This window comes from Saccopteryx leptura, chromosome 3 (genome assembly GCF_036850995.1).
Source record: "Saccopteryx leptura isolate mSacLep1 chromosome 3, mSacLep1_pri_phased_curated, whole genome shotgun sequence".
NCBI classification, from domain to species: Eukaryota; Metazoa; Chordata; class Mammalia; order Chiroptera; family Emballonuridae; genus Saccopteryx; species Saccopteryx leptura.
This window is the reverse complement of record NC_089505.1, coordinates 153,014,812-153,158,990: the sequence shown is the minus strand read 5'-3', so window position 1 is coordinate 153,158,990 and position 144,179 is coordinate 153,014,812. Positions and strand designations below refer to the sequence as shown.

At 36.8% G+C, this 144,179-nt stretch overlaps 1 protein-coding gene and 1 pseudogene across 5 annotated transcripts; one reads left to right on the top strand and one right to left on the bottom strand.

The window, feature by feature from the left end:
- Positions 1-33,708: 33,708 nt before the first annotated feature.
- On the bottom strand, positions 33,709-68,801 carry PTGFR (prostaglandin F receptor). 5 transcript variants are annotated; one of them, XM_066376630.1, is made up of 4 exons: positions 68,363-68,801; positions 68,017-68,275; positions 65,784-66,653; positions 33,709-37,709 (listed from the first exon to the last, which is right to left on the bottom strand). In XM_066376630.1, exons 3-4 carry the CDS (start codon positions 66,579-66,581, stop codon positions 37,407-37,409), a joined length of 1,101 nt encoding a protein of 366 aa, XP_066232727.1. In that variant the 5' UTR covers positions 66,582-66,653; positions 68,017-68,275; positions 68,363-68,801; the 3' UTR covers positions 33,709-37,406. The 5 variants fall into 5 exon arrangements, with proteins under 5 accessions (XP_066232727.1, XP_066232726.1, XP_066232729.1 ...); XM_066376629.1 differs by having other exon boundaries at positions 68,017-68,801; XM_066376632.1 differs by lacking the exons at positions 68,017-68,275; positions 68,363-68,801 and adding an exon at positions 67,530-67,847.
- Positions 51,453-51,587, top strand: LOC136401780 (U2 spliceosomal RNA; annotated as a pseudogene).
- Positions 68,802-144,179: the final 75,378 nt, after the last annotated feature.

Genomic DNA, 144,179 nt, shown 5'->3' with positions numbered 1-144,179 from the left:
TGAGTCAAGAAGAAGCAGAAAGCCTAAACAGACCTATCAGTAGAGAAGAAATAGAAAAAACCATTAAAAACCTCCCCAAAAATAAAAGTCCAGGCCCTGACGGCTATACCAGCAAATTTTATGAAACATTCAAAGAAGACTTGGTTCCTATTCTACTCAAAGTCTTCCAAAAAATTGAAGAAGAAGCAATACTTTCAAACACATTTTACGAAGCCAACATAACCCTCATACCAAAACCAGGCAAGGATGGCACAAAAAAAGAAAACTACAGACCAATATCTCTAATGAATACAGATGCTAAAATACTAAACAAAATACTAGCAAATTGAATACAACAACATATTAAAAAAATAATACATCATGATCAAGTGGGATTCATCCCAGAATCTCAAGGATGGTTCAACATACGTAAAACGGTTAATGTAATACACCATATCAACAAAACAAAGAACAAAAACCACATGATCTTATCAATAGATGCAGAAAAGGCTTTCGATAAAATACAACACAATTTTATGTTTAAGACTCTCAACAAAATGGGTATAGAAGGAAAATATCTCAACATGATAAAGGCCATATATGATAAACCATCAGCTAACATCATATTAAATGGCACTAAACTGAAGGCTTTCCCCCTTAAATCAGGAACAAGACAGGGTTGTCCACTCTCTCCACTCTTATTTAATGTGGTACTAGAGGTTCTAGCCAGAGCAATCAGACAAGACAAAGAAATAAAAGGCATCCATATCGGAAAAGAAGAAGTAAAGGTATCACTTTTTGCAGATGATATGATACTATACATCGAAAACCCCAAAGAATCCACAAAAAGACTACTAGAAACAATAAGCCAATACAGTAAGGTCGCAGGATACAAAATTAACATACAGAAGTCAATAGCCTTTCTATATGCCAACAATGAAACAACTGAGAAGGAACTCAAAAGAATAATCCCCTTCACGATTGCAACAAAAAAAATAAAATACTTAGGAATAAACATAACAAAGAATGTAAAGGACTTATATAATGAAAACTATAAACCATTGTTAAGGGAAATCGAAAAAGATATAATGAGATGGAAGAATATACCTTGTTCTTGGCTAGGAAGAATAAATATAATCAAGATGGCTATATTACCCAAAGCAATATACAAATTTAATGCAATTCCCATCAAACTTCCAATGACATTTTTTAAAGAAATAGAGCAAAAAATCATCAGATTTATATGGAACTATAAAAAACCCCGAATAGCCAAAGCAATCCTAAAGAAAAAGAATGAAGCTGGGGGCATTTCAATACCTGACTTCAAACTCTATTATAGGGCTACGACAATCAAAACAGCATGGTATTGGCAGAAAAATAGACACTCAGACCAATGGAACAGAATAGAAAGTCCAGAAATAAAACCACATATATATAGTCAAATAATTTTTGATAAAGGGGCCAACAACACACAATGGAGAAAAGAAAGCCTCTTCAATAAATGGTGCTGGGAAAACTGGAAAGCCACATGCAAAAGAATGAAACTGGACTACAGTCTCTCCCCCTGTACAAAAATTAACTCAAAATGGATCAAAGATCTAAACATAAGACCTGAAACAATTAAGTACATAGAAGAAGACATAGGTACTCAACTCAGGGACCTGGGTTTTAAAGAGCATTTTATGAATTTGACTCCAATGGCAAGAGAAGTGAAGGCAAAAATTAATGAATGGGACTACATCAGACTAAGAAGTTTTTGCTCAGCAAGAGAAACTGATAACAAAATAAACAGAAAGCCAACTAAATGGGAAATGATTTTTTCAAACGACAGCTCAGATAAGGGCCTAATATCCAAAATATACAAAGAACTCATAAAACTCAACAACAAACAAACAAACAATCCAATAAAAAAATGGGAAGAGGATATGAATAGACACTTCTCCCAGGAAGAAATACAAATGGCCAACAGATATATGAAAAGATGCTCATCTTCTTTAGCTATTAGAGAAATGCAAATCAAAACGGCAATGAGATACCACCTCACACCTGTTCGATTAGCTGTTATTAGCAAGTCAGGTAACAGCAAATGTTGGAGAGGCTGTGGAGAAAAAGGAACCCTCATACACTGTTGGTGGGAATGTAAAGTAGTACAACCATTATGGAAGAAAGTATGGTGGTTCCTCAAAAAACTGAAAATAGAACTACCTTATGACCCAGCAATCCCTCTACTGGGTATATATCCCAAAAACTCAGAAACATTGATACGTAAAGACACATGCAGCCCCATGTTTATTGCAGCATTGTTCACAGTGGCCAGGACATGGAAACAACCAAAAAGCCCATCAATAGATGACTGGATAAAGAAAATGTGGCACATATACACTATGGAATACTACTCAGCCATAAGAAATGATGACATCGGAACATTTACAGCAAAATGGTGGGATCTTGATAACATGATACGAAGCGAAATAAGTAAATCAGAAAAAAACAGGAACTGTATTATTCCATACGTAGGTGGGACATAATAGTGAAACTAAGAGACATTTATAAGAGTGTGGTGGTTACGGGGGGGAGGGGGGAATGGGAGAGGGATAGGGGGTGGGGAGGGGCACAAAGAAAACAAGATAGAAGGTGACAGAGGACAATCTGACTTTGGGTGGTGGGTATGCAACATAATTGAACGACAAGATAACCTGGACTTGTTATCTTTGAATATATGTATCCTGATTTATTGATGTCACCCCATTAAAAAAATAAAATTATATAAAAAAAAAAAAAAAAAAAAAAAAGAGAACAAACTTTCTAGGGCTTCTGGAAATATTCTAATTTGATGTGGGTGAGAGTTGCACATATATATGTTACTTTACATTAAAGCTGTGGCAAAAAAAAAAAAGCTGTGGCAAATAAAAAAAAAAATACTTAAATTTCATCAATTCCAGTCCTTGTATCTAAGAAAAATTAAAAGATATATATCAACAAAAAGACTTATTGTTGAATATTCTTACCAGCTTATCATAATGAGCCAAAAACCAAAATGTCTATCAAGAAGAAAACAATTACATAAATGCTTAACGAAATATTACTCAGCAATCAAAAGGGAACAAATTTCTGATACATGAATTAATCTCAAGAACATTTGCTGAGTGAAAAAAACCTTGTATTCCATCTATGTTACTTCCAAAAATAGGTAAAATTAATCAGTGGTATTAAAACCAGAGAAAGGATTGACTAGAAAAGGGTACAAGGAAACATTTTTCTGGGGTGAGGGAATATGTTATCTTGTGTTTTGGGTGACAATTACATACATATATACAATTTGTAAAAATTAGTCATATAGCCCTTAAGCTTCTGTGTATATTTTATATGCAAATTATATTTTAATTTAATAACTATGAACACTTTTTTTTCAGAACAAAGAAAACCAAAGAGACATGGCAACTGAATGTAACAATGATCTGGGATTTTCTTTTGTTATAATACAAGACTATTTCAACAATATGTAAATTTGAATATTGTCTCTGGGTTAGATATTATTTTCTTAATTTATAAGATAATTTTTTAGAGCCCTATTAAATTTATACTAAAGTTGAGAAAAAAGTACAGAGATTTTACATATGCTCCCTGTCCCTACACATGCATAGCCTCCTTCATTATCATTCAACATAATGGTACATTTTTACAAAGGATGAACCTACATTAATGCATAATAATCACCCAAAGTTCACAGCTCACCTTAGGACTCATCCTTGGTGTTGCACATTCTACAGGTCTGGAAAAATGTATTATGACATATAGTCATTATTATATTAAACATAATATTTTAATTGACCTAAAAATTGCCTGTACTCTGCTTATAAATCCTACATTCTCCTCCAACCAATGGCATCCACCAATCTTTTATTGTCACCATAATTTTGCCTTTTCCATAACATCATACAGTTGGAGTTTATACTGTATGTAGCCTTTTCAGATTGGCTTTTTTCACTTTGTAGTATACAATTAGGTTTCTTCATGTCTTCATGGCTTGTTAGCTCACTTTTTTTAGCACTAAATAATACTTCATTGTCTTGGCCTGACCTGTGGTGGCGCAGTGGATAAAGTGTTGACCTGGAATGCTGAGGTCACCGGTTCAAAACCCTGGGCTTGCCTGGTCAAGGCACATATGGGAGTTGATGATTCCTGCTCCTCCCCCCCTTCCTCTCTCTCTTTCTCTCTCACTCTAACTCTCTCTCCTCTCTGAAAAAAAATGAATAAATAAATAAATAAAATTTAAAAAATTTAAAAAAAATTATTAAAAAAAATAATAATAATAATACTTCATTGTCTAGATGTAACACAGTTTATCTATTTACCAACTGAAGTACATCTTGGTTGCTTCCAAGTTTAGACAATTGTAAATAAAACTACTATAAACATCCAGGTTTTTTGTATTTTGTTTATGAACATAACTTTCCAACTCCTTGGGTAAATATACCAAGGAGCACAATTTCTAAATCATATAGTAAAAGTATGTTTAGTTTTGTAAGAAACCACCAAACTGTCTTCCAAAATGACTGTATCATTTTGCATCCCACCAGCAATGAATTAGATTTTATTAGAGGGCCTATTTCTCAACATCCTCATCAGCTTTTGATGTTGTCAGTGTTCTGGACTTTGGCCATTCTAATAGGTATGTTGTGGTTTCTCATTATTCTTTAATTTTCATTTTTCTGGGACATATTATATATATCATTTTTTATATGCTTATTTTCCACCTGTATATCATCTTTGATGAAGTGTTTGTTAAATTTTTATATTTAATTATTTGTTTTCTTATTGCTGAGTTTTAAGAGGTTTCGTATATTTTGAATAACAATAGTTTAGCAGATGTGTCTTTTACAAATATTTTCTCCCAGTGTGTGGCTTATATTTCATTCTCTTTACATTGTCTTTCACAGAGCAGAAGTTTTTAATTTTAGTAATGCCCAGCTTATCACTTATCTCTTTCATAGATCATGTCTTTCATGTTGTATCTCAGTGTTTTTCAACCACTGGTCCTCAGACTAGTGCCAGTCTGTCAGAAATTTTGTGCTCATCTGCAAAAGAGTTAAGCACCCTGATGTTGTATGAGGATTATCAACACAATGATCTTAGCTGAATTCACTTATGCTCAAGGTGACTGCCACTTATCAGCCAATATCATCAATGAAAATACTATTGAGATTGTCTTAGATATCTTTGGAGCATTACATGAATTAAATATTTCTCTCTAGAAATTTCAGTTGTATTATATTAGAAATATTTTTTTATTATTCATCTGGTTATTTTAGAGAATTTTTCATTTTATTTTATTATAATCAAAAGATAATGCACAAATACAAATAATAGTTTTTATTTCTGCCCTAGAAGCTCCCATAATAATTCTATTTTCACTTGCCCCTAAGTATAAAAAGGTTAAAAACCGCTGTTGTGTTTAGAAAGGTATTACCATACCGAAGGTCATCTAGGTTTCCTCTTGTGTTATATTTTAAGAATTTTAAGGTCCGTGACTAGATTTAATATTTTGCATATAAATTTCTAGTTGATCCAGCACCATTTGTTGAAAAGGTTATCTTTTCCATAATGTATTGGCTTTGGTCCTTTACCAAAGATCAGTTGACAATATTTATGGGAATCCATTGTCAGGCTTTTTGTTCTGTTCCATATTTGTCTTTGCTTTTGTTAATATCACACTGTCTTGATTATTGTAGTTTTATAGGAAGTCCTAAAGTTGGATGGCATCAACCTTCCAACTTTGTTCTCCTTCAATATCTTTGGGTCTTCTACCACACAATATAAACTTTAGAATCAGTTTTTTAACATTCAGATAATTATTTGATGGTGTTTTGATTGGGATTGCATTGAAATTATAGATTAAGTTGGGAAAATTTGATATCTTGACAATACAGAATCTTTCTATCCATGAATATGAAATATCACTCCATTTTTTAAGTGCTTCTTTGATTTCATTCATCAGAGTTTTATAGTTTCCTTTATATTACTTTCATACATATTTTGTTAATTTTATAGCTAAGTATTTCACTATTGAGCACGCAAATGTAAGTGATACTATGTTTTTAATTTCAGATTCTACTGGTTCCCTTTTGGTATATAGGAAAATGACTGACTTTTGTAGATATATTAACAGTGTATTCAATAATCTTTGCCATAATTGCTTCTAAATACCAGAAATTTTTGTTTATTTCTTTTAGATTATCTACATAAATAGTCATCTGTGAACAAAGACAGTTTTGTTTCTTTCTTCTGAATCTTTTATGTCCTTTTCTTGCCCTATTACACTAGCAAGAACTTCCAGTATGATGTTGACAAAGAGTAGTAAGGAGGCTATTCTTGCCTTCTACTTACTCTTAGTGAGAAAGTTTTGTTTCTCACAATTATGAATAATATTAGCTATAGGATATATATATATATATGTTCTTTATCAAGTTGAAAAGTTTTCCTCTGTTCCAAGTTTGCTTACAGTTTTTATCAATAATGGGTGTGCTTTTTCTACATCATTAATATGATTTTTATGATCATATGATTTTTAGTCTCTTAATATAATGAATTATATTTATATTAATTGATTTTTGAATGATGAACTAGTTTTGCATACCTATGATAAATCCCTCCTGGTCATTATGTATACCTCTTTTACACTTTTTTGGAATTAATTTACCAATATTTTGTATTTTTGCATTTATGTTCATGAGACATATTGGTTTAAAACTCCCTTATCTTATAATGTCTTAATTTCCTAATTTTTATTATTTTCTGCTATGTAAGAAAATGTTCTTATTTTTAGAGAATATCTACTAAAGTATTTAAAGATCAGAGCATTTGTTTCTATAAGCAAATAGTGAATATGGAAAATTTCTGTACTATTTTTGCAACTTTTCTCTATGGAACTATGTCAAAACAAAAAGGTAAAAGAAAAAAATGCATTGAAAGGTTTTCTTAGAAAGTGTTTTCAAGTGAACTCAAATGTATGCTCATGCTTTCTAAACTATTCTGATACATCTACTATTATTCATAATGCACAGCTATATTTCTAGTTATTTAGTGTCTTCTTGGTCTAACTTAGTCATTTTTCTTACTGTTGAGTCATAGAACCTATATCAGCATTAAGTACTTGATAAGTTTTATAAAGCTTTTTTTCTCTCAGTTTTATTCAAAGATGGTTTGTTGACCAATGTGGGTCATGGTAAAGTCCATTTTTGAGATACAGAACTTCTGTGATCCCCAGCTACAAAGCAAATTCCCCTGTGTCAAAAGGGTCATAATTACACATATCCAGGATAAATTGTTAATGGTTTACCTCTGTAATTAAAAGGTCAATAATTTTGCAGGTACAAAAGACCTAATGAAACACAAAACAAGAAAGTAGGAAGAAAGAGAAATGAGCAAAGAGGGGAAGGAGGAATTCTTTAAGTGGTCATCTCTCAATGGCAAGAAAATAATAGTGAAAAGGTAAGTGCACTAAAATGACAGAACCTAAGAACAAGACTAACCTTATTAAAAGACCTAAAGATGAAAGAGGAAGAGCACCACACTGGGAAAGAGAAAAGAGAACACTTGAACCAGGGCTGCCTCTTACCAGCTGTGTACTCTTAGGAGTTTTACTTAGCCCTCTGCAGCTTCAATTCTGTACCTATAAGATGATGGACCTCAACTATAACAGTGTTTTATCATATTTAGGGGGCATAAATTTTTCTTTTAAGTAGAAAACATTTCTCTTATATCTACATGATGGTAGCTGTACTTTTAAATACTCAATTACCAGGAAATAAATATCAAAATGTTAATAAGAAATAAATCATTTTAAATGAATTATTATCTTATTAACCACACATCTAAATTTGGGGGAAATTTTTATGTATAGAATCATATTATATATTTAGCCTATAGACAAAGTATGGATGCGGAATAGGTTTATTAATATTTGTACACAAATGCTCAGCTCCCCCCACAGTGAGTGATAAAGAAGCAGCCCCTGTATTGCAAACTACAAGATTTGATCATCGCATATTTGTTCTGTTTTTTTTTAACAACCCTAGGTGAATACTGTTTTCTAAAGTGAAATGAGGTTTGCACAAGATAACATTAGTCTTTAATAATTATCTTCTATAAATATTTTTGTAGTGCACATTACTTTTACTGAGATATACTGTACTCACAGAATAAAATAATCAGAAATCGTTAAGGTTAAAGATCATAACTAATTTCTTCACAAAACAAAAGAAATAGATATGCATATTTACAATTAAAATTTTTCATTACCTTAACCAATTAATACCCTTTGCTAAATTTTATATACAGAAGTTGATCCTATGTGTTTTCATCTAAGTAGGATGCATATATACAATTAAAAAATTTCATTACCTTAACCAATGAATACCCTTTGCTAAATTTTATATACTGAAGTTGATCCTATGTGTTTTCGTCTAAGTAGGAAATTTATTAAAGTGTAAAATATAAAACAATTTGGGGAGAAATATAAGTAAGTATAGTTTAAAAAAAAGAAGGGTCATCTTCTGCAATATTCCTAACCATATCATATTAAGAAAATAATAAAAACTTGGCATAGTTGATGATTTTCTGTAACTGGTATGACTCAGAGAAGTGGTTTAGTGGAGAAAGCATGCTGGACAAAAAGTCAGAAGACCCTAATCTGTTCATCACAGCAACGTGACTCACTAGCCAAGGGACCTTGAACAAATGCTTAACTTGTCTGGGCCCTCGTATGGTTATAGTGAAAAATACTCTTTGCCCTACCTGGTTTGCAATTATTGTAAATATTGCTTGTGTTTTCATTCCTCAATCACCCTTTATTCAGTAAATATATGCTGGGCTCTAGGAGGTAAGAGCTATGGTAAATACAAAGACAAATGAAGCAAGAAGCTTTACCTCCAGGAGATTTTTAAATGTGTGTAAATAACCAAAGTGAAAAATACAATAGATAAGCAATGAAATGATAAGATAAAATGCCAAGTCATTCAAAAGTTAGAGAACTATACCCTTAATTGGCTCTTGTGGAAAACTTCAAGGCAATGGTTGAGCCAGCTGAGAACAAAAAGAATTTCAATAGGTGGGAATGTAAAGAGGGAGTTTTAGGTTAAAAGGAAGTGCTTGAGCAAAAGGCAATAACAATATATTTTTTAAAGAGCAAGTTTAAGAAATAGTGACTAAACAGTATTTACCCAGATATGTAAGGGAACCAGATAAATGACTGAAACTGGCTGGAAACCATATTACACAGATTGACCAGGACTGGAGTAAATTAGGCCCCATTAAATATTAGGTATTTATATATTTAATATCTATCTCTAGTCGGTAATTAGGCTTCTACAAAGACTGGGTTCTAAAGTATATCATCATGGATAGAACAAGTGACTTCCTCATTACTGTTTTTTTTTTTAATTGAAGTATAATTGACTCACATTTTTTTAGTTTCAGGTACACATCATAATTATTAGATATGTGTATATATTACAAAATGACAATTAGAATAAGTCTAGTAAGCATACATCAGCATATATAGTTATAATTTTTTTTCAAATGATGAGAACTTTTAAGATTAACTCTCTTAGCAATTTTCAAATATGCAATACAGTATTGCTAACTATAGTCACCATGCTGCACATGACATCCCCAAGACTTATTTTATAACTGAAAATTTGTACCTTTTGGCTCCCTTTACCCATTTCCCTCACCTCCCTCCACCCCTACTTCTGGCAACCATCAATTTGTTCTCTATCTATGAGCTCCATTTTCTTCTTGTTTTGTTTTTTTAACTTTTACATACATTGAGATCCTCATTATTCTTCTTTGAGGTCCCAGGATGTCACTTCTTCTTTCCAACAGATTTTCAGTCAGTAATTCAGAAGTAAGAACTAGAGCAGCTTAAATCGAATTACAATACTTTATTGATTACACTGAAGCTATAGAGTTCAGAGAGAAATACAATGGCACTATGTGTGTGTATATAACATACAGGCACATTCATATTACATGGATGGGCACATTAACTTAGCGTATGAGATTGAACTGTGTGCAAATTCTGGCTACATGATTATCAATTTCTTTCAGTGACAGATTTATAATCTGATCAAATTTATAAACCTGATCAAGAATCCTTATCTCAATGTTATTGCATGCATTAAATAAAATACATATTCAAAAGCATCAAGTTGTGCTTGACCAGGCAGTGGTGCAGTGAATAGAGCATCGAACTGGGATTCATAGGACTCAGGTTCGAGACCCTGAGGTCCCCAGCTTGAGTGCGGATTCATCTGGTTTGAGCAAAGCTCACCAGCTTGGACCCAAGGTCGCTGGCTCGAGCAAGGGGTTCCTTGGTCTGCTGTAGGCCCAGGGTCAAGGCACATATGAGAAAGCAATCAATGAACAACTAAGGTGTCGCAACAAAAAACTAATGATTGATGCTCCTCATCTCTCTCCGTTCCTGTCTGTCTGTCCCTATCTATCCCTCTCTCTGACTCTCTCTGTCTCTGTAAAAAAAAAAAAAAAAAATTAAATTTTTAAAAAAAGCATCAGGTTGTTATGATGAATATGAAGCTACTCATTAAGTGAAAACTTTACTAAAAGAAAAATTATTAATATTTTTAAAGAAGTCACATTATTTGTATAGTTAACTTAAAATTGAACTGCATGCTTGGCAAAAGAAGAAAAAAAGAAAGTAAAAAAATATGTAAATAGTGATAAAGATTGATTTACATGATATTCTTTATTATATATAAAGTATTCTTATATTCATTAGGTATATATATTACTTTATGTTGTTGTATACAGAAAACCTCAAATACTGTGCTTCATAGGTGCTATAACAGTTTGTTAGTATCAACCAGTCCTTGACAAGTAACTCCTTGACATTATTGTCATCAAAATATCAGACTGTCATTGTTTTTCAGGTCACTTTGAGATTTCTGGTCCAATTTAGAAGAATAAACACCTCAAAATAAGGGCAACAATCCTAAACTTGGTTCACACTTTTTTATTTCTACCTTTCACTGGAGCCTTAAACATCAAAAACTTGACAAAAACCCTTGGATTAACATCATGCGCAATATTGATTGGGAATAAAGTGTTCTCCTTCACTGCTTTGTGTCCATTTCTCCTACCTTCCTTAATCTGTGCTAATGGTAGTGTCCTCATCACTCTTGCCCAGGGCCCAAACTGTCCTCCTGAGAACAGATATGTCGAAGTGATTAATCTCTTTGATTTGTGGAATCCTACATGTGCTTGATTTGATAAATTTCCATGTTGATTTTATTCACATCAGAAATAGTTTCAGTTCTAGATTTGGAGACACAAGATTATAAACCATAATTTAAGATTTAATAAACATTTATGTTTATCAAAGTAGCTTGAGTTTATCCAAGTGCAAAAGCATCTCAGGGCTAATCTGTTAAATAATCAGATTATTATTATTTATTGTATCAAGGCTCATGACTCATGACTTGCAAATAGCAAGCATATTGCAAATAGATTTCCCCTGATCTACTTCTTCTTGACTACATTTCCACTTTAAAAATTTGCACATTGATTTCTGAAACACTCAGTAGAACATTCTTCACCTAGTGAGTTCCATAATGCTCTGTGGTGATCAATGAATATTGAAGAGGTACACACCAAAAAGATTAGTGTGGACAAGTCCTGCCATGGGTGAAGACAACGTAGATGCAAAAACTCAACTCCGGGGACCAGGTTCAGTGATGCAGATCTACTTTATTCAGGAAGTAAGCTAGTTTATATACATGGGTTTAGCCAATAGGATGTTACAGCGTGTCCTTCATAGCCAATGGCTGAAAAGATCAGGGATCTGCGTGGTTGTCACTAAGTCACTTCCTTATAGCAGGCGAGCTTCCTTCCTGGGTGTGCCCAGGAGGCTTCTGAGAGCTGGAGTATTCTCACAGCATTGCATCAGCTGCAGCTGCTAAGAACGCGTTCTGCGCTCCACCCACAACTTCCCCTTTTTTTTTAATTAAGGCCAATTGGACTTGATGAATGACAGCTTGCTGTTGTATCTTCTGAATGCTACACATTATGCAACAGAACCCTAGTAGAACTAAAACAACTATAATACCTATTATACTATATGCTAATAGATTAGCTGGATTAAACAATGAGGCAAGCTTCTGTAATGTTTGACTAGTTAGGAAATAGAATGGGGGTCTTAAACAGGGGATTCCTCCTAGGGGTTGGAATGTCATTTCCCTCCCATTGTGTTACAGAGACTTTCTAGGTGCCGTTAAACACAATTCCATTTTGATTATAAAAAATGGATGTAGGTCCATGCACACCCCCTTCCCACAAAGCTCCCAGTATCCAAACATGGAACAGATAGATGGCTTGCCATGGGCTGCGTACTGCATATGGTTGCAAGGCACATTACACAAATTACAGCAACATGAGAAATCATATAATTTCAACAATTACAAAGGTTCACTTCACCAGTCTCTGAGCACTTTGCCAAAAGCACAAAATGTCCTCAGCCTTCTTTCTAGCCATGGGAAAAGCTTCCTGGGGCAGGGGAAGGGCCTCCAGCAAAGCTACCAGCCCCCCCCCCTATCAGGGTATTTCACATTGTCCAAAATCCATAAGTCCATCCAACAAAGGAGCCAGTGCTCACTCGGGTCATAGTTCAGGAAATCAGTCCGTACACATGAGGCCTCAGCCACTCCCCTCATCCCTGCCATCCTGGCAGGTCTTACACTGTCCCAAAGAGGAGCACATGGCAATGGCAGTCAGTATTTCCATCTCTGGAGAGCATGATGGCATTCACCCCTATATCCCAAAATGTCAGTGAACCCACCAGTGCCTTAGCAGGCACTCCCTGCCATTCCAGCGGCCACTCGGCGACGCAAGCCTGGCTTCCGTTCATCCTCCCACCACAGCTGCCGCCATTTACCTTCTGGAGTCTGAGAATCGCAACTCCAGCCTAATTCTCCTCATTCTCCAAAGATGAACTGAAAACACCAGCTCGCACTGCTGGGCTCGAGCCCCAGGCTGCTGAAGCTTGCGTCTGGGAGTCAGTGATTACTATAGCACTCATAAGCAAGAACAGAGCACCAGGGCCTGGGGGCCCGTCAGGGGCAATTCTCTGGGCCCGCCCTGCCAAAGCCTCCACATTCCCCCAGGTGACGGGGCACACACGCTGCTTGTGAGGTCTTCTTCTGGAGCGCTGAGGACCTCCTCCCCTCAGGTGTAGTCGGTGTGGAGAAGGCTAGGACTGTGGCTTTGGTCAGGTGAAGACTGAACCATTTAGTGCAGGGGTCTCAAACTTGCGGCCTGCGGGCTGCATGCGGCCCGCTGAACAATTTTGTGTGGCCCGCAGACTAATCCACGAACTACAGTTTCTGGTCGTTTTGTGACACTGAAAAGTGTTGCGTAACAGTTGCCTTTTGTAGACCTAGTGCGGCCCGCCGAATGGCTGTGATCTTGCTCTGCGGCCCACATACTGAGTTGAGTTTGAGACCCCTGATTTAGTGGGTGCCCAAGAAACCCTGTCAAGCAGGTTGGGGGGTTCCAGGGATCCAAATTGGCTGAAAAACACAAGCAGCACCTCTCCCTTGCATTAGAAGAGGGTGTGATCCCCGCCACTGTGCTGTGGCTGGGTCTTTTCAGCATCATTTCAGAGAGAGAGGCGGGAGAGAGAGAGAGCGAGTGATACAGAAAAATAGACAAGACAGACAGAAAGAAAAAAGACACATGGGGCATATAGGCTGGCCCATGGGTCTGCAGCTGGAACATGTGTTGGAGAAAATGGCGTCTGAGAGGCTGGGGTGGGGCACTGAGCCCCGGCAGGGAATGCGGAAGTAGCGACTTCTGCTTTTCCCAGTGGCAGAGCTGATGGCGCAGTTAGCAATTCAGTTGGTTTCGTTTCTGCATGCTCAGCTGTGATTTTGTTAAATTTGGAGGCTAAACTACTTTCCTCCTCAGTGGAGAGGGGTGAATACGGAGGTAGGGGTTCCTCTGAAAGAGGAGTAGCCTGTAGGACCTTAGGGACCGGTGGAGGGTCCCCAGCAGGAGCACCAGTCAAGCAGGCATGTATTGCCAATAAGGCAGGAGTGAGGCTGAGAGGGAAGGTTTGCCCCCCATGCAACTCGGCCAAAGGAATGCATCGGGGAGCTCAGGCCCAAGTATCTGGGTCCCAGAGGGGCGCGTCCTCAATCCAGGGATTGAGACCAGAGAGAATCTCCCAGTAAGTACAGGGATCCTTTTCATAAACTTTAACTCACCTACTCTGCAATAGGGCATGCAGGGCTTGAGCCTGCGGGGCTTGAGTGTGGGAGAGAAGATTTCCCATTGCAGAGGGTCACTCACTCGTCCCTTGGATGCTGGTTAGGTCCCTGCCCCACGTTGGGCACCAGTTGTGGACAAGTCCTGCTGGGGGTGAGGACAACAGAGATGCAAACACCCGATTCCGGGGACCAGGTTCAGTGACGCAGATCCACTTTATTCAGGAAGTAAACTAGCTTGTATACATGCTGTGTGGTTGGCGCTAAGTCACTTTTTTATAGCGGGCAAGCTTCCTTTCTGGGTGTGCCCAGGAGGCTTCTGGGAGCTGGAGTGTTCTCACAGCATTGCATCAGCCATAGCTGCTAGGAATGCATGCGCTCTGCACTCCACCCACAGATTAGGGTTTTTTTATTAGTGATTAATGTACTTGACTACTCTGTAAAGGCTAGGCCTTCTGGGACCCTGGTATTTTTAAAACTTCTTTAAAATATCAAAAGCATAGCCAATGTGTTCAAAATCTCAACCTCATTGATTTCAAAATACATTACTGAAGCATTCAAGAGATGAGTGTTAATAATTAAAAATCATTAGCAAAAAAAATCTTTCATAATGGGTTTTATTTAGCCAATTCTAAGACACAGGGTGAAAAAAATCCTCTACTTGCTAAGAGCATTTAATAAAATCGACTGCTTTACAAAGAACTAATAATAAAAACTGTAAGAACAAAGAAAATCTTCTTCAAGTATTATTTGCAGGATAAAGAAGCTGTACAGTAGAAGAAATAACATAGTTAAGCACACAACTCACTTTTTTTGTTCCTCCAGCAACATGTATTTACTGAAAATTAAACCAGGATCAAAGAGGCATTTAGGAAATTTGGAAAAGGAGTCAGAGAAGGAAAGACACCCAGAAAGAACAACAAAGCATTTCTGTTATTCTTCTAAACTAGAAGCGGGTGAGGAAAGCTGACAGGGTGGAAATCTATGAAGCGCAGGCCAAGGTCATTGGGACAGGGCCCGTTACTTGACTATTCATGCTGGTCAGGTTGATAGGTCAAAGCAAAAGGTATATTCAGTTCACTGCAACCCAGCTTCAGTTCATGAATCTCCCAAACCTGGAATTTTTCCCATCTGTTGTTTTTACTTCATTTGGTATTCCCTCAACCCCCTTACTTCACTGGTTTTTCAGTATTTTGACAAGAATCTGATTTTTTCCTCTAACACTATGTAAATCTTTTAAATGGCATATTTGATTTCTGTGAATTTACTTTTTGGTAAATGAGTTTGTCTATATTCTTTCTAGAAAAAGAAAAAGACTACTAGTTTATTGACATTATTTAATCTTCTTTTAAGTCTATGTAAGTATCTTTACCTAGATACCTACTGTCATACTATCTGTACCTACACCAGGGGTCCCCAAACTTTTTACACAGGGGCCAGTTCACTGTCCCTCAGACCGTTGGAGGGCCGGACTATAAAAAAAGATATGAACAAATCCCTATGCACACTGCACATATCTTATTTTAAAGTAAAAACAACAAAATGGGAACAAATACAATATTTAAAATAAAGAACAAGTAAATTTAAATCAACAAACTGACCAGTACTTCAATGGAAACTATGGGCCTGCTTTTGACTAATGAGATGGTCAATGTCCGGTTTCATATTTGTCACTGCTAGCCGTAACAAGTGATATGACGTGCTTCCGGAGCCGTGAAGCATGCGTCCCGCATCACCGGAAGTAGTACTGTACGTGAGAACGCCGCGCCTTGCGGATGCATCCTGTGCTCCTCTCACTAACCACCAATGAAAGAGGTACCCCTTCCAGAAGTTCAGCGGGGGTTGGATAAATGGCCTCAGGGCGCTGCATGCGGCCCGCAGGCTGTAGTTTGGGGACCCCTGACCTACACTAACTTTGTTTATACTTTGTGGAATGCATGGTAGTAGCAAAGTTGTAGGCAAAATATGATACATAATCACATTTTCAAAAGGATCCTAAATGTTTACCTCAGAAACTTTTATTTCATGGAGAACTACATTGTGTTTTAGCCAAGGTGCTTTGCCCCTTCAGGTTCTTCCTAGCAAATTTATGAGATCAATAGCAAAATCACTGCAATAGTCTCACTGCATTCTACTAACCAGACATAAATCTAGTTTAAATCTTTGTTTAAAACATGGGTTAAGGTTGTGTTTTTAAATTTTCTTTAATAAGATCATAAATTTCCTCTTTCCTTAAAACTTTTCTGTGACTTTTGTACTGAGCAACAACAGTGTGAGGTAAGCTGTGAAATTGTTGGTAGATGCATCCTAGCTGACAAAAGAAATGAGCTTATAGGTTTAGACACAAGGAAATCAACTCTGACAACTCATTGAGATTTCCTATTGGGTAGGAAAAAATTTATCTTCAGCAGTCACTAGAAAAGTGACACAGTTCTCATGAGAAACTGATAGTCCTCTGAGCTCATGCATCAATGTGATTATGGCATTGTATTCACTCCTTCTTTCTCTTTCTGCTCCAACTTCATAGAGAAGAATTAAAAGAAAAAAAAAGAAGCAGCATCCATTTCTAGAAAACAGTGTAGGACTGTGTTCCTTCAAAATACTATGTCATCATAAAAAAGAAGAAAATCTTCCTTTCTGTGACAGCATGATGGATCTGGAGATCATTATGCTAAATAAAATGAGCCAATCAGAGAAAGACAAGTACCATAAGATTCCACTCATAGGTAGAATCTAGTGAACAAAATGAATTAACAAGCAAAACAGAGACAGATTCAGGCTGACAAGAGAACAGGCTGACAGCTTTTGCGGGTGGAGGATAGGTGAGGGCGGTGTAGATATAGAGCAAAAAAGGACAAAAAAACACCTCATGAACATGAACAACAGTGTGGTGATTGCCAAGGTTGGGGAGGTAGACGGGGGTATAGGAGCATAAATGGTGACGAATGAAGGGGTAAACATACAATACAGTGTACAGAGATGTGTTGTAGAATTGGGCACCTAACTAAACTCATGGACCTGGGTTTTAAAGAACATTTTATGAACTTGACTCCAATGGCAAGAGAAGTGAAGGCAAAGATAAATGAATGGGACTACATCAGAATAAAAAGTTTTTGCTCAGCAAGAGAAACTGATATAAAAATAAACAGACAGCCAACTAAATGGGAAATGATATTTTCAAACAACAGCTCAGATAAGGGCCTAATTTCCAAAATTTACAAAGAACTCATAAAACTCAACAACAAACAAACAAACAATCCAATAAAAAAATGGGAAGAAGACATGAATAGACACTTCTCCCAGGAAGAGATACAAATGGCCAACAGATATATGAAAAAATGCTCAGCTTCATTAGTTATTAGGGAAATGCAAATCAAAACTACAATGAGATACCACCTCACCCCTGTTAGATTAGCTATGATCAACAAGACGGGTAATAGCAAATGTTGGAGAGGCTGTGGAGAAAAAGGAACCCTCATTCACTGTTGGTGGGACTGTAAAGTAGTACAACCATTATGGAGGAAAGTATGGTGGTTCCTCAAAAAACTGCAAATAGAACTACCTTATGACCCAGCAATCCCTCTACTGGGTATATACCCCAAAACCTCAGAAACATTGATACGTGAAGACACATGTAGCCCCATGTTCATTGCAGCACTGTTCACAGTGGCCAAGACATGGAAACAACCAAAAAGCCCTTCAATAGAAGACTGGATAAAGAAGATGTGGCACATATACACTATGGAATACTACTCAGCCATAAGAAACGATGACATCAGATCATTTACAGCAAAATGGTGGGATCTTGATAACATTATAAGGAGTGAAATAAGTAAATCAGAAAAAAACAAGAACTACATGATTCCATACATTGGTGGAACATAAAAATGAGACTAAGAGACATGGACAAGAGTGTGGTGGTTACCAGGGGTGGGGGGAGGGAGGACAGGGGGAGAGTTAGGGGGAGGGGGAGGGGCACAGAGAACTAGATAGAGGGTGGTGAAGGACAATCTGACTTTGGGCGAGGGGTATGCAACATAATTTAATGACAAAATAACCTAGACATGTTTTCTTTGAATATATGTACCCTGATTTATTAATGTCATCCCATTACCATTAATAAAAATTTATTTAAAAAAAAAAAAAAAAAAAAAAAAAGAAAATAAACATGTGGACAGAACACATATTCAATGTAAATATAGTATATAAATAAAAATGAATCAGCTCTTTGCCAAAAAAAAAAAAAAAAAAGAATTGGGCACCTAAAGCTTGTATAATTATGTTAACAAGTGTCAGTCTAATAAATTCAATTTTTAAAAACTTCAAATTGTGTAATAGACTAAAATCAGCCATTCTCCTTCTTCAAGTAATTGACAATAATAACGCACCATAACAATGTTTTTACTATCAAGATGGAAATTTTATTTCGGCTCTTCTAGATTATTTTCACATACGTTTAACATTCTGTAAAATTTAATCTGCAATATTTCAAAGGATTTACGTATAAAAAATAATCAAATAAGCATATAATAGAAACCAACCAGTTAGGCTGAAACATTGTACCCACATTATTTTCTCTATTTTATTTGTTCTATTTTCCATTATATTTATAAAAAACACGTTTGATATACTGTGCCTTTCCACTGGGTTACCTTTTGTTATAACTGATTCTAGGAACCTGATTTAATGAACTAATCCTATCTATTCTCACTATTACCCAGTGCTTGAATTTACTTAATTTATTGTGGGAAGAGAAATGGTGAGGATTAAGGATGAATAAGAGATGGCATGGTCACAGATAGTACAAATCTGGAATTAGATAAAAGTTTTCTGCAGGCCAGAAGAAATTTCTTAAATACCTGTCAGAGAATGATCATGTTTTCCTTCTTAGCTAGTTTCCACTTAACACCTTCTCACCTAGTCTTAAAATGTTCAAAGGTGAAACAACATCAAATACTTCTTTCGAATATGAGAATAAGAAATATATTTTGCCACAGGAAAATACAAGTTAACACTGGAAAGTAGAGCAACAATTTAAGCCTTTTGTAATATAGTCTCCTACGTGACCTATTTGATCCTTCCTGGTTATCCTCCTTTTCAGTGAGTATGAATGTTCAGGAGGCAGTACTCCATCTTGACTTATTCTTTTAAAGATCAAGGAAACAGAATAGTATTGATGACTCTTGTTATTTTTATTTTATGGCTTTCAGGTCTAGAAATTTTCTTATGTAATTAGTATCTAAGATAATAGTACACACAAAATGTTGCAAATGATAGGTAAGAACAGAAAATAAAATTTAAAAACCTGTGCTCTGCTGATCAAGAAGTATACTCCTCACAATAATGTTAAGGAATTTTAGTAAATATACCATGTAGAAAGTTTTTGCTCTGGCTAAATTATTATTTAAATTATTAAACTAGTTAAACAGCTTTCTTTATTCTATTATAGATTTTAACCAAAAGAATTTTTTTTAATCAACTACAGTTAACAATCTTTCATCCATTATAGTTTTGAAGACACTAGTATATGAATACAGAAATACTAGTGTATAAATACAAAAAATACAAGTCAGAGAAAAAATGAATATAACACAAAGGTCCTTCCTAGTATACAAGAAAGTTCCCATGTCTAGGCTGAGTGATTTCTTTAACTTCATTTTCTGCAGGCTGCTCAAAAGTACTGAACTAATCAATTCTTTGTTATTTTTCTTTAGATAATCTTCTTCATCTATACAGTGAAAGAAAGTAGTACAGACTATTTTAAAAACGGAATTTGCAAGCCTCTAGCATCACATTTGTATATCACAGTTTTGTAAATCAGATAGTAAAGTCACTTAACATTTCCATGATAAAAATTAAACTAGATCTCACTGGAGAAATCGACTATCTTAGATTTTCTTGTGTCTCATAAACCAACACTTTATTGGTATAATTCTCTTAACAGTTTTTATAGATCTCTGTGTGCATGTGTGTATGGAGGTACTAACATAATCCTTTAAAACATTAACATTTAATAGTACAGTTATGATGTTATGATGTGATAAATGCATAAAACCCCTTTTTTCAGTTTCATTGTAAAATAGTGATAATAATACATGTCTCATGGAGTTTTTTGAGGATTAAAAAATGTGTATCACCAAAAATAAACCTACACATTTATGGCCAATTAATCAGTCTATAACAAAGAAAGCAAGAATTGGCAATAGGAATAGGACAGCCTCTTGAATAAAAGTTTTGGAAAAACTGGACAAACACATGTAAATTAATGACACTACCACTCTCTTATACAATACAAAAAATTTAACTTAAAATGGTGAAAGTCTTGAATATAAAACTTAAAACCATAAAACTCTAGGAAGAAAATATAAGCAGTAAGCTCCCTGACACTAGCCTCACCAATGATTTTGTGGATTCGATTCCAAAACCTGAGGCAACAGAAGCAAAAATAGATGGGACTACATCAAACTAAAAAGCTTTTCACAGCACAAGAAATCATCAACAGAATCAAAAGGCAATATACTGAACAGGATTAAACATTTGGAAATCATATAATTAATAAGGGGTTAATATTCCAAATATATAAGCAACTCATACAACTCAGTAGCAAAAAAAGTAATTCAACCAAATAATAGACATTTTTCTAAAGAGGACCAATAGATGTCTAATAGCCACATGAAAAGATGCTCAACTAATCACTAATAATGAAGGAATGAGATATTACCACACACCTGTTAGAATGGCTCTCATCAAAAAGACAAGACCTAACAAGTGTTGGTGAAGATGTGGAAAAAAGGAAACACTTGTGCACCATTGGTGGGATTGTGAATTGGTGCAGCCACTATGGAAAACAGTTTCCTCAAAATAAATAAATAAATGAATGAATGAAACTGCCACATGATTCAGCAATTTCACTTTGGGTATTTATGCAAAGAAAATCAAAACACTAATTTGAAGAAATATGTGCAGCCGCATGTTCCTTAAAGTATTATTTACAATAGCCAAGATATGGAAACAACTTCAGTGTTTATCAATAGATAGATGGATGAAGACAATGTGGGATATAATGGAATATTACTCAGCCTAGAGAAATGGAATCTTGTCATTTGTGACAACCTGAATGAAACTTGATGACATTATATTAAATAAAATAAGATATAAAAAGACAAATTCAGTATGATTTTGATTATATGTAAAATCTAAAACAAACAAAACAAAAAAGCCAAACTCATAGAGAACAGATTGTTGGCTCCCAGAGGTAGGGACATGGACATGAAATTAGTGAAGAAAATCAAAAGGTATAAACTTCCAGTAAGAAAATAAATAAGTCATGGAAATATAATGTACAGCATAGCAGTTATAGTTAACAACATAGTAGTGTTATTATTTGAATAATAACATTTGAAAGTTACTAAGAGATAAATTTTAAAAATTCTCATTACAAGAACAAATATTGCCTGAGCTGTGGTGGCGAGTGGATAAAGCGTTGCCTTGAAAGCTGAGGTCACCGGTTCGAAACTGTGGGCTTGCCTTGTCAACGCACATATGGGAGTTGATGCTTTCTGCTCCTCCCCTGCTCCTCTCTTGCTTCTCTCTAAAATGAATAAATAAAATAAAATTACAAAAAATATTTTTAACTACATATGGTGACAAATTGTCACTATACATACTGTGGTGATCATTTTGCGGTGTATACAAATATTGAATCATTATGTTGCACACCTGAAATTAATATAATGCATGTCAATTAGCCCTCTAATTAATTGACTAAATTAATTAATAGTTAAGAATTAAACTAAATCAACTTAAAATTTATGTTTAGTAAAGATGGATGCACAAAAAGATATAGCTTTATCAAAATATATATTTGTTTTTCATCCTCCACATTTTCACCAGTGGAGGTATATTAAATCTGAGGTAATTTGAAAAATAAAACTAAGAATACTTACCACCACCACCCTTGCCCCCCAAAACAAAAAAATGTGTACCAAGCACAATGACTGGAATAGATCATATTTAAAAATATATTTTTCACCCTTCTGCCATCTACACACATATGATATATTCCCCCTTTCCCAACTGGCCCCTTGCAACTGGTATAGAAGTATATAAGCATTAGCAATGTCAAGTGATTTTATAAAATTTCTTACAGCCAATTATCAACTGGAAATAAGTATTTCTTTTTAAAAATGTACATCCTTTCTTAATATGTATTTATTAAATATACTTACAATGCAGATATTTATTCAAAAAATAATGAGTAATATTTGGCATAGATATATTAAATGTAAAATCCTTTAATCACTTTTAATTAAAATTAGACAAATGGAATTCTTAATAATGATTCCAATGTCCAGTCCTCTAAGTTAGGTCATTTATGTGGTTCTTTAAGTATACCACCTCATTTAATTTTCTTTTTCATGGCAGCAGTATAACCTGAAGCTTCAGACAGTGGTGTCTTAATCCTTTCTCTTTGCTTTTAAGCTAACAGTTTATCCAAACTATAGATTTTGTGCATTTAAAACGGCACACTAATATAATGCAAAAATAATATCAAGTAACAGATTAGATAATTGATACACTTATGAATCTAACATTCCAAGCAAGAACATCTGATTTTCAAAACTGGATAAAGAGGTTTACTCATGGTCTAATCCAGTTGGTCTCAGGGTATAAACTTAGTTATTGGCAACCCCAACAATGAGGAGACTCAGCCATCTCAGAGAGGGGAGTATGGTTTATAGACTGTTCAGACTCATCAGAAATGATCCAACTTTATTTATCATGTTAAGTAGTTTGGACCTGATTTTGAAAGCAATGACAAATGGAAATAAGTAGGTAAATAAATAGTCATAATTATATTTTTAGAAAGAAAACTCTACATTCAATGTAAATGGTCAAAGTGGTGACCCTTTGGCGAACAAAGTACTGGGGGGAATAACCAGCTAGGCAGCTATTGATCAGGTAATATATGATGATACTTGACCTGCAGGAGCAACTGCAAAAAAAGATCAAAATTAAGAAGGTTTTATGTTGGGGTTCAACAGCCACCTACCATCTCTTAATCATCAGAGCAAAGGACTTGTATCCATAAATAGATGTATCAAGCTAGTGGAGGTTGAACCACAGGCTTTTTCCCAGATGGTCTTAATGGTTACAAATTTAACAATGACTGTCTTACCTACTTGCCAAATTTACTCAGAATTACTACTGAAATGTTGAATTTCAGAGGGTGATAATAATCTTGTAAACAATTCCTGGTAATGCTTATGAATGTTGAATTCCAAGAGCAATGTTGTAATGTAATGGTAGATCATCTTCCATTATTGAAATATGCAGAAATTTTTCTTCTGAAGCTAGAGATATTAAAATCATTCTTATAATATGCTTACTCACCACAAATCAAGATTGTAGAAAGTTCCTAAATACACACACAGTGATGTTGATGCCAGCCCGTAGGTTTAGTGTTTGATGTTGCGTCATTAAGTCAGAATGGATTACTGTCTCAATTCTGGATTGAATCACAAGCCATGATAAGTTCTCCTGATATGTAAAGGCAAACTGGTCCAAAATATATTTATATTTTAGTTGCTACATAAACTGCAATGGGCTTAAATAAGTACAGCACCAACATCCTTATTTTCAGAAGTATGAAAGGTAGACGATCATGTTTAGGGAAACATCTTTAGGGACTAATATCTTTAGAGACTAAAGCCAGTTGTTACTTTAGTAAAGCACAAAACCACAGCCTACACATAAATCCAGGCTCCTTTTTACTCAAGACCTGGGCACATGAAGTTCATCTTGAAAAACTCTTCTCAATCACAAGTTTCTGATTATTGCAATTAATAAGGGCAGGAAGGTGAATATCACAGATCAGAAAGCAGACAAGAGCCATGGGAGATCTGGAGAATTCTCTCATGGGAAATGCTATTTTTTAAGCATCTCTAAAAGCATCACTAATGGACAATTTTTATATCTGCCTAACCACAGTTTGGAAAGCAAATTCCTATGTATCACTTCCAATTTGAGATCCTTTACTTCTTGGTATATTTTTGAGCTTTCTGTTTTGCATTCTCCTTTGAGACATGCTCTAAGGAAATCTTTAATATTAAAAAACCAAGATCATAAAGTGATGACAAATTGCCATAACCTTCAGGAGACTATATTCTGTTGCTGTTTTCAACTCTTCTAACAATCCAAGTTTTATAAATGAGTGTATTTGGCACTGAAATTTCAGAATGATATATTTAAAGTGACTACTTAGAACATTTTTATCTGTGTTTATGTTTGATAGCCTTTGTTAAGTCTCCCAGTAACCAACAATATGACTCTTAAAAGGGAGAGGAGCTTTCCTGGGTAGACTTGTATTTTTAAAAAGAACAGCCTGAGCTTTTTACTTCTGTAGCTTTTTCCCCCTACTGTTGAAATACCATTTATTTGGACTTGTATAAAAGGCCTTTTATTTTTAATGCCTGTAAAATAATATTTTGTGTTCAAGTAGTTTTATTTAGTTTTGGCCCACTTATTTTCTACTGCCATTTTAATTGTTTTTAATTAAATCTTCACTAATAATTTGCTTGTCCAAAAGTATTATGTTATATATTTTTTGGAAACTAAAAAAGTTTCATACCCCTCTGGAAAGCCAACAACTGATTAAAGATTTATTTTATTAGAGTAGAAAATTATTTTAAGACCAACTGGACTCAAACAAAAGTGGAAAATGCAAACATCAAAGAAAGTTATAAACACTGAAAGTGTAGGAAGGAAAAATGTAAAATTTATCCAAATAGGTTTATACTTTTCCTTTCTTTCTAAAATAATGGGGGGAAAGGCTTTTGGTTAGAATTATAAAATGTAAGCAATATTTTCAGATTACACTGGGAATTTTACCTGCCTATATAACAACACAAATCTTTTTTGACCTAGTAAGAAATTGCAACCATTCTAAACCATGACCTCACTTATGCCTGCATTGTCTTTTTTAATATTATTTTCACCGTAAAACTATATTATTCCATATTTTTATCCCCTTTCTACATAGCTCTTACAGTTTTTAGAACCAATTTGTTTGGCATTGGAACAACAAAACAAAAATAAACATATTTAGTAAAGAAATTAAGGTGCCAGTACTAAAATAGTAGTGTGATTTTGTATTGTCAAAAAATTTTGTGTTTTTATTGTATGTTTCATATCATGCCACCTATGGCTATTTAACTTAGTTAAATAGGCTAGTGGTTCTTAAAGTGTGTTCCTCAAAGCAGCATTCCCTGAGGCCTTCTCCAGGGACCTCATTAGAAATGTAAAATTTCAGGGCGTACCCAAGCCTTACTGAATCAGTCATTGGGTTGGAGTCCTGCAATATAAATTAGGAAGCCCTCCATGTAAAAATGATGCACGCTAATGTTTGAGAACCACTGGATAACAAACCTTAATAGGCTCAATCCTTGCACAGGCCAGTTACAGTAACTTTAATTTACTGGTACTGACTGTACTCTTGTGTTTGTTTTAACCCCCAGTTTCTCAGAATGTGACTGAATTTAGAGATACAATTGTTAAAGAAGCAACTGAGGTTAAATGAGGTCACTATGATGCTGGTAGAAAAAAGAATCTTCCACAAATTTGCAAGAAAAAACGTTCCAGGAGACTCACCTATGGGATATTGAGGCTTGGTGGTAAGTAAGGTTTATTTGGGTGGAACTAGAAGGCTACCCCCAGGATTTCAAGGTCTCTCATTTCCATCTGTCCTGCCAAGGGGGAAAAAAATCCAACTTTGTCTTCTTCAATCCCAGGAGAAAAACCAGTGTCCAAAAGTTTTCTGCCATGGTTCAGTCCAATTTAGTCTATGTCTGTCCCCATCCAACTAGTGAAGTCTGCTCCCAGATGGGCTCCAGCTGGCGCTGTGCCCAGGCCCTTGTGATCTGCCAGCTATAGGCAGCTACTATGCCTGCATGGCTGCTTGAAGAGAGAATGAGAGAATAAATGTGGCAACCATGTGTTACTAGGGAGATAAAGCTAGCAAGAGCTCTTTGTTAAGTTTGGGTTAAATTATCTCAGGTTTGGGAAAGACCAAGTGTTTCTTTGAGCTAACCAATCAATCTCCCAATCTTTCCCAGGCTGTCCTTGGGTTCTCCTCCTACCCAATTCATTACCTAGATTTTCTGCGGTTCTGTATCCCTTATCCAATCTGACTCTTTTTCCTGGCTAAATAAACAGGCCTGATGGTCACCATCTTAGTTCCTACTGCACATGTCTCAAAGTAGAAGCACTTCCCCCAGCACCATCTTGGCTTCTAATGGGCATGCACCCAGCAAAAGAATTTCCCTTTTATTGTTTTTATTCCACACCCCACCACCATGATCCTGTTTCAAGGGATTAGATCCCCAGGACAGAGGAGGGCCTAGGGAGTGAATGAAGCTGTAACTTCTTAGTAAAGCAAGCCAGTTTCACATCCAATTCAGCTTCCTTTGCTCCCTTCTTTTATTAATATCTAGCTACCTAAGTGAACAACTAGAGTAACTCCAATCCAATATGACTCGTGTCCTTATTAAAGATAAGATTAGACATAGACAAAAGACCATGTGAAGATAAAGGGAAAACACAGCCATCTATAAAACAAGATAAGCCTTAGAAAAAAATCAACTCTCCTGACACCTTGATCTCAAACTTCTAACCTCCAGAATTATGAAGAAATACATTTCTGTTGTTTAAGCTGCCCAATCTGTAATACTTTGTTATAGCAGTGTTAGCAAACTAATATACCAACTTAACCATTTTGAAACTGTTGTTGTTACATATAGCAAAAAAGAGAATACAGAATTACATGACAGTATGTTCTTTACTAGAAAGTTAATTCAAAGGCCATGTCCTAATGGTATTATGTCATAGTGTCATTGCTAAATGTAACAGGTAATATTACTTTCATCATTGTGTGGTTGTGTTTCCCAGTCAGAGTTAATAATTGAGATCAGGTGAGCTAAATTCAATATTTCAAAAAGCTTAATGGAAATTTACCTAAAATAAAGTTTCAAAAATATAAAAAAAAAATTCTAAAATTGTAATCATGTTGCTGGGTGTATAGGTTACATATCTGAGTTCAAAAAAAAAAGTTAGATCCCCACCTCACAGGAAACAAAAAAATAAACTTCATGAAAAGTACAAGGTAAAAAAAAAACACTAACTGTAGAAAATGATATAGGAAGATTTATTTACAACCTGTGAAGACAAAAAGTCTTTCTAAGCAAGAAACAAAACAAAGACTTTATAAAAAAATTAATTCTGTGCTTAAGTAAAAATATGAAATTCTTATATGATGAAAGACACCGTCAATACAGAAGAAAATGGTAGCCTGGGAAATATGTATTTGTAACATAAATTAAAAAATAAAGTGTTATGTTTTTTGTTTGTTTTAACTTTTTGTCAGCTTTACTGAGATATAATTCACATAACGTACCATTCACCTATTTAAAGGGTACAAGTCAGTGACTTTTTTACATAGTCACAGAGTTGGGTAGTGTCGGTCAAATAAGTTTGCAGATTATGATGTATATGTTTGCTCGCTTATAGTTTGCATTGGATATGGGGGGACAGGCTGTAAGCAGGCAGGATCCTTATAGCTTAAGGCTTAGTTTTAAGACTAAGCCTTTCCCACCCTTTTTGATGTGGGGTGGTGCACTCTCATGGGGAATCCCATTATGCCTCAGATAAGTGACTTTGTATCAGAGACTTCCTTGTTTATATATTGGATTAAAAGTTTTGATTTCTATACTATAAAGTGGGGAAGACCGGAAGCTTGCTCTCTCTTGGTTCCTGAGATTAGTATTAGAGAGGAGAGCAGCCAAGATGGTGGAGTGCTGAAAGAGAAGCCAGTTTGTGCAGAGTTTGTGCAGAGAGAAGGAGATGGGGAACAGAGGAATTTGAAGCTGGTGAGGTAGACACCTTTGATTCTAGGAAACTCGGGTAAGTCAGTGGCTTTGGGAGCCCTGAATGGAAAGGGAAGTGTTTTCCCACTGTGTGTATTTCTTGCCCACCGGGTGCAAGCTAGGATTAAAACTAATGGCCCACCAGTTCTTGGCTCCATTGTTTCATTACCATCTGTCCAAATCAAATGCGAACCTGCATGGGCCAGGCGGCTGTGATGATGGCCGCGGCTACTGGCTTCACAGGTAGTCATATTAAAATCTAATGTTAGAACATTTTCATCACCTCAACAGAAGTATAAACAAATAAAGTGTTAATATCTACTTTAGACTAAATTGTGTTCCCTCCTCTCAAATTTATATATTGAATGTATAGAATGTTCATATACACCACAATGTGATGGTATTTGAACATAGAGCACTTGATAAGATCATGAGGACAGGGTCTTCATGAGGGGAGTAATGCCCTTATAGGAAACTACTTTTTCTCATTCTTTCCCATATAAAAAATACACTGAGAAGATGGCTAAGAAAAAAGCACTCACCAAGTACCTGATCTTGGATTTAGCCTCCAGAAATCTAAGAAATAAAGTTCTGTTGTTTAAGCCATGTAGGCTATGGTATTTTGTTACAGCGGTCCAAGCTAAGTAAGTATAATACATGATATATCAAATATATATTGCTGACTCATTCAGATGACCCAAAATTGCTGACTCACAGTTCCTAAATTCCTTAGAATTTCTTGAGTGTTGAAAGTGATAAAGGTGTCTCTTGTTATGTTAATGAGATGACTTTTAAAAAGCACCTAAGAATGGGGGCTGGTGGTGAAGGGAATCAATGATGTTATTAGAGGGCTGGAACATTCAGTCTCACACCCACACTTATAGCATGGTGGAAGGGCTAGAAATGGAGCTTAGTCACCAGCAGTCAATGATTTAATCAATTATGCCTCGGTAATGAAGCCTCCATTAAGACACACAAAAAAATGGGGCTCAGAGAACTTCTGGGTTGCTAAACATATGGAGGTGCTTGAAGAGTGGCATGCCCAGAGGGGAAATAAAAGGGAAGCTCTGCACCCCTTCCCATCTGCCTTGCTTTTTACATCACTTCAGTCTGGCTTTCCTGAGTTATATCCTCTTAAAATAAACTGGAAATATAGTAGTAACATGTTTCTCTGAGTTCTGAGAATTGTTCTAGCAAATTAATTGAATATAAGGAAAGAGTTGTGAGAACCTCTGATTGATAGCCAGTTAGATTAAAACCTGAACTTGGAGCCCTGGCCAGATAGCTCAGTCGGTTGAAGTATCGTCCCGGAGCACGGAGGCTGCCGGTTTGATTCCCTGGTCAGGGCACATACAGAAGCAGCTTGATGTGCCCGTCTCTCTCTCTCCGTGCCTCTCTCAAAAACAACAAAAAAGAATCCTGAACTTGTAACTGATATTCTTCCTTGGGTGATCACTGGAGCCTCCAATCCATAGCCTGTTAGTCAGAAGTACATACAGGTAAGAATCTGAGTTTTCAGCTGGCACATGAAAAGAGGGGTAGGGGAAAGAAGCAGTCTTGGAAGACTGAACCCTTAATCTATGGAATTTGATGCTACCTCTGGGTAGATATGTCAGAACTGAGTTGAATTCTTGGACACGCTGTTAGTTAAGGTGACCAACTTTTTTACAATGAAAAGGAGGACAAAAATAAATCAAAGAAAATAATATCGTAAGTAAAAGAAACATTTTATTCATTGCAACAATAATACACTATAATATGATAAATGCATAATAAAAATATTTGTAATATTTTATATTGTAATTATGCTTACATTGCTACTAACTTTTAATAATAGTTGTAAGAAAAAAAGTACTCATTTAGATATAAATATGTCACATCACACACAATGGATTGACTCTGCATTGATCAAATACGGACATTTACAGATTAGTCTTCCAATATCAAAAAGGAGGAAATGTAGGAGGACACTTTTCAAGGGAGGACAGAACTTACAAAAGAAGGGCTGTCCTCCCTAAAAGAGAACGACTGGTCACCTTACTTTTAGTGTTCAAGGATTGTCTGTTGGTATGTTGGGAACCTCCCTGACACACACACACACACACACACACACACACACACACACAATTTTATTAGATACTGAATCGATTTCAATGAGTCCAAGACCCCAAAAGACTAAGATAATATTCTTAATATACAAAGTCATCCTGTAAGTCAGTAAAAAAAAAAAAAAAAATTAAAAATAGATAAAGGTCAGGAACAGGAAATATACAGAAGAAGGGCAAATGAATATCAAAGTATGAAAAGAAGCTCAACTTTATTAGCAACAGGAAATGCAAAATACATAACAAAGTATGATGTAAATGTAATTTATTTTTGCCAATCAGATTGGTGACAATAAAAAGATTACTGAAATACATAGTGAGTGAGGTCAGAAATAGGGCGTGTTTTCTTAGAAGAGAGTGGAAGCACGAGCGCACAATCCAGCAGCACATATGAACAGTGGAAGGGGTACCCTTAACCTACCAATTTCACAGAACACACAACGAGGTGTAAGAAGTTCATATTGAAATGGCTTTAGTTGAAAAAAGAGAAATGGCATTATTTGAAAGAGGAATGTAACTGGAAACAAATGCAACTCTCCTTCAATAAGAAATTGTTAAAGAATGGTAATACTATTCAGCTGTTCAAAAAAATAGCTTGTGTGAATTGACATGAACTAAAAAAGGACAGAACCACACATCTAGTGCACCCTCATTTTTTTAAAACTAAATTATATTGGTATATTGTAGTGTGTATGCTTGTCTTCTTTAATGTGGTAGAGTTGGCATGACAACAAGAGAGTATATATTTTTTAATTTTCATTAAATTTATTGGGGTGACAGAATATTTTGTTAATTTGGGTTTTACCTAAAACACTGACATAATTCAAATGAAATTAAATATGAAACTCTGACGGAATTTATACCCTATTGTAAGTACAAATGTAAAATGCACTCTAAATCCATAATATAGTTTCTTTAGATTTCAATAATTCTGTCACCATTTTATTCAGAATAAGATGTATATAGAATGGTATTTTCATTATTCTTTCATAATCTAGATTGTTAACTAAAGAAAACATACTACAGCAAGTCTGAGACTGATAACACAAAAACCTTCAAACTGCTTTCCCATAATTGCATGTCATATCTTTATCATATTACTTTTAGCTGATTTTTTGCAGGGCAAAACGATAGCTCTGCCAGAAATTTTTCCCAAAAACTCATTATGAAAGCTTTAAACAGAACTCTGGATATATAAATTTATATCTCCATGTTATTAAGATTTAATTTGCCCTGACTGGTTGGCTCAGTGGTAGAGCATCAGCCTGACGTATGGATGTGCTGGGTTGAATTTCTAGTCAGGGCACACAGGAGAAGTGCCCATCTGCTTTTCCACCCCACCTCTCTCACTTTTCTGTCTGTCTCTGTCTCTCTTCCTCTCCTGCAGCCATGGCTCAATTGGAGCAAGTTGGCCCCAGGTGCTGAGGATGGCTCCATCCTCCACCTCAGACACTAAGAAGAGCTCAGTATGGAGAAACGCCCCAGATGGGCAGAGTATCGCCCCCTAGTGGGCTTTTCGGGTGGATACTGGTCAGGACACATGCAGGAGTCTGTCTCTCTGGCTCCCCTCCTCTCACTAAAAAAAAAAAAAAAATTAATTTTAGCCAAGATTCTGATTTACTTCTTATAATGTCAAGACTGGGTTTGAAATGAAGGGACTGCTGTTCTTACTTGGAGAAATAGAAAAAAAAGTAGTTTAATCTTGCTCCAGTGCTATTATATTACTTCAGGTTTTCCAACAGTTTAATTGAATTCAATGGCACAGGGTATATCAAGGTATACATTCTATCACAGAAAACTGAAAGTGCAAAGGTGAACATATATTTCAAACATCTTTATTTATTAGAAAAGCAACCATTTCAGACAATACTATAACTGGACTGTGCATCGGCATTATACAAAAATGTGTCACTTCTCATATATTTAAAAAGCAAGCTTTTCACTATTTTATAGTGGCCTTTTTATCATCTAAACTTTCTATTATTGCAAACAATATATCTGGGATATGTGTGGCATTCATTCTACTTTTTTGTAATATAGTAGATTGGAAGACACTTAGAAGAATGAGTCCTAAATGTTTTCAACCCATGATGTTGCTGAATAATAAAAGTTTTTAAAAAGATGAACAAATGTGGTTCCAGTTTGAAGTACGTATATTCAAAAGGCAAGAATGAAATACTGTCCAGTGTGTCCGTAAAGTCATGGTGTACTTTTGACCGGTCACAGGAAAGCAACAAAAGACAATAGAAATGTGAAATCTGCACCAAATAAAAGGAAAACCCTCCCAGTTTCATATCTATTCAGTGCAGTTCAATGTTGGCTCACCCACAGATTTTTTAGGGCTCTTTAGGTAGCTATCCCGTATAGCCTCTACAGACTCGACACTGACTGATGACCTACCAGAACGGGGTTTCTCCACCAAACTGCCGGTTTCCTTCAACTGCTTATCCCACCGAATAATGTTATTCCTATATGGTGGCACTTCGTTATAAATGCGCCGATATTCACATTGCACTTTGGTCACGGATTCGAATTTAGCGAGCCACGGAACACACTGAACTTTCCTCTGTACCGTCCATATCTTGACTGGCATGGCCATGGGCTGCTCCACTGTATACACGGTGTTTCATCATCATCTGTGCATGCGCACATGCCCACATCATCCTACAGAAACTGGGAGGGTTTTCCTTTTATTTGGTGCAGATTTCACATTTCTATCATCTTTTGTTGCTTTCCTGTGACCGGTCAAAAGTGCACCATGACTTTACGGACACACTGTATTTTTTTTTTATCTAATGTGAAAATCATTAGTGCTGTCCGCCAATTATTTTCAGTTCTTCTCCTAGGCATGTCATAGTATTGCACTTACCTGTCCCCTTGAAGTTGGTAGGGCCATATTACTTGCATTGGCGCCAGCGATGTGAGCAAAAGTAATATGCATTGCCTCCAGGTGGAAGCCATAAGAGCCAATGCATGATCCACCATGCTGTTTTTTTCCCTGTTGATGGCAAACAGCAACATGTAAGGTGGCAGCTGCTTTGTCACATAAACTTTCTGAGTGATTACAATGAGCAGATATCTCCTTCTGAATGAACAGGAGCCATAGATGATATACAAACCTTTGTGGGTTTATGGCACTGAGATTTGGGGGTTGTGATCACAAATATACATCGGCTATCCTGACTGACACATCTAAGTCACCATGTTATAGAAATTATCAGATTTCCATCAGAATTATGACATACCTAGGTGAGTGAGGCAGGAAAAAGAAAGAAGATATCACAGAAGAGTGGGCAGAAAATGGAAAGCAAGAGGTAATAACGGAAAACAAGTTGGATTTCTTCCCATCTTGTAGCAGATAAAAATGGGAGTTTAGGTTCAAGTTTCAACATTTATATGACTTTCCTAAAAAATAATCACTCTTGATACACACTAATCCAAGTTTATTATAAAATCATTTGTTTGAAGTTTTAAACTAGTCAAAGCACGAAAATTACATGAGTTGCATACTGATGCAAACAACAAAATATACATATCACTATTTAATCTTACACAATCCAACAAATATAAAGAGCACAAAATACATTTATTCACATCAGACTTTCATCTACTCTTAGTAGATGTATCAGTGACAAGTTGAAGTCCAATATTATTTACTAGATGGCAAAATATCCTGACACCAAGATGAAGAAGTAAGAAAATGTATATTTCCATCCTATATATTATGACCTTAGACAGTTTATTTATTTGGAGCAATGACGGCAATACAGGTGAAGTTAGCAACAAGTTTCACAAAAAGTTCACTCTACATATTGAACAAGTGCTCTTACTTGGGTTCTAAGATTAGACACAAAACCTAAAGCAAGTTCTGCTTTTTTTAAGTCTAAAAATGAGCAAAGAAGACCATTTGTTACATAAGACAGGTGTGTGTGTGTGTGTGTGTGTGTGTCTGTGTGTGAACTTTTAGGTTCTCTTTCACTTCATCAATACAGATAAGTAGAATCAAGTTTCAGCCTTTAAAAAAATTTTTAAATAGCATTATTTCTATCACTTAGTTTAACCCACAGTTAAAAATTTTATGTTTGGGGACACATTCACAGCTAATTATGAGGCAGCATTATCTGTCTTTGTATTCATAATCCTAAAAACCCATTTGCTGTTGGGTTTTTTCTTATTTGTCTTATTTTTAGAAATTCATTAACATCAGGAAAACCTGGTATTTCAAGTCATTCACCCATAATTACATAATTCCACAGAAATAAGATGGCAAGTAATATGAGAAGTTGCTTAGACACTACTTCAGCCAATGACAAAGGAAATTCAGTTACTCTGGCCTAATTATGAATTTTAAAAATAGAACTTGAAACTTCAAAATTGGTAAACTTATTGGACACTATTTGTACTATTTATCCAGTAATCTAAACAAATATATTTCTAGTTTGAACATTTATCTGAAAGTTATTGGTGAACGCTCCATGAATCGATTATTCATGATTTAATAAATTGCCTAATTACACTGAAATATGTATAATAATAGGAATAAAATTCTGAAGTCAGATATGTATATGGTTGTATTCGCTTCATTTCATTTTCCTTGGGTGAATATCTATAACAATGTAAAGGCATAGTCTTTTATTCAACCATTTTTCAAGTTTTCGTGTCTACTTCCTAGATTTTACATTATCACAAAACCAATTCAGTTGTCCTAAACTTAGGGTAGATAATATAAATTAATCCTTCCAGGATATACATAGAGTGAGTCTCCTATCACTCCCCAAAACCTTGCATGCTCATGCATTTCCACACATGATCATGTCCCAATATCTTCTCCACACACATACACAATGTCAGGGTGACATCACAGCAATAGAGAAACAATTCTGCCATTCTATTAGAAGAAGACTCAAGGAGAAGAAGACTGGAACTCTGAAGGAGTGTTTTTCTCCTCCGCACCTCTCAGGTCACAATCCATGGAAGTGCTAACTGTAGCATCCTACCCAGCATAAGCAAAAAGAATGGAGCTTTGGTTCCCTGTGCCTCAGTGCACAGGACACCAACACTCTAAAGCTGCTGTGAGAAATAGATACCGCCTCTGAACTAGTGAAAAGTTCTTCTGGGCTTTAAGTACTCTTGTAACATAAGAGAACATTTATGCAATATAACAGCAATGATAAATTGCAATAACTTTTTTTAAGCATATACACTGGAGATATATAAATATATATGTATACAGACACAAATATATATGCATATATATATATATATATATCTCACAGTAATATATGAAATTGTAAATTTAAATTAAAAATATATAAAGTCTTTGCAATTCCATGCTCGTCTTGCACCAAGAAATTCCTAAGGTTTAGTTTGGCAAGTATTTATGGGGCATCTACTATCTGCTCTATAAATAAGAATAACCTAATTTGTGTGAATAATTATTTACTGGTCTCAAAGTAAGAATATGACATGCCAGTGTGCATATGTGTTTCCCTTCTTTAAATTCACTGAAAAAAAAAAATCTTTAAATCTTCATTAACTTTAATCTGCATTGAGGATATTTTCTTCACTTCTTTTAAAAGTAAAAAAATTACCTTTAAAGGTAAGGAAAATTCATGAGAATTTTCCAAAATTCACAAAAGTAGACATCAAAATCCAATGTACACTACCAGTCAAAAAGCAAAAATCTGTGAATATAACTTAAGTCTACTTGAACTGCACAAATTTCCTAGAGAATCTGAAATCAGTCTCAACTGGAAGGATTAATTTTAAAATGGACCTCAGTTAATGAATACAATGAACTCTTTTATAGAAATGCATTTTACTGTTACAAAACAGAACTACCTACCCTTTGCTGTGATGGACCTAGGACATTTTAAACAATTACTAAATTCCTAGGGTTGAATTGTATAAACAAGCAAAGAAAAAGTCTAAAGTATTATTGGGAAGTTTAGGGAAAGATTATTACCCCTTAACCTCTTGGTTAACCATCATAATGACCAAATGCTGGGCTAGTTGCCAATCTTCTCCCTAACACTGGTGGTACAGGTTTCAGAAGATGACATCGTACAGAGTTAGTGAAGCTGCTTTCAACAGAAATTGATGATGTCTGTGTGTGTGTGCGTGCGCACACATGTGTGTGTGTAAATGAAAGGCAGAAATACTCTACCTGAAGACAGTCTTTCTATATTTATACATAGATTGTATTTATTTTGTTCTCTGACACAGACATGACTCAAGAGAAAGTCCCTTTGTCAATGTTCTTTGTATCTACCACTGAGTTTACACTCTGTATTATCTAGAGATAATAGAGCTGAGCTTCTCAGAAACTGCTACAATGCACATTGCCTATATATCTATGTGCTAAGATAGAGCATTCGTTTCTCTAAAAATTATTTCTGTGTATTAGAATTTTTAGAGCAAAAGGGGATTATTTGAAAACTATGAAAATCTATAATTTACCAAGAAAATCTTCAAAGAAAAATTGACCTTTATAACAATCAATGCAAGCAGTCACATTTGTCAAATATGACAAAGACAGTTTCACTCTAAACAGGCTTGCAAGGCCAGGCAACCTGACAGCCACACCTGGTGTACTGGATATTATTATAATAAGCCACAGTGAATCCCATGTGGCATGACCACATATATATTGACTGAGATTACATAATGAGGGGTAATATGGATCAGATCAAAATGTGAGGACATTCTATTTCATTGAGCCTAGGCTCTAAGGAACAGCTACCCCCTAAATAGAGCAGGGACCTCAAAATAGCCATTTCAAGGGGCAGAGAGTTTTCAAATGTTCTCTGACAAACAGGCCAAGTAAATGTTTGAGGACTCAACAGACTCATTCATTCCAAAAACAGAAATAACACAGATAAGCCCCAAATTGTTTTCAATTTGACTCCCACAGCATTATTTCATCATGTTTACCTGCAGTTAACAAAACAGTGAAAATGTGCAATTATACAGTTAATTTTACAAATGTCAAAAGCTGGGTCTGACAAAAGTGCCTCCCAAACTATTTGCTGAGGCCTGAGTTTCCAGTTAAGCTTTATATATTTATCCAATTAACTAAAACATTGCCAGAACTTTCCTTAATTTTGTCCTAGACCTACACTGATTTACTGTCCTATTAAACTAGGTGTCTGCTGATTTATTTTCTCTGCAACTGGTGACTCAGAAATAGCAGCAACTTTTAAGGAATTTTTAATGGAGCTAAGCTCCCAAGCATGTAAGCTGATGACATGCACTCCACAACAGCGTCTAGCAAGCTTGTAGAGATTCTTAAGTACAGCCTTCCGTAGAAGAATGTACACCCAGGGATCTAAGATTTGATTCCATGTTGCCATTCGGAGAGCAAAGAGTGTTGTTTCACAGGTCTCCATAGAATGATTTCCATTTATTCCAATCTTAGCCATTGTCACCTGCAAAACAAACAGCAAGGGAAATCAGCTGATAGACATTTTCTCAGTCCAACGGTTTCTTTTTTAACTTAATTAGCTATGCTAAATGGTATTCATTTCACCTTTCACAATGTGATGTTATTTTGCAAAATGCTGACAAAAAGAAATGAACAATGGCAGAAACATTGATGCATATATCTGGATCCTTTGAATTGTAATTGACATCAGAACTCCAAAAGTGATAACTTACAATGGTAAGTCAAACCTGCAAACAAGACACAAGAGAACAAACACTGATACTAGTAACTATTTTTTTTTTACTTTTGAGAGCCGTACATTCATAGCCAACACACATTTACACATTTATACTGTATATTTCAATGAAAATAATTAAAATGTCTTTGTGTAAATAGAGTACAGTCAAGCTAAGTATAAACTATAGATAAGTTTTTCAAAATAAATTTAGAACATCTGATATTAATTTGCACATGACAGATGACATTTTTCTGAAATGTTACTTTTAGTTTTCTTCTTGATACCAATGTCTTCTATTTTATTCTCCTTTTTCTATATCTCTCATAGCCTTAACTTGACTAAAACATTCCAAAAAAGCAGAGAAATTTTTTGAGGGCTTTTCAATTTAATATAGACTTTGATCTCATATATCCATTTTCTAACCACCCATGATGTAAAAAAGAAACCATTTCGTAGAATAACTTTCATAAATGTCCTAGCTACACATTAGAACTGGTCTAATCACTGAGCCCAGCTTTGACTTCCAAAAAAACAGATGCAAATCAAACAATTGTTCAAAAACCTTTGGCTATAAAAACAAATAAAAAATAAATGAACAAAAGGTGAAACTGAAAAATTAAGGGAAGCTTGGACCATTATAACTCCAGGACTAAGAGAGGATGTAACAAAGCATAAAACCCAAATGACAAGAAAATCAAATCATTGGACCATTCATTATCAGAAGAAAATGTCTTAAATTGGCCTGATGATACTAAAAGTTGAAAAATAAATGTCCCTTATCAACACCTTCATTATTTGCACAACAAAGGACAAAGTCCTCAGCTACCACCTTGATTACACATCTCAAGTGCACCTTTACAATCCAATGTCCCTGCAAATACCCTGTGCTCCAACCTCTGTGAAGGCTTCCCTTGTCCCAGATGCACACACCTTTCTGAGCTTTGGCTTGCATGATTTCCTGTTTTGAACTGCTATCCTCCCTTTCAGTGCATGACAAACTTAAGTCCATCCTTCAAACCCCATCAAAAAATGACCTTACCTCTATGAAACTTTCTCCAACTTCATCTCCACTGAGATGAATTAGCAATAGCTCGCTCCTTTGTGCTCCTACAGCACTCTGTACATACCCAGTTATACCACTTCCCACACCACAGGATAATTGTTCATTTATTTGTAAATCTATGAGCATCTTACCTTTTATATTCATTATTAATATCCAGAGAAGGCTGATACCTAGGATGTACACAGTAAGTGTTGGAATTAATATAATTTCATTATTTTTATTCAGTAAGACTATTTCTAGAAATCATTAGAGAAACATCTGGTCATCCCTCACAAAAGTCTCATATTTTAAAGCTTAAAAATGTTGGCCTGAGATGCTGAGGACCCAGGTTTGAAAACCAAGCTCACTGGCTTGAATGCAGGCTCACCAACTTGAGCACAGTGTCACTAACTTGAATGTGGGATCATCAACATGACCCCATGGTCTCTGGCTTGAGCCCAAAGGTCGCTGGCTTGAGCAAAGGGTCACTGACTTGGATGGAACCACCCCTGCCCCATCAAGGCACATATGAGAAAGCAACCAATGAACAACTAAGGTGGTGCAACAATGAGTTGATGCTTCTCATCTCTCTCCCTTCCTCTCTGTTTGTCCCTCTCTGTCCCCTCACTCCCTCTCTCACTAAAGAAAATAAAGAAAGAAGGAAAGAAAGAAAAAATGTTCCTAAAATTTTCATACAACAGTATCCACTAGTGCAAGGTTTAGAGGTGGTTGGATGTGACTAAAAGGAACAGGATCTTACAGACCATGTGGATCTTTGGGAAATGGTTCTTTCTCTTGGGATTCATTTCTTAGGAAAATAACGCATCTAACAGCAGACCTAAAGATTCTGTCTTTAAATAAAGTCAAGTAAGTTTTACCACAGAAAAAATTACAGTTCCATACTATAGTACCTGGTTCAGATATAGTCTATTGCTCCTCAAGTTAGCCAACAAAATTGAAGAAATAAACCTATATGGGGTTCAGTTTCTTTTAGAAGAAAGTAGGCCCAAGACCTAATTGGCAGTTGAATTAAAATATCACTAATATCAAATATCACTAGTCATCAAATATCTATTGACTACTTGCTATGTGCCAGACAACATGATAGGCACAGAGGATACAATGGCAAACCAAGTAGACACGTGCCTGCTTGATTTGTTGGTATATGATTAACCAAACCAAAATGACAGCACATTCCTGTCTCTGCCTAAAGACTTGAAAGTTACAAAAAAATAAAAAAATAGGACATGTTGTATACAAACTGCTTCCTTAAAAATGGGACAATTCCAAATTGTAATACTTTATATGCATCCTTACTAATCTGTGCCAACTGAAAAAAAAATGTATAAAATAGTTTTTTTTAGCACATGTGCACACACAAGAGAGACAGAAAGAGGGACAGATAGGGACAGACAGAAAGGAAGGGAGAGAGATGATAAGCATTAATTCTTTGTTGTGCCACCTTAGTTGTTCGTTGATTGCTTTGTCTTATGTGCCTTGACCGGAGGGCTCCATCTGAGCCAGTGATCACTTGCTCAATCCAGCGACCTTGGGCTCAAGCCAGTGACCTTCGGGCTGAAGCCAGAGACCATGCAGTCATGTCTATGAGCCCACACTCAAGACACGACCCTGGAGTTTCAAACTTGGGTTCTCTGCGCCCCAGGCCAATGCTCTATTCACTGTGCCACCACCTGGTCAGACTTAAAATAAAAATATTTTAAACAACAGTACATAAGGGGTCAAGAGTTTGATACCTGAAAAAAAAAGGTTAATCTTTCTAGAGAAGATTCATGTGCAGAATCCATGTATTTTCATTTGTTGTTCTAGTCTCTTCTTCTCTTCTCCCAGGCCTGTACTATTTTTGAGACTGTTTAACAGAAAGCTTTATTCTAGAACTCCTAGCATTAATTGTACATGTTTCCCTGCTATGAGTCCTTACAAAATAAAGTTTAATTTCTTTTTATGACAAATTTCAATGGAATAAAATATAGCCACTTATCCTAGATACCAAAATAATTACATTAAAAATAAATAAAATTAATATGTTATGCTGCACATGGTGATTTAAAAAATAGGAAATATAAAATGAATACAATCAAAAGACCCACTCTGTAGAACAAAGATTGTACTGAGCTACAATGAAAGTAAATTAGTCATAACTGAATGAGAAAACTACAGATTCTGTCATAGAACTTCACTGCTATCAAAACACAGGCTAGCACCAATTCACAAGAAATGGTCATTCTAGCAGTTATGGGGCCATGAGCCATGGGAAAGGCAGAAAGGCTCCTGTAAACCAGAACACCATGCTATACAACTCAGGAGTGAGAGATTTGGTCGTGAATAATAACAACAAAAGCTAAAACTGAGTATTTCCTTAGGCTAAGAAGGTTCTTTTTTTATGGGGTCAATTAATCCTCACAACAACTCCATGACATATATAAAAGATAGTTTCTGTAAATTCATGTTTTAAGAAATGCCTCAGGACATTAATTTCTAGACCACTCAAAAATGCTTATTTTTTTAATGTTAAAGGAAAGTGACACAATTAAAGTCAGTTTTAAATTTTTAATTTTTTTAAAATGGTATGCCAAACATCTCCCAGTACCCTTTACTGCCCTTGGGGAAGGGTTGTCCTCTCTGGTCAAAATTGGTACTAGCTGGGGGGGGGTGTGTGAAAAGGAGAGTTGGATGCAGAGATTCCCACCTGGTCCAATTCCAGAAGGACAAGAAGGGGTAGGAGGAGTATATTCAAGATGTACAACAGACTTCTCTGTATCAGAGGTCCTTATCTTGGTTAAAGGATCTCTGCCATCCTTGAATCATCTCCATAAAATTTTGTTAGATTCAATCACTAATCAATTAGCTTAATTTAACTTTAGAAAAGCTTTGGTCCACCAACTCCTGGACATAGAATATTCCTGTAGCTGACAGTTTCAGCCACAGGGGTGTGCAGGAAGACCAGGTCCACTGGAGTGCTTAGGCACAATAGGAACAATGGAAGTCCTTTACAGCACTGTGTCTTCAAGGGAGGTGGGGAAAGGATAAGGAAAAGTCTTGTTGGCACTTTATATATATATATATATGTATACATAACCCATTTCAACTTGACTAACTCCCAGTATAGTTACTATTTTTCCAACACAGCGGATAAAAAAATTAAATTCCAGTGATGTTAACTTGCTCAGTTCACAGTGCTGGTATATGGCAGATGCAGGATTTAAACCCAAGTCTACCTGACTTCAAAACCTGTGATCTTTTACTACAACACTCCCAGGAATCAGACCAGTAGTGCTATGCTATATTTATGAATATTTATGAACAAGATGATAGAGAAAATAATAGTTAACATTTACTGAGTATTTATATGTTCCAGGCATTGTTTTATTATTACTTTATTATCCTATTCAATCCTCTCAACAACTCTTTTCCCTATTTATGATGAAGCATTTTCCCTATTTTATGATGAAGGAGCTAAGACACAAAGTTAAGTAACGGAAGGTCACCCAATTAAAATATGATGGAGTCACTATCTGAAGAGCAGGAGATGGTAAGCAAGGACTCATGTATTGGTCTCCTTGGCATCAGTAGACCTCATTTTTAATTCTCTAGGTTTCCATTTCTGTTTGTCTATGTCTAGTGCTCTTTCTGGTTCTAGCACTCTCTCATCCAGTATTTCTATTAATATATTAATGTAGTTCCAATAGGACAAATCGAAAACATATGCTAATAAATGTATTGTTCCAAATCTCTTGTATGACAGATATAATTGACAGGGAAATCAGACAAGTTAAGGAGCACACAACTAAGGTATCCATCAGAAGGGTGGTTGTATAAAGGATGCAGGGACAGAAGACAGCTCTCTCTCTCCCGGAATGCAAAAGTATTGTTTTAAGTGAGATGAAGCTCAGCATCTATTTTTTTTCCTTCTTCATACCTACTCCATAAAGAATGGCATGATTTCCATCTTAACAGTCTCTTTTTTCTCATCTTTTTACTTTTGACTGGTCTTCAGTTGTCCTTTTGGTTCTTGTTTTTGTTTTTTAATCCAAACTTCTAATTCTTATCTTTATTTCATCATTTCTGTTTTTTGTCACTGATGAAAATAAAAATAAGTTGGCAAAAGTTTTAGATGTTAGAAGAAGCAAACATATGTATGAAAATATGTATGTTTGTTTTTATATCCTGCCTTGTTATAATAGTCATTTCAGGCATCTTACTTTGAGCTATGCTTCTAACAGCACTGGAAACTCTGGTTCTTTCTAGCCATGATTACCTATTCCAAACTATAGTTAGGCTAGCAAAACATTGGTTATGCTCTAAATGCTGGTGATAATAGAAGTATAAGACATTTTCCTCTTAATCAAGAAATATTTAACTAAAATATGATAACTAAAGTAATTATTAGTACTCACCTATGAAATAAATAAGTTAGCAACCTGTTAGAAATCAGTTGTAATTTTGGAAGCACACTGTTTTAGGAACAAAAGACTACTTTGACGGTGCCAACCCAGTGTTAATAGCAAAACCAGACTGCAGCAGCAAGATGTTTCAGTAAAACATGCACCCTGAAACATTGTTTTTCCAAAGTGAAATTTCCAACTGGCAAAGTTGGTTTATTACTACAGAAGTTGGTAACGTTGCTTTCCATAACATTATAGATAAGGTTTTATCATACCTTCTTTACAAATGACTAAACTGAGGCACAGAACACACAGCTCAGAAAAGTCTAAGCGAGAATTATAACCATTGTCTAACTAACTCTGAAGCGTAGTATGAGTATAGTTCAAAATCAAACCAACATACACTCTGGTCAGGAAAAAAGTCAGAGCTTGCAGATTACCCAGTCAATTTAATTAAAAATAATTCCATTTCATGGTGACACTTGTGTCAATCTAGTAGTTTGGTAACAAAGATAAGACAAATTCTTGATTATTAGCTTTTTTTTCCTGATCTTATTTCTCTGGAGTTATGTAGTTATACTTTTAATGTTTCTTCAGGGCATCTAAATAGCATACTGAAATTCATCTTCCTTAGTTATAACTTGATGTATACTCCAGCATTCACTTGATAACAGCCTGTTGGCCTAACTCTGATCAAATTTATCATCTCTCATGTAACTTTCAGCACTCAGATTCATATCTTACCTCGATTTAGTTTCCTGAGCAGAGAACACAGTTGAACCCACCCAGACTTCTGACCTACAGAACTGGGAGATAATAAAGTGGGCACCATTTAACACTGCTAAGTTTGAGGGGTTTGTTATATAGCAATAGAAAACTAGCACAGTACTTATGAGAGACTTCAGTTAAGAAACAGTAAAACTTATATACCAAAATCTACAATCGTCATTATTCTTAACGGAGAAAATACAGGTGCATTTTAAGATCTGGAACAAGATGAGGATACCCATTATTACTACCACTACTTAATATAATATTATAATTCCTGATTAATGCTATAAGAAAAAAATGAAGTATATAAGACTGAAGAAAAGATATAAAACTTTTGTTATCTGGAAGTGATTAGAATCAATATATGATTAAAATCAATGAGAGAGTACAGCAAGTTGTTGAATACATGATCAACTTAGAAAATCATTAAAATGCTCTCTGCATTAACATTAATAACTATAAACTACAGGAAAAAATACCATTCAAAATAGCATAAAAATTTTAAGTGTTTAGGAATTTACTTAAGAAATAAATAAGACCTTTTAAAGGACTTTTTTTTCACTTTTTTTGTTCAATGTTTTTCAAACTTTATAGAATAACATATATTGTTCTTCTAATAAAATATATTATATCAGAAGTAATATTCAACATATTTAGAACACTGTCACTAATCAGAACAGCACAGGCAATAATCACGTAGTTCAGCCACAAAGGCTACTTAATTAATTTGATTATTTAAGTTAATTAAGTGATTATTATATGTCTCTCCCAGAACTGGGTGGTAAGGACAAACTTTAACCTTCCACTTTCTCTGAAGAGTTGCTCTCAATATTTTTCTTGTAGTCAAGAAAAAGAAAAGAACACATTCAGATCACCAAGGCAAGATGGCTTACTTAAAAGATTGCAGGCAGCAACCTATAGAGCTGGCAGGGACAGGAGAAGAATGTGTCTATGAAGCTGGGGAATGGGACAATAAGACAGGGGAACTATCATGTCACATGACCTGCACCTGACCAGTGAGCTACCCACCCTATCCAGACTAAGGGGACAGCGCAAAAGAGTGGAGCTTAGATTGCATCACCCTGAAGGTACTCAATAGTTCCAAGGATGTGAACGCTGCAGACCTTGACATTAACTGTCTTCAAATGAGGCGGTTAAAAATCCCTTACAGAACTTGATTCTAAGCCCCGGGAAGTAATCGAAAGATAGTACTTAAAGCACAACAACATAAATGGGGTGGGGGGAGATGTATTCGGTGGGACACTTGAATTTATGTAAACACAAGTTAAAACCATTAAAAATAGCACATCAACATACTTAATAAGTATTTTTATAAAATTCACCTGAGTCATAAGTAAATTTAACATAAAAAGCAGTGGAAGAGGTCAGATTGTTTTTACTTGATAAACACATACTAGGCAACTGAGATACTCTCTGTAAACTTTATGATTGATTCTAAACTGAAGGCAAATCATCACCAAACTGCACTAATGATTCACTCCTATCACCAAAAAAAGTCTCAGTAATAAGTCAAGCAGGTCTGAAAATGTAACAAGCAGGTCTGAAGACGAACACCACAGGATCAAATGGTGATCCTTCTTTTAGGGAACTGACAGCAGAAGCTCAGAAAATGTCTTCCTTGTACAACTGTAAAACTCTGGCTCTAACTCCACCTCCCTTCTTTCCATTATATAAGTTCTCAGTAATTTTTTCCATCAAACTACCCAGTTTTTGGTGTTATTCGCAATACCAGAAAGCCAAGCCCTTCTGTGGTTATGTAGAAGATATTGTATCCTCAAGAGGTTTTGCAAATAATACCGCAAAAATGGCCTCACTTAAAAGAACATGACTTTTCTCAGAATAAACAAGATGAGATAAGCATATGTAATCCACAAAAAATTAGGCTTTTCATTCAGGTAAGTGATCTGATAAAGAAGATGGGGTTAAGGATTTCCCTGATGGGGCTAACGAGCAGAAGATACAAGACACAAAACCCCTCTAATCTCAACTTGCAAAGGCTCCAAATCCCAAAAGGCACAATGGTCTCTGACTGGCATCTTAAAGAAGAATTGACCTTACCAAACACATTCATATTCAGAAGCACATCATGAAAAGGAAAAAGGTGGTAATAACTTAAAATGACATTTGCTACAAGTTTACGGAAACCAGTGTGAAGAAAAGATGAAGTAATTTAACCCAAGGAAGAAATGAAAAGAAAGTTTATAAATCAATGATAAAACCAAAGCCAAGTAATGCATTTCTAGAAAAGAACTGACTACTTCACTAAACCCAAAGACCACCAGAGACCACAGTGAACCTGAAGTCAAAAAAGCTTTGGTCGGGAACACTACCCTTAGTCGTTTGGCGTAGACTAAACACAGACGAAGTTTCTCAGCAAAGCTGCTCCTTGGAAGGCCATGGGCACTTGCTCACAGGGTTCTTTTGTAATAGAGCGGTTCTGCTCATGCCTCCCCAAATAAACTACAAATTCCTTTGAAGTTAGGATCCCACTTTAGTCGTGTTTATATAGCCATGCAGCACATGTACAAATGACCAGGGTAGTCACTCAATGGATGTTTTGAAAATGACAACTGAGTTTAGTAAGAACTCAGTACCAAAGGAATAAGGGTTATAACCGTAATAACAATGATCACCCAGCACCTTTTCCCTGCATGTTTACCAGGCAGGTATCATATGAAAACTCACATGTCACTTGATTAAATCAGAAATATAGCTAGTATTACTATCCATATCTTTAAAAATGTTAAAATTGAAGTTCACAAAGATATTTAATAATTTGCCCAAGGACATGTGGCCAGTATGCCCAAACTTAAGTAGTGAGAAATTTATGCACCCTATATATATATGATATAATAAGCTGTAGAAACCCAATTAGAAGTAAAGATTCAAGTATAAGCTTAGGTAATTCAGTATCGTCAGGTTGTAAAGTCAACACTGATGAAGATGCTTATTCATACAAACAACAGAAATCAAGCTACTGATCCTTTCTCTCCGATTACAGAAGCTGGAGAAGAATTAAGCACCTTGGCTCAGAAAGCATAGCCTCTTCTTAAATCAGAATTTGCTGAAGCTCATTAGGTAGGGCCATTTCTCTTTCTCTGCCTAGGAAGATTAATTTTGGTGGGGTATTCAAATTTTAAAATATTTCAAGGCCCTATAGAAAAGTGTTGCGAAATAAACGATATGCTTGTTCATGTTTTACACAATTTAAACAGTGACAACTCTAAGATTAAAATCAACAGTATTCTCTTTTTTATTTTGCTTCTTTTCCAAGTGAGAGGAGGGAACATAGAGAGACAGACTCCCACATGGGCCCTGACCACCTGGCAACCCCTATCTAGGGCTGATGCCCACAACCAGCTATTTTTAGTGCCTGAGGCAGAGGCTTCATGGAGTCATACTCAGCACCCAGGGCAATGCACTTGAACCAATAGAGCCATTGCTGTTGGAAAAGGAGAGAGAGAAAAAGAGTGAAAAGGGGGAGCAGAAGGGTGGAGAAGCAGATGGTTGCTTCTCCTGTGTGCCCTGACCAGGAGTCAATCCAGGACATCCACATGCTGGGCCAACACCACTGAGTCAACCAGCCAGTGCCCTCTTTTTCATTCTTGGTCAATGCCTCCATAAGCTGCTAACAAGGGAAATGCAAACTCCGGGCACATGGCCCATCTGACTTATAAACACACTCTCCTATAAGGGTATGTGTACATGTGTCCTTCAAGCTATAATCGCAAATGCAGTAATGGCTGAAAATTCCACTTTTGTAGTAAATAATTATTAGGGCATTTCTCTAGAGTCAAAAAACAGAAAGACATTTAGAACTAGAATATGTAATTATCTAATTTATGTGTGCATGTGTTTGAATGCCTATAAATAAAAGAGAGCCAAGAGAGCCAAATAACTTCATCTCAAAAGCAAAATGCAAATGCATAACTTGTATTCTTAACTAAATGAATGCTCATCAAAATGACCTTTGCTAAACTAACAGAAAAGATATGTTGAGATTATTAACCAACTAGAATAAGGTATAACTAAATGTTTCTTTTAAAATTTTTGGCACAAAATATAATTTTATTTCACACCTGAAGAAAAATCATTTTAAAAATATTTCAATTGTTACTCACAAGGTCATTTTTATTTAATAATTATTTATTATTGCCTTACTTTCCAGTATAAGTACTAGCCAAGTAATTTATTCATTACTCATGTCAAATGAAGTTACGAGCAAATAACATTCTGCTATATTCCTTACCTGTTGTAACCCATTCTCTGTTCAGCAGCCAAAGTGTTCCTTTTAAACCATACATCAGATTATGTCATTCCTTTGTTAAGAAACCCACGAATGGTTTCCAATTAAATTTTCACTCAAACTCACTACGGCCTTCAAAGTCCTAAACAATGTGACCTCTCTCTTCATTTCTATCCTCAAATCCTACCACCTTCTCCTGTGCTCCTTGCTCCAGTTAATGGCCTTTCTTTTGTCCCTCACTACAAGAAGCTCATTTCCACCAGGGGATTTTTTGCTGGCTGTTTTTTCCCTGACCACCCTGACCACATATCTTCCCATAGCTGGCTTCTTTCGTTATCCAGGGCTAGCCTCATGATGAAGCCCCTCTTGACCATCCAACCTAAAAGACTCTTATCACCCCCCTCAGTAACAGCATTTACCACTATTTGAAAACATTCCGTTTTCATTTACTTATTATCTATCTTTCCAAAGAGCCCCAACCCTTGGCAACCACCCCCCCCCCAGAAGAATATAACATTCCAGGGAAGAGGGGACTTCACCTGTCTCATCCAGCACCATTATTTTAGCTAGAACGGTGCCTGAGACATAAAGGGCACGGAGAAAAATATTTAATGAATAAATGAATGAGCATTTCTAAACAAATAATATTTATGGATAGGTTTTAATTGCTTTTTAGGCCATATCTTTGGCTCTCTTTAAAAGTCAAGGACGATGGCATCCTCCAGCTACAAACACGCCTGGGTATGACTGCAAACAGTAGGGTCTTAATGGCAAAACTATCAGATTTTGCAAGACATTTGAAATAAACAGGCTGTTCAGTGAGCAATGAACACATTTCAAGATAAAAGTTTGTATTGTTGTGATCAAAATTCTGAAATAGGTTCCTCACGGCACCCTCTGGTTTTAATCAAAGCCTCACTGGTAGTGCAAAACATTCAGCAAGGACTTTTTCTCCTAGATGGGCTTTTACCTTTCAATGACAAGAGAGAATTTAAAAATAAAAGTCTCAAAGTTTAAAAATCTACTCAGCCTGCCCAGGCAGTCGCACAGTGGATAGACCGTCAGCCTGGGACACTGAGGACCAAGGTTTGAACCCTGAGGTCGTCCGCTTGAGCTCCAACTCATGGGCTTGAGCGCGAGCTCACCACCTTGAGCATGGTATCATAGACATGACCCCATGGTCTCTGGCGTGAGCCCAAAGGTCGCTGGCTCGATCAAGGGATCACTGGCTCGGCTTGAAACACATACCCCCACAGTCAAGACACATATGAAAAAACAATCAATGAACAACTAAGGTGCCAGAATTATAAGTTGATGCTTCTCATCTCTCTCCTTCTCTCTTTCTCTCCCTCAAAAAAAAAAAAAAAATCTAGGTTAATTTTTTTTTTTAGAGAGGGAGAGAGACAGAAACAAGGACAGACAGACAGGAAGGGAGAGAGATGAGAAGCATCAATTCATTGTTGCTGCACCTTAGTTGTTCATTGAGTGCTTTCTCATATGTGCCTTGAGGAAGATGTGATGGGGCTGCAGCCAGGCCAGTGACCCTTTGCTCAAGCCAGTGACCTTGGGCTCAAGCCAGTGACCATGCACACTCAAGCTGGCAATCCCACACTGAAGGTGGTGAGCCACACTCAAGCCAGCAACTTCAGGGTTTTGAACCTGGGTCCTCAACATCCCAACCTGACGCTCTATCTACTGTGCCACTGCCTGGTCAGGACAGGTTATTTTTGATACTCAAAACCAACTAATAAAGCTGCCATATTTTTTTTTAATTTCGAATTTGTTAACTTACACAGAGTAATTAGGACCCATTTAGGTTGGGGACAAAGGAAGATAGGTGACTAAGGGCTTTGTCAATCTCTGGAAGGGAGAAGAAAAGCAATTTTTTTTTAATTTATTGAAGGCAATTTTGTTGGCAAATATGTTCAAAGATTTACTTTTAATCAGGCCTATATCAGTACAACAATGAAATATAAAAATATTCCTTCCTCTAACCAGGTTTACCTTTCTCCACAAACCACAACCAACTCAATGTCTTTGAGCTGTCTTCATTTCAGAGCTCTTCTCCATGAATCTGGACTTAAATCCAAAGTCATTTTAATTTCACTGAAGTTTCTGTTATAACACATGGCCAGCGACGCTGTGTGATTGCTCACGATGCTAAATGCAAATAATGCCAAGCCCTATGTTATTGCATCCTTTGGTATAGCCCTCTGATCATACAGAGTCATAAATATTTTTTATGTTTGAGGAAATGTTATAAGGATTTAATGGGTTAACATCTATAAGGTGGTGACGTTCGCCATATAGGAGGAGCAATAGATGAGGGGTTTTAATGAACTGATTGATTCTTACACTACAAAACAAAATTTTAAGCAAGAACTTTACATTTAAAATGATCACCACAGTTATAGTTAGGTTTCAAAAAGTTTTACTCCTTTCTTACTAATTTAAAATTTTTAAAATTCATTTTTAGAGAGGAGAGAGAGAGAGACAAAAAGAGAGAGAGAAGGGTGGGGAAGAACAGGAAGCATCCACTCCCATATTTGCCTTGGCCAGGCAAGCCTGGGGTTTTGAACCAGTGACCTCAGCCTTCCAGGTCAACACTTTATCCACTGCGCCACCACAGATCAGGCTACTCCTTTCTTTCAAAAATAACATCTTAAAAATAAAATCCTTATGTGATATCATATGCATTTAACAACCAGAGCTATAAGAATGTTTAATTTACTAATTTCATTTGTGATTAAAGGATTCTAACAAATGAGCTGCATATTCCTGAACCTTCCTAGTAGTGGACCAGGCACTGCAGGAAAGAGAACAGAAAAGTGACGTTGACTCCATCACAAAGGAGCTCCTTATCCATCTAAGAGATTAGACAGTTACAAACAGAGCAAGTTTTACAATTATATAGAATCAGATGTTATATTTTATCCATGTAAAAAGAGATAAAAAATGTGCACTAGAATAATCAAAGCAGGTTTCCAGGAGAAAATTATTACAAATTAAATAAAAAACAGATCAACATCGTTTCTCGGCCTTTTGGCAAAGATCGAGTATAGTATCTGCTCTTATCAGTTTAAAAAACAAATCAAGACTTTCAGAACTAATAAAAAGAAAGTCAAATCTGATTCAGTGTAATGTGCTATATAGCAACATATTCTTCTTATAGACATGATTCATGATTCTTAGCCACCGGCCACATATACATTTGACTACGTCATGTTAAATCATGCAATATTGGCATTATATTTATGAAACATTGGACTTTCTCCTAGCAATTTTAGAAGGTAAAAAACCACCTTGTACTTTAACCAGCATTCATATATGAGTGTACTGTTTTGTTAATTTTAATTATAAAAGCATTATTTAATAGACTATTTTTACCTGTTTTTAAAGTCATGATAGCCCACTCATCCCTTCCTCCCCGCTTCAGGCTGGGTGGGAGGAGTCAGGTCCAGACTCTCCTTCTACCCACCACCAAGAAGGATTCTGACTTTTCCCCACCGATCCAAAGGGCTTCCAAAAGAATGGCCTTTATCCTTAAAGCTGAAACATTTCTAAGTGTTTTGGCCTTATTGTGGGGGCACTACAGGGACAGGGGTAACAGAAAAATACCTCAGGACTCACTGGTTTCTATGCCATGTTCAGTGCCGGATTATAGTGCACATGACTCAGAAATTACTCTGAAGCATGATTTTTAATTGATAGCTTGTCTCTTTATACTTTTTACTAGATAAATAAACTCTGCATGAGTTGATTGATTTGAACTTGAGTGTTAGGCAACCATGTAAAGCAAACCAAGAAGCCCAAGAGAAAGGTGTCATCAGTGCTGTGCTTACATATTAATGTCAATTCATACTTAAGGGAGGTATTAGAAACCAGGTAATGATATAGGTAAAACAGGTTATTCATTCATCTTTACAACCAAATATAAAATAGCTTGCCAAATAGACCATGTGGAAATCCACATCGTTCTAAAACTTATCCAAACAAGCAGCCGGGCTTTTATATTACTACCATTTGCCTTAGACAGACAAACCTAAAGTGGGCAATTAGGAGAAGGTAAATAGCACACAATGGAAATTACTCCTGGACAAACTGCTGTCCTTTCCACCATCCAGGAAAGCTTTTAGCAAGCTGGCTTCATCATCTGTATCCACAGATCAGCCTGTATGAGCTTCCAGAGACGAACGAAAAAGGCAAAGATCTCCTCCAAATGCCGTGCATTTAGAACTGCTTGGTATATTTTCATTCTCAAAATACAGCAATTCTTTATATTCCCTTGAAATAAGATAGTCTGCCTTCGCTGTATTTAGGCTTTCAGTGGAGAAAAAAAATCACCATACATTCTATAATAGCTTTAAAACCACCTCATGCTACCCAAGTTTATAAAGACTATAGAATTTTTTTTAATTCTTTGGTATGTCAGGTAATTGTAGGGTTTTTTGTTTGTTTTTTTCTGTTGGTTGGTTGGTTCAGAAATAATATATGAGAGAAATACTGACATTGTAGTCACAAAATGTCATTACAGAAGCATGTAAAGATTAAACTGAATCAGAAACTAATGCTCTGTTCACTGCAATGGACACAGGAAATTGACAGAGATATCTGTTGCTACTTTCATGTTGCAATTTGGAAACTTACTTTTATATTTGGAAATGAGGGAGTAAAAACACATTCACGCAGTTCTTTCTATATGCAATTCTAGAACAGTTTTCTCCAAAAAGTGTAATTATAATTTAAGCAGATCCAAAGAAACTGCTAAGTTGGAGGAATGTTCTCAGAAGTTCCTTCCTGAGTCTTAGGCAATTCTAAACTAAAACCTCAAGCAGAACTGGGTAAGGGTCAGTTCAATTATAGGTCCGAGGCCCACTGCTGTCTGCAGCGGAATTTTCCTGGGTCTAGGCAAAACTGACCTGATTTCTAAACTGGAAATTTAGCCATGTTCTTCCGTTCATTGACTCCCCTTTAACTGAACTTCAAACTTCTTGAACTGGCAGAACTAAAGCAGCTACCAAAATACAGGCAGAATATAAGAAGAAATTTACTCCCCACATTGTATTCTTTTTCACTATCAGAGTTCTGGAGCCTACCCAAGAGATATGAAGGACATGACAGAGACAAAGAAAAGCTCTACTCATTTTGTTTGACTGTTATGATGATGGTTTGTTGCATTAATAAGAATGACATTGGAAGTACATAAGAAAATCCAAAATACTCAAATCTATTGCTTTTATTGCAATAATTATATGATATTTACCTTCAGTATAAGTTAAGGAAGAATTCAAGGCAAATGTTTTAAAGTGGAGAAGGAAGTTTATATTGAAAGGAATAATTCAAAATGTAGAAGAAACATAAATTTTTAAAGTATGATGACATTACATTGAAATCTAAATTTTCAAAATCCATTGAAAACCATTAGAAATGCATATATAAACTAACAAAACACAAACATAATAAATTTCTAAGTTCTCATACACATTATTTCACAGGACAGTTTAAAAATAAAGAAATGATATTCTATAAAAATATTCTTGACTTAAACAGCTATGTATTGAACTTTGTAGCTAAAAAAAAGAGAATATAGATTATTTTCAAAAGTCCATAAAATATTTTGAAAATCTGATGAGGTTAATTAAAAAACAGTAAGATTTAGAGTTAGTATAGAAATTGTTAATCTATTAAACTAGGCAACAGTTTAATAAGGCTGATTTTAAAAAAAAATACAAATGTTATACAAAATGTTGCTAGGGAGTGGGAAATGGGAAATGACCACTTAATGGGTATAGGATTGCCTTTTGTGAGTATAAAAATATTCTGGACAAGATAGTGGTAGAGGTTGCAAAGTACTGTGCACGTAATAAATGTCACTGAGTTATATACCCTTTAAAATGGTTAAAATAACCTGTGGTGGCGCAGTGGATAAAGCGTCAACCTGGAACACTGAGGTTGCCGATTTGAAACACTGGGTTTGCCTGGTCAAGGCTCATGTGGGAGTTGATGCTTCCTGCTTCTCTCTTCTCTCTCTCCCCTCTAAAATGAATAAATTTAAAAAAATCAAAGACATATATAAAATGGTTAAAATGGTAAAATTTTAATGAAAATCTTGAACAATAAAAAAAAATGTGTCTAGATCAGTGCTTTCTTATATACTGTTATGCAGAAACTATAAAATTATTTTCAAAACATGATTTTGATAATAGGGCAGCTAAATGATGATGAATAGGAATACTCTATATTTTAATCAATGAACTGAACACACATCTCAATAAAATGTGAAGAAGATGGTAGTTGTACATCAAGTTAGAAATAGCTAAATAAGCTTGACCTGTGGTGGCACAGTGGATAAAGTGTTGACTGGGAATGCTAACATTGCCGGTTCAAAACCCTGGGCTTGCTGAGTCAAGGCACCTACGAGAATCAAATATTATTAGCTGATGCTACCTGCTCTTCCCCTTCTCTCTCCTCTCTCTAAAATTAATAAATAAAATCTTTTAAAAAAGAAATAGCTCAATAGGATGTAATTAATAAAAGGTCCAGAAATATCCAAAAACATTTAAGAATTTCAGACATAACAAAAGTGGAAATTTAAAACAGTTGCAGAAAGGTCATTCAATACATGATTTTGAGGCAATTAGTTAACCATTCAAAAGAAAAGTCATATTCTTAATTTCCAAATAAAACCAAAATAAACTATAAATGTATTAAAAACATAAATACAAAAAATGAAAGAGCAAACGTGCTATAAAAGAGATGAATATCAATGTCATCTCAGCCTGAGAAAAGTATTTCTTAACATAAAACAGAAAGCAGTAACCACAAAAGATATTATTGATTAATTCACTACTTTTGTAAATTAAATGGCTAACCACAAGCCTGGAAAAGCAATTGTTTTTATATTTATTTTTATATATTAGCATTATCAGTTTTTTGCTATCCAAAGAGTTCCTGAAAATAATTTATAAATTCCCACACAATAGCAAAAGAAGATAATACTCAATAATATAAGAAGAGAAAGTTTAACTACTTTATTAATCAAAGAAATTAAACTAATATATTTTCTGTTATTGGATAATGCAAACAATATACCCACAATGCTTATTATAATGGTTATCTGCTGCTAATGTGATTTGAAAGTTTTTTTTTAATTTATAGTTTACAATAAAATTTTACAAAGAAAACATTGCATTTTAAAAAGTAGTTTTAGGGAGTATAATACCCCAGATTTAATATTCCTCAATAAAGAGAATATGTCCATGGAAATAAAAGGAAGTGTTTTCTTTCTAATGGAGTCTGTACAGCATGCCGGTGCCTCTCTCTACGCTTCCACCTACTTTCGGCCAGCTTTCTGCAGCGTGCATTGCCTGGTCCCTGCTCCTCTCCCTACCCCAGCATTCTGTCTGCCATTCCTGTGTTTTCTGGTCTTCTGCTATGAATGCAAAGGCAAGAAACAAAGTAAGGAAAAACTAATCAAAGTAGTAACAACAGAAGTACTGTTGCTGTTGCCGCTACAGCTACGTTACTATTTAATACTTAATGTACCTTTGTGCTCAGAGGTTCCTCCCTATTACTGAAGCAGTTAGCTCTGTCTTGTTCCCAGGCAAAGCCAGAAAAATACAAATAGTTATATTTATTCCATATTAAAAGTGGAAAGAAAGGAAAAGAAGGATACACATACTAGTTGGAAGTTGGGGGAAAGAAAACAATGATCCATAGTAGATAAAATAAAGGAGCCAGAAAGCACTATTTGTAGATTTTGCCTCCAGATTATTTTCCCACAACAGGTTTCTCTCTATGATTTATTGCCCACCTTAGAGACACCCAGTCTTTTGTTCAGAAAAAGCCTATTTAAAGAATAAATTAATAAGCAAATTAACAAATAAATTAAAGCATAAATTATTTTTTTAATTTATTCATTTATAAAATTTATTTATGTTCCCAGAAATTTGTTTTTCCTTATTTTCAGTCCTCTCTAATACCTTTTTAACCTAAATTCTTAGAAAGAGTTGGTGATTTTTCTAGTGGTTTATTTCACCATTTATTTCTCTTCTAATCCAGAGTCGCTTTCCTTATCAGAAGGCTGTATAAAATACTAATTTGAATTATTAACTTTCTATTACTGATTTAATAAAATTCATGTTTCTTACTCATGTTTCATTTCACTGGAAAATTATTTTGGCTTTTAATATTAATTATTACAACCTGCTACATTGTAATTTTGTTCAAGCCTGACTGAAATATGTACTAGAGTTTCTTATTCATAGATTTTTCTATTGCCGGAAATTGTATACATTATCTCTTTTCTCTTTTATTTTTACAATTTACATTATTTAACTTAAGGAACATGTATTCACAGTAAATGTTCCTTCTAAATCTGGGGTCTCAAACTCGCGGCCTGTGGGCCGCATGCGGCCCGCCGAACAATTTTGTGCGGTCCGCAGACTAATCCACGAAGTTCAAAATATTTTGGATAAAATTAAGTAAGCCTAGGGGCCTATTTGTATTTTTCATTTCTCTAGCATCCTAGCTAGATATTAGCTTAGTTAACAGCAGTTGTGATGCGAACTACAGTTTCTGGTCGTTTTGTGACACTGAGTAAACTGCATGTACGATTGAGCTTGTACTGATTTTTTTTTGGTTTTCAACTGCAGTGAGAAAAGTGTTGCGTAACAGTTGCCTTTTGTAGACCTAGTGCGGCCCCCGAAGGGCTGTGATCTTGCTCTGTGGCCCACATGCTGAGTTGAGTTTGAGACCCCTGTTCTAAATGATATACTATAGAAATTTTCCCCTTTTATAAGTAATCAGAAATAATCTCATCCATATACATTCACAAAATAATACCTATTATTCTAACAGAAAATATAATTATTTTCGTATTTCAATTTCCTACACACATCTTCTCTTCTCATTTTATATAAGCACTGTTGCTTAAGGCCACAGATATTGTGAACAGTTAAATTACAAAGATTGTTATTCTAGTTATCTAAAACACTGCCTAATATATGGTAGGTGCTCAATAAATGTCAAATAAATTATCATATAACTACTTGTGAACCACCAAATAGGAAGTGACAGTTCCTTATTATAGCACCCATTATTCATTTAATAACCAATTTAAAAGTGCTATTGTTTATCTTGTTGACAAAATTATTGGCTAGGAGCATTAACATTTAATAGTGACAGCAATAATAATGACCATAGTATAATAACTGAAACATATGATACTTTCTATGTCAGAAACTATTTAACTTACATATATTAATTTATTTATTTCTTGCAACAACCCAATGAGGCAGGTACTATTACTATACCTACTTTACATATGAGGAAAATGAGGCACAGAGTGGTTATTGTCACACAGCCTTAAAATGGAAGAAATAGGACTTAAACCCAGACTCATAATTACTACATTATGTTGCTTCTTCGAGAGTCAATATCTTAACTCTTAGGGTCTTTTACTCCAACTAAATTATAAACTCTCAGAGGAAAATGCTTTATCTTTTATTCCTTGAAAATACAACTCCAAGAGGGATGCCTTATACATAATTGTTTCAATTTTTTTTTGCGCATTTTAACTTGATAACAATAAATTAATACCCTATAATTAATATAACTATAAATTATTAGGATATTTAAGTTTGAATAACATGTGAAAGATTAGCAGGCAACTTCTTCACGTCTGGTAAAATAGTCAAGTAATCCCAAGTGGAAATATCCAAGAAGATTTTCTGACACTATGAGCTCCCTTTGCTCTTTTCAACTGCAACCAAACCTTCCTAATAGAGGAGAAACTATAAAACACCTGAACTACACACAGGTGATTATTTCTAATGGAGATGGTGGATAGCAATAATAGCAAGAGACATTTTGAGGATTTTTGTATTTTGTTGAGCATTCAGTATATGCCAACAGTTGTGTTAGGAGAATGTAAGAGTTAAATCATTTTTTTGGTTAGTACTATTATTATAATAAGTTTCACAGATGTGCAAAATTGGCTTACAGTGACACCAGGTCACAGTTAAGAGGTGGTGGGGTTAGAACCCTGTCCTTTGTCTGTACTTGAAAAACTACAGTATTCTAAAGGGAAGGCGTAATTGGAACGCTAAAATAAATTCTCTTACATAATCCAATGGTCTGTTTCTCCTTCACCATCACACCTCAAGTACAGTCCACTTGGGATTCCACAGTCTGAGTTTCATTTGGGGATTCAATAGCTTAGGAGGAGTGAGGAAAACCACTTCCCTCTCTGTACAAAGCCACAATTGTATCCATTCCTCTGTGGCACCATCCTTACACCCAGGACAGAGGACAGACAGAATGACAAACTTACACAAGCTTTGAAAGGTAATGTTTTCACGTATAAAAGACAAATTTCTTCTATTAGATAAAGTCCTCTCTACATACAGATAATTGGCATTGATATACCAGGTAAAATTTGATGTGATTATTAATGCCTTACAGAGCAAATATAAGTGTAATACATGTTACATGCCTCCTGTAAGGATAATACTAAGCAAATAAAAGTGAAAACTGGTAATGCAGAGAGATTTTAGGCACATCAATATCTTGAATTTTTCTTCAAATGTTTGAGGACTTAATAAAAATCCTAAAACACATTTAGTGTGATTTTTTTTATATCCATGAGGGCATAAATTTAATCCACATGTTTCTGATTTGTTTACACTTGGATCATTCAAGTAATGTTTTGTAAGTGCTGTCACAATGTCTATATCTTTGGACATTTTCCATAAATCTTTCTCCATAAAAACAGGAAATCATGCTTTGCCAAGAGTAATTGAACTTAAAATACCAAAGAATTCTAGACCACCATGCACATCTCAAGCAACAGACTTTTGTGTATTATTCTCAACCTGTGACTGCCTTTTCTTTAATTGATTGGTCTTCACTGGGCCACTTTTATATCATACACTTCCATGAAGGGAGATGATATACTCCAATGAGTTCAATTACTCAGCAGGCTCTGAAGCATGGAGGACACTCCTGAAATTGCCCAAACGAGGCAAGGGGGTAAGTTCTCTGTGTCCTCATACCATCTGTCACTACACACAGAATTAACAAAGAGAGGGGAGCACAACCACAGATAAGACAGCTCCACTTGGTGGAGGCTAACGTCTCCATGAGCAAGACTCACCCATAAGGGTATCTGGATGGGGCACCACACTGTCCACTAAATAAGTCTGCTGGAGTTTTTCTGAGACTCGATCTTCTACAAATATAAAACCTATTCAATCGTTTAGTCTGATTAGCAACACAAAATGAGCCATGTATTTACTCAAACAGCTGGTAAAGACTTGAGGTAAGCAAATTTGTTCTATAGAAAAATTTCAGAATTTGCTATAGAGACTTTATTCATGACAATGAATGAACAATATCTGTAGGTCTTTACTCAAAGAAATGTTTTATCTCCTGACAGGATCCCCTCCAAGATAAAACACCAACAAAAAAAAAATAGATACACTTGTTGGAGGGGGGATGTGTGGGTGAGCAGAGAAAGATAGAGTCAAAGATAATAGGATAATTACTTTGAATATGTAATATCATCTAATTTAATACTTCCTATTCAATATATAATTCCTAGTTAATTTATTCAATAGACATCAGTTCATGGCCTACTGTTTGCAGAAACTAAAACATAAATTGGTAATATAGAACCTAACCACTAAGACTAACAAAGGAAAACAAATGTAACAAATATTTTTAATATCATCATAATAGAATAATACGATCATAGTTTATCCATGAAATTCCCCTGGGTGCTGGCAAAATTTCTAAATTCCAGAACCAAATTCAAACTGTAGAATGTTCAGAATTCTCCAAGATTTTATCTCCAATAATACTCCAGGAAAACCTCTGAATACATTTGCCCTTTTCAGACCTCTCCAATGCAAATTCCAGTTTGAAATAGATACATAGGAAACAGATCTTGATCCGTGAGGCTGACCAGCTAAGTCCTGACTTCATCGGAAGAGTCCTCCCAAGTGGAAACAGTACTACAACTGACTGAGCCCTCCTCCACATGAAATTTATTTAGCAAATTATTATTGACCCCAGTGATGTGCCCAATACTAATTCAGGAACCGAGGACATAGCAATAAACAAGGTCCCTTCCTTCAAGGAGCTTCCATGATAGAGACAGAAACCAAAAACCAACTAGAGAAACAAAGAAATGTATCCTTTGTTATCAGATACTGAGAATAAGTGCTATGAGAAAACTAAAGCAGAGAAAGGGGAGAAGATGGGGTACTTGTTAAGACAGCCTAGATAGAGAAGGTAACATTTAAGAGAGAAGTAGAGAAAGAACACCAAGGCTCAGCGACAGGAATGCGCTCCCAAATATCCAAGAACCAGTCCTCTGCCAGTGACTGTCACTGACCGGCCACATGCCACATACTCCATGTTCACCCAGACACAGAAGCAGCCTGAATTCCCATTCTGTAAACTACATTAATATAGCTTTAAAATGTACATATTTTCTTAATATGAATTTTGTGTCAAAAGTGTCTGAGTTATTTAAGAATTGTGTAGAACAGAGCCCAAGTGTCATCACCAGTCTTTTATCTAGACATCGCTGCTGCTTCCAAATTCCCATGATGGGAGTACATCCCCATTCACAGAGAAAACCAGCTAAAACACTTGATGACAATATTGCCTGTAAAATCAGAAACAGTTCAAGAATAAACCAAAAAGACCCACTTACCAAGATCTGACATAAAACTATAAAAGAGTCCATTTGGTTTTTAATTTTAGAATGAAACCCATTAGAAGTCCTTTCATTTGGTACAATTAGATCCAGCAGTGGATTGGCCAATTAATTTTTTAACTTGGTAAAGAATTTACATATGTATGCCTCATGTATGCACATGTTTATACATCTTTTTACTTAAATGTGTGCGTCCATTCACCATTATCATTTCTAATGTAGCAGCAAATTAGCAAGACACTATTACATAGGTTTCTTGACACAGTTCTTAAATATGAAAATGAAGGCCTGTTTTTCAAAGAAAATGGTCATCAGTCATAGTCAAGATATGTTGTGATGGTGCTTTGCTCCATCATTTGCCATTAGCCCTCTAAGACCCAGTAATCATGGTGCCAATACCTTTAGTAATCCAGTCAAAATTCAATTAACTGCGCAAGTCTTTGATGTATATCTGACAAATATCTTAGTGACCAAATGTTTAACTACATTGACTAGAAAATACTAACATAAAGAGCAGCAACATTACAAAAATCAAATTCAAACTCTACCTGTACATTTCTTAGGTAAACACACCGACATAAGAAACCGTTTTGTTCTTCATCTACTTTATACTTCTTCCCCCAATTCAAAATGATCATCTCTCCCCAAAGAAAAGGTAAAAGATCGCTGAGGTTTAATAGTGTCAGCAGTCAACACTTGCTAACTTAGGGAACAGATGAAAAATTACCATTTGGTGTCAGTATTTGCTTAATTAACTTTTACCTACAAAAATCAGAATCCACATTCTGGTCAATCATTTGCAACCTCTTGACATCCATGCTACTTATGGTACAGTCAACCAGTCAACAAGTATTTACTGCCCTGCCAAACTGGTGAAAAAAGCATAGCAATCCTAAATTCCTTTTAGGGTTACATATTCTAGAAAGGAAACTTTTTAAAGAATCATTACCGGTATAAAGACAGAAACGAAGAACATTAGGAAATTGGTACTTGACGGCGTTGGTAAACGTCCTTTTTCCCTCCTCACTTAGGAACACTAAATGCCTTCAAGACTTATTTATTAAGGACAGTGATTCCCCTAGTAAGCCCTCAAGACAATTCTGTAATTGCCATTTGACTCTTAAAGATTTTTGTATTAATTTTTGCTAAATGGAATTGTCAGCTAATAAAAAGCCTTTTGTACTTTCTTGTATTTTTAAGTTGGGATTATAATTAAGTTAATTTAAATGTGTTAACCATATTTAAAATGATAAAATCTAGATATTGTAAAATTTGAAAAGTCATTAACAAGTTATATCTTAGACTAATAGTATTATTGTGCTACCTTTCTAAATCTCAATTCTTAACAACACACACACACATTTTCTTCTTAGGAAAAGTGACACATTAAATTAAAAAGAAAAACACCACCGGGGGTGTTCAGGGCAATGAAATTATTCTGTATGACACTGTAATTGTGGCAACATGTCAACATACATTTGTCAAGAGCCACACAATGTAAAACAGCAAGAGAAAACCTTAATGCAAACTACAGACTTTAATTAATGCCAATGTGTCATTACTGGCTTATCAAATGTAACAAACGTGTGATGCCAATGCAAGTTGTTAATAATAAGGATGACTGGGCTGTAGTGAGACACTGAGGGGGGTAAATGTGAACTCTGCGCTTCCACTCATTTTTCTGTAAACTTAAAACTAATCAAGAAAAGTAAAGCCTAAGAAAAACAAAGAAATAAGAGAGAAATTCAAACAAACAGCATCTTAATCTTACCGTTGAATTGGTTAAACTCAATCATCAAAATTAATAAAGTATCCCCTTTGTCATCAGCTACAAATATAAATCCTTTTAGAAATTATGCCACTATCTAAGTTTTCATGCAATAAATCCTGTCAAGCACAGACACAATTATCTGAATTTTACTGTGTGCACCTGTATCTTTGTTCTAGTTTCCAGCTTGAAAATGACAGGGAACACAGGTTGAAGAGTGTGTACAGATGTTCACTCAAATTATAAATCCAACAATTCAGACATCAATTAAGAAAGACAGTATGCTGTAAATCACAGCATTAACCTAGAAGTTGTCACCATTATTATACATTAATGGGAATCTAGAAGCTTAGTTCCAGAGGTGTTTTTAAAACTAAGAAGCTTTTAAAACATAGAGTGGAGAATGATGGCTTAGTCATTAACATCTATGCAATTCCTCCCTTTAAGGAAAAAATTAAAAAAGGAGAACTGTTGCAACTGAGATATTTATGTTGGGTGTTATTTTGGTATTTCAAGCCTGAGTTTTTCACTAGGGTTCCATTTAGAGCTGTTTGAATGGCCTGAACTTAATGCCCAAGGCACTTGTATCCAGACCAAAAAACGCATAAATCCTTTAGCCTGAACTTGTCAAGAAGACTCAAGTTCTCCACAATAGAAATCAGAAATGCAAAGAATGCTTAAAATAAAATATCAATCCACCAAGCAGTATTTGTGGTATAAATACTAGGGATCTAACACAGAAATAATTTTCATACCAAAACGTATTGCTACATTGGTGTCATAGATGTAGCAATAATTCATAGTTAAATACAATGTTAACTTAGAAAATACTTCATGAAAATAAAATTGTCTCCACTAAGAAATATGTTCAAAATATGAGTTAAATTGTAATATCTATTTTAACAGTGAAGAAAACCAAAAATTCAGGAAAAAAAATAGAGGAAAACATAAATTCAACTATCCATGGTAAACTGAAACTTGCTACCTTCTGTAGTCTTATAATGGTTAACCTATCATTCCGATTCCTCAAGGTCAAAGCCAGAACTAAGCAGAATTTTAAAGGTGACTCAGAGCAAATAAAAACCAGAGCATCAATGACTGCCTCAGATGTCCAGATTATCTCTCATTGAGTATTTCGGTTTCCTCCAGAGCTGTGACCTTCATTTAGAAAATATCTTTAAATATTTTCAACTACCTATTTTGCCCTTTCTTTGTATTCCCTTTCCAACCCTTAAAATAATTTTAATTCCATTCAGACTTACTTTTTATTTTGAAAAGCTACTCTACTTCAAAGTTTAAGGAAGAGAAAAGCATTATTCTAAGGAAATTCCTTGTATCCAGTGGCATGAATTAAATTCTTCAGGATGAACATTGGAGTGATTCCAAGTATTGATAGAACCATTGTCTGCTACAAAGATTCAAACAACTATACAATAAGCGCAGATCAGATCTTGAGGGGGGAGGGTCACCGAAGGCTTCCAACACAGACAACAATCAGGCCTCAATATGTTGACTCACCACTGACAGACCTAGCTTATGTCCCCTTGGCTGGGTTGTGAAAACCAATTCAGGAACATCATTTTAAAAAATGTAAATGATTTAACTATTCGAGAAGCTAAATTCAAATTATGAGGAAATAATAGGAATAGAAATAAAGAAATATTCAAAAAAGTGTAAATCCTTTTGTAAAATATAATTTGCTATCATAGGATCTGTCGTCTGTGGCAACATCTCTCACAAACTATTTTGTGCATCAGATTCACCAGGATTGTTTATTAAAACTCCACTGGCAACAGTTCTTGGGCAATGGATCTGTTGGGGGCTTAGAAACTGCATGGGTAACAAACACCTTCATACTTCCATGCAAGGTATGACCATGACTTGTGTTGTGTCCACCTTTGTCTCACCCCCTTGCCTCGCTTTTACCTGTGTGTCACCTGTATCACTCTCCCTGGCTACCAGCCGGTTTCCTCACTGGCAGAGAAAAATAAATGAAAACAACCTTTGCTGCCATCAGTAGCTATGTACAGAAGGATTTTTTTCTTTTTCATGGCATGTTGTCACTCTGTCCATCCTAAAAGAAAATGCTGAAGGACATTAAGGTCATATTTATCAATCATAAATATTTCTTTCTTCTCCCTGGAAAATAATATAAATGATACATTTATTGCCTACTCCTTAACCTTAGCTTTCATTTCTAAATAAAAATGTCAAACCGTCAAATATAGCTTTTGGCTATATGAAATGAAAGATAAGGGAGGAATCCCTGGCTCTCCTGACAATCATACATCTCCCTGCACTATTAACGTTGTTCCAGGGTTTGTAAACTAGTGATTTCTTCACCTGAACCATGCAACTATCTCAACTCATAACCTCCCTTGGCAAGCTGAGACCTGCCCAGTTGTGTGTTTAGAAGAATACAATAGCTAATATGCCTTTTCTATAAATCAAAAGTCTGTGTGACTTTCTACCAAGACTTACTGGAATCCATTCCAATATTGTATTACAGTTGGTCATTTTTTTCACATTTTAGAAACTAATCATATTTAGTATATTAAAAGTATGTTACTTCTGTTAAAATGACTTTATACTGCACTGCAAGCAGCTAACAATACATTCAGAGTTGTTTAACAAGACATTTCTATCATCTCAGAGCTTGTGGGAAAATAACCATGTGTTTCATAAAGAGCCTAATTTAAAACCAGAGCTGAGTACTGAAATAAGTTTCAAGTAGGCGTAAAACCCAGCATTTATAAGATTGAACAGTGTTACCCATCAAGACTAATGATTTTGAAAAAGACAACAAATCCTGCCTTGAACAAAAAAATAACACAAGCAAAAAGTGTCAACGTGTTAGACTCTTACCAGAAAAGGACTCCAGCAAATGCAGGAGACACACATGATAGCCAGGAGCTGGATGACCATTTCGAAATGATGAGACCTGCCTTGTCTGTGCTGCTGGCTTTTAAATTTGACTCTTAAAAGTGTAATTCCAGTGATGGCATTGCACAAGAATGAAACACCAAGGGCTAAGAGTCCCAGAAAAGAAAAAAGTAGAAGATAAAACGTATCTTCCCAGTCTTGGATATGTTCTGTTCTGTAGAAACACCAGGTCCTTGAGGCTTGAATTGTATAGTCTCGATGCCCAAGGATGGGCAGTAAAGCTATGAAAACAGCAAACAAGCACACACCACTCAACAACACCTTCACGTGCTTGGATGTAATTTTTGTAGAATGAAATATTGGTTTGGTGACTCCAATACATCGTTCAATGGCCATCACACTGCCTAGAAAAAGTGGGCACAGACCAGAAAATACCATGGAGATACCGAAAATACTGCAAAGAATGTTTGATTGATCAAAGCGGATCCAGTCTTTATTAGACGCATATACAAACACTGCTATAGTTCCATTGATGAGGTGGCCAAAGAAGTCTGTGATTACCAGGCCACTAGCCAAAAGCAGAAACGATGCTTTGGACTTCTGTCTAAATCTCTGATATGCCTTCATGAGTATGGCAATGGCAAGGCTGTTTGATAAGATTCCCACCGTCATGAAGATTATTGAGAAAAAGACTGAAAGCCGGTTTTCCGTCTGGCAAGTTGTATTTGAAAGGAGCCCAGCTGCAGGAGACACTGGCTGCTTGGAGTTGTTCATGGACATTGTTGTGGAGATAATAGCCGGCTGCTCAAGTCATCTCCCTCTCAGATCAGTGCAGGCTTGCAGTCCAGGCATCTGCAGCATAAAGACAGAGGAATTATGAGCACTGCATCACTGCTCATCCAACATTTAAGACCCAAGGGCCACAGTACCTTGCTGTAGAAATCAGATTTATCTGACCTATCACCAGCACAGTTGCATCATCCTGAAAGCAGCACACATCTGCCTGTGGTTCCACATTTCATTTTCAAGGTCAAGAAGCTGCCAAAATTGTGCTCCCTTGATGAACCTCTTCACAGGTTTACAAAACCACTAAAAGATTAGATTGCAACCCAATAAAGTCTGTTGAAATAACTAGATGACCTTTTAAAGTTTCTGCTTTTTTCTGAAATGGACTTTGTCCCCAAACTGCAGATTATTCCTTAGGAACTACCTGTTGGTCAGGTAGACAAAACAATCTTCTCCAAACCTTGGAAGGGGGCAGCAAGGTCACTGGTATTAAATGGGGCTTTCCTGAATACGTTCTAAAACTATATATTTGATTATGATCAAATAACAGCACACCACACGCATCAGTGACCCATGTAAAGCAGGGTGGTGAGTTTTTAGGAAGGTTTTGTGGTCCAGCTATCAACTGTGCAGAAATCCTGGGTCGCGTTAGGAAAGGAGCAGAGTAGTACTTACCCTGAACACTTCTGCCCCAGACGGTGCTGATGAAGCTACAGCTTGAGGGCAGCAACATCCAAAACAAAGTATGTTCATTGTGGCTCTTTCCCTAGTGAGTTGAGGCCTGAGTCACAGACCCTCAATACCCCGACCACAGTCACCCCGCCCCGAGGTAAGCCGCTTTCCCGGAGGCTGGGGATTCTGGAGCCAGTCTTTCCTAGGGCCCGCCCGAGTGGGTCTGCCCGGCTGCCCCAAGGACGACCGCCTCCTTCAAATCTTACTCACCGCCGGACTTGCTCCCGTTAGCACTCTGCCGCCCCCATAAGTCTGCTTGCAACATCCTTCCCAAACCTCCTTCCTAACTTGCTGAAACTTTCTGCAATTGCTCAAATGATAGGGGACCGGTTCTCCTCCCATCCCGGGGAGAGCCAAAGGCCGGCGCAGGCCGGCGAGCAAGACTCAAAGTATCGCGGGCGAGGAACCACGGGGGACGAAGGGAATCTCTTTATCGCCCATTTCCTTTTTCTGAGACCGTGTCTACCTGGCCCTCGTGCCGAGAATCGGGACGATCAGCCCGAGTACCCTTCTCTCTATGGGTCTCCCCAGCTTGGGGCATCTGGACCAAACTTGTTGCCACGCGCAGGCTAAGGTGCTTTCCAGGGCGGCCGGCTGCAGCTGCGACAGGGCGTTCGGAGTGTGGTGGCTAAACGTCAGTGCCGTTGAGCATCAGGAAGACAACACTTGGGAATCCAGCGGCTGGAGCGGTGCTTACCTTGGCATCCCCGGCCGCCCGCTGGGCCACACGAGCAGAAGAGCGCGCCGCTCCGTGCGCCATTGCGCGCCCCCCTCCTCTCCGCTCCGCAGCCGCAGACTCCCGGGGCGCAGCGCCGCGCCGCGCTTCTGCCCAGGCTCCTGCTCCTGGGTCCGTCTCCCGCCGAGTCTCGCGGGGCCGCGGGCCGTGCGCTCCCCGGCGAGGAACCAGCGCGGTGCTGGTCTCCTCGGATCCCTCAGCACCTAGCGGCACTCGCAGCCTAGGCGGGATGGAGGGCAAGGGTGACCACCGCCCCTTCCTTTTCTCGCTCCTCTCCGCCCCCTTTTCCAAGAGCCCAGAGCCATACCAGGAGAGACCAGGGCATCGCGCTCAGATGCTACGGCCCCCCATCATCAGCAGAGCTGTTCTCTAAGCAGTCCGATCACTTGCGGGAAACTTTTGTTTTAAACTCATTTTCAAGCTAAAGGCGCCATCTCTAAGGCTGCAAAATAGGAATCTGGAGAGTTGAGGAAAGCCTGCAGCTGTCCTCAACTGCTAGCGTGTTGGACTGTCAGATTATAGTTTTCAAACTGAATTTATCCCAAATCCAGCTCGAAAAGGATCAAGAAACCAGGTAGAAAAATGGAGATGGTGTATCTGAGGAAGGGTGTTGTGGCGATAGCCTCGGGGAGATAAAAACAGGGATTCGAGTCGCGCGTTGTGAATGGAAACAGTCACTGTTTAGGATTCACTATTATTTAGGACCGGGCTCTGTTTCCAGCTTTCTAAGTAACTTGAGAAGAGAGAGGGATGTGAAATATTCCTGAAGGGCACCTGCAGATAAGGGATTAGTAACATTTTAATGACTTTAAAAAATATCTAGGGATATGTTTACCCATATCTGATTTTTGCTAATATCATTTTGATCCATACCTATTAACTAGGTCTCATTTTCCAGCTACACACGTATGGGAATCTATTACTGATCTTTGCTCTTTTTATTCGAGTAAAACATTGCCACCACTTATGGGAAAAACGAGTACCACATGGAAATAAACTTTTTTTCTCCATTCTAAAATCAGGAGGGGACTCTAAATTCCTTGAAATTAAAAGGATCATAAAATGCTTACGAAAGATAAAATAAATTAGCCATTAACTATAAAAAAGAACAATTGCACAATTTTCCCCTGTGGTAGATATTTAGATTTTTTTAATGATATGGTTATAACTTGTAAAATAAACTGTTACTTAGGTGTGGTCAGGGAATTAGACAATTTGGTTAATCAAATATTTCAGTTAGTATAGTAGAGAAATATTATATCTAGATGGCTAGTATCTAAAACAAACAAACAAAAAAAGACTATGTTACAAACCACAGTAAAAATGTGAATGGCATAGACCATTATTCTTTCTTTTAATAATTAATAGCACTTAATCACTTTACATTGCAATTATCTGTTTTCTTAGGACTCTCCCACTGAACTGAATTTCTGCAGAAATTTTATTCACCTCTCCATCCTCACATACGACTAAGCCTGGTCACTTATCAAATGTTGCTTGAATTCATCAATGTTACGAACAGCATTTCCAATATTATAGTTTGATCTCTCTCACGGCAACACCTCACTAAATCAGCAGCTCTATCTACTAGGTAAAAAAGAGAGAGAGAGTAAGAAAAAAATTTCTTAATACAGTGTCAAATCATAACACTCATTATATAATATATTCAAAAATGTTGATTTGGTTTTTAAAATACTAGATAAATCCCATTTTAAAAAAAATTATATATCTTGAATGTATTCTTGGAGTACCTTTTTTAGAATTTATTTGTCTTATTACTCTTAGTAGTAATATGGGAAATTAAACAACTAAATACTATTAAAAGAAAAAAATAGACACCCAAGTGCTCAGCTTAAGAACTGGCAAGTCAGCAGATGAAGGAAACAAACAGATCAGAAGTTAGTGGATGTTAGGGGGGAGCTGATACTCTTCTGAAAAGTGGTAGTTAGTATTGTTACTTCTAAAAAGTAGACACTCACATAAAACTATTTGTTTATACTTTCATTCAACACAGTTCCTGAGCGCCCATTCAGTGTCAGGCAGGCATCGTACTACGAAGCAGAGGTACAGCTGTGCAAACCAGGTATATCGGCCCCTGCTCCCATGTGGTGTCTAAGCCGGGCAAAAACACTTCCTTTGGTGGCATGCTCCAAATCTTGATGTGATTTTAGATGTCTAGGATTCCCTGAGTTAAATGTCAACCTGTTACAAGATGATAACAGGTGTGTGCTTGGCAATCACCTTCATTCAGGCTTAGATACAGGTTGATTTGACCAGAAGATCTGCACACTAGAATTAAAGTAAGAGAAACAGGGCCTGTTACACTGAGGTTGAAATAAAATGTCTACAAAAATCATAAGGAGTGTTGGAATTTTTATAGTTTTAATTAAAAAACTTCTCTAGAATTTCCCATAAAGATTAGTAGGAGAAGCATGCTTCAGTTTGGTAGCAGGAACTTCTTTCCTCTTTTATTTTTATTATGTAAATATTATTATGTAATATTATACATAAAAATAATATGTAACACATTTATTAGCTATGAGCTATAAAATGAAATAAACCTATGCACCTACTACCTAGTTTAAAGACTGAATTAATTTCCTAGGACTGCTGTAACAAAGTACCACACACTGGGTGGATTAAAGAGAATTTTTTTTTACAGTCTTGAGGCTAAAAGTTTAAAAACAAGGTGTTGGCAGAGTTTGTTCCTTCTAAGGACTGTGAGGGGAATCTGTTCCATATCCTTTTACTGGTTTCTGGTGATTTGCTGGCAATCTTTAGCTTTTCTTAGCTTGTAGTTACATAATTTCACCTCTACCTTCATCTTCCTGTATCATTCTCCTGTGTCTCTGTCCTCACATGACCATGTTATTTTAAAGACCCCAGTCATGTTGGAGTAAGAGCCCACCCTACTTCAGTATGACCTGACCTTAATCAATTATCTCTATAATGACCTTATTTACAAATAAGGTCAAATTCTGTAGTTCTAGAGGTTAGAACTGTGACATATCTTTTGGGGGTGGGAGAGCATTTCAGTCCACAAAGACTACACTAGAACATTGCGAACAGTATTACATCTATCTGTATGCTTCAGCCTCTATTCCATTCTTCTGCATCCCTCCCCAGACATAACTACTATCCTAAATTGTTTGTCATCATTCTCTTGAATTTGATTGCTCTATCACATAAATATACAAATTAACCAATATATTAATTAGCTTTTCTTGTTTTATAAATTAACCTTCTGGAACTTGCTTCTTCCATGCAAGATTTGTAAGAGTCATGCATATTATTGTATGAAGTAGTAGTTTATTTATTTACAAAGTCCTACAATACCTCACTGTTTAGCTGTCCAAATATTTTCAATATTATTCTGTCAATATCCTACTATGAATGGTGTCATACTCATCACCTTGTGTTAAAGTTTCTCTAGGATGTATGCCAGAATAAAATTACTGCATCATAGGGCATGAGGATGTTCAACTTTATAAGATAATACTAAAATCAATTTACACTAAGCCCTGGCCGATTGGCTCAGCGGTAGAGCGTCGGTCTGGCGTGCAGGGGACCCGGGTTCGATTCCGGCCAGGGCACATAGGAGAAGCGCCCATTTGCTTCTCTACCCCCCTCCCTCCTTCCTCTCTGTCTCTTTCTTCCCCTCCCGCAGCCAAGGCTCCATTGGAGCAAAGATGGCCCGGGTGCTGGGGATGGCTCCTTGGCCTCTGCCCCAGGCGCTAGAGTGGCTCTGGTCGCGGCAGAGCATCGCCCCCTGGTGGGCAGAGCGTCGCCCCCAGTGGGCGTGCCGGGTGGATCCCGGTCCGGCGCATTCGGGAGTCTGTCTGACTGTCTCTCCCAGTTTCCAGCTTCAGAAAAGTACAAAAAAAAAAAAAAAATTTACACTATACATAAGAGTTCCCCTTTACCCACATTTGTGATAATTCTTGGAATGGTCTAGCTTTTTCATTGCTATCAACCAGATGGTTGTAGAATAATATCACATTGTGGAACTAAATTATATTTTCCTTTGCATTCATTTTCCTCTTATATGAAATATCTGTTCATCTCTTTTGTCCAACTCTTTATTGTGTTGTCTTTTTTGTAATTCTGTATGTGTTCTAGACACTAATCTTCTATCAGTTATATGTCTTATAAACATCTTTTTTCAAATCACAGCTTGCTTTTTTGTTTCCTTTGCATAATTAACTCTTACAAAAATTTCTTAATTTTAATGTAATTAAATTTAAATATATTAAATCTTACCTTTTGTTGGTTTTTTTTTTATCTATTTATTTATTTATTTTATTTGTGTGTGTGTGACAGAGACAGAGTCAGATGGAGGGATAGACAGACAGGAATGGAGAGAGATGAGAAACATCAATTCTTTGTTGCGGCTCCTTAGTTGTTCATTGATTGCTTTCTCATATGTGCCTTGACCGTGGGGCTACAGCAGACTGAGTAACCCCTTGCTCGAGCCATCAACCTCGTGCTCAAGCTGGTGAGCCTTGCTCAAACCAAATGAACTCGTGCTCAAGCTGGTGACCTCGGGGTCTCTAACCTGGGTCCTCCGCATCCCAGTCCAATGCTCTATCCACTGCACCACCGCCTGGTCAGGCACCTTTTGTTTTTTACTTTAGCATTTTTGTGTCAAATTTTAAAAGTCTTTCCAGAATCTTGATTATAAAAATATTCTACTATATATTTTCTAAACATTTTAATATTTTTGACTTCTACATTTAAGACTTTAATAATCTTTGAGTATTATATGAAATAAGAATCTAGGGTTTTTCTCCATCTACATAATCCATTTTTGTGGTGTCATTATTAATTAATCCCTCTATTATGAGTTGGATTATATACCCCACCGAATTCATATGTTGAAGTTCTAATCTCTAGTATAGAATGTAACCTTATATGGAGATAAGGTCTTTACAGAGGTGATCAAGTTAAAATGAGGTCATCAGGGTGGACCCCAATCCAATATGATTGTTGTCCTTATAAAAAAGGGAAATTTGGAGACAAACATACAGGGAGAACAGAATATGAAAATAAAGATGACAAACTATAAGCCAGGGAAAGAGGCTTGGAACAGAATCTCCCCTCACAGCCTTTAGAAGGAACCAAACAGTGTTGGGGTTCAAATAATTTTACAACTGGTTCTCTGCCCTAATGACAGTTTTAATTATTAAAAAAACAATACACCAAAAAGTAGTTTATTATTTCATGCATTTAATACTTAAATAAGAACAATAAAAGAGGTACACAAGACTAGAGTATAAGAGTTTTAAAATATTAATGAGAAAAAAATAAATAATACCTGACAAAAAACAATAAAACTATTATTTAAGACATTTCCATATTGCTTCTTGTTTGGTGTCTTCACGTGCAATTTTTTTCACCTATGGACAGAATGAACATTACTATGGGTGCTTAGAATATGCTGTTGCACAGATAAACATTTAAAAAGAGTAAAAAGTATAAATTTGTGATTTTCACATTGGGCGGCTGCCCAGGTGCCCACTTTAAAGAGAACCTTGATTAAAAGTGCCAATTTAACAACTGGTTTTCTGAACTCAACAAAAAATTAGATATCGGTTCTGCTGAACCAGTGTAAATAGGCTGAATCCCACCACTGGAGCCAATCCCAACAACATATTGACTTGGGACTTCTAGCTTCCACAGTGTGAGACAATAAATACATTTCTGTTGTCTAATTCACCAAGTATGTGGTGCTTTGTTATGGCAGTTTTAGCAAATTTATACACCCTTCCTTTACAACTAATTTAAAATATATATCAAGTTCTATATAAGCATGGCAAAACCAGTAAAAACTACACTGATTTAATCATGTTATAATATTGTATCCTCTAAACCAGGGGTTCCCAAACTACAGCCCGCAGGCCGTATGCGGCCCCCTGAGGCCATTTATCCTGCCCCCACTGCACTTCTGGAAGGGGCACCTCTTTCACTGGTGGTCAGTGAGAGGAGCACTGTATGTGGTGGCCCTCCAACGGTCTGAGGGACAGTGAGCTGGCCCCATGTGTAAAAAGTTTGGGGACCCCTGCTCTAAACAAATGCATGAAGTCCAAGCGGCCATTTTCTCTCACCTGATTATGGCTACAAACTGCTCTTAATTGTCTCCTACCTTGTTTAACTCCAACCCATTGTCCCATGCAGTCAGATCTGTTAAGTATAGGCTCCAAGATCAGACTGGCCAAGTTCATATTGAAGGCCCTCCCCTTATAACTAGTTTTATAACCTTAGGAAATTATCTAATTCTTTTATGCCTTGGTTTCCTCATTTAAACAATGCAAAAATAATAATAATAGTAATAATACCCACCTTGTGAACTTGTTATAAAAATTAATTTAGTAAGTGCTTTGAAGAAGTACCCGTATTTTGCATGTGTTAGATATTATCATATCTTTATAAAATGCAAATACAGTTATGTTGAGCCTCAACTTACAACCAAAATGGCTTTCCATATCTCATCATTTCTCCCAAGAAGATTCTCACAGGCTTCAGTTCAGAAGAGGTTAACTTTTTAAAAATATTAATTAGCTTTAGGAAAACTGTTAGACAAATGTTAAACAGTAATCTTTACCAAAGAATAATAAATACTAATGTGCACTGTGACTCTTTTGGAAGGGAGAAAATGCTCAGTGAGCCCCCTGACTTGGTCCCACCGGAAAGCACTGTTTTGGAAGTGCTATTGTCACCCTTAGGGTAAACTCTGAATTCCTTTACATGGTTTTCAAGGCCCTTCTTAATCAACCCAGCTATTCCTCCCCTGGAGCTTCATGTCATTAGCACCTCTAGAACTCTATGCTTCAGCAACACTGACATTCTCAGCTCTGAAACCTGCTTCCTGGCCTTCATTTACCCTCTGTTTTGAACAACCTTCCTTCAATTCTCCGTGCATTGCCTGATTCCTTTTCAGGCTTCAGGACTGAGCACCCACAGATAGTGCGCTTTCTGTATACCATACTAACAGTTTGTCTGTCATTATCATTGTGTTTCCAGCACCCTGCACACACTGTGGAGGTGCGAAGGAAGGAAGGGAGGGAGGGAGGGAGGGAGGAAGGAAGGAAGGAAGGAAGGAAGGAAGGAAGGAAGGAAGGAAGGAAAGAAGGAAGGAAGGAAGGAAAGTGGGCTTACTGCAGATGTGGAAGCCTAAGCACAAAGAAGTTAAGGAACTTGGCTGATTAGAATGGCAAGCACATGTGACAAAACCAAGTCTGTTTTACCACAAAACCCATACTGACTAGCTTTTTTGTATTACCTCTGGCTTGAATAAATCACTAAGCGCTGTCCTGTGCACACAGGGTTTGTTGCTGCTAATCCTACCACCAGAAGAACAGATGCTTGTATTGTTTTCCTTTCAGTGCAAAAGTTTTGCAATAATCCATCTACGTTCTTTCAAAATATTCAAGGACAACAGTACCACTTTTTTTGCACTAATGTTTTTGTTAACTCTTCATGACAGGGGTGGACTAGTCTGCAAGATAGAAAAAAAAGGGAGAAGTTGGAAGGTAGATGAATAGGATGATAATGTCATTGATTCTCTGCCTTGTGCCCAGCACTGTGGCAGGCTCTTCTAACGCACACAGTAACACCACTCAATGGTTGTTTTTATTCTCATATACAGAGGAGAATGAGGAAACCAAGCCCAAAGAGCATAAATTATTTGCCAAGATCACAAAGCTATGCTAAAAGTGAGATAACAACACAGACCTGAAGTTCTCAGCTCTTTCTATTTCTTTCAGGGGGTGGGGGACAGAGCAGACCCTGTTTCCAGTCCTACCCTTCAGCCTGGACCCTGCTCCTGGCCACTCCCTTCAGAGCTTGGGTTCTTATTACTATTTGTCATTTATTCCACAAATTTCTTGAACTCTTGAAATAATCAAGACATTGTGCTAAGGACATTTAAGTGCAGAGATCATGTAGCCCCAATTTCTGCCCTCAAAGAACTTCAAATCTAGAGTGTCATGTTATCTCTTATTAAAAATCTCCCATTTATTTATTTATTTATTTATTTTCCTTTCCAGTTAACTTCATCTTTTTTCCAGATTTCATCTGCTCTTCTGGAACTTTTCTTCCTGACTTAATTTCAACATTTGATATAGATATCTAGCACTCAACTAAAAAACAAATTTTAATTCACCCAGTGAACTAATACTTAATTGGCCTGGAGCAGATGGGACACAAGACATATAGAGTTTGACAAGAATGAAAGTTAGAAATGAGAGTTTGCTGCATGGAAGGGAATTGACAAAATGCAGCATCACAGAAAGGCCTGAAGGCAATGAGGCCCCCAGCACAGAGTGACATAAAAGAAGACAGTGTTATGCAAAGACACGTTGTCTCCTTCACTTTTTTTGTTCATGCTTGCATATGAAAAGATACAGAATTTACATCTATTGAGAACTTTGTCTCAAACACCATGATAAACACATTACCAGTATTTTTAATTAACTTTCACAAGAATGTTATAAAAAAAATAAAACCACGATTCACATTTTACACATGAGGCAACTGAAACACGGAAAGATTAAGAGGTTAACTCACGTAACAGTAAAGGAGGAATTCAGTCCAAGGTTTGGTCAATTCCTGAGTCCTTTGACCTTAATCCCTGGTCCATATTGACTCACTAAAAATGATAAGAAGTTAAGACTCCCTTACACACTGTGGTTGGGCACACAGGCTTGTCCAAGGATTGGTGGCTGTCTTGGAATGTCCTTGTGTGGCTAAGTGGTTATCAGGGATCATCTTGATTTCTTTTTTTTTTTTTTTTTTTTTTTTTTTTTTCATTTTTCTGAAGCTGGAAACGGGGAGAGACAGTCAGACAGACTCCCGCATGCGCCCGACCGGGATCCACCCGGCACGCCCACCAGGGGCGACGCTCTGCCCACCAGGGGGCGATAATCTGCCCATCCTGGGCGTCGCCATGTTGCAACCAGAGCCACTCTAGCGCCTGAGGCAGAGGCCACAGAGCCATCCCCAGTGCCCGGGCCATCTTTGCTCCAATGGAGCCTTGGTTGCGGGAGGGGAAGAGAGAGACAGAGAGGAAAGCGCGGCAGAGGGGTGGAGAAGCAAATGGGCACTTCTCCTGTGTGCCCTGGCCGGGAATCGAACCCGGGTCCTCCGCACGCTAGGCCGACGCTCTACCGCTGAGCCAACCAGCCAGGGCCCATCTTGATTTCTTGACTGCATCTAATACTTGTACACAATTTTCACAGGAACTTCGCTTTAGCAAAGTTTCAAAACACCAGCATCCAAATCCAAAGCAAATCTGAAACCACCATGAAGAATAATGAGGTCATCCTTGGAAAAGTAGAGAATCAACCCTTAAAAAACATTGAAAATTCATCTCAAACAGCAATTCAAGTAGAGATTGATGGGGGGAATATTAATAGGCTCACTGTTCCTCTAACTCAGCACAAAAAATAAACTGCTTTCCGTAAGAGGTGGAGCCATCACAGCGATGGAAACAATATTGAAAAGCAGAACTCCAAGATTGAGGCTGGCTTCTTCAAGTGCGATCTTGAAATTCTGAACTATTTCATCTTTAAATTTGTGTTTTGTAAGTGAAGTCCAGCTGGGCAATAGAATATGCACCAGGGCTTAGACTCTCTGGTTTCTTACTGCATAATCCAGCTTTAATGGGGTGGGCCTCCCTGGAAGGTTTTTGGCCACCCATTCCCTTGTCCCAGACCCCTTCTCGCCCCCACCCACAATTGCTGCCACTTGTCATAGAAAGGGGCCAGGACATGAACTTGGGTAGGGTTGGGATAAGGCAAATGCCTGTGGTTCTCAGCACCAGGGATAGCTGCTGCCACTCTCACTCCAGGTGAAACTTATCTGAGTCAGGGCAGGGGCAAGCCTCTTGCCCGCCCTCATCTAGTTTTTGAAAACATCCTGGCACAGAGGCTTAAGATTTTTTAGGGGTCATCCAGCTACCATGTGTTGGGGTAGTGGGCCCATGGAAACAGGCATACCAGGCTTAACCCCCCTGTCCCCAACCTCCTGCTGGGGTGCTACACATAGTTCCCTTGTCTGGTGGGATAAGGAACCCAGGAACCATCAAGCCCAAGCAAAAATGCACCTGAAATTAGAGCGGGCGCACTTTGGGTGCCTGTGAGGGTTTGCACTGGCCCCATACGCAACCCTGTGCATCAAGTGCCCTGTCAGCCTGCTCCATGCTTGGGGGATCCGTTTTTCTTCCAACCTTTCTCATTCTGTGTAAGTTTGACCAGCTCGAAGGACAAGCCCTATGATACAAATTATGTGATCTTGTTGATTGCATACACAAGTGAAGTCATTGATATTTGCATGTAAACTAGCATCACACAATATAGAGATGAACAATAAAAATCATGCTAGTAAAAATTTTAATTTTTGTTCACATAGAACATCAAACAACACCATGAAAAGATGAGATAGAGATCACAAAAGAAAAAAAAACTTTATATTTTTTACCTTTAACAGCATTTTTCTCCTGATTTTTCTCTCAGTTTCCACACACTGAACACTAGCCCTTAGTCACTGCTTTATCCTCAGCATCGCGCCTAGGCTACAAAATACAGTCAGTAAATATTTGGTGAGTGAATAAATTCCTATTACAATTTCCCTTTGGCACTAAATACTTTCTACTTGTTAAAATGGCAAAGAGACTGTGTTCTCTGTCTTTTCATCATCTCCATAAAGCTTAGTATAATTCATTTGTTGATGCTCATTAATGTGTGTAAATATATATATATACTGCTCACATAAATTAGGGGATATTTCAAAATGAATATAAAGCGATAAAATAAAGAAACATTTGATTTTTTTATTAAACAAGAACATCAGAAAAGCAAACAAAAAGTTAAAGAAAGTTGTTTGATTATGCAAATGAGATGCAAAACTAACTTCAATTCATTGGTGAAAATGTACTATACAAAAGTCTGAAAGTACTGAAGTATCTGCACATTCCCTGATTCACTAATTTTTGTGAGCAATATACATATATATTGCTATATATATAGTACTTGTGTTTTTTACTTGTCTCAATAATCATATCTCTCTAGACAATATGAAGTTGAAATAAAAACTATAGACTAAATATATTAAAACAAAAAATACTGTCAAATTATCCAACACATAAGACAAGAAAAATAATTTGAAAGAAAAAGTGATCCTCACCCTGAACTATAACTAATCACGCACCTTCTCTACATGTTTCACATGTAGGCACAGCCGAAGCATCACATCCTATTTTGTAAAAGGCAGGTATAAACTTAACTCTACTGTGGTTGACATTGTTTCTTCCATATAAAATTTTTAAAAATCAGATTGAATATTTAAAGCACTATGTTGTCATGAATTTTTTTTTCAGTTCAAAAGCATCTGGCGTTCAGAGTGTGGCTGCTCTGACAGTGACAGCGTCTCGCCTCGTGGAAGTGTCAGAGCCCGAGATCACTCAGCAGGGAACAAACTGCTGTCAGAGCATCGTGTCCTTAACAAATGAGAACTTGACTTTTTTGTGAATGTCAGAAGTTTGTTCTTTCACATAATCATATCTTTTTGTTTGTTTGTTTGTTTGTTTTGAAGCTGGAAATGGGGAGAGACAGTCAGACAGATTCCCACATGCGCCCGACCGGGATCCACCCGGCACGCCCACCAGGGGGTGACGCTCTGCCCACCAGGGGGCGATGCTCTGCCCCTCCGGGGGTCGCTCTGCCGTGACCAGAGCCACTCTAGCGCCTGGGGCAGAGGCCAAGGAGCCTTGGCTGCGGGAGGGGAAGAGAGAGACAGAGAGGAAGGAGGGGGTGGGGGTGGAGAAGCAAATGGGTGCTTCTCCTGTGTGCCCTGGCCGGGAATCGAACCTGGGTCCCCCGCACGCCAGGCCGACGCTCTACCGCTGAGCCAACCGGCCAGGGCCACATAATCATATCTTTATTCCCAGTAAGATAGTCATTTAACAGATATTTCTCCCTTTCTAGAATGCCTCTCCTGCATATCGAACACCTCTGCCTATCTCCATTACAGTGTATGCTTTAACCACAGTTGAATGAGGGTAAAACTTTGTCTCAAAATGTATAGATCCTCCTGACACCTCTATTCCTTTAAGCAATCCTGGGTGTCTAGTTGGTCAATACATTAGTCATTGTTGATGCTTCCTCTTTCCCCATCTCACTGATAGCTCAACATGCCAAGTCAGTCACCAATTAGCTGATTATCTTTGACAAGTCACTTGACCCCTTTGACCTTCAGATATCTCATCTACACACTGGAGAGCAAAAGACAAAGGAAAGGAAAAGAGAAGAAATGGTTAGACTAGAATGGTCTTTAGGATTCTATATTAGTAAAAGTTCTCCTGAAGGAAAGGTCAATAAGGGGTGTACGTGTGTGTGAGTGTGAGTGTGTGTGTGTGTGTGTGTGTGTGTGTGTGTATTACTACATTAGGTTTCAGCCCACAGGCAGAGACGGAAAAATCATACTCCAGTTGCAGTCCCAAGGCAGTCATCTGGAAAATTCCCTCTTGCTTAGTGAGGCCTTTTGTTCTAGTCAGGTGTTCATTGTGCACAAACACACACATTTTATTGGTTCTGCTCTGGACAACCCTAATACAAATATCTCATCTTACTCATTGGCCTACTAAATGAACTGGCCCTTCCATCCACCATGCAGGTGGTCAGAGTACCAGGCAGTTGGGAAAGCGTTCCACACAGAGAACCAGACACACGGGCAACTAGTGCATAGAATTAAAACCCAAAGCAAGAAGCCTGTTTGTGAAGACTGGGTGAGCTTAGTAGAATTAAGGAAAGATTTACCTCACTGGACACAGAGGTGCCTGGGACTCATCTCATGTACCCCCTATCCAAGGTGTGCCCCAGTTTTCCTTGGCTAATGGTCTGAGTCCACTTATACACCTCCATCTAATATCAGAACAGACCCAGGATTCTGCAAAATCTCAAGTTAAGAGTGGCAGGAGAGGACAAGGACAGGCACTCCTTTCTAATATTGGCTTATTTATTTATTCAACAAATATATACTGGTTTAGCTTAAACAAAATTCTGGATTTACTACTTCTAGACTGTTTCTGAAGTGAGTTTGCCATCTAGTTACAAAGCCAAATTTTAAGTGGGCAAGAGACCTTTGGTAAAACTGAGATGGCAGATATAATCCAAGTGTAACATGTAAAAAGGAAGAGAAGTTGCACTCAAAATCACACCATGCCTTGCAGGTGCTTTTAGAATTTAACCACATTAGGGTATAGAATGGAAAACACATTGGGTTAAACTTGAAACCATTGAAAGGTTGAAAGTTCTTCGAGTAACAAATGAGCCATAGTCCAAGACGATACTGACAATCCTTGTGTCACTGTGTCTTCAACTTGCTGAAGGCGACTTGCTGATAGGTGGTAGGCTATTCTGCCCTAGGGTTCGGTGGCTGACCCATCCAAGTAAAATTTAGTCCCTACACTTTGACACCCCTGCCTCACACACAGAATCTGCCACAACTTCAAATATATTAAATCCAGATATAGACTACACCAAAAGTGGGTGCTATCATCCAAAACAATATGCCAAAAGACGAAAATAACTTTAAGAAGAAATTATTTTAGTGATATTATGCGTTTGACCTAAAAATAATCAATCAAGATGTACAAAATAAAAGGATGCAGTGATTATTAGCTGAAATTCAGTTGGCTTGGTTTCAAGTAAAGTCCTTCTATATTTACACTCAAAAACAATGAATTATGTAATGTATAATCACTGTGTTGTACATCTGAAATTAATCTAATATTGTATGTCAACTGTAATTGAAAAATAAAAATTATTTAAAATTTTAATAAATAAATAAATAAATTGTATTTTTTAAAAAGCAATGAAAAACTTTTTTTTTTTTTTAAACTTTTGTCTGACACATATAATCAGTTGACTGGCTTTTTTTCATTAAACACACCAGGCAGACTCCTGCCTGAGGGCATTGTTCTCTCTGCCTGGAATAATCTTCCCACAGATATCCACTTAGCGAACTCCCTTTGCATCTGTGCTCAAACCTTACCCTCTCAATAAGGTCTATCCTGCTGATCCCAGTTGTACCGTCACCTATCCCCCATGCCTCACCAGCACCCCTGTGTGGAGCAGGCTCTCTCTGTTCTTCTTACCCTATGCTTCTTTTCTTCTTTCTCACAACACTTACTACCTTCTAATATATTACAGAATTTATTATTCTATTGTAATTGTCATTTACTGTGTGTCTCCTCCGCTAGAATGAAATATCCATGAATGCTTTTGATTTCTATAGAGACTATAATAAATTACCACACACTAGTGGCTTAAAACAACCTAAGTTTGTTTTTTTAACATTCTGGGAGTCAGAGTCCAAAATCAGTTTCACCAGGCTGAAGTCAGCATGTGGGCAGGGAGGCTCTGAGGGGAGAATGCATTTTTCTCTTTTTCATCTTCTCAGAGCCACCACGTTTCTGGGCATATGGGCCCCTTCCTAAGTTTTCAAAGCACATCACTCCAATCTCTGCTGACATCACGACATTGCCTTTTCATCATCTGAAGGAAAATCTTCTTCAGCCTCCCTCCTGCAAACCTGAAACACAGTAGGGACTCAATTAACACCTATTGGATTAGTAAAGTTAAACTGCTGTATAAGGTAGAATCATACAGGTAGTTTCAAATATTTAGTTCATAACTTGAATGTATTATATGCGATCTTAAGAATCATTTAGAGAGAACTTCACAATTTGCAAAAGGCATCCAAAAGAACCAGCCTATTGTTACATAACTCCTTTATCTCTGCCTCATCTTAGAACATTTCTCTCCTGAACTGAATGTTCCTTAAGTGATGAGACTGAAATATGATCCCTCCTTCTGTTTTTTTTATTATTATTATTTTACCTTTCTGTTTTGTCTATATAGTAGAAAATATCTGTGAAGGACAAATTTTCAGGACACATACATTTTTAGATAGTCAATAGTTACTGAATGAGATAGTAGATTTGGCATACTTTTAAAAATGCTTATTACCACCCAGAAAAAAATTACAACTCCAGATAATGATCTACAATATTAACTCTCAAAGAATGTATTTTTTGTCACTTGATTATTTGGGACTCATAAAACTAGAAACAACTAAAACAATGGTTACTCTCCTTGAGAGACATAAGATATTTAATCCACCATGTTAAGCAATTTATCAAGCTATGAATATAGTTTTTATTATTTATTCATTCATCTTGTTCCACAAAAAAATCTGACTGTGGCTTAAAAGGAACTGTTTTAATAAACAGATGTTTAAAGAAAAATGTAAGTTCACAATTAAAAACTAAGACTGGGGAAAATATCAATAATAAGGAGAATAAGTTATCAATAACAGGGAAGCTTGAACGCATATTTTATCAGCATCATAGCCTTACTATATTTGAGCTTCATATTTGGATCTGAACTTCTTAATAAGCATTATGTAAAGGAAAAAATAGTCATATAGTTGTCACAGACAGAAAAGGAAGGGAGACATATCTGTTATTTGAGGGAGAAAAGCCTGTTTTAGCACATGAGAGATAGCATGATGAAATATGCATAACATGATATGACAAGTAATATGCAATTATGACTATGAACACTAGAGTCACAAAGATCTGAATTTGAATACAAAATCCACTTCACTATTTAACCTCTGTAAAACTCATTTTTCTTACCCGTTAATGAATATTTAAAAATCAACCTCATTTTATTATTATAAATAATGAATTATGTGATAGGTGCAAAGCAATTGAACACAGATTGCAAATTCTACCTTAAAGAATTGCTGTACAGAGTAATGCAAGTGATGAAGAGTAATCATTGTCAGGCACTGTGCCAAGAGATTCAAGCAATGTTGGCTACTATTAGTGTTCATTAGCATCTTACGTATAAAAGAAATAGTCTACGTGGGTGACTAATTGGAAGCTTAAAGCTAAATATGAGGCTCTACTGTACTGTTTGTATAAATAACAATGTGATGGAACTAATGTGACAATTTCAAAAAAAAATTGCCAACTTTACTGTAAATCACAACATTTAATATTTATTGTCTACCATAGAGCTAGACATTGATTCCAGTAACTGACATACACTATGTCACTGAGTTTTCACTGCAACCCTCTATGGTAAATGCTATTCAGTTTCTCATTTTAAGATACAAAACTGAAGTTCCAAGAGTCTAAGTAGTTTCCCTAACTAAGCCCTGCAAGTAAGTAACTGACAACTCCAGTTCCCTCAAAGTTAACCATGGAATGCAGTCTTGCTTTCTCCTTAATTGAGGCATAAGTTAGGACATTGGTTGGCCCTCACTTTGATCTTGGCCCCACCCACAGCACCTGCACTCTCAAACTTGCTAATAAAACAAAACCAACCTGGGATCAGGTTAGCATAACACATAGTGGAGAATAGTAAGAATGAAAGGATCTAGCAAAAGTTAGAGAATAATTACTGCATATTGTTACTCATTTCATGATATACAATACTTTGTGAATTCATAACATTTTTCACATTATAATATTTCTGTATGTCATATATAAAAATACGTTTTTATTTTGGGTGGTGAGCATACAATGCAATATACAGATAATGTATTATAGAATTTTACACTTGAAACATAATTTTATTAACCAATATCACCCCAATAAATTTAATAAAATAAAAAATGCTTTTATAATATTCATATTTATACTTTAGCATTTAATATATTTATAAAATTTGTCACATAAAAATTTGAGTAAACACTCATAATCTTTCTTACTTCTTTTTAAATCAACTTGTTTCCATATAAAATATGCACTTTTATAAAGTTTTCTATACTATTGCAAACTAAAAAGATATATATTCCAGACACATTATATTGCAATTTTTGCCTTTGCAGATTTCAAAAGTCATTTCACAACTGAACGTTTTTTATGATGGCATCTGAGACAGAGAAACGAGCAGCCTGGATATTCATTTGAAAGCCCATTGATCTCCCTCCCACTTGATCCTTACACAGTACCTAGTAGCAGATAAGCAGAACACGTCTTTGTGAAGCTGTGTCACACTCTGAAGGTGACACTCCAGCTTCTTCACACAGCAGTTGTGACCTTAAGAGAGTTATTTGATCTCTTTGTGCCTTGATTTCCTCAACTGTATATGTCGAGATAGTAATAATATTACCACTGTTCTAATATCCACCAGCACACACCATGATCCGGTGGAGATCAAGTTCCTAAAATACAAAATATTTTCATGCCCATAGATAAAGAGCTGCCTACTCAAGCACCCCAGTGCCTACACACACACATTGCCCCACCCAAGCCTCACTCCCTGAGCCTTCTCCATGCTCCATAACACTGAATTTAAACATTAAATAGCAAACACCTTGGACAACAGAAGCCTGGTCACCTTGCTGCAGCTCTGTGTCCTGAATCCATTCTCATGGGCCAAAACCCATTCTTTACAGACTGTTAAATGTTTGGGGTATCACTTCTCTTTACCTCATAGGGTTGTTGTAAGAAGCAAATAAATTCACATTTATTACAATAAATGCTCAGTAAATGTTTATTATTACTCTGATCAAAAATATTGGGGGGGGGGACCCGAAGATGGCAGTGGAGTAGGCAGACGCACAGACTCCCAGCTCACACCACCGAACTGGATTATAAACTAATTTATGAACAATCAGTGTGAAAAACCAAATCTGAACTACAAGAACAGCTCTCAAAAACCAAGGAGCAAAGAAGAAGCCACAACAAAACTGGTAGGGAGCACCTGAGTCTCCCCTGCTTACAGGGGTGGGGGGGTGAGGCTGGGCTCTCACACCAAGGAAAAGAGCAGTAAATACTGCTCACAGCCACGTGCCTGGCAACCGGAGAACAAGGTGTGTTGAAAGGGCCTGCTTGTATTCCAAAAAGAAAGGAGAGAGAGAGAGACGGATGGTGAGGGGGAGAGGAATAAAGGTGATGACCTGAAAAGCTGACTCATTCAGTGCTGGAGGCGGCCACAACTGGGGGAGAGGCTGATCCTTCCACAAAGCAAAATACAAAAGACTTCCAGGTCACAGAGATACAGACATCTCTCCAGCTCCAATCAGTGCAAGAAGACACAGCTGAAAACAAGAAGTGGGGAGGAGAGGCAGTAACTCAGGTCTCCATGGAGATCTGAGATACACCTCCCCCTACTGAAGCTGAGAAAGCAACCTGCCCCCAGAGAGTTTAACTAGCAGAAGAGGACTTCAGAGCCTCAGGTCACACCCACCACATTCCTGGATACAGTTTCAAATAAGCCCCCTACTGAGATCAGCAAACAAGACAATCACCTGTTAAGAAAACAAACAAATCAAGACTTCAAAGTGGCCCAAATTCAAGAGTGGATTACAAATAATAGCTGTTGCCAACCCAAGAAGACTTAGAAACAACACAAGTGAAAACTGGAGGCAGACAACACCAAGCCTAGACTCAACCAGCTCTACAAAGAAAATACCCAAACACACAGACATAATGAGAAGACAAACAAGTGCAATGCAAATGAAACCACAAGAGAAACCTTCAGTTCAAGATGAACTGAGTGATATGGAAATAATCAAACTTCCAGATGCGAAGTTCAAAATAATGATTGTAAGGATGCTTAGGGATCTTAGAACAACAATGGATGGTCATCACGAACACCTAAATAAATAAATAGCAAGTATAAAAAAGGATATTGAAATATTAAAAAAGAATCAGTCAGGGATGACAAATACAATATCAGAAATAAAGACCACAATGGAAGGAATTAAAAACAGGATGGATAGAGCTGAGGATCGAATCAGTGAGTTGGAGGACAACTGGAATGAAGGCATGAAAGCAGAGAAGAAAAAAGAAAAGAGACACAAAAAGTCTGAGGAAACTCTTAGAGAGCTCTGTGACAACATAAAGAGAAATAACATCCGCATGATAGGGATTCCTGAAGACAAAGAGAAAGAACAAGAGATAGAGACTTTGTTCAATCATATCATAGCTGAAAATTTTCCTAAATTAATGCAGGAGAAACTCTCACAAGTGCAAGAAGCACAGAGAACTCCACTAAAGAGAAACCTACACCAAGACATATCATAATTAAAATACCAAAGCTAAGTGATAAAGAGAAAATATTAAAAGCTGCTAGAGAAAAAAAAGGCTATCACCTACAAAGGAGCCCCCATAAGGATGACATCTGACTTCTCCACAGAAACACTTGAGGCCAGAAGAGAATGGCAAGAAATAGTCAAAGTAATGCAGAACAAGAACCGACAACCAAGACTACTTTATCCAGCAAGGCTATCATTTAAAATTGAAGGAAAAATAAAAAGTTTCCCCAGACAAAAAAAAAACAACACAAGGAATTCATTACAACCAAACCAATGCTGCAGGAAATGTTAAGGGGCCTGGTGTAAAGAGATCAAAGTGGAAAAAGAATATAGCAAAAGAGGAATACAGCTTTAAAGAATAAAATGGCTATAAACAACTACATATCAATAATAACCTTAAATGTAAATGGATTAAATGATCTGATCAAAAGACATAGGGTAGCTGCATGGATAAGAAAACAGGACCCGTACATATGCTATCTACAAAAGAAACACCTTAAAAAAAAAAGATGAACATAGATTGAAGGTAAAAGGATGAAAAAAAACATTTCATGCAAATGGAAATGAAAAAAAAGCAGGGGTAGCAATACTTATATCAGACAAAATGAACTTTAAAACAGAGAATATAGTAAGAGATAAAGAAGGCCACTACATAATGATAAAGGGAGCAATCCAACAAGAAGATATAACTATTATAAATATCTATGCACCTAATATAGGAGCACCTAAATATGTAAAGCAGACTTTGATGGATATAAAGAGCGAGATCAACAGCAACATTATAATAGTAGGAGATTTTAATACCCCACTAACATCACTAGATAGATCCTCAAGAAAGAAAATAAACAAAGAAAAAGCAGACTTAAAGTACACACTAGATCAACTTGATTTAATAGATATCTTCAGAACCTTTCACCCTAAAGCAGCAGACAACACTGTGTAGAGCAGGAGTTAGGCACTAAAAGGTCCTGTTCTCCCCAAACATGGTGCCTCAGGGAAGAAGTGAGATTTAAACTATTATCTGAACTGGCTGGACAGAAGATTTCAAATAAACCCTTGAGGCTTACTTTTCCTCAGTAAAAAAGAGAAAAGATTAAAAGTTTCTACTGAAAAATAGTCATTTTTCATTGTTTTTAAAGGGAAACCTAAAAATATATATGATTCCAATTAAATTTCTTTTTTGTGGTTTAAAATGTTTATCAATGGCTAATAGAAACAAAAGTTTAAACTAGTACTACTATATTTTTCTTATTATTTTTATGTAGAATTCAAAAAATTGCAAAATAAAATCCACATTATAATTAGGTTGAAAATATTTCCCAAGAAATGACAAGATTTCAGGAAGAAAAAAAATATGTTCATGGAGATAAATTTTTGCACTTTTTCCTACTGTGTTTTAATGAATATCACAAATTGTTATATGCACAGGATGAATAAAATATCACGTTGCAAAATGTAACTTGCTTACCCTCTTCTCTTTTGCTTTTTGAAGTGAAAAAATAGTTTGTGAAAATATCTCGGAAATATAAAATATAAGCAAAAGATGAAATTAGGCCCTGGCCAGTTGGCTCAGCGGTAGAGTGTCGGCCTGTCGTGCAGGAGTCCCGGGTTCGATTCCCGGCAGGGCACACAGGAGAGGCGCCCATCTGCTTCTCCACCCCTCCCCCTCTCCTTCCTCTCTGTCTCTCTCTTCCCCTCCTGCAGCAAGGCTCCATTGGAGCAAAGATGCGCTGGGGATGGCTCTGTGGCCTCTGCCTCAGGCGCTAGAATGGCTCTGGACACAACAGAGCAATGCCCCAGATGGGCAGAGCATTGCCCCCTGGTGGGCATGCCGGGTGAATCCCAGTCGGGCGCATGCGGGAGTCTGTCTGACTGCCTCCCCATTTCCAGCTTCGGAAAAAAAAAAAAAAAAAAGATGAAATTAAAGAGAACAAGGATAGTCAAGGCAGAAAGAAGCAACAGTGACCAAAATAATAATTATTTGAAAAATATTTATAATTTTATTTAAAAAGTATCAGAAATCCATAAATTGCCTGTTATATCATTAAAAGTGAAAATTAATTTACTTAAATAATATTTGAGGCATTGTTGTGGCCCTGGACAACACGCTGAGGATATAGCAGTGAGCAGATAGACCACAATCCCTTACCTCACCGGGCTTGCATTCTAACAGGAAGAGAAGGGTTAGAGGAGGGCATGGGGCAGCCCATGCAGCTGGAGGATGTGTGCCACTCTCTGAGTTATGAGTTTTCCAAAAAGACTGGTCTTGCTTCATGTGGTCAGGGGAAGAATAAGAATTGATCCAGAGAGTTTTAGCAGGTAAAGCAGCAGCAGCATGGTCAAGATGGTCGTCTTGTTGCCTCAGGCTGTTCTAGAGATCAAGTTTTAAAAAATATCATGCTTTTATAGGGTCAGCTGGGTGTCATATTGAATTCTATAAACAAAAGCCAAGAATTCAAGGGGCTGGCAGACCCAAGCATAAGTGATCCACAAATTCTTTTAAGATATTTCACTACATTCTAATAATAGCCTTATATTGCAAATATAGCATTGCATCTAAATTCAAAGAAATTTTAAATTGTTAATTGTCTTTATAAAGCCCACTGGCTTCATTTAATCTAAGCCATGAAAGAGAAAGTGTCATTTTAAACTGGTATTTGGAAGAGATGTAGGCCCCAAATACATTAGATATCTGAGCTCTGCAGAAATTCAGATGCGAGATGGTAGACTAAAGTGATAGAAAAGAACAGATAGATACCCAATATATTTTTAAATGATAGTGATAACACTGTAGAAGAAGTGAATAAAAGGAAAAGGAAAAGATTAATTCCCAGGTTTCTAGATTTCATAACTGGGCAGATAGTTAAGTTGCCATTTATTGGGATAGAGAAGACAGGTTATAGAAGTGGGCGTAAGAATATCAGGAGTTCTGTTTTGATCTTTGAGGAGACACTCAAATGAAAATATCAGCTAAGTACTTGAATCTGGAGGTCAAAGGTGAAGCCTGCTATGGAGATACATATTTGGAGAATATTGGCATGTAGACAGTATTTAAAACCGTAGGTGAGTGAAATAACTCTGGAGAAATCAAGATAAATAAAAGAGGAAGGCCACTAAGATGTTGAACACAATAGAAACAAAGAAAAATCAACATAAATAGAATATGGAGGTCTTTAGTGAAATTAACAAGAGAAGTTTCAGCAAGCTGTGGGGTTAGAAACCAGATTAATATTGGTTTAAGAATGAATGGAGGTGAAGACAAAGAAAAATGTATAAAAATGTTTTTCAAAGAATGTTGTTTCTCATGCATTAACTCATTTTGTTCTCTCACCAACTTTGTGAAATAAGTAAGTACTCTTATAATTCTCATTTTGCAGATAAAGAAACTTAGGCTTAGAGGAATTTGCCCAAGGTAACACAGCTAGTAAGTGCCAGAGTTAGGACTTTAACCCAGGTCAATCTAATTCCTAAACTCATTCTCCTAACTCATTGGTCCCCAACCCCCGGGCCACAGACCAGTACCAGTTTGTGGGCCATTTGGTACCGGTCCACAAAGAAAGAATAAATAACTTACATTATTTCCATTTTGTTTATATTTAAGTCTGAATGATGTTTTATTTTTAAAAAATAACCAGATTCCCTCTGTTACATCCGTCTAAGACTCACTCTTGACACTTGTCTCGGTCACGTGATACATTAATCCATTCCACACTAAAGGTCGGTCTGTGAAAATATTTTCTGACATTAAACCAGTCCGTGGCCCAAAAAAAGGTTGGGACCACTGTCCTAACTACTTTTCAGCATGGTAAACTACATGACACAGATAAAATACAGATTTTGGTATTTCCTAATTCGTTGATTTAATGTCCAAATTTAAATCAGACAATAAATTCAGGTGTTTATCTAAAGCTGAAGCAATTTTTAATACATGAAAAACCAGACTTGGTGTTTGAAAACAAGTTTTTATGCTTGGGAATTAAAATGTTAATTAATTCATAAGAAAATACATTCATCACTTTCTTTGTATTTAACACAATGGTAAGGTATTTCCACACATAGGACTTGCCTCTGTTCTCAACTAGCTAAGCCACTTGCCTACTACATTGAAAAAACGATGAACAAGCCCTTGATGCTGTGTGCAACATAGATAGTATTTGTTGATATTTCTATGTGGTACTGTGGGGAAAAAACATTTGCAAGACTACCTTAAACTCATTTTAAAATACTCAAGCGTAGTTTATTTTCAGGCAATTTTAAAACTGTGAAAGGTCAATCTTGTAACACTCACTACTCACTTTTCTCTTTTATTATCTGATTAGTTCAAAATCATGTATCTTAAATTATATACACACACCTTAGAGTGAATGTGGATATAAAATATTATGTCATATTTATTGTGAAGAATGCAATGATTCTTATGTCTTGCCATTTCAATTTGGATGTCAAGATCTGTATAATTGACTGTTTTATTTCATTCTTATGTTCTTGAGTAGAATTTCCTTCAGGAATAGGTTGTTCCAGAAATAACAATCGTAAACTTTCTTTATTAAATAAGCCTGTAAATTTTTACATTCTTCTTTGCATTGGTCTAATGTTTTTCCAGACCTTTTAATTTTATCACAAATTTTTCCATGAGTTAGTTTCAGCCAAATTCCTAAGATTTATGCTCAGTTTTTATACTGCATTGCTTCCCAAATTCTCCATGAATGATTTATTACTGGACTAACAAACTAAAAAATCCTCTAGATATTTATATGTACATATAAATATTCTATGTAACATACAGTGTGTGTGCATTCAACTATACTAACAGTTGGTAATATATTATTATTAATAATAATAGTGCCACTTATTTAGACATACCATATATTCCTGGAAAATAATCCAAAATATAAAATTGCTGAGATTTTAAAATCTAAATCAGCATGAAATAATGCAATTGCTGTATTCCACTAGTAATATATTTATATTATATATAATTATATGTACTTTAATTGATGTATTTATTAATAACATATAGTTATATTACATATTTGATGAACATATATTACACATGTTATATGCAATATATAATACATAATGCATAACACATATACATTATATATCATAATATAAAAATATAGTGTAAATAGTATATATAATTATATACACATATAAATATATACTATTATATATTTATTTTATATATAATAATATTTATATATTTATCTATTTTTAATTAAAAATTATTAATTATATTATATTATATTATATTTTGCTAGTGGAGTATAGCAATTGTATTGAACTTCTCTAGCTTGTTTAGATTTTAAACTCTTATCTATATTTTGGGTTATTTTCAAGAATATTTGTAATCTCCAAATAAATACCAGAAAACAAAGTACCTCTATATAAACAGAATGAATATTGCTGAGTGGCCAGCTATTGGCATCTTTGACTGGGAGATGTTGCCAGACTTCATCAATCAGCTGAATAACACCTAAGCTTCTGCTGATATTGTAGAATTCATTAACACCGAAGGCCTCTAACAGTTCCACTCTCATAGTCACATCATTTAGTAAACACCTTGTCCCACAGATTATGTTCACTAAGTAAAGGACAATTTTGTGCCTTTTACTGAGAGTTGGCAAGGGATCTCAGTAATCTTTGCATCCTCAGTTCCTGGCGCACAACATATCACATGTCTGTGGAATGATGAGAGTAATAAATAAGAAGACACGGTTGATAGTGTCTCTAATACTCCATTATATTAAATGCTGTACCTCCTTTCCACCAACTAAATCATTTGAAAGTCTTGCTATTTCCTTAATTCTTCTAACTCCCTAATACCCTTAATTTGATCCATTGATAAATTTAGTTGGTCCCACTTCCAATATAAACCCTAAATCCATGCATTCTTCTCTTTTTTTGTCCCACAACATTGCCCAAGCCGCACATGAATCAGGAATGCTACAATAGCCTCCTTACTATTCTCCTTGCTTCCACTTTTGTCTATCTTCTGTGTTCCATACAACTTCCAAAACAGTAGTTTTAAAATATTGATTTGATGAATGCCACTGACTTACCTAATATGCATCAACAACTTCTCAACCTGCTTCAAATAAAAGCCAGCCTCTTTCCTCCAAAAACTTTGCATATTCTCAGCTCCGTCTACCTCCCCTCAGTCTTCCCCAAGCCCACACATTTCCCAGCACACAAGTCCAATTGTAGTTCTCCAAATACACAAAGTCTTCAAGGCTTATGCACATACTCTCCTCCTGTTCAAAACATAAGAAAAAAACTTTTCTCTGAATCTTGCTTCTTCAACACTGGGGAAGATAGCTAGACATTTCTAATAAATATTTGAATTCTATAGTTACAAAGAAAGTGTTATCCCTCAAATAAATACTATCCCTAAATGAAGGATAAAAGATGAACACACAGAAGTGAGATTTCTATTCTATATTATTAAATATAAAGGTTAAAAAAATAGAAACCTTAACAGCAACAGAAATAAAATATAGAGTTCTGAGAACACGAATTGTGACCTTGGGAATTTTTGTTAGGTCAATTAAAGAAAATTTCAATAAAGTAACAAGATTAGAATAACTTAATAAACTTGATTTATTAATATATAGAATTTTGCACCTAGTAATTTTATATTCTGCCACCTTGCTAAATTCATTTATCAGGTCCAGTAGTTTTTTTGACTGAGACTTTAGGGTTTTCTATATACATGGACAAGAAGATGGTGATTATAGGGGGAGGAGGAGGGGGGAAGGGCACAAAGAAAACCAGTTAGAAGGTGATGGAAGACAATTTGACTTTGGATGATGCATATACAACATAATCAAATGTCAAAATAACCTGGAGATGTTTTCTCTGAATATATGTACCCTGATTTATCAATGTCACCCCATTAAAATTAATAATAATTTAAAAAATTAATGATATAATAAAAATTTTAAAATAACCATTAAAAAATCATGACTAAGTCCAAAAAGTAGAAATATTACAATGTGGTTCACAGACCACTCTGCCATAACAGCAGGTATTATTAACAGGGAGTTTTCACACCCCTCCATCCAACTAACCACTTGTAACTTTAAAAATCTTCCTCCAAATAATTTGGGTTATATGAAAATTAATGCAGAAATTAGAGAATTTAAAGTGAAAGATAATGATGACACATTTAAACAGTAAAATGAAGTAAAGGAGTATGCAGTGAAAATAACAGAACCCCAAATGTGTTTTTTAGAAAATAAGAAATATCAAACACAAGTTAATTCACCATTCTTCTAAAAGAGCTAATAAAGGAACAAGTAAGCAAGCCAAAATGAAGTCAGAAGAAGGAATTCATAGAGTTAGAAACAGAACTCTAATAAAGTAAAAATGTAATAGTTCTAGAAATTGCAAAATAATATTGATGCCTTTTCTAGCAAATAAGACAAATATCTAGCAAGTTTGAATAAGAACTAAAAAAGACAAAGAAAATATATTAATCAAAATTAGAAAATTGAAAGCCAATATAATCACAGATACAAATGCAATTTAAAAATCTAGATAAAATAAGTGATAGTCATAAAATTAAATATCTTGATTGGCACAAAGAGAGACAAATGACCTGAAAAGACTAATCTTATAAAGTAAAATTATGCCCCTGCCAGCTGGCTCAGTGGTAGAGTGTTGCACCAGTGATAGAGTGGTATGTGGAAGTCCCAGGTTCGATTCCCAGCCAGGGCACATAGGCAAAGTGACCATCTTCTTCTCCAACCTTCCCTTTCTCCTTCCTCTTTATCTCTCTCTTCCTTTCCCATAGCCAAGGCTCCATTGGAGTAAAGTTGGCCAAGACATTGAGGACAGCTCCATGGCTTCCGCCTCAGGTGCTAGAATGGCTCTGGTTGCAACAGAACAATGGCCCAGATGGGCAGAGCATCGCCCACTAGTGGGCATGCCAGGTGGATCCCAGTCGGGCGCAAGTGGGAATCTGTCTCTCTACCTCTCTATTTCTCACTTTAGAAAAATACAAAAAAATTTTTTAATTTAAAAATTGTCAAATTTGTACCACCCTAAAAGTCACTAGGCTTTTAATAGCTACCATTTTTAATATCCAATGATATTACAAGAGGTATTATTAGCAGTTAACATTTATGGGGCAAATGCTGTATGCCAGGTACTATACTAAGCTCTTTACATTACTTTGTTAGGTAATGACTACCTTACTCTATTTTATAAACAAAGAAACAGAAAGGCAAAGGAATTTGTCAGCTTTCACAGAGCTAGTAAGTGGTAGGCCTGGTATTTGAACATAGATTATACAGACCACAATACCCAATTTCTTAACCTCTGTCTTATATGCAAGAATAAGTTCACATTAAAACATAGTATTAATTTTAAGAATTAAAGAAAAAATTGTATGGTCATTTCAATAAGAATAGATTAGGATAAAATGCAGTATCAATCCTAAATTAAAAGAAAAAAAGAAAGAAAAGCTTAACTTCCTCTACAGTATAAAAAGATATTTCTCAAAAGCCAATAACAAAGACAATACCCAAGGGTGATACAAGAGGGCAGAGAACTTCAAACTGGTACTAAGATAGATGTCCACAGGTACGTTAAAAAAAGAAAAATAAAGTCTTCCTCAGAACAAATAAGTTTGTTTGTTTCGCATTAAGCAAATTAAGCAGGTTTCTTTTATACCGGCGATTTCTCAAGGGCTTTACTATGCTAACGTGTTTGTTTTGTGACTTTCCTGGTAGGAAATTTAAAGTACTGTTTCCCAAGCGTCTTTGATGACTGCATCTTTGTTTTCCCTTCTGGGAATCTGTCCAAGTACAATTAGAAAGTCTGTTTTACAGCCCTGAAGGCATCAGTATTAAAATTACTAACAAATAAGGATTCTCATTCTGACAGCTACTATTCACCATTCCTCTTCTAGCCGTCCTAACCAATGCAAGAAGAGGAAAAGAATAACAAGTAAATATTGAAAAAAAAAAGAAAAAATACTGTTTGTAAGTGATATGATTGCCTACATAAAAAATTAAAGATCAAGATAGTCAATAAAAACTTTAAAAAGACAATAACTTAGATAAATTGTTAGCAATAAAATATATATGTAAACTGGTTTCTACTCTCAATGAGCTCATAATTTCTCCAGGCAGATTGATGTATAATTGGAAATAATAACTAGAGTTGTCAGAAGGCACTGCCTTTGCTAATTTAAAATAGCAATGTCTTTAAAATAAATTTTTCACATTATTAATCTGTGTTTTGAAAGATTTGATGCCTACTTATCAAATGTCTATGCTGGAGTTAGGGCAAATCACAGCCTGAAAGTTGTTCAGTAACAAAAGACTACATTCTTCACTGCCGTTCTTTTTCTTTTGTTCAAAAAAATCTCATAATAATTCCATCTATTGGGTAAGAAGTCAGCAAAAAGTACTGTCCTACCCTTTTCTATATGGGAGATGAGAGAGTAAAAATGAGGTTTGTTGTTAATAGAAAATTTTTTAGCCCCAAGGATATATAAAGATTCCTAGTAACAGAGTATCTTTACAAAAAAGTTCTTTTTTTTTTTTTTTTGGATTTTTCTGAAGCTGGAAATGGGGAGGCAGTCAGACAGACTGCTGCATGCGCCCGACCGGGATCCACCCGGTACGCCCACCAGGGGGCGACACTTTGCCCATCCGGGGCGTTGCTCTGTAACGACCAGAGCCACTCTAGCGCCTGGAGCAGAGGCCAAGGAGCCATCCCCAGCGCCCGGGCCATCTTTGCTCCAGTGGAGCCTCGGCTGCGGGAGGGGAAGAGAGAGACAGAGAGGAAGGAGAGGTGGAGGGGTGGAGAAGCAGATGGGCGCTTCTCCTGTGTGCCCTGGCCGGGAATCGAACCCGGGACTTCCGCACGCCAGGCCGACGCTCCACCACTGAGCCAACCGGCCAGGGCCTACAAAAAAGTTCTAATATAAACAAAGTATATAAACCATCCCTGCACATTTGTAAAACCTACTTAGTCATAGAAGAAGTTGTACAGTGTTAAAATAAGTAGACAGAAGAAAACAAAATTAGGAATTAAAATACAGGATAGAAGGAAATGTGGTCACATCCAAGCATAATAAAGGCTGCAAAACAGTACACCACAGTCATGAACAGAGGGCTGGGTGACAGCCAATGAATGAATGAGAAAGGAGGAAAGCATAGCAGTCCTGTCTTGCTCTGAGCCCTGGACTCTCCATTACTGAGACACTTTTGTGTATAAGATGACTCCATAAAGCAATGCTCCAAGTTAACTTCAGTTCCCTGTGATCATTTTATAACTGGGAGATTCAGAACACAGGAATCTCCTCCAAATTTTGTTTCTGCAGTTATCCTCCCTGTTCTGCCTTGTCAATCTACCCCACTCTATTCAATCATCTTAAAGCATAAGCATTCTCTAAGGTCTTCCTCCCTGAACCCCACACCCCTCTCTAGCTGTGGTCCTACATCCCTCTCCACTTCACAACAAACTCAGTGAAAAGTCTCACAATATTCTACCACCCCTCTCCCTTTTCTTCTCAACATTTTTATTTTTAATTAAACAAATAATATTTATTATACCTGGTGAAGAAATGCTATGGTATCAGGATGTTTTATGTAAGGAAACCAGTGTTGATAATGTGGTTCATAATCATCCACACCCTCTTTCATGTGCAGAAGCATATATGCCTGTTACTGTGTTTGTTCTTACAAAGTAAAATTGTATGGCATAAAGTATCTGCTATTTACTTCACTAATTTGATAATTCACGATAAAACCTATGTAAATTTGTCCTACCATATCCTTGAAACTACTTCTTAACATTTCTATAGTTACCCTGTGTTACCAAGTACTCCTATGCTGTCAAGTACAATGATCATGTCTGTGGTTTTCACCTTACTCTGGCTCACGGCCCAGTGTGAGATGACTACCCTCACTTTCTTAATACACAGTCCTCACTTGGTTTTGTGATGCCTCATTTCCTCTTATTCTTTCTATCTAAATGGGTGTTCCAACAGTCTCCTTTGCTGTCCCCTCCTCTACTGACCCTTACACAATGAAAATCTTCAGGCTTCATCTTAGGCTATTTGCATATTTTTACCTCTGAAATCTTAACTTATATCTAATAGAAATTTCATATTTCTCATGAACAAAAAAATGAATTAATTCAAAATTGAATTAATCTTCACCAACTTCCCATTCACTGCAACATGCATACAAGTGGATCATGAGGAACATAGTTGGGAGATCAAGAAATAGTTATAATATATATCACCAGTAATAGATGGTATTAAAAACCATGGGTATGAATGAGATAACCTAAGGAGACATTATGGTCAGAGGCTTTCCCAAGTTCATTGAAGAACTCAAAGTTTGAATATTTTCTTTCTAATAAGCAAAATACATATGGAGGCACAAGATGTGATTTAATGACCATGCCTTCTTGCCCTAATACAGAAGAGGCTTTCCTTGCAGCTATTTGAATGACTCAGAGAAAAAGACAGACAATATAGGGGTTGTAGAGGTCTATAGGACCCAAAGTGAGCTTAGTTGCCTTCAGTTTGGGCAGCAGATGCAACGCCATGGGTCCCTCATCTGAATCAGCCTTTACGTACAACCTTTACACCAGCTACCTTTCTTTATCAAAAGTCAAAGAGTAACTATAAAGTCATCATCTCTTCATTACTTTTAGAAAGAAACTCATACCATGAGTTACATGTTGTTTTGGGAAACACAAAAATAGTGAGCTTCTCTATGTTTTTTATCTGAAAATCAATCCTACTGCCAGAGCTGTAGGAGCTAAGCCAAATGAAATACTGAAATCAAATTACTAATCTATAGAACATGTGGGCTAAACAATAGTATATAAAATCAATGTAACAACCATGAATTTCCATCTGCCAATTAAAATTACCTTCGGTCTTTAAAAAAAAATGTAGTTACTTGTTTTAAAACAGATTGCTCTTAGTACTCATTGGTCTTTTTGAGTGTAAAATAATGTGATATGTGTAGTTTGGGTCCTTCTCTGAGTTATGGAAAACTCAACTAAATTTATGTGAGGCTAAGCCTATGTAATAATACTTGACTAGTAATATGCTTAAAGAAGCATTTAATGTCATATAGTCTAAGCATTAAGAGAAAGAGATATTGTTTTGAGTGATGTTGCTTCCATATGTAGAAATTAAGAATATCATCTCTGAGTGTTGACAGAATAAAACAATTTATATTCTACCTAGAAGTTCATTCCAATTTATTATTACATCAAGTAGCAAGTAGGTTCTTGGATGGAAGATCTATGTAGTGACCCAAAGAAGCTACACCTTCCAAAGCAACACTCATTCTTCTTTTGTTCAATAACCAAACACTGATTAAAATCAACTATGTTAGACACTGGGCCCTGGGGAGACAGCTGCATAGCACAAAACCATTGGCTCAAGGCACTCCTATCCTAGTGTGGACACACTTAAGAAGTCAAAATGTTGTAAATATGGAATGAAGTGTGTATATGCTATGAGGATTTGTTTTTTACCTTCAACTGATTAGAAAGGAGATTAGAAAAGACTGAAGATAAAATGTAACTTTAGAACAATAACAAATTGATAATGGTGAAGAAAGGGACAATGCAAGTCACTGAAATAAGGAAAAAAAGAATTTCAAGGTCAATTTCAAAAGAGGATAACAGACGATGTTGAGTGTAAAGAAAGCTTATCCATGTCAGAGCTGAAAAAAGTTATCTTATCTTTAAGAAAATAATGCTAAGTATAAAAGAAGATATTTTCTCTCTATAAAAGCAAATTCGGCAACCTAGAGAAATGCTGAACAAAGAGTGCTGACCACCAGAAAAACAAAGGACAATGGAACTCATGAAAAAGGGTTGAATAGCGTGGGAGCTAAGAGCAGAAACCCCTGAGACGAAAACCCTAGTTTGAATTCTAATTCCACTATCTAATACGTTGTATGACTTTGGCAAATTGTTAAACCTCTAGTGCCTGTTTTCCCTCCTTATATATTAAAACAAGGTCATTGGTAGTCCCTATGTTATAAATTTATTGTGAAACTTAAATTAAGTAATATACTTTAATCACTAAGTTCAGCTCTTGGCACATAGACAGGATTCATACAATCATTTTCTATAATTACTAGTTTTCTCGAGACTTCATACTTTTATTTCTCATACGTTTATGGAGTACACTAAGTGGATCATTTATATTCAGTCTAAGCTGTCACTGAGAAGACATTGGGAAAACAAAATTGACAAGACCTGTGCTGGCAGAGGACTCACAAATAACAAGAGAGAGAGAGAAATGATAGGCAATCACAATGTAATGTGAACATAGGAAAGAAAAAAAATGGGGAAGTATATAATTCCCATCAAAATAATAAAAACTAAAAAATTTTAGTCAAATACTGAATTGACTGACCTCTATTTACTAAATGCACTGATTTATTAGACAAATTGAATGATCATTTGTTTTAGCATTACCAGAAAGTATGCCAATTTTCTAAGGTAAGATAGAGGCAGTGAGGAGAAGTCAGAGTAAAGAACGCCATGCAGCAGAAACAAGTATGTTAAAAAGAACCTGCAGGAAACAGGTCCCATTCTTCCTGAAAAGTAAAACAACAATCTGAGTTCTCTTCTCTATACTTTCTCCTTCACTGATGTCACCTAGAGAAGAAATTTGCAAATTTAAAAATTGGTAATGGGTTATGGGGAAATCAGTCTGAACAAGTGAAAAACTTGTATTAAAGAATTTTTAAGCCAGATTAGGTGGTGGCACAGTGGATAGAGCGTTGGAGTGGGACATGAGGACCCAGGTTCGAAACCCCAAGGTTGCAGCCTTGAGCGCAGGCTCACCAGCTTGAACGCATGGTCGCTGGCTTGAGCGTGGGATCATAGACATGCCACCATTGTTCTTAGAACATACTTCTTCTAGTATTGCATTTAGCACAATGTGATATTTTTTTTTAATTTATTTATTTTTTTATTTATTCATTTTTAGAGAGGAGAGAGAGAGAGAGAGAGACAGAGAGAGAAGGGGGGGGGGAGGAGCTGGAAGCATCAACTCCCATATGTGCCTTGACCAGGCAAGCCCAGGGTTTTGAACCGGCGACCTCAGCATTTCCAGGTCGACGCTTTATCCATTGCGCCACGACAGGTCAGGCACAATGTGATATTTTTAATGTTAGTCTTCCTAATGAACTATGTCACCCTTCAGGGAAAAGACTAACTTAAGCATCTCTATAGTCTGTCTAGGTGGTCAATAAATATTTATATGGGGAACTGAATGGAAAATTTCCTACCTTTAATGAGCATATCAGAACATTCTTGAACTTTTTTTCTAACAAGAAATATTAAAACCTGCACAAAATTTTAAAAAATATTTGCACATGAATTGTGTAATTGTCTACAACTGTGACATGAAAAGCAGCATTGTACATTTTCTTTCTCTTTATTCATCTCTCCCAACCTGTTGCAATGTTTAACAAAATCTGCATTAGAATTTCATTCTTTCAAGTACATAAATATAAATAAGGAACATCCTGATTTGCTTTAATAAGAAAATCAACAACTAAATGCAAGCAATTTTGTTAACATGTATCTCTCGGGTTGTCCCCCAGTGTCTCTTTCTGAAAAATATCTGTCCTCACATTCACCCTGCCCCATTCCCATGGTAAAAAGAATGGCTCCCAGCAATCATGACTGTACAAATGACTCCTATCTCTTGGCTACAATTGACTAGTGTGAAAGTCAGTACCTGAACCAAGTTGGACCGGTAAGGGTTCTGCCTCAAAATTTAGAATTTTAAACAAAAGAAAATTTTAGTCTCTCTTCTGGTGACTAAATTTGTTTTAGGTAAACTCAGAAACTCTATGAGCCATGGTTCTTCCACATAAACCAAAGGTGTAGAAGAAAACTCTCTTCAAGAGAGAAAAGTGATACAAACTTAGCTGATAGTATTAGAACACCTGGTTCTGGATATAACTCCTATTCAGTCTTTGAATGCCGTAAATACCCATGCATCCTATTTATGCTTTGATCTAGCTCAGATGGAATTCTGTTGCTTGTATCAAGAAAGCCACAGAGAAATTTATTTGAAACTCTCCAACTAAACCCTAATGCCGTTCTTCAACAAAGTAATGTGAGCAGCTATAATTAAATGATACAACAAATTTCCAGCATTCCTCTCCTCAGTGTGGTGCTGGCTGTCCACAACATAAACATTGATGGGAGCATAGTTTTGGGACTCCACAGTGGTGGATTTAAACAAGTCTGTATGGCTAAGACTATAAAAATTAGGCACAGCCACAGAACACTGGGCACCTCAAGAGGTGCTAAGAATTATAACGGAGGAATAGGTTTGACATAATGGAAGGTAACTAGGGTTGACATTTGTGTACTTTGCAACTACCAACATCAAACCAAAGATACTATAACTGAGATATACTCAAGAAAAACAATGAAATACAAAAGGTAGAGCAAGAGGAAGAGGAGGAGGAGGAAGAGTAGAAAAAGGATGAGGAAGAGGAGAAGAATGATCAAGAAACAAATAAGACAAATTCTCAAGTTCTTTTCAAACTTCAGGAGAAACATGAGCTGTGAATGGACAGAAGCCAGTTCTTGAATATGATAGCTCAACTGTAACAATGTTACCAAAGTGTAACAGTGTTACCAAAGACTTAAAAATAACATGCTTGTTAAATTATTGGGTTTTTAAACTCGAACAATTCACTGAAAAAAAGGAAATTTTCTCTCCCTTGAAGTTTCCATAATTAATTTTTTTAGTAAAAATTCAATCCATAATTGAATTTTTTTCTTTAGTAAGAGAAATAAATAATAAATCATCAAACATTATCACAATAAAAGATTTCTAAGGAATGAACTACTTTGAAACACTTTGGGTTTCATGATTATTTCAAGATATTTTTCAAATGTCTGTGGCTTTACCAAACCCAAAACATGTTAAAGAGTTTTGCCAAGTAGTTTTTAACATTTTATTTTTTAAGTCATGTGCATTTTATGTGAAATTTAATGCATATGTTTCTGATTTTTTATACAATCAAAATTTTTTGTAATTAGCATTTGATGTCCACAAACAAATTTAACAAACTGTGAAAAAGTATTTTAATAGTCTTTTAAAGTTTTCCTTCCCCTAGAAATAGGCAGTATTTCCCTTTGAATTTAGTTAAAACCTCTCCTTTCCCCTCACACTTAGCCCCTAAAAGTAATCAAAATACAAAAGCTAGAATTGCTTTTTGTTTTAATTACAAATAAAAAAAGTTTTATTTTTTTCTGAGTTACATAAATTTAGAAAACTGAGAACATTTTGTTAATTCTTTTTGTATTTTTCTGAAGATAAAAGTGGGGGGAAGGGGGAGTAAGGAGGCAGACAGACAGACTCCCACATGGGCCTGACAGGGATCCACCTGTATGCCAACTAGGGGGCGATGCTCCGCCCCTTTGGGGTGTTGCTCCACTGCTATCGGAGCCATTCCAGCGCCTGAGGCAGAGACCATAGAGCCATCCTCAGTGCCCAGGCTGACTTTGCTTCAGTGGAGCCTTGGCTGCGGGAGAGGAAGAGAGAAATAGAGAGGAAAGAGAAGGGGAAGGATGAAGAAGCAGATGGGTGCTCCTCCTGTGTGCCCAGGCCGGGAATCAAACCCAGAACTTCCACACCCCGGTTCAGTGCTCTACCACTGAGCCAACCAGCCAGAGCTTAATTTTTTTTGATATTCTTATATTTCCTTGTTTATACATATTATTAGTGAAAATATATATATATTATGTGTGTTTAATGGAATAATTTAATGCAGAATATTTAAAGTACTAGAAAAAGTGGCATCTTTGGTAAATCTGTATAGGATAGGCAAACATAAGCAATAATTAATTAAATAAGAAACCACCTAGCTCCCTATTATCACTGCTAATGCTAAAACCAAAAAGACAATAGGCAAAATTGATGAAAGGGCATTATTGATGGTTAGTTCTCTAAAATAAGATGTAATCAAAAGAGCTAATTAAAATTTTTTGATGAGTCCTTTACCACTTTATTATTTCACTTGCCTCTTTCTCTTTCTCTATCCTCTCTCTCTCTCACACACACAGATACAGACACACAGACACACACACACACACACACACACATTTTTAAAATAAGACCTCAGAATTTAACATTTGACATCATAGTATGGTCTTTTCTCTCTTCTCTGCTGAAAGAATAATATAGGCTCTCTTTTGTAAGCTCTTTGTCTCTTCGTAATAAAAGTGTCAACAATAAAATTTTTATATTTTAAATGAAGATGGAATTCTTTATGATTATTTATGTTCCTACATTAATACTTTACCCATTTTAAAATATTTTTATTGACTGGTTTTACAAAGGGGGGGGGCAGAAATATCAGCTCATGGTTTGCTTCACTTAGTTGTTCATTGATTGCTTGTCGTATGTGCCTTGACAGGGCAAGCCCAGGGATTCAAACTGGGGATCTCAGTGTTCCAGGTCAACGTTCTCTTATCTACTGTGCCACAACAGACCAGGCATTTTACCCTTTAATATTCTGTTCTACTGATGAGAATTCTTTCTATTCCTACATTACTAGAATTTAAATTCTTAACATTCTATCATTTTGCCTAAGAATTTTTTAAATTAATAATATCCAGTTAACACTTAATAGATGTCAGGCATTCAACTAGATTCTAGGGACCCAATGTGATAAAAATTGACAAAAATCACTGCATTTTTGGAGCTTATGTTTCAAAATGTCATAAAATTAACTAGACAAAAAAGATAGGTAATTGTTAAATCGCTTAAAATTAAGTGTTATATTTAAGGATATGCTTAAGTGGATTAACTATGGCCTATTCATCACTTTTGTAGTAAAAAATATTTCATTATTTAGCTCTCTCCAATTTCACTTAATATTTGTGCACATGCACTTTCTAATGTTTGTGTCAAAAAATAACATGAATAAAAATTAGGACTAAAAAGCATAGCCCTGACATATCCATGAATGTTAATTTTTTGCCTGTTTTATACACCATTCTATGAGACCAAGACACTTTTTAAAAGATTCTACCTGGGAAGGATTAAAGAAAATAAATTATCATCACAAGAACACAAAATTGTCAAATAAGTGTCACATCTACTACATTATACAAAGTTTGGGTTATCAAATTTCCTCAAACTTATTCTCTATATATGGTTTAGAAATACCTTACCATTGGAAAACACAGCTTGCCTTCATCACTCAACTTAAAAGAAGGAAATTAAATTTGCAAAATACTAAACCTCAATAGTAGAAGAGACATAAAAATACATTCTTCTCAGTAACTACAAATTATTATTTGAAATAGATTTAACAATAGAATGTGTTTTGTTTGGAATTTTTGGCCTGAGATTTCTCTTATCACTTGTGTTGTAGACAATTTATCTCTTTTGCAGTCATTCAGAGCCGCAGCAGGAGTGAAGGCTGTGGGGTCAGTCCAGATTAGAACACCATCTTGACCACTTTCTAGCTATGTGACATTGACTGGGTTACTTTAACCTTGTTGAGATTAATAGGGTTGTTGTGAGGATCTAATGTACCAGATACTACCAATTGCATCTCATTTAACCTTCACAACAATCCTGTAATAATTCAATAAGTGACACTGTAATAATTTAAAAGGTATATTAGGGTCAAAGAAATAATTTGAATAAAATGTCTTCCATAGTACTTGGCACATAATAAACACTCATAAGTGAGGCCCCTTCTCCTACTGTGTGCGAGTGCATAAAGTTTCCTGTATGCACAAGGAGAGTAAAAGGACAGTTGTTCAGTTACTTAGTACTTGTCTCGGGCTTAATAAACACTGTTCATCCTTTTTACAATCAGTTTGCATCACAAAAAGATGGTTGTGAAGTCCCTAGCCTTTTCCTACTTCAAATTAGTGTTTTTCCATTCTTTCACAAGTCAAAAACAGGAAGAATTATTGTAAAGACTAAAGACACATGAGTTTAGTCATCTCACATTTCTCTTAATGTCTGGGTAAAAAGAAGGGCTATCTTTTGTAAAGAAAGATAGGTTTGCCTTCCCCCACATTCCCCTTTTCGCCTCCCCTTTCAATAATTTTTATTCTTCATTTTGTTTAAAGCTTTAAGGAGGATGAGTGACTGTCTACATTTCTTTTTATGTAAAGGGGAATTGCACACAATAGTTTGGTTGGTTAGGACTGAAAGAAAATACCCAGAGAGGAAAAAAAGAATCCTCCCCCGGCCAATAGGCTAGAGCTTTCCTGAAAGGATCTAGGAGGACCGTAATGAACATGCTTTGTGTTGTTTAATCGTTCTTCTTATTGCTTTCTTCTTCATGCAACACTGAATTCTCAGTCACTGACTCACATCATAAACAAATGTGCCCACTAAAGATCTCTGAAGAATCAGAACTTTAGGACAAACAGCTAAGCAACACCTCTCTTCACCTACCTAACCTGTTGGTTCCTCTGAAGTTTAAGTTCCAGGTACTATTTCCAGTCTGAACTGCCTGATGCATGGGGACCACTTAATGGTTTCCTTTTGCTGAAGATTTTTTTCCTCCCATAATGACATTACTCGGATGTTAGGTTAGAAGGTTTCTCTGGTTATACTATCATACTTGTATTCTAAGTTCAAACTCTTTCTGTTTGGCAACTTTTAATACCTTTTACTTCTTAAGACCCATGTGAACTTCTAACTCATTAACATGATATGGGTCCTCTACCTTTAAACTTACTTAATACTTAAGAGCTCAAACTTGTTAATAATAATTTAAAAGTGAGTTATTGACAGTGAGCAAGCTTTTGGCATATATTTTCAAATTTTAACCTTTATTAAGTTGTTCAAAGAGTTAATGAATTGCTGATATATATTTATTGAAACTTAAGAAACATTAAACATCTATCTGTGCACTGTACTATGTTAGGTTCTAAAATGCAATAATATATTTGAGATTCAAACCAAAGTAACTGCAGCAATGACCATGTAGTATTAATACCAGCAATAACATAGCCTCTGTAATCACTTAAAAATATAACTGCATATAATGTAATAATTATTTCTCTACTATATTAGTATGTTTTAACCCTCTTAATATTCTAAAATACTTTCTATCCCTGCAATATTTTAGTTTCACTCTTTAAAATTCTATCCTTGTCTCTAGGATACAAATTAATTTGCTAAGCTAAACAGCAAAATGTGAATGCAATCTTATTTTTTTAAGTGATGGACCTATCTCCAACTTCTGTAGAATATATTGTAATTACCTAATAAGTATTTGTTTTTAACATGCAGTCATACTATTTTCTTCAAGAAGCTGAGTAACTTGTTTTTATGTTCAACACTAAATGGTCCAATGGTTTATTTCCAATATGAAGTTCAGTCATAAAATTTAAATCATCTTCATAGCCAGATCTAGCTCTCTGGCAAAAGCAATAACCATATTAAAACTTTATAATTTACGGAAAGCTTAAAATACATCTCCAAATAAATAGCTTCAGCTTGTTCTAATCACTCCATTCTCCACATTGTTTTATGTAGACAAGGACCGATTTCTCTACCTGCACAATATTGCAGTGCTGTTTGTTGCTCACCCATCCAGGCATAGAGTCAAAATTTATGAGTTGGTGTTAAAAGCAATGACTGTCTTATATAAAAAGATAATGTAAATATCAAGTAATATTATATCATCAGAATAATGATTATTTGAGTGAGCACAGCAAATGGAAAGAGAACTGGAGAACCTGCCAGTAGGTTTTATTCTCTCCCCCTAGAGATAAATTCATGCCGGCCCTCCTCTACTATTCTTCTTGGTTCCAAACATTTTGTAAGACCCTACAAAGTTTCATAATTTTATGGGATAGGTTGTCTAGTGGAATTCATTTTATAACTCTGGGTTAAGCTCATATTTTCATATACAAAGTTTATATTTTTAATGATTTGGGGGAAGAGAGCTATACATTTCTTTTTGCCTAAATCATGTTTTGTTTGCTATTGTTTACATGAGGAAAACTATATTCTATTTATTATAGAAATTGAATAATTACAACAGGTGCCAACACCAGACTATAGAAAGACCCTGGAAATCAAACTATGTTATCCCCATTGTGATGCTGATGTCTAAACAACTGGCAGGGACTCTGTCATATTATGTAATATACAAGTCACTAGAATAATTTTATACTGCTTTGCTTCAATGCAGATACAGAGAGACCACTGACAAAATGAAAGAATCTCAACACCACTGGAGCCATCACCTAACTTAAAAACTTGTTTAAATTGTCATAATCTCACTTGGCTCCTGCCCAAAAGAAGTTTAAGGAGGAGCAAAGGATATTTGGAATCAAAACAAGGCAATATTACAGTATGTTGCTTATTTCTTTCTATAGTTTTCATATCAGGAACAAATATTCTTCACATACAGATTGACTGACTGATTGATAGCTCTAAACATAAAATTCATAAGTCTATACTGAGATAAATAGGTGATAGATGATAGATAGATAAATAGATGATAGACACATAGAGATAAGGAATAAAATATCTAGCTAGTTTCAAAGTATGTCTTTACAAAACATTTATTAATGACAAAGAGTAATTAATTACAAAGATAAGCTGACAAATACCACCTTAATCAATTGATCAAAGTGAACATCATCAATAATGGGACAAACAGAAATCATGATGGGATACAATGAAAAGAACCCCGCATCACTTCCATGATATTCCTGCCAAAGATATATTAATTGAATCTAATCACTACAAAACAAGAAAAGCATACATTAAGAATACGCCCCAAAATAACTGCTCTATAATCTTCAAGGTCATGAAAGTAAAAAAAAAAAAAAAAAAAGTGAGGAAACTGAAGTACACTAAAGAGGCACACGTGACAACTGAAAGTAATGTGAGATTTTGACTTGAATCATTTTACTACAAAGGGTATTTCCAAGATAATTCATGAAGCTTGCATACTGTCTGAGGATAAGAGGGCAATAAAGTATCAGGGTTAATTTCCTAATTGTATGGTTTTATTGTTGTTTATTAGAAGAATGTTGGCAGTAGTAGAAAGTGTACTGAAGTATCCAAGGGTGATAGCAACTTGCTCTCAAACAATTCAGGAAAAAAATCTAATTTTCTTTCAATTTTTCTGTAAATTTGAGATTGCTTCCATGTGAAATACCTTTGGATAAATAAACACAAGTACAAGAACTTTCACTACATTATGAAAAGGTAGAAACAAAACTCTTGAAACAAGTCAATAGTTGCTGCGAGCTACCTGGCAAGTTTCATGGAAAGGTTTGTAAAACAAAATACGCTTTTATTGTTCATTGCATGGCCGTATCATTTCTGCTTGTCTGGTTGCTGCCACCAATGCCGATCCTGTCACTGCTTTTCAAGTGGAGCATATGGCACCAGAGCAGAGAAGTGACTGTCTCTAATAAGAATTCCTAACACAACTTTGAATCACAAGATCCACCAGGGCAGCCTCTGTCTTTATATATCTACTGGCATGAGAAATCTTTCCTGCCATCATGATTTCAAATTCAAGTTAATTTTTTAAAACCAAAATTGGAGTCCTGGCCGGTTGGCTCAGTGGTAGAGCGTCAGCTTGGCATGCAGGAGTACCGGGTTCGATTCCCAGCCAGGGCACACAGGAGAAGCGCCCATCTGCTTCTCCACCCCTCCCCCTCTCCTTCCTCTCTGTCTCTCTCTTCCCCTCCCGCAGCCAAGGCTCCATTGGAGCAAGATGGCCCGGGCATTGAGGATGGCTCTATATGGCCTCTGCCTCAGGCACTAGAATGGCTCTGGTTGCAACAGAGCGACGCCCCAGATGGGTGGAGCATCGCCCCCTGGTGGACATGCCAGGTGGATCCTGGTCGGGTGCATGTGGGAGTCTGTCTGACTGCCTCCCCGTTTCCAACTTCAGAAAAATACAAAAAAATAAATAAATAAAAATAAAACCAAAATTGGAACCCTATAGGTCTATTTCAGTACCAGGCAGACAACTTGTGACACATGTGGCTGTTAAAAATGTGTTATTAAAGAGGTGACAGGCACCCTACCCCAAAGTGGCTTATAGGTTAGTGGCCCCCAACATTAACTACACAGTCTAAGGAGGTGTAACAAACAGCAGTGGTGACATTATTTATAGAGTACCAAAAAAAACCAGTGTAAAAAATAAAATAAGAAATAAAAACTTGGTCTTAATGTCTTTGGTGATTAATTAAACATTTGAGAATTTTCATATATAAAAAAGTATTCTAAATTAATCCATGATCTGATACAAGACATATATCTAAAATGTTCCCTAGGTTTAGGCCACTGCAAATATGACTTGATTGCTAGTAATCCTATAGATGTATTCCTATCTGTAAGCTGACTCGGAAGGCTCTGCTCTTCCAGCACGATGCCCAACTCCAGCAGCAAGCTTACAATACATCACAGGTAAAGGCAAGCTCAGTCATTTTCAAAATTTTTTTTTCCTATTATAGTTTGTATATTACCAAGTTCCTTCAGGCCAGGGGGTATATTCATTTTATTTCTAGTTAAATGTTATATGTAATCTATATATGTATTTTGGTCTGTGTCTTTAATCCCTTAGCAAAATATTAAAATATAATAATTATTTTTGATGTCAAGGAAACTTTTCAGAATTTGGCTGCATAGAATTTCCTTGAATAGAGATACTTATTTTTCTTTTTTTTAAAAAATGACTTTATTTATTCATTTTTAAAGCAAAGAGGACAAGCAGGAAGCATCAACTCTCACATGTGCCTTTACGAGGCAAGCCCAGGGTTTTAAACCAGCAACCTCAGCGTTCCAGGCCAACACTTTATCCACTGTGCCACCACAGGTCAGGCTCTATTTTTCCTTAACTATTTCCTTGTTAATTGAAAAACAGTTGACTCTTTTTATCCGAATCTCTGATTATTTCCTTTGGATAATTCCCTAAATATTAAGTCACTGAGCCAAAATGTGTACATACATTATGGCTTTTATAGTACTAACAAACTGCTCTCCAGAAAGGATTTAACAATTTGTTCTGTCATGAGCATTTCCCCTCCCCCTTGCCAGCATTATTACCACATTTCAGTGAAATGAACTATCCAAAAATTAAATAATTGCACCTAATTGGGTAGGCTACTCTTTGAAAAAATATATATATTGCATAGAGAGTCAACATTTTTTGAGCAACAGAGAGTGTTTGTTTGTTGTTTGTTTTTCAGAGAACACTATTGCCTTAAAAAGCTAGTAATCCACTTATCTTAAAGGGAATAACCTTCTGGATACTACCAGTGTTCACAGAGATGCCTGGCTAGGTCAGTTGCCCACAGAGCAAAAAAATATTTCCTTAGACTTCTTTCTGAGTTCTATACCACTCACTTCAAGAATTGCAACTCACTTCTTTCTGCCAAAATCAGCTCATTCACCAACTGTTTGAAATTAGCTGTGGTTGAGTCAGTGTTTGCATTTGACCCCCCCTCCCCTTTTTGGAAACATAACTTTCCAAAACAATTACTTTTTAGGCTGGAAGTCTCATGTTTTTTGCTATGCCTGAGAGTAAAGTCTTTACTTGGGGGGGGGGGGGGGGATTCTGGTTTGAGCTTGTTGTGGAAAATTTATAAATCCTTTTAGCTTTTTCTGAGGATTACATAGCCAAATAAAATATAAGTGCCATTTTTGACAGCATGGATACTAAAAAACTGTATGTTCTTCTGGTTATTCTATTTGGCTTTGGCTTTCTGAAGTATCACTATGGGAAGTACGTAAGATTTTTGATTCCATTTATATTATTATAAAAATAAAGGTGTGAAGACACAAGATAAGAAAATTGGGTTTAGCTAGTTAAATATCTTTAGAGAAAAGTGTACTTAAATGTATGTGAGCAGATCTCTAACTTATTTATTTGGGTTTTTCAAAATTAATCATTTTCACATTGTCAAGAAGTAAAAACTTCTCTCTTTACTATGTCATTATTTTTATTTGAAATATGTTATAGTATAGAAGGTAATGTAGTATAAAGAAAGACATTGTAAATGCAGCAAGGGGGAAATCTCTATATTACTATTATTGAGCAGTCCTTTTCATTTCAATATTTGCTTTGGTACAATGAAAATCTCAACGTACTGATACATAAAAATTCTTACATTTAAATTTCTTTGCTCCTACACAAGATCTATTTGAAACCAGGCACATCAAATTAGAATTTTTCATCAATTAATCTAGAAGTGTGATACCTCATGAATGGTTTTTAGCTGCTATTGCACATTCCAAACTAGGTCTGCAAAATACTTTGGTCCAGTAACATAAGAGGAAAATAACAAAAACAGTTGTATTTCTTCAGAACTCCAACCCTGAGAAATAACATTAAATCAGGAAATAAACTTTACAGTTTAAGAGGCTCCTCAGTATTCAGCTTGACTCTGGAATAACTCAAAAAAATATCCATTGGAGTTTTAAAATGGACCTTTTATTCCTTTTACTCTTGAACATATCCGTTCTTTTTAATTTTATTTATTTATTTATTTATTTATTTAGTATTTTTCCAAAGTTAGAAGCGGGGAGGCAGACAGACAGACTTCTGCATGTATTTGACCAGGATTCACGTGACATGCCTACCAGGGGGTGATGCTCTGCCCATCTGGGCATGCTCTGTTGCAACCAGAGCCATTCTAGCACCTGAGGCAGGGGCCATGGAGCCATCTTCTTTGCTGGAGCCAACTTTGCTCCAATGGAGCCTTGGCTGCAGGAGAGGAAGAGAAGAATGGAGAAGAAGGAGAGGGGGAAGGGTGGAGAAGCAGATGAGCGCTTCTCCTGTGTGGCCTGGCCGGGAATCGAACCCGGACTTCCACACACGGGGCCGACGCTCCACTACTGAGCCAACAGGCCAGGGCTCATTCTTTTTTTAACTTGGAATTCTTTTATCTGATGATTTTAGAAGGTCTGTGGAGACATATATATAATATATATTTTTTCTTTTTTGGCCAGAGCAAATAATGTTGGAAACTTTAGGCAGGACAGCTATTTGCTAGTTGGGCTCCATAGTTTGATTGATGACCCCATCTCTGCACACTGTGGAAACCATTTCCTGCAGGAGTTGTGCCACCAAGCTCAGGCCAGGGTCTGGGCACAACAGACAAGTAGAATGATGGGATCTGGAGTCAAAGAGACCTACGCTCCGAACTTGTTACTGCCACTTGCTGGCTGTGTGACCTTATACAAGTCATTTGACCTTCATGCTTCAGTGGTTTTCATCTGTAAAATGAAAAGAATAGCAATAATTACCTGATAGGTGGTGTGATGATTAAGAAACATAATGCATATAATGCAGGGTTTAGGATATTGTATGCACTATAATATATTAACTATGTTTTTTATCCTTTTAACTTACTCTGTCTATAGTCCAGAATGCACTCGAAGAACACATAGAAAGTGGACTATACTTAAAATGTAAGCTCAGTGGACTATTTCAAATTTATCATTTTTTCTCTCTGGCTGTTTGTGATATAAAGCTTTCTAATTACATATTCTATATATTCTTACTTATAAGATTTAAATAGATGTTCTTATGTATGCATTTCTCACATTTAAAAAATGTTTACAAAATTTTTTAAAATGACAAAATTTCATGTTTAGAAAGTCTCAGAATAGAAGTGAAGGCAAAGATAAATGGATGGGACTACATCAGACTAAAAAGTTTTTTCTCAGCAAGAGAAACTGATAACAAAATAAACAGACAGCCAGCTAAGTGGGAAATGATATTTTCAAACAACAGCTCAGATAAGGGCCTAATATCCAAAATTTACAAAGAACTTATAAAACTCAACAACAAACAAACAAACAATCCAATAAAAAAAATGAGAAGAGGACATGAACAGACACTTCTCCCAGGAAGAAATACAAATGGCCAACAGATATATGAAGAGATGCTCATCTTCATTAGTTATTAGAGAAATGCAAATCAAAACTACAATGCGATACCACCTCACACCTTTTAGATTAGCTAGTATCAACAAGACAGGTAATAGCAAATGCTGGAAAGGCTGTGGAGAAAAAGGAACCCTCATTCACTGTTGGTGGGAATGTAAAGTAGTGCAACCATTATGGAAGAAAGTATGGTGGTTCCTCAAAAAACTGAAAATAGAACTACTATATGACCCAGCAATCCCTCTACTGGGTATATACCCCAAAAACTTAGAAACATTGATATGTAAAGACACATGTAGCCCCATGTTCATTGCAGCATTGTTCACAGTGGCCAAAACATGGAAACAACCAAAAAGCCCTTCAATAGAAGACTGGATAAAGAAGATGTGGCACATATAAACTATGGAATACTGCTCAGCCATAAGAAATGATGACATCGGATCATTTACAACAAAATGGTGGGATCTTGATAACATTATACGGAGTGAAATTAGTAAATCAGAAAAAACCAAGAACTACATTTTTCCATACATTGGTGGGACATAAAAACGAGACTAAGGGACATGGACAAGAGTGTGGTGGTTACCGGGGGTGGGGGGGGAGTGGGGGCATGGGAGGGAAGGAGGAGAGGGGGTGGGGGAAGAGGAGGGGCACAAAGAAAACTAGAAAAAAGGTGACGGAGGACAATCTGACTTTGGGTGATGGGTATGCAACATAAGTGAATGACAAGATAATCTGGACATGTTTTCTTTGAATATATGTACCCTGATTTATTGATGTCACCCCATTAACATTTAAAAAAAAAGAAAGTCTCAGAATAGCTTTAAATTTTAACTACTTAAAAAGTTTTTGAAAACTTTAAAATTATCAACGGGAAAAAATATCTTAAGAAGGTTCAAAGAGATATATTTTTCCCTATTAAAAGCTAATTGATTTATTGAACAAAATCTCAAATCAGCATTATCAAGTACCTACTACATTAAGTACCTACTTTAAGCAACTGTGCTTGAAAGCAAACAGGTGGAAGCAGCTTTGGCTTCCTTGCACACCTCCCTAACGCCTTTCAAACCAATTGTTGACAGTCTTAGTACACTTGATAGGTAGGTGCTAAGACTTACCTGCTTTAAAACAATGAATAAACCAAACATTTAGATTCTATTTGCAACTTTAGTTTTCATGGAGCTTTCTCTACATGACTAAAACCCCAATTCCTAAGGTCTGTGTGCAGAGTTGACATAGCCAGCTTATTTTTATAAAAATCCAATGGCTGTCTCTGCACGATGACAAAGTAAATTATTTTTCAATTTTGAATTTCAGCTAAGTCATTGTTTGAAATCACATAAATACCCCATGGAGTAGTTTTGAAAATTAAATAACATGATATTTATACAACACCTAGTACAGTGTAAGAACAAAATAAATGACACCTGATTGTACTATTATTTACAGCCATGGCTTTGAGGAGAAGAGTCACACCCACATTTTAGTTTGCATAGCATTAATCTTTTGTTTCATAATATGCTCCACAGGGCAAATTTCTTTTAATTGTTATTAATTTTTAATTTATTGTGTTTACATGGATTCAAGTGTCCCACTGAATATAAATCCCTCACCCTCCACCGTGTCCCTTTTTATACCCCCTTTGTCTTCCTCCCCCTAACTCCCTCCCCCCTTCCCTCACAGGGGTCTCAAACTCGCGGCCGTGCAGCCCGCCCACCAATTTTGTGCGGCCCGCAGACTAATCAAACTTCGTGGATTAATCTGCGGGCCAGTCTGCGGGCCGCACAAAATTGGTGGGCGGGCCGCGAGTTTGAGACCCCTGCTCTAGGATTTGCTGTCCTGTATTCTATATCTCTGTGTTATGTATATATATAGTTTTACTAATCCCTTTACCTTCTCTGATCCCATCTTCTCACCCCCCTTCCCTCTGACTGCTCTCCCTCTGGTCCTTGTGATCCCACCTCGGCCTCTATTTCGTTCCTCAGTTCACTTTGTGCATTAGATTCCACATATATGTAAGATCATATGATGTTTTTCTTTCTCTGCCTGGCTTATTTCACTTAGCATAATAGTCTCCAGGTCCATCCATGCTATCATAAAAGCTAAGAGTTCCTTCTTTTTCATGGTTGCATAGTATTCCATTGTGTATACGTACCACAGCTTTTTAATCCACTTGTCCATTGACGGACACTTGCACTGTTTCCAGATCTTGGCTATTGTAAACAATGTTGCACTAAATATGGGGGTGCATATCTTCTTTTCAATCAGGGATTTGATATTCTTAGGATATATTCCTAAAAGTAGAATAGCTGGGTCAAAAGGCAGTTTCATTTTTAATTTTTTGAGGAAACCCCATACAGTTCTCCACAGTAGCTGCACAAATCTGCCTTCCCACTAGCAGTGCAGGAGGGTTCCTTTTTCTCCACACCCTCATCAGCACTTATTGTATGTTGTTTTCTTAATGAGCACCATTCTGACAGGTGTGATGTTTTATTTTGCATTTCTCTGATGATTAGTGAGGTTGAACATTTTTTCATATGCCTATTGGCCGTTTGTATGTACTATTTGGAGAAGTGTCTGTTCACTTCTTTTGCCCATTTTTTAATTGGATTGTGTACCTTCCTGGTGTTGAGTTTTAGAAGTTCATATAAATTTTGGTTATTAACCCCTTATCGGATGTATCGGTAAATACATTCTCCCATTGTGTGGGTTGTCCTTTTATTTTGTGAATGGTGTCTTTTGCTGTGCAAAAGCTTTTCAGTTTCATATAGTCCCATATGTTTATCCTGTCCTTTATTTCACTTGCCCATGGAGATAAATTAGCAAAAATATTGCTACAAGAGATATTGGAGAGTTTACTGCCTGTTTTCTTTCAAGATTTTTATGGTTTCACGATTTACATTTAAGTGTTTCTTTTATCCACTTTCAGTTTATTTTTGTAAATGATGCAAGTTGGTTGTCTAGTTTCATTTTTTTGTTCTAATTTACCCAACACCATTTATTAAAGAGACTGTATTTATTCCATTGTATGCTCTCATCACCTTTGTCAAATATCAATTGAACATAAAGGCGTGGGTTTATTTCTGAAATCTCTGTTCTCTTCCATTGATCTGTATGCCTGTTCCTATACCAGTACCAAGCTGTTTTAAGTACAATGGCCTTGTAGTATAACTTGATATCAGGAAATGTGATACTTTATTCTTCATTTTCAAGATTGTTGAGGCTTTTCATGGTTTTTTTTTGGTTTTATACAAATTTTTGAAATATTTATTCTATGTGTTTGAAGTATGCCATTGGTATTTTAATAGGAATTTCATTGAATTTATAGATTGTTTTGGGTAATGATGTTTATTTTTTTCTATCCATGAACATGGTATATGCTTCCACTTGTTTGTATCCTCCTTGATTTTTTTATCAATGTTTTATGGTTTTCCAAGTACAAGTCCTTTACTTTTTTGGTTAAATTTACTCCTAGGTACTTTATTTTTTGTTATTGTTGCAATAGTGAAGGGGATTGTTTCCTTAATTTTCCTTTCAGACAGTTTATTATTGGTGTATAAAAATGCCACTAATTTCTGAATATTAATTTTATATCCTGCCATCTTGCCAAATTCATTTATCAGGTTTAGTAATTTCTTGACTGAGACTTGAGGGTTTTCTATGTACCATATCATGTCATCAGCAAAAAATGATAGTTTTACTTCTTCTTTTCCAATTTGGATGCCTTTTTATTTCTTCTTCTTTCTGATTGCTGTGGCTAGGACTTCCAGAACAATGTTGAATAAGGGTGGTGAAAGGGTCCACCACTGCCTTGTTCCTGATCTTAAGGGGATTGTTTTAATTTTTGCCCATTGAATATGATGTTGGCCGTGGGTTTGTCATATATGGCTTTTATCATGTTGAGGTATGTTCCCTGTATTTCCACTTTGCTGAGAGTTTTGATCATAAATGGGTGCTGGATTTTATCAAATGTTTTTCTGCATCGATTGATAATATCATGTGATTTTTCTCTTTCCTTTTGTTTATGTGATGAGTCACAGTAATTGATTTGCAAATATTTTAACAGCCTGACCTCCCCAGAATACATTCCACTTAATCATAATGTATGATTTTTTTCTTCTATTGCTGCATCCAGTTTGCTAATATTTTGTTGAGAATTTTAGCATCTAAGTTCATCAGGAATATTGGCCTATAGTTTTTTTCTTAGTAGTGTCTTTACCTGGTTTTGGAATGAGGATCATGCTTGCCTCATAAAAGGAGCTTAGAAATCTTTCCTGCTCTTTAATTTTTTAAAATAACTTGGTTAGTTCTTTGAAGTTTTGGTAAAATTCACCCGTGAAGCCATCCGGTTTAGGACTTTTGTTTTTTGGGAGTTTTTTTGATAACTCTTTCAATTTCATTTGTTGTAATTGGTCTGTTTAGTTTTTCTAATTCTTTCAGATTGTGTTTTGGAAGATTATATGTTACTAAAACTTTTATCCATTTCTCCTAGGTTGTTCAATTCTTTTGCATACAGATATTCATAGTATTTTCTTACAATTCCTTGTATTTCTGTCAGTTGTTATTTCTCCACTTTCATTTTTAATTTTATTTATTTGAGTCCTCTCTCTTTTTTTCTTGATGAGTCTGGTTAAAAGCTCATCAAACTTGTTTACCTTTCAAAAGCCAGTTCTTGATCATTGATCTTCTATATTGTTTTAATAGCCTCTATGTCATTTATTTCCACTCTGATCTTTATTATTTCTTTCCTTCTACTTCCTCTGGGCTTTATTTGTTCTTTTTCTAGTTCTTTTAGATGCAGAGTTAAGTTGTTTATTTGAGCTTTTTCTTGCTTCATAAGGTATGCCTGTAATGTTATGAATTTCCCTCTCAGGACTGCTTTTGTTGTGTCCCATAAAATTTGTGTTGTTGTATGTTCATTTTTATTTGTTTCAAAGAAATTTTTTATTTCTTCTCTGATCTCATTGTTATCCCATTTGTTATTTAATAACATGCTATTTGGTTTCCAAGTGTTTGAATGTTTTTCAGTTTTTCTATTGTAGTTTATTTCTAGTTTCATGCCATTGTGATCAGAGAAGATGCTTGATACAATTTCAATCTTCTTAAATTTATTGAGACTCACTTGTGTTCTAACATGTGATCCATCCTAAAGAATGTATCATGAGCACTTGGAAAGAATGTATATTCTGCTGCTTTGGCATGCAGTGTTCTGAAGATATATATAAAATCCAGTTGATCTAGTGTGTCATTTACGGCCACTGTTTCTTTGTTAAATTTCTCTCTGGAGGATCTATCCATTAATGTTAAGGGGATAGGTATTAAAATCTCCTACTATTATACTATTGCTGTTGATCTCACCCTTTATGTTCTTCAAAATCTGTTTTATATATTTAGGTGCTCCTATATTAGGTGCATTATATTTACAATGGTTATATCCTCCTGTTGGATTACTCCCTTTATCATTATGTAGTGACTTTCTTTATCCCTTGCTATAGCTTTTGTTTTAAAGTCTATTTTGTCAGTTATAAGTATTGCTATCCCAGCTTTTTCTTTCATTTCCATTTGTGTAAAATACTTTTTTCCATCCCTTCACTTTTAGTCTATGTGTATCTTTATTTCTGAGGTGGGTCTCTTGTAGATAGCATATGTACGGGTCCAGTTTTTTTATCTACATAGCTACCCTATGTCTTTTTTTTGTTTTGTTTTGTTTTGTTTTTGTTTTGTTTTTTTTTTGTTTTGTTTTGTTTTGTTTTTTTCATTTTTCTGAAGCTGGAAACAGGGAGAGACAGTCAGACAGACTCCCGCATGCGCCCGACCGGGATCCACCCGGCACGCCCACCAGGGGCGACGCTCTGCCCACCAGGGGGCGATGCTCTGCCCATCCTGGGCGTCGCCATGTTGCGACCAGAGCCACTCTAGCGCCTGAGGCAGAGGCCACAGAGCCATCCCCAGCGCCCGGGCCATCTTTGCTCCAATGGAGCCTTGGCTGCGGGAGGGGAAGAGAGAGACAGAGAGGAAAGCGCGGCGGAGGGGTGGAGAAGCAAATGGGCGCTTCTCCTGTGTGCCCTGGCCGGGAATCGAACCCGGGTCCTCCGCACGCTAGGCCGACGCTCTACCGCTGAGCCAACCGGCCAGGGCTACCCTATGTCTTTTGATTGGAGCACTTAATCCATTTACATTTAAGGTTATTATTGATATGTAGTTGTTTATTGCCATTTTATTTTTTAAATCTACAATCCTCTTTTTCTAGATTTTTTTTTTCCTTTACTCTTTTTATAGCAGGCCTCTTAACATTTCTTGCAATACTGGTTTGGTTGTGATAAATTCCTTGAGCTTTTCTTTTTTTTGTCTGGGAAGCTTTTTATTTCTCCTTCAATTTTAAACAATAGCCTTGCTGGATAAAGAAGTCTTGGAGGTAGGTTCTTGCCTTGCATCACTTTGAATATTTTTAGCCAATCCCTTCTGCCCTCAAGTGTTTCTGTTGAGAAGTTGGATATCATCCTTATGGGGGCTACTCTGTAAGTAATATACTGCTTTTCTCTTGCAGCTTTTAGTATTCTTTCCTTGTCTCTTAACTTTGACACTTTAATTATGATTTGTCTTGCTGTAGGCCTCCTTGGGTTCCTTTTTAATGGAACTCTCTGTGCTTCTTGAACTTGTGTGACTTTTTCCTTCATCAATTTAGGGATTTTTTTAACTATGATTTCTTCAAACAGGTTCTCTTTTCCTTGTCGTTCTCCTCACCTTCAGGAACTCCATGACTTAGATGTTGTTTCTTTACATGTTGTCACAAAGCTCTCTTAGAGTTTCCTCAGTCCTTTTGACCCTACTTTCTTTTTTTTTTTTTTTTACAGAGACAGAGAGAGAGTCAGAGGGATAGACAGGGACAGACAGACAGGAATGGAGACAGATGAGAAACATCAATCATTAGTTTTTCGTTGCGCGTTGCAACTTCTTAGTTGTTCATTGATTGCTTTCTCATATGTGCCTTGACTGCAGGCCTTCAGCAGACTGAGTAACCCCTTGCTCAAGCCAGTGACCCTGGGTCCAAGCTGGTGAGTTTTTGTTCAAGCCAGATGAGCCCATGCTCAAGCTGGCGACCTCGGGGTCTTGAACCTGGGTCCTCCGCATCCCAGTCCGACACTCTATCTACTGCGGCACCACCTGGTCAGGCTTGACCTTCCTTTCTTATTGCTCTGCTTTTGTACTTTCATTTATCTTGTCCTCTAAATTGCTGATTCAATCTTTTGCTTCACCAGCCTGCTATTATTTTTCTTCTATTGCAGTCTTCATTTCTGATATTGTATTTGTCATTTCTGACTGATTCTTTTTTATGATTTCAATGTCCTTTTTGATGCTTGCTATCTCTTTATTTAGGTGCTCATTGCGTCTATCCATTGTTGCTCTAAGATCCTTAAGCATCCTATGGTTGGCTCAGTGGTAGAGCGTCGGCCTGGCATATGGAAGTCCCAGGTTCAATTCCCGGCCAGGACACACAGGAGGGTGCCTATCTGCTTCTCCATCCCTCCCCCTCTCCTTCCTCTCTGTCTTTCTCTTCCCCTCCCACAGCCAAGGCTCCATTGGAGCAAAGATGGCCTGGGCATTGGGGATGGCTCCATGGCCTCTGCCTCAGGCACTAGAGTGGCTCTGGTTGCAACAGAGCAACGCCCTGGATGGGCAGAGCATCACCCCCTGGTGGGCGTGCCAGATGGATCCCGGTCGGGCACATGCGGGAGTCTATCTGACTGCCTCCCCATTTCCAGTTTCAGAAAAATACAAAAAAAAAAAAAAAAAAAAAAAAGATCCTTAAGCATCCTAAAAATCATTGTTTTAAACTCTGCATCTGGTATTTTGGTTACTTCCATTTCATTCAGCTTTTTTTTCTGGAGATTTCTCCTGTTGATTCATTTGGTTGGCATTTCTCTGTCTGCCTATTTTGTCTGTGTATTAGGTAGCACTGTCTGACTTTGAAATTTTTGTGCAGTCTTTATGAAGAAGTTGAGATTGGTGGTACTGTCCTCCAGTCCACCTGTTTTCCTTGTTCTAGGAATGCTTCTTGAGGGTACTATTTTCCCTCTTGTTTTATGTGAATATTAGATGCAGTTGGTCTTTTCATGGGTATGTTTATCCCTTCAGGCTAGCTGGCTTTAAGGGTCAACCTTGATTATGTGTATTACACACTGTGCAATGTCTGTCCTGTTGGGCATATTTATTTTCACATTCTGGTGCCTGCTGGACTCCACCTCTGGGTGTGCTGTTTGTGTAGGTAGTTTAGTCTAGGGTTGGTGCTATCTGCCACCCACTACTAGTAGTGTTGGCTCTAATTCTTCTTGGGTTGGCATCAGTTATTGTTTGTAACCCACTGTGGGATACCAGTCTGCAGCTACCACAATTTTTTCTGTTTGTATCTGTGTTTTCTGTGCTTGGGTATTGTGGGAAGGGCCAACTTCCTCATGCTTAGAGATGACAACAGCTCCATAAAAGCCCCAAACTCTGTAAGATTTGTCTCCACTTTTCAGCTTCTCCTCCTCCTCTTCTTGTAGCTGCCTGGTCTTCCTACAGAGTCTTCTGTAGTAAGACTATAGTGTGGGATCAAATTGGCCTCACCCAACCAACCCCTTTATAGTTTGCACACTTGGTGGGTTTGGGCAGCTGAGGTTGTGAATACAACATTTGTGGAACCCCCTACTTCAGGAGACTCATGGTCAAGAGCTCAGTACACGGAATGTGGCTCCTACTCCAGAGCGTGATCCCTCAGCCACTGTTGGATAGTCAAATTTCATTTCTCCCCAAGAAAGTGAGTAGCAGGTTCAGACCAAGTGTGGCCAACAGCCCCCTCTGCAAAAGTTCTTTCAGCTGTTGAGACACTAGTCTCAGGGAGGAAGACTGAGAGAGTCCTCTCCTGGAGCTGACTGTGCCCCTCCCAAAGGTGGCTAAGTCCCTTGACCAGATCCAACAATACACTCACAGGGAACCACACTTTAAATTTCCATGCTCCAAGCCTCTTTCCCTTCCCCCTGTGGAATCTAGCTGAGCAAGACAGAATATCCAGCACCCAGGCTGGCTGACTGTGAAGTTCCACCCTATCCAATGCACATGAGCCACTGTGCTGGTGCTGATCACAGAGAGTGGAACTTGCCTCAGCTGGGACCAGTGTGAGGAGTTTTTTCTTAGGATACCACTCTAGCAAGGATTGTTCGGTCCTGAACCAATGCTTTCCTCAGCTGGCCCCTGGATGTGCCTGCCCTGGGCCTTCCAAGCAGGAACCCAGCACAGACCAGTGGAAGACACTGCCCATGACTGCACCTCAGCAACCTTCTTAGAGTTAAAAGCAATTCAGAGTTTGTGGCTGCCGTTGCTGGGCCCAGGTATACATGAAAATATCAGCTGCATACCTAGGCTGGTTTTTACCCACTCTGTGTCTGGGGGAAAGTCTGCTCAAACAGTCAAGTTTCCTTGAGTCTCACCTCCTGCAGCCTGTCTGCTGGCTGCTTGTTGGGCTCAGTCACTAAAAAAAACCTCTGCTAGAGTCTAGAGCTTACGGCAATTCAGCAATTAAGAAGGGTGGTGGGTGTGGTTCCACCCCTTGGCCTCAGGTGTCAGTCTGTCCAGACTTTTCCACAGACCTCAATAGAGTGAGGCCCCAGTAGTCTGGTGGGTGTGGCCTATGAGACCCAGAGGTGTGGTCTGCCTATGCACAGTTTCAATTTAGTCTCTTGTGAGGTGGAAGCACCAGTCATAGCCTTGGGAGAGTGTGGTGGGGAACTCCGGTCTCAACACCAGAAAACTGAGTCACTGACATGCCCCCTGGTTCCTGGCCTCTCAGAACAACCTGTTGCCATGACTGGGTATGAGACATTCCCAAGGCAGAGCAGTTGCTTTTCCCCAGGCTGATGCCACTCAGAGGGGATCGCTCCACCAATGAATGATGGTGACTGCAGTACTGGAGAATGGCTCAGCTCAGGGGTTCTGGTGGCTGTCCCCCACAGTGTCTCTCCCTGGGCCTCCAACTTACATTCTCTTCCCTCAACTCCAGTACTCTCAGCTCTCCCCTGCCAGAGCCCCGGGTATGTGGCTATGAATGAGGTTTTCTGCGCTGGACCTTTAGAACAGAGTCTGAGTCTGAGAGCTCTCTTTCTCACGACAGAAACCCGGCTCTTTTCACAGCTAAATGCTATCTGGGCACCTCTTCTAAGTTCTGGGACTCTAGGCTGGGGATCTGGGCCTGGGTCTGAGGACCCACACCTCTCAGAGTAACCCACCCCGTCATGAGAGTCCCTTCAGGCCGCCACTCGCTCCTGGGAGCGGGGCAGCCCTTTCCACATCTCCGCCCTTCCTACCAGTCTCAGTGTGGCTTCTTCAGTGATCCTCGGTTATAGACTCCTTTTAGTTTAGTTCAAAGTTGGTTTTTCAAGATGATTGTTCTTAAATTAAGTTGTAATCCAATTTTGTCCTGGGAGGTGGCAGTTGGAAAGTCCACCTACTCTGTTGCCATCTTTCTTCTCTCCACAGTGCAAATTTAATCCATGTAAAAACAACTTTCATATTATAATATCAAATATTTTCCAACTGTTGAGAGGCCCCCTCTGGTCTAAATTTTTACATATCAATTTCTCATAATAATTCTTTTATATTCATTTCATCATTTTACAAAGGAAGAAACTGAAGTTGCCAGAGTGAAATAATCTTGCCAAATTGACTTGGTTAATAAGTGCAGGACCAAGATTCAAACCTAGGCTTGTCTGACTCCAGAGTCTTTCCATTTGTCATGCTGCCTCTGTTGGAAAACTTTTGTTAACAAAATGCAATTTATAACATTGTTTTCCAGATTGTTTTTTCTTCTTGAGTCCAGAATTCCTAACTCCAAAGAGATGTCTGGGATTTGCTAACCACTATTTCAAGAAAACTATACACACAGAAATTTTTTCTACTGTTTAATTTTGTTACACAGAATAATTTCCCAATATTAGCAAAACTGAAGGTTATTTTATTTTACTTTTTTATTTTATTTTTATTTAATTGTGTTTACATAGATTCTAGGGTCACCCTGAATGCATCCCTCCTCCCCCATATTCCCCTCAACATCTCCTTTGCCCCCTTCCCTACAATGCCCTCCCCCCTTCCCTTCAGGTTTATCCCATCCTATCATCCCCTTTCCCTCTGTCCTCTTTTCCTCTGGTCCCTTTGATCCCTCCTCTGTCTCAATTCCATTCCTCAGTTCTCATTATTCCTTGGATTCCTCAAATGAGTGAGGTCATATGATATTTTTCTTTCTCTGCCTGGCTTATTTCACTCAACATAATAGTTTCCACGTCCCTCCATATTGTTGCAAAAGGTAATATTTCCTTCTTTTTCATAGCCCCATAGTATTCCATTGTATATATGTACCACAGCTTTTTAATCCACTCGTCCACTGATGGACACTTGGGCTGTTTCCAGATCTTTGCTATTGTGAACAATGCTGCCATAAACATGGGGGATGCATTTTTTTTCAGTCAGTGATATGGTGTCCTTGGGATATATTCCTATAAGTGGGATGGCTGGGTCAAAGGGCAGTTCCATTTCTAATTTTTTGAGTAATCTCCATACTGTTTTCCACAGTGGCTACACCAGTCTGCATTCCCACCAGCAGTGCAGGAGGGTTCCCCTTTCTCCACATCCTCGCCAGCACCTATCGTGTGTTGAAAACTGAAGGTTATTTTAGTGTGACAAAAACATCACCTGGACAGATTAAGGTTTGGGCTGGTAATATATAGTTCCTTTCCCTCTCCCATTTTGTCTCTTGTATAACAGAAACCAAAAGGCTGAATGCACAAATCTCAGGTAGAGGTTTCCTCACTGAGGTGAGCACAGCCACACAACCTTGTGATACCTGCCATCTTTTCTCATGGTTGAAAAGTCTACAGCAAATATAAAACCCAGACCAAAATTGGAAGACAAACAAGTTTCTCCAGCAAATGGAGAGTGTGAAATGTCTTCTATTTCAAAATGGGAATACAATTATGGTCAAAATTGCCACCAGCTTCACTGATATAAGTCAGCTTCTAGACTGACAAGGCCATTTTACAGGCAATACTTGGATGCATTAAAAGTTGTTCCCATTGGGAAGTCCAAGAGAGATTGGTAGGAAAGCTGAGTAGTTACCCCTGAAATAAATGAAAACATATTTTTAAGGCAGGCAAGGAATTTCCATGAGGTATAAAAATTAACAAGATTTAAAGCACTTATTTTTAAGACAGAGGATGAAAATAAACAAATTAATATAATTTAATAGTGAATTCATGACTTTCTTAAAACACATAGTGGTAATTTTAGAAGCCAGTATTCATTTTAATACTCTAAATTTTCCTCCAATCTAATTTCTCTTTTCCTTTCTGAATTTAGTAATTTTTAAAAAGATACTTAACATATTTACTGATGGTATATATTTTGTTCAATTTCTTACCTAAATGCAGAATCTCTATCTTTAATCTGCTCTATACTCAGGAATTGTAGTGAAACGAGGAGGAATACCCCCTGATTTTTTGTGTGTGTGTGGTCATTCTAGTCAGCCCTCCCTACAACCTCAAGCAAAGCTGATTGAGCCAAACATTTATCAAGACAGATAAAATTGCCAAGAGATTTGGCTAGTCTTTATGTGTTGCCTGAACATTTTCCACTCGGCAATGCCAGCTTCGCCACCACTTAGCTACTCCTATTCTACTTGCAATCAAATCTTCAACATCTGGAAATAATAATAATAATTTTTAACATATTAGTGTGTAGAGCGCTCATGAGAGTGGAGAAAATAAGAATCCCTCCAGGATGTCTAAGCCACTTAGTTAAGTGGTAAAAAAAAAAAAAAAAAAAGAAAAAGAAAAAAAAAAGAATAGTTGTTCTTTCTTCTACATTTGTAGTTAAAGAGAGAGACCAAAAATTAAAGATGTACATGGAGCTACATTCATTGGCATTTACGATGTCTTACAAATACTATAGATTCAACTGGCACTTGCAGTCTCAGCAGGAACATTCTCCCAATAAATTCTTAAATGCTAACTTCAGGGCCCTTGCAATCTTACTGTTTAAATCTTCTGAATCTTAAGGGACTATAGATCATGGTAGTGTCCACATTAGGAAGCAGCATGAAGCAACAGAAAGAACAAAGGCTTTAGGGTCACACAGGCCTGTTTCAATCTTAGCCCTGCTACTTACTGGCTTTGTTACCTTGGGAAAATTATAAAATGCTCAGATCCAAGGTTCTATCATTTCTAACAGAGATCTAATTTGGGATAACATTGCAATTTCAAGAAAATTAAATGGAGCACAGTACTCCCTAGCATATTGCCTAACATATAGTTAGTGCTCAATAAATGTTGGTTGAAAGAAAATTGAATGAAAAATCTACATGTATCATCCCCATAAAGTCCCTTGGAAAAAACAATGAAGAGGATTATAATATAATGTTCAAGATTAATACACTAAACATAACAAAGAGTTGACTCAACCAGAATAGAAAATACCCACCAACATACTGTAAGAAACTCACCCTAAAGTAGGATGTCAAAAGACTCAGGTGCAGCCTTAACTTGATTATTGCTAGAGAGTAATGGGTTCCCTTTTATGAAAACAAAATCTCATTTCTTGTTGAAGAATATTCCTCAGTTCTAAGAACTGGGCCACCAACACTCCTCCAAAAGCAGTGGCATAAGTCTAGGCACTGACAGAAGGCAGCCCGGACAGAGTCAAGGCAAGAGAAGCAAGGTGACAGCAACAGTAGAAACCACAGCTCATGACCAGGAGTGCTCAGTACCCACAGGCAAGAGCCAAAGAGAGACCAGTAATACCACCTGGTAAAATCAGTGCACAACCATAACCATGACAACCCATGTTCTTGGTTAAGTTGGTAACAATGACTAGAGAGGAATCCTGTTCTATTCAGCCAATATTTACTCAGTTCAGTGTAAAAGCCATGCCTTGGGTTCCATTTCTGATATGACTATGAGTTTTATAAAAAAAGAAAGCAATTATATAAAATATTGGTGCAGATAGATAGCAAAATTGATGTGAATTAACAGAGGCAAGAAGGTAAAGCAACCATAATCCCAGCACTTTCTTGATTATTTTGAAAAAAACTATTTACAGATCTGAGCTTTAGATTCGTTAACTATAAATTGGATACAAGTCTACTTTCCCTGAATGCTCAAGGTAGTTCTAAGTTTGTAATGAGATTGTGTACTTAGAAGTTCTTGGAAAGGTAGACCTAGTTTTGTTCTTGTTTTGGGAAATGAAAGCAACCTCCTAGGAAATAGTAGGAGGAAGCTTCAGTACCAGCAATAATTTAAGCTTAAGACACATTCATTTTAGAACACTCAAAGCCCTTGTCATCTAGTCCAGGAGATTGACATAAAAATAACTAATAAATTACGCAGTAGATGAGTAAACAAAGTGCTACAGAACACAGTGAATTATGGCTGGAGATCGCTGAAGAGGCAACTTATGAATGTGTAGGAGTTTGGCAAAAGAATGAGTGCAAAGGACGTCTCTGTGCAGGTAGGAGGAGTAGGACCTTCCAGGTAAAAGGGACCACATGAGCAAGAGCACAGAGGCATGAAAGCACACAAGATGTATGGAGGTCGGCAAGTATTCCTGTTTGACCACAGCCTAAGACCCATGAGAAGGAGTAGGTAGAGACTGGAAAATTAATCTGGTATCAGAGGATAAAGCCATACTAAGGAATTTGAGTTATTTTTTATTAGACAACAACAACGTCACTCAAGGTTGTTAAGCAAGTAAAGTGACATAATCAGATTCCTCTTTCACAGAGCTCACCCTAGCAGCAGTGAGCAAAAACAAATTGAAGAAAATTGCAAAGGGTTTAATATTTATTGCCAAATATGTGTCACTTAAATGCTGTGCTCCAGGAGGCCAGGAAGAGTGTGTGTTGTTTCCACTGTGATATCTCACCGGAGACACAGTGCTTGACATAGTGTCTTGTTTAAGTAAGGGCTTCATATTTGCCTGTTAAATTAATTCATTGTTATTGGAATGATTGTGGGCATTTTTTTTACAGATGTGCCTTAACCTTATTTAACCCTTACTGCCACAATATGTGGCATTATTCTTACATATTTATATTCGAGTCATGTTTACATTCCCAACACCTGGCTCACTCTCCAACATATCAGAGGAGTTCAATAAATCCTTGTGAACTGGGCTGAACACAAAAGCATTCATAAGATCTGCTCAAACTGACATTGGGAATGAGAGTACTACTAGTGTCCTGCAAAATAAAGTATCCAAATTGTTACTGATGCATTTCATCCTGTCCTAAATTTACAAAACAGGTAGGGCCACTCCTGGAAAGTAAAATAACCATCTCTGAAACCCATACATATGTTTTCACTGATATGTGCATTATGAAATACAAAAATATGCCAAATGAGCTAACCAGACAATAGCAAACATCCATTATTGCCTTGGCCAGTTGGCTCAGTGGTAGAGCATCGGCACAGTGTGTGGAAGTCCCAGGTTTGATTCCCAGTCAGGGCACACAGGAGAAGTGACCATCTGCTTTTCCACCCCTCTCCCTTCTCTCTCTCTCTCTTTCTCTCTTTCTTCGCCTTCTACAGCCATAGCTAAAATTGTTCAAGTAAGTTGGTCCTAAGCACTGAGGATGGCTTCATGACCTCACCTCAAAAGAGCAGCAGCCCCAGGGGGCTTGCCAAGTGGATCCTGGTCAGGGGCGCATGCAGGAATTTGTCTCTGCCTCCCCATTTCTCACTTAATAAAAAATTTTTTAATAAAAAAAATCCATTATTGACCCAGTGGATTTCTAGAAGTGAATAAACAACAGCACTTAATTTCTGAGTCATGATGAAAACCTTACATTTAGAAGGACAAATCAGTGAGTTAATGAAAATAATTATTAGTAATATTAGTTGTTATTTTTGGCCTACTAGAAATTTCACATAAATCAAACTAATGTTTGTTCAATACAAGTCTGTCATGTTTTTTGAATAACTCTTCAGGACAATATGTCCAAATGAATTCAAAGATGAGAAAAGAAATAGACACTAGTCTTTCTTGCTGCATGTATGAAATAAAATGAACTATTTTACGAAGCTTATCACACATTAAGTTCTAAAACTTATTAGTAATATTAGGTAAATTAAGATGCTAAGACAAATTTTATTTACTTTGTAGTAAAGATTGTAATAACTTTTTAAAACATACAATAAAATTTTTATATAAGCTAATAATTCTTATAGGCCATGGCTACACAGGACTAAACCCAACAGCCAAATATTTGAATATGCCATGTTATTCATCATTACATAGACTATAAAACTTAGTTTTATTTGCTGAATTCAGTCAAATTTATTTGCATGTGTGGATGTAACCACATTGTGGGAGAGAGACTTGCAAATGATAGTAAGACATATTACATCTTAAAATGGCTTGCCCCCAAGGGCAATCCACTTGGCAAACAAACAAGATAATTTATAAACAGATAGAGCTTAGCAGTCCACCAGTTGCTGCTTAAGCAAAGAGCAATTCACCAGTAGAAAAATATAAACACAATGCCAGTGAAAGAGGACTTTGGTTAAGGGTAGTGTTTCCAATAATCAAGAAGAGAAACAGTAAACATGAGAAAATAAGAGCAGAAAGAGCAGGCAAGCAGCCTGAAAGTCCCATGAAACAAAAAGAAAGCAGAAAGGACCTTACCTAGTCTTCCTCACTGTCTACATCAGCTCAGGCTGCTATAACAAATACCTTAACTGAGCGGCTTAAACAGCAGACATTTATTTCTCACAGTTCTGGAGCTTAGGAAGTCCATGGTCAAGGTGCCAGCAGATTCAGTGCCTGGTGATGGCCCTTTACTTGGCTTGCAGATGGCAACTTTTATCCTCACATGGCCTTTCCTTAGAGCCTGCATGGAGAAAAAGGTCTCTCTCTTCTTCTTCTTCTGGGGTACTAATCCCATCATGAAAATCTGTTATAGTAATATAATGTTATAGTAACTAAATATATAGAAATATATAAAAATACAGAAAATATATAGAAATAAGTTAGCATATAATGTTAAAAGCCATTAAGGCAAGTGAATAAGGATACACCTTCTGGGTGGAAGCTAATCTAGAGTGTACAGATATGATAGGCAGATATGCCTTTTGCACAGAGCCCAGTTAGTATATGTGTGAAGTTATATATATAAAAAGTGGCTTGATGTGAGAATTCTGTAGATTAACATAAAAAAGGGCTCCCTGCAAGGAACTCACAAAAAAGTGGTTTGATGTAATAATCCTGTAGATTAACACCTGTTAGAAGGCTTATGCCAGAAAAAGACACTAAAGCTAAGGGGCCCCCCTGCTGCGGTAGTCGTCCAGACTCCAACATTGAACGTGGACTGTCTCCATGCTCCTCTGACCAAGGACAACCAAGAGGAGCACACCACAGGGCCCCATTAAGCTGTACCCAGGCACACGATAGGATTTGTGAGTAATAAACTGCCTGTATGATTCTTGAAACTAACTTGTGTGTTGGTATGTTTTTCCCCTGGTGGCAATTGGTCTTGGTACCAATAAGTAGAATTCCTCATAACCACCTCAAGAGTAGTCTCGAAGAGGCTGCCAGCCCTGCTGATAAGCAGGAGTGTCCCACTGCACAGGGAAGTCAAATTGGGGACACCTGATGGACGTAGAGCTCAGGCTTTACTGGGACAAAATACCATACTCATGAACTAATCTAAACCTAATTACTTCTCAAAGGTTCCACTTCTAAATACCATCACATGGGGGATTAGAGCTTCAAAATTAGAATTTTGAGTAGACAAAAGCACTCAGTCCATAACACTCATAAATCCCTAAATTTGATCATTAACAATTCCCTTCCATCACATTAAGTTCTGGTGCTTTCTGTCTAGAGGTGCTTTAAGAATTACTCATGTGGCCCTGGCCGGTTGGCTCAGTGGTAGAGCATCGGCCTGGCGTGCAGAAGTCCCGGGTTCGATTCCCGGCCAGGGAACACAGGAGAAGCGCCCATCTGCTTCTCCACCCCTCCCGCTCTCCTTCCTCTCTGTCTCTCTCTTCCCCTCCCGCAGCCAAGGATCCATTGGAGCAAAATGGCCCGGGCGCTGGGGATGGCTCCTTGGCCTCTGCCTCAGGCGCTAGAGTGGCTCTGGTCACAACAGAGCGGCGCCCCGGAGGGGCAGAGCATCGCCCCCTGGTGGGCAGAGCATCATCCCTGGTGGGCATGCCGGGTGGATCCCGGTCGGGCGCATGCGGGAGTCTGTCTGACTGTCTCTCCCTGTTTCCAGCTTCAGAAAAATACAAAAAAAAAAAAAATTATTCATGTGAGGGATACTAGTACACCTGGAAGGGGCTGAAGGCTATATGTGAGATGATCAAGTGTCTATGTTAAGGGCACAGGAATGAAAAACAAACAAGCACATAAACAGGATATAAGGTCTATCAACAAAAAATAAAAACCTTCGAAACCTGTAAGAATTTTTATGAGTTTATTTGAGCCAAACTATTGACAATTGCTGGGAAGCAGAGTCTCAACAGATTGAGAAAGTGCTCCAGGAAATGATGGTTTCACCACTTATTTTATGCATTAAAGTCAAAGGGAAAGAAGTAAGGGGGTTACATGGAATTGATTGGTGATAGAGTAGGGAGGCGGGAGAAAGCAAAATGGGGACATCTCTGGGATTGAATAAAAACTAAAAATATATATACTAAAACTTCTTTTACATAGGGAAGCATAGAATAGATATATTAATTAACATGATAATAATAACAATGAAGGGGTTTGTTGGTTTCTGCTTTGGTGGGATGCCTTCCCTGAGAGGGCAGAAAAAGATTACCCTTATTTCAAAGGCATGTTATCAGGTACCTTACTGTAGATGCAAAAGGCAATAGACAGGCGTCAAAGCAAGCATTGTCCTTAGTTCACATAGACAATAACTCCCTAGAACATGACTACTCACCATGAACCACTTTTAGGTAAAAAGTTTTAATTTCAGACCATCCTGTGCGGTTACGTTAGGTCCCTGAGTCTGTAAGGCCACCTGTAAGGCAGGCTTTACCTGGGCTTGTCAGGGTCAGCATGTGGCCTCTTTTTCATCCACAGGTCACTGAAAACAAAGAACCTCCCATCATTTACACTGATAAATCATAGACAATATATAACAAAAATACTTCAATCAATTCCTGAACAATACATTATGTAATTCAGTAACAATCTTTTTAGAAATCTTAAAAATGGTCTATCTTCTCACTGTTTGCACACCCATTAAAAATCATTGTTTGTTTGCTATAATCTTGCAGTTCCCATGGACATAAGCTTTCAGTGTTAAGTGTTTGGGTAGCCCATCCCTCCAGTGGGAGTCTCAAAAGTTGGGGTACTAGATGTGGGGTCCTAACTCTTCCTCTGCAGGGAGACACTGGAAGTTGGGGATTCCCTCCTGTTCTGTGGCACGGTGCTAACAGTGAGTTTTATGACAAGAGTGTGTGTCAGCCTCTCCTACCTGTTTCTATGTGAGTGTTTTCTCAGTCATTGAGTGTGCAAGAATGACTCAGCAAGTGTACGGCCAGTGGTTGCACCATCGTGGCCATGCAGGTTTTCATTGGATTCAGACAGATGATAAAAAAAAAACAGTGGAGCCAGAAAATGGTGGGCCATTCTTTTATTCGTGTTTCTCACTGGCCAACAAGCAAACACACAGGGAAAACACTTCCCTTTTATTCAGGGCTCCCAAAACCCTGACACATTCTCTGGTTCCACATCTAGGAGAATCTTCTCCAGTTCCTCCTAGAATCAAAGGCTCCAACAGTCTCAGCGGAGCTCTCAAAGCCCCTGCTCTGGTTCCCCATCTGCGCATCTTCTCTCTCTCTGCAAAACTTGCTTCTTCAGCACTCTGCTTTCTCTCTGCTCTCCCTGCAACACTACGTGGGCCCACAAAGACCCCTCCTCCAGCAAACATTAACAAAACAATGGACCTTCCCAAGCAGGAACGCAGTGTGCAATGTGCAGTTAACTGCCTTGCTCTGAAGGCAAACACACATGTGGCTGCCCAGTGCCATTTTTTAACAATAAAAGTGAGCAAACAAAAAATATAAATTTTACAAACTCATTTGCCCAACAGCCAGGTTCTGAATCTCTTTCAGAAGGAAGTGCTCCTTATGTATAGCTGTCCCTTCAGTGTGTCCACGGAAAGAGTGGAACTCAGGAGCCTCCTGTGCGGACACTTTGGATGATTCTCTTCCTAAACTCCAGCTTGAGATACTTTTAAGGAAATCAGGCACTTGATAAATAACTAAATAAAAATTAGGTTCTACAACAAACCACTTTTTGTATGTTTAAATTTCTCTGCTATATGGCATAAAATATTTTTTCCTCTTTTGATTGAATAAAAAATTTAAAGACATAAATATTTTTAAAATATAGAAAAGACATTCATTCATAATGCCCTATCAAAGATAACTATAATTAACATTTAAATGTATTTCCTTTTGGTATTTCCTTTTGTTTTCATTTTTTAAATTTACATTTTAATAATATTAGTTCAGGTATATACTTATTTATATATATATTATGTTATATATATATTATATGTATATATATAACATAAGGACATAGACAGCAGTGTGGTGATAGCCTGAGGGAAGGAGGGGTGAGAGATGGGCGGAGGTGGGCAAAGGAGGCGGAATGAGGATGGAAAGAGACTCTGCCTGGGGCAGTAGGCACAGGATGCCATGTGCAGATAATGTTTCATTGAGTTGAACACTTGAAACCTGTACCCCCATAAAACAAATTTAAAAAGAGGGAAAAAATAAGCAAAGTCAAATAAATAACATTGCCATAAGCAAGCATAAGAGTTTCTCTTATTTTCTCTATATTTTGTTCTTTAAATATTAATTCCTTAGGCTACATTTTCAGGAGAAAGGGAATATACAGCCAAGAGTGGGCCATGAATAAGGACTGGGTAAAAAAATACAGTATATGCTGTATAATAGCAATCTGTCTTTCAAAAGTGTGAGCAATTCCCTCTTTTACTCCCTCCTTAATACTAGAATATTATTATTTTTAAAAAATCTCTACTAATTTAACAGGTGAAAATGAAAACTTATTCTTGTCTTAATTTTTATTTATTTGATTGTTAGTTGTCTCAAAGGTTACTTCACATGTCTATTGGTCATTCATGTTTCTTCTTTTAAGCAGCTTCTTCTGTTCATATTCTTTAACCATCTGAGATCTACTATTGTGATTTCAGAACTTCTATCATCAATTTTTATGCAACCTGTATATATTAAAAATAATACTGTTTTATCATATTTTTTATATTTTTTATTTTTATTTATTTTTATATTTTTATTATGTTCTTTAGGTACATACAGATATTTTAATTATTTGTGTATTGGTGTCTATAGAACTTTCCAATTTTTATAGGAATATTTTTCAAAAAAGAAACATTACTCTGTCCCCAGTTTATTGGGGAGAAAAAAGAGAAAAAGACATACTCTTGACATATGTAATATAAAATCTTGTTTTGACTTGAAAAGAGTAATAAATTCTAAGACATGACCTAGTGCACAATAAAATTCAAATAGAAGGATCCAAAGTACAGGATAGAATAACGGCCATCTTCCCAGATCAGTCAGTTAACTGAAAAGAATCACTCCAAACCAGAGAAAAATGCATGCCTAGTACTTTACTAATCTAGGAATCTATCCACTAATTTTTCTGGGAAATGTTGCCCTTTCAAAAGACCACAAACCACTTCTAGGCCTTCGAAACCATAGGGAAGTTATGCCAAATAAGCTTTGAAATTCACAGTACATAAATACAAGATAATAATCACAGTAGGGAAACCACACACCATCAATATGCTTATTCAATTCATACCAGGAAGAAGACAAAGCTATTCTAGAGACAATGCCATTTCATTTTTCTATCTGAAATTATTCAATATTCACTGTGAAATCTACGCTCTGTTATGTAGGATGGAGCAGTTGGAGGACGAGACCACCTCCAGCAGGAGCAGGGTCAGGATCCAAACTGGTGAACACCAATGAAGGTCAAAAGCGGGTTGAAAGAAGGTCCATCAGAACCAGTAACACACCTACCACGTTAGGACCCAACACACATTAGATAATTTTCAACACACATGAAAATTCTTTATATAAAAAGATATAGGCCAATAAATGAATCAAATAGACATCCTTTATTCTTTCAACATTCAGCCAAAGGCCTTCTCAAGCTTTACTCTACATTGGGCACATTTGGGGGATATGATGTTTGGTGATAGAAAGACATTTCTATGGCACATTAGAATTTTGGAGGTGCTCACACATGCATTACTGAACTAAATTCTTGAAACAAACCAGTATAGAACAGGAAACTGAGGATCAGAAAGAGCAGGTGACAGAGTTCAGGTTAAAGGCCACTTATTTCTTCATTCATCCATAGAGTGATTGGAATTTTTCAGAATTGATTTTGGTATACATCAAAGGAAAGAACACCTGTTTTGTTGATGTGGTCATCTCAAGAGAGTGGCTGCTTTCTTAGACACAGAGGGAGGCACAAAACGTAGAAAAGTTTGCCCTCTTCAAAGTGCGCCTTTCCCTTTTGCTCAGTTCCTAGTCATCCAGAGATTGATCATACTGACAAAACAGGCAGCCGGCAGCCAGCAGTCAGCCTGGCAGTGAGCTGTCACTGACACTCCCATTTCATCTCCTCAATATCTCTGTAAGTATGTTTTAACACCCCCACTTTACAAACAAGAAAAGCAGGAGAGCAATAGGAAGCCAAAGCCTGCTGCATCTTTGCCATTTCCCTGAAGGTTGCCAGGAGACAATGATTTTCCTTCTCCTGCACTACTGCAATAGTTCTAATGGTTTCATTAAAAAAGAGATATATGTATATATAATACTTAATGAGCACCAGCAGTGGTCCAGGCTTTGTCCTGGACATTAGGAATATAATGAGGAGCACAACATAATGTCTGCCACTCTAGTGAGAGACACTACAGGCAACACTAACATTCAGGATGAGTATGTAGCAGAGAGAAGTTCAGGTGCAGCACAAGCTTGTAGCAGGTGCACTCACTGCAGCTGGGCACAGTGGGGAGAAGCAGTATTCATGTGTCAAGGGAAGCTTGAACCTTCATGATGAATCTAAGTCGATCAACTCCCAAACAACTCTTCTTGAGAGTGCTTTTGAAAATAGAACCCAAGCAAACCACTCCTCTTCTCAAAACCCTTCAGTGGTTCCTTATCACCAACTGAATGAAGGACAGACTCCTCAGCGAGACCCGCAAAGCTCTTCATGTTGGGACCTCACCTCTTACTATGCCCCAATATGTGCACATGTCTGTCTTATCCACAGAGGAAGCATCCTGAAGGCAGGGTCTATGTCCAGTTCAGTTCCCCATATTCTGGGCCCAGAACACAGGGCTCTTATATAATAGGTGTTTGAAGAATTTATTAAAAGAATAAATATATTCTTGAGTTCTGAGTCATTGTCCCAAAAGGAAAAGTAAATTCTTTTGTGTGACTTGTCTGTTTTCCCAGTCCTTCTCATTCCATCCGTAGGAGGCCTGGCCCCTGGCACAGTGCTCTATGCACACCAAGCAGGTAGAAAGTTTTGTGTGAATGTTAAAAGCTCTGTACTTTCCACCAGGATGGGGTTTATTAGGTTTATAATAGAGACAAATTTTCCTATACTAAGTTTCAAGAATAAAAAAAGAAATGTCTGGCAAGATTTCCAGTGAGGAGAGTTTTTTTATATTCTGACCCCTTTCATCATATAACCACTTCGTTGTTGTTATTTCTTTGTGAGATAGCAGGCAGCAAGAAAAGAAAAAGAGAAGAAAAAAAAACCATTGGACAAATGTGTACTGGCAAGCACTGTTCTGGATTTACCCTCTGTAATCCCCTTCAAGATCACTGTTCATCATCCTTTTTTCCCCCTACTATTGAGGAAATTCAGGATCAAGAGCCTTCGGTAGTTTAACTGACCAAAGTATGAGTAAGAAGTTCAATTCAGTAATCTGGCTGCCTTCTCACCTTATTCATCTAAAAAATTATTATAACAAGGATTTAAACTCTGGATTTTCTGACTCAAAAGCTTAAATACTATGCTATTCTCATGAGTCACATAAACCTCTATATTTTACCAGATACTTAACTTAAAAAGAGAGTCCCATCATTCTCCTATATAGAGTTTATCAAATCATCTAGCATTACCTCCACATCATTTCTCTGTCCAATACAAAAATGCATACCAAAAGAACCATTTTTTTCATGAAGAGTTTTGAAAATCTTATGACCATCAACAAGAAGTTATTTTATTGAATATGCTTTTTTAGAGGCTATTGACAAACTGGTGTTTTGGCTGAAACCATAAAGCAGACATATCTACATGATGAAGAGTCTCCTAGTACCCTTTGTCACTGATAACAGAGGTTTCCATAATAAATGGCTGAAAAGCACTTTTCCATTATAAAGTACTAAGTACTGGTGACAATAATACAAACTATGCCAAACTGCAATAGGATGACTCTTATGAATTATATAAGCAAAAATAGGATCAACCATAGTCAGGCACACTTTTCTAAATCCTTTACAAACTTCAAGTGGACTTAACAAAAACTGTTAGACATTTTATTTTAAATACTTGTATTTTTATTTTATTAAGTGAGAGGAGGGGAATCAGATACAGACTCCTGCTAGTACCTTGACAGGGATCCACCCAGCAAGCCTATAGGGTGGTGCTCTGCCCATATGGGGCATTGCTCTGTTGCTCAGCAACTGGGCTATTCTTAGCATCTGAGTCAGAGGCCACTGAGCCATCCTCGGCCCTGGGGGCCAACTCTCTCCGATAGAGCAATGGCTTAAGGAGGAGAAGAGAGAGAGAGAGAGAGAGAAGCAAGAGGGGGAGGGGTGGAGAAGCAAATGCTCGCTTTTTCTGTGCTCCATCAAACATGGAACATCAGCACGCTGAACTGATGCTCTACCACTGAGAAACCAACCAGGGTGACTTAAAAATAAATTTTTAAACACATACTTTTCTAAGAGCCTTTAAATAAGGCTCCTTAATTTTTTGAGGTGAGATGGGAGGATGCTTTCTTTGGGCCTAGATTTTACTGGCTAGAAAGATGAGGCCCTTGTGGTACATAAGGCAGCTACAGTTTGAGAAAGATGTTCAGAAATAAAGTTAAGAAACACCATTTGACCAAAGTGTTTAAAATTTTCCAGAGCTTTTCACATCTGTTAAGCCACTTGGATTCTTCATAAGATCCTAAGAGACCAAGGACTTAGATTTTTCAAGTTCTTCTAGTAGACATCAGTGGAAAGAAAAACAAAAAGTTCTTTGCTTTTTTTATGAGACCTCACCATAAGCCAGAACAAAGCCAGAAAACCCATCAGACTGAGCCACCCATGTCCCAACATGACTGCTTTTAGGGAAGGGAAGGCGCTTAACTTCATTGCATTTGGGGATAAATATAAAACCAACTACTCTCCTCATTGCTCCTTACAAATAAATTTATTAGCTCAAGAACGATTTACAAAGCATCTAATGTATACCACACACTGTGTTAATTGCTAAGGATACAGTAATGTTGCACTGGTTGGGTAGGTCAGTTGATTTGAGTGTCATCCCGTTATGTCAAGGTTTCAAATTCAATCCCAAGTCAAGGCGCATACAAGAATCAACCAATGAGTACATAAATAAGTGGAACAATAAATTGATTTCTCTTTCTCTCTCTCTGTCTCTCCCTTCCCTCCACTTCCTCTCTCTCTAAAATTAATTTTAAAAAATTTGGCTAGCCCTGACCACTTGATATGTATACATAATAATCTAGCACTTACAGAGTTACACAAGGAAGACGGTGGGATCATTTCTGCCTCAGGGATATGACCAGACTAATAAGATTGCATCATAACCTACAATAGCAAGTCTAAAGCCATGAGCTGTTTTAGTAGCTCAGAGAATTCCTTGCCTACTACCATCCTCAACAAATAAAATTAATGCATCATGACTTTAATGAAAGTTGGCAATTATAAGAGTAACTATCTTCAACTTCATTTAAAAAAATAACCCTTCATATTGTAATTTCCCAATATAGTTATTTCCTATATTAGTGTTGAGTCCTGGTGTTAATCTTTTATTTCCCCTCTGTTGCTTTTTTGTAATTTCCCTGAACTATAGTGAGAAGGAAATTGTAGAAGACTCTTTGTTGGGAAGTGATGAATAATTGTGATTCCCCAGCTGTTACCTCCTCCATCCATAGATGTGGTCAATCTGATGACAAACTCATCATTTGGCCATCTCAGCACCCACTTATAATAATTATAACTTTTGCATTGAAGTTTATGGTAGCTCTATAACAAAATTTCAGACAATTTGTTAGCATACAGCACCAGAAACGTTGATAGGTATGACAAGGCAGCCAGGGAATTAGTGGCTTGAATGAAAAAAATCTTCTAAAAAAATGTAAATCAGTTTATTAACAGAAAAATATAATGAATTATATAATTTACAGTTTATTTATGTATGTGAATCGGTGAAAGAACTAAGGAAAAATATATAGAGCTTATTTTGATAATAGTATATATAATCAAATAATAAAGACTATTTTCTACAAATATAAAGTAATAAAAGTTTTTAAAATTATTTCCACTTACTTTGTTTTTATCACAGTTTACTTCAAAACTAGTTAATTCTACCTCACTCCTCTCAATTCCACAAGTAAATTTCTTGAAATCTTGATATCTTCTGAACTTGAACTCTAGAATATTCTTTCTGCTATTTTCTTCAAAAATCTCTCCAGTGTCAAAGCCACAAAATTTCTAAACTAAATTCCCTTCTCAAAGAACCAAACCTTTCTTGCTTTAAAAGTGCATTCAAATACTATACTTAAGTCTACTAATTATAGTAATCTTATTTAAAGATTTAGTTCTGTTTAGTCTTCACTTCTTCACTGGATTTTCTTACCCAGTCAATTATTCAGTCATTCAACAACTGGGGACATAAAGATGAATAAGAAGTATGTTCTAACTTACAAACATGTAACCTAGTAATGGAACAAAATAAGAGAAACAGGTATTATGCTAGACATCTCTAAAGACAGGGAGAGGAAACACCACAGAAGTGGGTCCCTTTACTCTGGAATGAGACTAAGGTGGAAACAACCAGAAAAAGTCACTTGGAGATAATGTGAAGACTTACCTGAAGAAGAAAACTTACTTCAGTTATAGTGCTACTCTCTAGGAATCCAAAAGGAAAGAAAGGAACAACTTGAGCAAAATCCTGGTTTCAGTTATCATTTCTGATTACAATAACACCATATATAGAAGTGGTGTCTACATTTTTGCTAACAATATTGTTCTTTCCTTCATTTGGGGGTTCAGGAATTGATGTCCTCTGTAAAAAAATCCTATAAGACACCATGGCTGGCATTGCTGTTACCCTTTCATACATAATTAGTTCAAGTAAAAACTGGCAATGGTTTTTTGAAAGTTGCATCACATTTTAAAATATACATGTATATCCTGGCCCTGGCCGGTTGGCTCAGCTGTAAAGCATTGGCCTGGCGTGCGGGGGACCCGGGTTCGATTCCCGGCCAGGGCACATAGGAGAAGCGCCCATTTGCTTCTCCACCCCCACCCCCTCCTTCCTCTCTGTCTCTCTCTTCCCCTCCCGCAGCCAAGGCTCCATTGGAGCAAGGATGGCCTGGGGGCTGGGGATGGCTCCTTGGCCTCTGCCCCAGGTGCTAGAGTGGCTCTGGTCGCAGCAGAGCGAAGCCCCGGAGAGGCAGAGCATCGCCCCCTGGTGGGCAGAGCGTCGCCCCTGGTGGGCGTGCCGAGTGGATCCCAGTCGGGCGCATGCGGGAGTCTGTCTGTCTCTCCCCGTTTCCAGCTTCAGAAAAATACAAATAAATAAATAAATAAATAAATAAATAAATAAAATATACATGTATATCCTATTACTCAGTCATCACTTTTCAAAGAAACCATCTCTCAGATATGGCTGAATAAACATATGTAACCAGAAAATGCACAATGTATTGCACATGTATAAATATAAAACTGTCATTTTATCTGATTTGAACTCAAAGATCTGGAGCATGGAGAACTAACTACAAGTAATACCACAAATACCCTCCTACTCTCACATCCTGACAACAACAGCCCTCTCAGACAGTTATAGACAGTTTTGTGGCCACACCACATACAATCTGAAACAGGAAAATAGAATCTGAAGAGAGATTCCCAGTGAAAGAAAAACAAAAACAGTATTATCTTCTGATTTCAAAACTTACCACAAAACTACAATAATTTAAACAGATAGCATACAGGCAAAGGAATAGATATATAAATAAATGAAATAGAATGAACAGTTCAGAAATAAACACATTTATAGTCAATTAAATTTTTTTCTTTTATTTTTTTATTAAGTTGTGTTAAGAACACTTAACATGAAAGTGACCTTCTTAACAAAATTTTAAGTGTACAATGCAGTATTAACTAACTCTAGAAACAATGTTTTACATTAGATCTCTAGAATTTATTCATTTTGTATAACTGGAACTTTATGCCCAGTGATTAGCATCTTTTCATTTTCCTCTCCCCCTCATCTCTGTCTGCACCATTCTACTATCTGATTCTACGAGTCTGACCATTTAGATACCTAATATAAGAGGAATCGTGCAGTATTTGTTTGTTATCCTGGAAGGATAATTTTGCTTTTGTTGCCTGTACTTTGGCTTTCATATCCATAGAATCATTGTGAAGACTAGTGAAACTTTCCCCCTATATCTTCACCTGAAAATTTAACAGTTTCAGGAGTATGTATCAGTCTTTAATCTATATATTTTAAATTGATTTTGTGTATGATGTAAGATAAGGATCTAATTTCATTTCTTTGCATGTGCATATTCAGTTTTCCCAACACCATTCATTGGAGAGACTATTCTTACCCTATTTTGTATTGTTGGCACCTTTCTTAAAGATTGGTTGACCATATAAGCATGGATTGATTTCTGGGCTCTTTGTTCTGTTCCATTGATCTATATGTCTGTCTTAATACCAATATAATACTTTTAATTACTATAGCTTTACAATGTATTTCAAAATCAGATAGTGTAATGCCTCAATTCTTTTTCTTTCTGAAGATTGCTTTAGCTATTTGAGGGTCTTTTGAGGTTCTATATCAATTTTAGTATTGTTTTTTCTATTTTCATAAAAATTGCCACTGAAATGTTTATGATTCATTGAATCTGTAGATCTTTGAGAGTAGTATGCACAATTTAACAACATTAAATCTTTCAATTCATAAACGAGATATCCTTCCATTTGTTCATGTCTTCTCCAATTTCTTTTATCAGTGGTTTGTAGTTTTCAGTGTATGTCTTTCACCTTTTTTATTAAGTTTATTTCTAAGTATTTTTGTGCTATTGTATATGCAATTGTTCTCCTAATAATCTTCCTTTCAGATAATTGTTAGCATATAGAAATACTATTAATTTTTGTATATTAATTTTGTGCCCTGAAACTCTGCTAAATACATTTGTTAATTCTAACAGGTGAGTGTGTGTGTGTGTGTGTGTGTATGTGTGTGTGTGTGTAGACTTTAAGGTTTTCTATATATAAAATCATGTCATCCACAGATAGGGACAATTTTACTTCTTCCTTTCTGATTTTGATGACTTTATCTCTTTTTCTTTCCTGATTGCTCTGTCTAGTCAATTGATTTTTGACATGGTTACAAAGCAAACCAATGGGCCAAACATAGTTTTTTCAGTAAATGGTGCTAAGACAACTATATTCAAATGAACAGAGTTTGACCTCTTCACAGCATACACAAAAACTAACTCAAAATAGGTAAAAGACATAAATGAAAGAGCTAAAACTAAAAAAACTCTCAAAAAGAAAACATATATTTGTACTACCTTAAATTTGGAAGTGGTTTCTTAGCTATGAGACTAAGCACAAGCAAGAAAGGAAAAATAGGTAAATTAGAGTTTATCTAAATTTTAAAACTTTTGTTATCAAAAAAAGTGAAAACAGCCCTGGCCAGTTGGCTCAGTGGCAGAGCATCA

Excerpts from the sequence above, each read along its gene's own strand:
- PTGFR (XM_066376629.1), bottom strand. The coding sequence starts at position 66,581 with ATGTCCATGAACAACTCCAAGCAGCCAGTGTCTCCTGCAGCTGGGCTC. Across the intron at positions 37,710-65,783 it reads TTTGCTGGAGTCCTTTTCTG|GTGACAATGGCTAAGATTGG; the intron begins GTAAGAGTCTAA and ends TTTGTTTTGCAG.